General features: G+C 34.9%; 5 protein-coding genes across 13 annotated transcripts; 4 read left to right on the top strand and 1 right to left on the bottom strand.

Annotated features, from left to right (window-relative positions):
* The first annotated feature begins 1,873 nt into the window (after positions 1-1,873).
* Positions 1,874-45,183, top strand: LOC123529780 (uncharacterized). 7 transcript variants are annotated; one of them, XM_053521759.1, is made up of 16 exons: positions 1,874-1,891; positions 25,761-25,890; positions 28,924-29,019; positions 29,810-29,946; positions 31,129-31,234; positions 32,008-32,146; positions 33,336-33,420; positions 34,507-34,680; positions 36,381-36,454; positions 37,148-37,330; positions 39,767-39,940; positions 40,254-40,409; positions 41,890-41,976; positions 42,421-42,604; positions 42,919-43,118; positions 43,666-45,182. In XM_053521759.1, exons 2-16 carry the CDS (start codon positions 25,791-25,793, stop codon positions 43,949-43,951), a joined length of 2,181 nt encoding a protein of 726 aa, XP_053377734.1. In that variant the 5' UTR covers positions 1,874-1,891; positions 25,761-25,790; the 3' UTR covers positions 43,952-45,182. The 7 variants fall into 7 exon arrangements, with proteins under 7 accessions (XP_053377734.1, XP_053377735.1, XP_053377739.1 ...); XM_053521760.1 differs by lacking the exon at positions 1,874-1,891 and adding an exon at positions 22,032-22,049; XM_053521758.1 differs by lacking the exon at positions 1,874-1,891 and adding an exon at positions 22,595-22,915.
* Positions 8,311-19,158, top strand: LOC123529781 (uncharacterized). Its single transcript, XM_053520878.1, has 10 exons — positions 8,311-8,618; positions 9,651-9,824; positions 12,243-12,316; positions 13,017-13,199; positions 15,214-15,387; positions 15,686-15,841; positions 17,090-17,176; positions 17,634-17,817; positions 18,095-18,333; positions 18,846-19,158. The coding sequence occupies exons 1-10, from the start codon at positions 8,613-8,615 to the stop codon at positions 19,129-19,131; spliced, it is 1,563 nt and encodes a 520-aa protein (XP_053376853.1). The 5' UTR covers positions 8,311-8,612; the 3' UTR covers positions 19,132-19,158.
* Positions 45,184-47,832: 2,649 nt separating the features above from the next.
* Positions 47,833-67,837, top strand: LOC123530340 (uncharacterized). Its single transcript, XM_053521767.1, has 16 exons — positions 47,833-47,903; positions 50,502-50,743; positions 52,599-52,694; positions 55,106-55,242; positions 56,100-56,205; positions 56,890-57,028; positions 57,949-58,033; positions 58,969-59,142; positions 61,068-61,141; positions 61,599-61,781; positions 63,168-63,341; positions 63,643-63,798; positions 64,833-64,919; positions 65,386-65,569; positions 65,871-66,070; positions 66,628-67,837. The coding sequence occupies exons 4-16, from the start codon at positions 55,225-55,227 to the stop codon at positions 66,911-66,913; spliced, it is 1,866 nt and encodes a 621-aa protein (XP_053377742.1). The 5' UTR covers positions 47,833-47,903; positions 50,502-50,743; positions 52,599-52,694; positions 55,106-55,224; the 3' UTR covers positions 66,914-67,837.
* A 9,300-nt stretch (positions 67,838-77,137) lies between these two features.
* On the top strand, positions 77,138-94,342 carry LOC123529761 (uncharacterized). 3 transcript variants are annotated; one of them, XM_045310280.2, is made up of 16 exons: positions 77,138-77,261; positions 78,113-78,242; positions 78,435-78,526; positions 80,205-80,345; positions 80,768-80,873; positions 82,714-82,852; positions 83,897-83,981; positions 85,168-85,341; positions 86,081-86,154; positions 86,973-87,155; positions 87,509-87,682; positions 88,821-88,976; positions 91,557-91,643; positions 92,064-92,247; positions 92,565-92,764; positions 93,654-94,342. In XM_045310280.2, the coding sequence occupies exons 2-16, from the start codon at positions 78,143-78,145 to the stop codon at positions 93,937-93,939; spliced, it is 2,181 nt and encodes a 726-aa protein (XP_045166215.2). In that variant the 5' UTR covers positions 77,138-77,261; positions 78,113-78,142; the 3' UTR covers positions 93,940-94,342. The 3 variants fall into 3 exon arrangements, with proteins under 3 accessions (XP_045166215.2, XP_053377741.1, XP_053377740.1); XM_053521765.1 differs by lacking the exon at positions 77,138-77,261 and having other exon boundaries at positions 78,186-78,242; positions 78,435-78,572; XM_053521766.1 differs by lacking the exons at positions 77,138-77,261; positions 78,435-78,526.
* A 5,170-nt stretch (positions 94,343-99,512) lies between these two features.
* LOC123530341 (uncharacterized) lies at positions 99,513-104,486 on the bottom strand. The gene is made up of 7 exons (XM_053520877.1): positions 104,323-104,486; positions 103,506-103,679; positions 103,044-103,117; positions 102,572-102,754; positions 101,763-101,849; positions 101,034-101,217; positions 99,513-100,145 (listed from the first exon to the last, which is right to left on the bottom strand). Exons 1-7 carry the CDS (start codon positions 104,449-104,451, stop codon positions 99,942-99,944), a joined length of 1,035 nt encoding a protein of 344 aa, XP_053376852.1. The 5' UTR covers positions 104,452-104,486; the 3' UTR covers positions 99,513-99,941.
* Between the last annotated feature and the right edge of the window lie 16,855 nt (positions 104,487-121,341).

The following is a 121,341-nucleotide window of genomic DNA, read 5'->3' as shown; positions in this document are numbered from 1 at the left end:
TTAACCGCTCAAACAACGTTGGAACCACTTGATTTGATAAAGCTATGACCAGTGTGATGAAGACTTAGTCTGATTCTTTTTTTCTTACAGAATAGCCTCTATCTTTTTCACTTACGTGCTGTATGCATGACCTGTTCAATTTGGAAAGTTTTCAAATTGATGACGACTGAAAACTCTATACTTTGTTTGCTGCCAGAATGTTTATCTTCCATACTGAATTTAGAATTTTTGAAATAATTATTATTTTGTCCCCCCCCCCCCCCACCAAAAAAAAAAAGAAAACACCCAAAAAACAACACTATCACTGGATTTTGCTGAAATCACCGACTCTTAATTAGTTTTGGGGATTTTTTTTTCATATTTAGATCACATGGGAATGTTTTTAGTAGCGAGCATGGTCAAGTACCACAGAAGTATTTTGACCATATGTCCAACTTCTTTCACATAAATTATGGTCATTTTTGTTCAAAGTGTTATCCTTTTTTCAGAAATTTTCTTTAATAATGAGTAAATTGCAAACTATTTCCTTCAGTTAGATAAAAATTAATTATACTTCTTGATAAAAAAATGGAATTTACTTCATTTAGAAGACTTTCAGTTTTAGGCAAGTGTTGAGCAAATGGAACCTTCTCCAAATATGTAGCACGATTTGAACATTTTAAATTGAAAATACCTGTCTTATATCTAAGAGACCATGATTATTAATTATATATAAATGTATTTATAACGTTGTCCGTCTTGTCATTTACACGTTATTCTGCTTTTCTCAGGGGGGGGGGGGGGGGGGCAAAATGACCTAATTAATGGTGGACATTAGTTGACCACCGTGTTACTGTCTGAATGAGATACGTTCATTTGTACATTGATATGTATGTATAGAATAAATGTAAGTCCTATCCTTCTAAAAATTGGATACCACTCCTTGTTATCGTAAAAATAATGGAAGCCATCTTTTATCTACAAATCACATGGTTGTCATGAGCATGCATATTAAAAGGTATACTAGAACCACTTTCATATTTGCAAATATTTGCAAATATGAGCAATTACTACATAATTATAGTTTATGTAAAAACATAAAATTAACGAGTTTACATGTCAATATTACATGCTTAGTAAGTTATACATGTATAGTTAAAACAATTAAGACAGTATACATGCGTACTACCACTGAAAAACTGGAAGTATTTCAAGAAACGACTGTTACTGCATGGTACATGTATGAATGAGGGATTTAGCTCTACATACAATATTAACTGATATATTATTATAATAATAAGTAAAATTAAAATCTACATTTGAAGTAAATATATTTAGTGAATGATGGGCATTTCTAATTTTAGTTTTGGTATTCTAGTGTATAGTACATATAGAGAATAATTGATTTACAGTCGATAACAGAGAGAGAGAGAGAGAGAGAGAGAGAGAGAGAGAGTAACTAATTTACTATATCTACTATATTTAATAAATTATTTATGAAGCGAACTTATAAACGAACTACAGTTAAGCTATAAAACCTTCAATTATACCATCTTATTTTCGCTTTCTGGTTTAATTCTCAACCTCGCAATTATTCTTTTTTTTTTCTTTAAGCATAAAATTTTATTTTCTATGTTCTTTAAATGTTGTAAGTAGTTATATATTTAGTTCTAATAATAATACGCAACGCTTAAAAAAACCGATCTTTCTCTAAGATATCGCCCTTACGGCGGAATTCACGCTCGAGGGAACAGTTGATGGGAAAAGTTTACATACAGCATAGCCGGTCACACATGAAAACATTTATTCCCTTCACTGAAAAACAATCTATGTGTATTGATCAATCTCTAATGAAATATTTAAGCGCATACTTGATTTTATTGGATTATTTCACCATTTTATCTGCTTCGTTGTAAGTATTTAAATATCATTTTTCTCTAGAAAAACATATCTTCAGATTTTAAACTTCAAATGAATGTAATAATAACTTCGGATTAAATTCAATTAAGTTTACTTTTAACTCATGAGTCATATGCTACTCTATAAATGTAACAATGTGCACTTGTATACATAAAATCTAATAAAAAATGTTGCATTTTTAGTTCTGTCAAAAAAATTAGATAAATGTATTATAAATTTTACATTGATGACAAAAATGCCACTGTCGGGTTTGGTATTATATTTAGGGTAGAATATTACATGTATACTACCCTTTTGTTTCATTTGTGTTTATTATATTTGAGGATCCTACCCAACTTTTGGGATTGCGTCTGTTTTGATCGACATATTAACTACTTAGTTTTATGCTAAAAGTTCAGCGTTATACAGGAAGTTTTCAATATAAACTCGCTCATTAAAATATGTAAAGTCTGAATATAACACCAGATTTTGTGCACTTTGGAGCATGCAATGTGTGTTGATTTCCATAAAGATAAACATTCCGTGCCGCTTTCATTAAGTGTTTAAACATTTTGTGCGTATCCAAGTTTATTAATACTTACCACCGGTTGCCCATACAGGCGTCTTTCTCCGTCATCATTGATTTTCGGCAAACAATGCATAGCATAGTAGGCTCTATCATTCCGCTCGTCCGTGGGCGTACCATGTGTAAAATCATGCATGCACGGGCTTCTCGTGCTAAACAATGTTAACAATAGGATGGCCGGGCTTGTAACTATGTGTTTTGTGGATAAGTGGCTGTCACTGCATTAACTCAGCTGGTGATGTATATATACACATATCTATTTGATAAATGCCTATAATTCTATAATTAAAATGACAGTTATATGATTTAAACTGTATTAGTGACGTGCTGCATGCCTTTAGCAGATTGCGTGAGAACTTACGGTATTAACAGTAAGCCGGTAGTTCTGCACATGCGATATACATTTACTAAGAGATGCCACAGCTGGTACCTTTAAATGCCATAATTATGCGTATACACAGACAAAGCCACAATGTAAACCTCCAGCCTTATGCATTTTTTTAAGTTTTCCAAATTTAGAAAAGGAACCTCCGTGACAGAGTGTTTAAGATCGCTGACTTCAAATCACTTGCCCCTCACAGATGTGGGTTCGAGCCTCACTCGGGGTGTTGAATTCCTCATGTGAGGAAGCCATCCAGCTGGCTTACGGAAGGTCGGTGGTTCTACACATGTGCCCGCCCGTGATGAAATAATGACTGGAGGGGCACCTGGGGTCTTCCTCCAACATCAAAGCTTGAATGTCGCTATATGACCTATAACTGTTTAACCAAACAATTACAAAAAAGAGACTGTATGGTCTCATATTTGCATTAAAGTAATATACTGCGTTATCAACGCAATAAATGGTGAGATATACAACGCGAGGAGGGGGAAGGAGGTTACAGAGACCCATTACTATTAACTGAAATTAATATAGTGGTCCCTTACCACTTCGATTTCCGTTTTTAACCGCATTAGTTCTTGTGTTCACTTTAGATTTCTATGTATTCGAACTCAATACCTCCCGATAGATTGATGTTATTGTATGTGCAGTTTATAAGCATCTCCAGTTTTTGCAATTACTGTAAAGACCTCATGCTGTGATGCTTTTTAGCTGAGATTACCTGTACTATACGATAGTGAATTAATTCTTGACAATGCAACTTATTACCAATAGCATTTACATAACATGAATGGCAGAAATTATCATGTAAATTACATTATATGTGACGATTGTTTCTTTTGAGGAACTTTTCCAAGACTGTGTCGCAGTGTCTAGCAGATAAAATCAGAGAGTTGTTTTTGTGAAGTTGTTTTATACTGCCGGTGTATTTTTTTTTTTCAACAAAATAATTTCAAATCGTTAGGAGTAAAGAATTTGAGTTGATACACTTTAAGTATTTTTATTCAGAAAGTAAAGAATAACGGTTGTGAAAAGACGGAAAATAAATGTGTTTTACCTCAAAACATTAATAACAGAAACACTATGTGCAATCATAAGCATATATGAATTAATTATCTTTATAGTGAAGATTTTTAGCGTATCTAAATGAAGCCATTCTAAGATTATACCTGGGTACTTTTCAAAGGAAAATACCAAAAAATAAACGATGTTTAAACAGGGACCTAATAAATCCTTACTCTATCTTCCAAAGCGGACATTACGAGGCGGTGTTAGAGGAAAAATGTCACGACCACAGAAAAACCGCATGACTGGTGGAGGCATGTGGCGAAAGAAACAGCAACGAATTGACGAACCGGAAGGACTGGTGCTTGACAATTTAGGTAATAATCAACCATTTCGAAAGAAGGTAATCAGTAGGGCTTGTGCTGGGAAAAAAACCCAAAGGATAATAAATTGTCCCATTTTACTATCTAATGCTATTTTATTATGAAAATCTAAAATCTGAAATGATAGATGTGGCAACAACATAGCATTAAACATTTGAATAAAAACAAAATATAGTGACGCCATTTTTAAAATTTGCAGGTGGTGACAGGCATTCACTGATAACATCAGAATCAGTGACATCATTAGCGGCAGAACTTGGTGAAACTACATCATCCGATAGTTTTCAGAAAGAGGTAGGTGTGTTGCGATACCTCTTTAGTTGAGAGTTACCTGTATTTGAAGGGAGTTATATCTGTTCTGTCACTGATAGCTCTTTTTTCAGATGTGTATCTTTCTTTGTAATAGTGACAGCAGTGTAAAGTAATCGGATATCGGTCAGGCTTTGACTGATAGCTCAATTTACTACAAAGATATTACAATAACTTACTTAACCTAGCAAAAATGCTCTCTTAAGGAGATGCCTATTAAAATCTAGGAGATATTTTGTCAGCGAAAGTGCTAGCTCTAAAGCCAATAACGCTATGTGCTTAACACTTACTAGTATATGGAGCTATCATTTGAATGGAATGGTATATAACTTAAAATGCTAGCTTTTAACTTAGCAAAAGTGCTCTCTTAAGAGATGTCTATTAAAATTTAGAAGAAATTTTGTCAGCAAAGTGCTAGCTCTCAAGCCAATAAAGCTATATGCTTAACACTTATATGGAACTTTCATTTGAATGGAATGGTATATAACTTAAAATGCTAGCTTTTAATGATTGAGAGAAAGCTCTGTTTTAATTCACAAAGCGGAAAAAATAATAACCGCGCTGATGAAAGTCACTTAGAGCCTTTCTGATTGGTAAAAAATCTCTAAAATATGTTTTGCTATCTCTTGCCATTAAGATGACATCGCTCTATCTCTGAAACTTAAAGAGATATCTTTTCCTGTAGTATATGAATAAATAGTGAACGGCTTACCTAAGAGCCGGACTCCGGATTCTACTACCCTTCTCTCGCATTTTTGTATCCTGTTACATCCAAACTATGTCGCTTATTGTATCAATCTTTGGATTGTCTTAGGGTTATCATAGGTTGTTCTCTTGTTTATAAACATTATACAAGGATTTTATGGCACAAAAATTAATTGGTACTCACTTTTACGTTATAATTTTTCTCCTCTGTTTAGGTAGCACATAAAACAAGCACGCTTCTGATTGGTCGACAGGAAGCGGAAACGGAAGTGTTCACGGATGTACTAGTTAGAAGAAAGGGAGATGTCGACAAGGCTTTACTGTTTGTGATTTCTACTTTGAAAATAGAATCAAAAGTAAGTTCTTATAATTTTGGAGGCATTTAAACGATACTGCATATAGAAAAATATTCCTTAAAGTATAAATCTAGTTAGTGTTAGATTTTCGTGTTTGAACTTCAGCGCTGTCCAATTGATTAAGTACAGTCATATCATTTTAAATTTCAGAAAATTATTTCTGTTTCACTTTTGCAAAAGCTTGGCGTAGTTCAAAGATTCTGTACTTAAATTGTCTCTTTAACACTTGGCTTTAAAGTCAGCAAGCGTGCATTGTGAATCAGATTAGAATACTTAAAATACTTACTCCCTATATTTGACCAGTTTTGTCTAATATTTCTTCTGGTATTAATCTTTTTACATTTCTAACACTTTTGGTTGTGGTAAATCATCGTGGTTCCCGTATTTTTGTATTCAGATCTCATTGCTGGTTAACAATCTGATAAACCGGGGTGCCAGCACATCTACTGCTGACTCTGAATTGAAGACACCTTTACACCATGCTGTCATTAGAAATCTCAAAGGTTCTAGTATAGTTTACTATGAAATCAATTAATTTCATCGAAACGAAAAATATTTTTAGAATTCAATACGGCAGAGTTTTTTTTTTATCGCAAACAAGATTGGCTGCAGTTTGGAGACTTTAAAAGGTGCAGAAGAATATAGTCAAAACAAATCCGACTACTACAACCGTCAACAATTTCACTATGCTTCTGGTTGTACTTATATATCACATTCAAACCGGCTCTAAAGACCACACCCCGTATGAAGGTCACTATACAACCTGCTTATAAAGGACATAATTTTCTGCCCCAGTTCAAAATAATTTTATTGTACCTAGGTGGAAAGACCCCTATCAAAAAGACCTTTTTCACTTACAGATTCATTCAGGAATATTTTCTTAATAAGAGCGTAATCAGGCTTTGTCTTACAATTAAATGTCACTTAAAACCGAAAGATAAGTTTTTCTTGCATGCGAGACTGGATTTTTCCATGTTTTTGCCGGTGATGGAAAACTCGTCTCACACCCTGGGATGTAACATGAGTCACGTTCTGTGATTCATGAATGAATGTTTGAATTCATATGCTACTAAAATGAAACAGTGCTTAAATGAAAGTATTCGTTCAATTCTATTTCCTCTATTAATTGAAGAATTAATACGACATGCAAGAGAAAACATCTATCCCTCTTTGAAGATACGGATGGAAATATCTGGCTCGAGGGTAATTGCTTTACGATAACTCGACAGAGCCTCATTATCGCCTAAACATGCCCTCGAGTCAGATATTTCCCCAGTAAAAGATTCTTAAAATTATAATTTTGCACAGGTGTTGCTGCCAAATTACTTGACAATGATGCTTTTCCCCACGCACGTGACAAATACGGCACTCTTCCATTGAAAATTGCCATGGACAACAAAAATGACGACATGTGTGCACTTCTGCTTGCCTATATGCCAAATGCGTTGTAAGTAAAATCAAATCAGTGTTTAAATGTATATAGAGCTAGACAAATTGTCCAAAGATGCCATGCTTTGTTGTGACACAATATGATGGCGATAGTGCAATCGTATGATTAGAAAGGTAATATTGTGGCGATGGTATAATAGCAAGACAGTAAGATGGCTAGGTGGTTGGTGGCGAGCGTAGAATAATTGATTGGTAATCATACTGTCAATATCCTATTATCAAGCACAGTCATCCTAATCTATTTATTGCACTATGGTCAATGGTAGGATTTTAACGAGTGAGAAGCCCGTACAGTAAAAATGTAAGAAATGCAAGTAAAACCTACTTACATTAGGTAGCAGAAGTCAGTTTTTGGACTTAAAGTTCGCCAGCTGGCCGGGGGCTATCTTCCTTCGATTCAGTAGAAATCAACTAAACAAATAGATTTGAAAGAAATAAAGCATATAGTTATCGTGTATGTGTACGCTTTCTTAAAATTCATTAGAAATATACCATTTATAAGACTCTGTAGTCCATACGTAGCTAATAGTATAACTTAAGGTTCGCCAAAATATGGACCAATTTTCCAAAATATTACCATATTTGGCCTGGTGTGCCAGAAACGTAAGGGGAAAAGCAGGAGCCCAACAATGCACAGTGCCTTGCACACAAACCTCTGCCGTACTTATTCTGCATAACAAACCTATGTCAACCGATTACTTTTTTCAGTACTCCTTGCTGAATTAGGCCTCTGTTATTTTGACATTTGCACATACAGCCAGCAATCAACATTCGCAGTTTCGCATCTGACCAACTTCAGGACACTAATTCCGCTGAATGTTTGTCAGATGGCCATTCCACACCACCAAAGCACAAATTCCGCATTGAATATCATTTTGAAGGAAGACAGGGCCTTCGGTTTTTACACTTACCTTTATTTTGAGATTTTGACCCTGGCCAATTCCCATGCAAGGCTGAAAACTACCAGCTTCTACCTTATTACCTAAGAAAATCTACCAAGTGAAATAGCAACGCAAGCATGGTTAAAATAAATTGAAATCGAACACGTCTCAGTTTTTCAAAAATATGAGCCGCACCATGATCGAGAAAACCAACATAGTGCGTTTGCGACCAGCTTGGATCCAGACCAGCCTGCGCATCCGCACAGCCTGGTCAGGATCCATGCTGTTCGCTAATGGTTTCTCTCATTGTAATAGGCTTTGAAAGCGAACAGCATGGATCCTGACCAGACTGAGCGGATGCGCAGGCTGGTCTGGATCCATGCTGGTCGCAAACGAACTATGTTGGTTTTCTCATGGTGCGGCTCAATTATAGTTGAAAAGCTTGTGAATCTCATCAGTTATTGCGCAATATAATTAGACGGTAAATGAAGCTATTACATTAAAATAATATATTTCATTTCATCATGTATTTCTATATTGTGCTGTATTACGTAGGGTACTAATCAAAATATAAATCTATATGTATCTTTTTATTTAAGTGTGCGTGGCTTATTTATCTCATGCGGAAGAAAAGTTGCCGAATTTTCAATTCATGATTTACTTCGTATTGAGACCAGTATGCAGGTATTTCTCTTTAGACATTACCTCTCATGTTAGGTAGTTGTTAAAGTCGCTGTCACTAAGGTCCTGATCACACTTTGAGATAAAAAGCTCAAGTCGTTTGCTCCTGTCCGAACTGTATATTTGACATGAATAGAGTAGTGTTCGAAAGTTTGCTGTTATGAGATGAGACTTACACCCATATCCCCCAGGTCCAGCTATCGTTTTGGGGCTTTAACTTTCACATGTACGGAGCAATTCTGGAATGTATTGGCTGAAGTATTTGCCTGAGCGAGAGGGCACGTCGCACTCCCGAGACAGGTCCCTCTCGCAAAGGCCGAAGTCACATTTGTCAAGTCTTCCCAGATGAACAACACAAGTATTTAAGCCGGTACACATTGAAACTGGTCTTAATCAGGTAATGAATTGAGTTTCGTAAAAATTATATTCTATATCCTGTTGTTTATTTCGAAGCTAAAATTATTTCCTATGTAAATGGTCCTCAGCCTTTGATATAAAGCGTTGCCCCTCTGGTTGCGCTTGAAATGAAATACACTTTTGTGATGTGAAGAGTATGGACGTTATACGAAATTCAGCCGTCAATCTGAAAACTCAGGCTCTTAACACACAGGAGTCGAGGTAAATGTCTAACCTTGTATAGACTGTACCTTCAACCTGGTTTAAGCAGTCTTGGAATTAATTAACAGAAGTGCTCGTAACAGTGGTTGCAAGCTTAACCAAGGCCCCTTCCTTAAAGACATCTGTTGAGCCTGATTCAGTCCAGTCCGTAAAGGAACAAAGGAAAGGGCGCTGCATTGTTGCCGTTTGGATATCATATTTCTGGCGACTTTAACTGATGTTAACATTTTTGTAAGCGAACATTTGTTTGCTTATATGATTTGTTAAGCTTCATATCTACATCATCTAAGTCAGTACCTAAGTTTGTTGGTTATTTAAACGTTGAACAAAGATACAGGCTGTTTTCTCATACAGAACGTTTTCAGTATGTTGTTTTTGCCTTGAAGTATGTCACACCATTTGTCTATCCTTTCGTAGAAAACGATTCTATCAATACTTGACTGCTTGATAGAGACAAGAGGTTCCACCGATAGATTGAGAGTATATTACGATCTGCTGGAATGTGACGAAGACGGACGGACACCAACAGATAGCAACTTTATTGAAAAGTCAAGATCACCGCTTCAAGTTATTGCGAAAAAGGGAAATAAGGTATAAATTATCGTATTATTCTTGTTTGAATGTCATCATTAACAGCTAGGATAAAGCAGAGAGTTTACCTGAATTTACATTTTCTCTATTAAAAATGTAATGTCATGTCACCTGTATAAAATGTAATTTTATAAAACAAAAGTTATTAATAATATACTTCTGATTTATTTGGGAAATTATTGCGCTGGACGTATAACCGCCTTAGTGTATAAATAGTGTTCAAACACGGTTTTGCTATAAATTATTTCTTAAATACCTGCGTGGAAAAACTGATACACAGTTACTGCCCCTAAGAAAACTCCACAACCAGTGTATTAAACGCATACAGTCAATACCAACAAGTACTAGGACAGATATTGCCCTGGGTTGTATTGGAATTCATCCAATTGCCAATTTGATAGACAAAAGGAAATTATTGTTATTTGGTCAACTTTGCTAGCTAGATACTAAATTCCGAATTAAAGAAGTCTTCGTACACCGATTAACATCATTCATGTTATCACCGAGGAAATCAAAGGGATTTATACCAGATATCTACATGATTTTGGGAAAATACAATCGAACAAGTTACATTTTAAACTTTTACCGCACAGGGATATTTCCTAATCTAAGTATCTGGAAAAGAAATGTCAAAATAGCAATAGAAAAAACAATAGAATTTGACTGGAAAAACCGTATACTTTTTGATGGAAGTCTAAATCAGTTTATGCTAATACATTCGGTCTTTGAACCCTGTAACCTGTGGCATTTCAGCCGTTGTGCTAGATATCTGCAGGCTGAGTGCACATCCACATTCATTTTAATGTGCCGAATTTTTAATAGATAATATGAAACGCATTGCACGAAGTGTAAGCAAGTAACCAATGACCTGAGTAAACATATTTTGTTGTTTTGTCCTTCAAATGAAGCGAAGAGATCCTGGTTATGGGTTACACTGTCTAACAGCTTGGGTATAAAAAACTTTCAAACACTATGTACATTTTCTCCTGACTTACAAATAATTGAAATGTTTCGTGGCTTCACATCATTTTGTCTGAGCGACGAGGCCAGGGTGTATAGCTTTAAAGCTTTTGTAAAGGGTGCACATCTGATGAACTGGCTGTAAAATATTTCTATGTGAGTTCAGCAATTACCTAGTTGAATTCATAATAGATCAGCAAAATAAACAATAATAATAATTTCGCCCAGGTATTTGCACATCGTAAAAGTCTTAATGCTTTCGTTTCGATTAAGGCTTTTGATATGGTGTGTTACATTTTTGGCTGAGATTGATCGCTCAATGTTGTTTACATCAAAATATATTTATATATCAATATCGTTCTAGTATTAGACAAACCTCAATTTAATACTTACATGTCTTCTCCATTCTACAAGATTTTTTTTCTTTCCATTTATGTATGCTCAATTTCATAAACTGAGTGAATAAGAAACTTAATTTTGCTAACGAAATTGTTATATATAGATCTTTTTCAGCATGTAATTATGGAAAATTATATCTTAAATGCATTTGTTGTTCACATGTACATAAATTTTGTATATATTGTTTGTCTTATTTGTATTTAATTGTATTGTATGATTCATATGCTCTTCGTCATTGGAGGAAATAAAGAAATATATATTTTTATAAAACAGATGTTCTAGAGTAGAGATGATATAACACAATGAAGATATACTTAATTCACACACTGTATCAAACACTGTATCGATTATTAGGTGATGGACGTCTACGCATTTCAAGGTTATGCCGCGGGATAAACATGTTTAAACATGGTAACGCGTTGACTTCACGTCGATCTACCATCACTCACATGTTCATCTACTTGTTTATATAAAAGACATATCAGAATCGATCTGAAAGATATATAGCGAAACTATGTTTTAATGCATCTCGCAATACTTACTCGGACTATGCCTTCGTAACATTCCACAGGCGTATAACCTCTTCGTATCGTTTCGATATGTTAAAACATGGTTCTGCTATGAAAATATATTTCTTAAAAGTACGGTGTTTTACATGTCATTGATTATTTAGTTTAAACACAGTTTTGTTGATTTCTTTAATAACACTCCAGATAAACGAACATGACTGCAACATCTATTAACATTGTTGAAGCCGAACATCATTTTTGTTTAGTTGTTATGATTATAGCAATATACGATACAATTATAAAAGTACAATATCTGAATAAATTTAATATTTACATATCATGCCTCACATTAAAAAAAACGTGTTAAGCTGAAAGAGTATTGACTTGATGTAAAAGTGCATTAGTAAAGTATTTTTTAATCTGAACAGAATATTGTTCTCTATTACAATCATATATTTTATGATACACGTTCGCACAAACAGGTCAAAACCGAATGCACGTAATTAGAAAGACGATAAGAATAATGTAAATGCACTATCTTTTATTGCAGAACATTGTTTACCATGACGCAGTAAGGTTGCTTATAAGAAGAAAGTGGAAGCTGTATGCTAAAAGGAGGTTTGAGTAAGTTAAAGAAATGGTTATAGGCTTTTGCACCATACAGCAGAAATTGAATGAATACTACTTCAAAACATTTTATTACTTTGCATTTTGTTTCAACTCAAATCGTGAATTGCTTTTCTTCATTGAACATTTCTTGATAGTTAAGGACAAGACTTAAACGAAACAGTCAATTATAATCATGCATAGACTGTATGGTACAACTGCTCTCGATTTTAATACCAGACAGGAAGGGATGATCCAACGTAGTTGTTAACTTGTAGCCCAATCACTTTGCTTGTGTTAGTCATTATGCAAACATTATGTGTCATTATGCGGTGTTCAGAAGAACTAAAATATGATCGAGCGATAACATGAAACACATTATTTAAAAGATGAAATACATGTATCTATCAAATGTATACAATTCTTTACCTCTTACCTGTTAGCCATAAGAGTATCACTTCATTGTTCTCCAAAAATATGTTTGCCCAGATTGTCTGGGAAAGGATATGTTAGTATATATGCAATATAGTAGTGAAACGTGAGCTTTTGTCCCCACAACGCATTTTACGGGCATGAATCTATCCCGCTGTAAGACAAACTGAAAAATATATGAGTCTAACACGATCTTCGTGTGCAGATTTCCAATACACGTCGTTGTATTGTTAGATCTGTAATATTTAATTTACTTTATGAATATCTATTCATGCTTTTATTACAGGTTTAATTCCTTCCTGTATATTCTTGGGTTATTTTGCATCACCTACTCAGCTATCGTGGCTGTTACGTCGCCTGACCCAGCTGTGTATAATGGTCCTCTGCAGATATCCAGGGCTGTATTTGAAGTTTTATCCCTTGTAATGGTGGCGCAAAGTGTTTTTACAGAAATTAATCAACTTAGACGGTGAGTTAAACATTGAAATCATTAATTTTCGCGGGGAAAACTTTTCTATGATTCCGTGGTAGCGTCAACTAGATTTAATCCCAACGGATAAGGAAAACGTTTTAAAGACATTCATTTCATCTTCTGAAGTTGAAACGATTGATTCATATCCCCGCGAAATCGCCGTTTTGGTCAAAACCACCACAAAATTTGTTACGCACGAGATATTTATTGTGCGTGTGTTCGGGTTTAACGTCTTTTTCAACAATTTTTCAGTCAGTCTACTTGTAGCAGTGATGACATTGCCCAACTTTATAGTGCTGCCTCACTGGAATATCACGCGTGATATTCAACCCAGTCACATTATATCGACACCTGGTCGACCAGTCCTAATGTTAAGCGCCAAGCGCGGAAGCTACTAGTACCATTTTACGTTTTTGGTATGACGCGGCCAGGGATCAAACCTTCGACCTTCCGTACTTGAGGCACGAAATATATTAATTTCATAGCAATCTATATTCCCCGCACACAAAGGGTCATGCAATAAATAATTTTAATTTTATTTTTCATGTTGAAATTGAATCACGTACCAGGAAATTACTTCTTTTTTGTAGACATTTTCGGAAATATTTCCACAAAAAAACTACTCTGATCGCTTCCGTGACACTTTTAAAGTGCTACATTATGTAGGCAATGCCTGAATTATTTCCGTGAAACGTTTTATTGGTTTATTTTTTTCGTGTAAGAGTTTATTTATGCAATTTGATGTCTTGCAAATGTTGCCTCCCTTCAGGGGCGTTACGCAGGAATATTTTTTCGAACTATTTTGGGTTGTTTTCCATAGGCACAAAGCGATGCGATACAAATTTATAATTGATTTGATAACGTGACGTAGCTGTTATATTTTTTTGCATTTAGACTCATTTTAATTAAGGCAGAATATTTCAAACTAGTCCTTCTTCCTCCTTAGACGCATTTGATATTTCCCTAAGATGTGAACTATGCGCAAGGATAACAACATATTTCGTTTCGTGAAGTCAAACCAAAATATGTTTAAGCGTTGTTTTTTTCCCAAGAACACCATTGTTCTTTTTGTAATTTAATACCGGCTGGAAAATCATCATGAATGCGTATCTTCTTACTGGATGGAATGCTATCTTTCTCAAACACAAGCTAATATATTTCCATGGTACAGGGATCCACTGGAATATCCTGAAGATTGCGTTTCTATTTGCTGGATGGAATATGATCTTTCTCATACACAAGCTAAACTATTTCTAGATACGGGGACCCGCTGGAATATCCTCAATATTGCGTTTCTGTTTACTGGATGGAATATTATCTTTCTCATATACAAGCTAAAATATTTCCATGGTACGGGGACCCGCTGGAATATCATCAAGATTGCGTTTCCGTGATGGAATATTATCTTTCTCACACACAAGCTAAACTATTTCAAGATACGGGGACCCGCTGGAATATCCTCAAGATTGCGTTTATATTTACTGGTCGGAATGATAAAAATCTCATACAGAAGCTGAAGTATTTCCATTATATTGAGACCCGCTGGAATATCCGCATGGAATGTCAACTGTCTCATACACAAGCTGATTTTTTTTCCATGATACGGGGATGTATTTGATTTAGCGTCCGTTTTCCTTTTTTAATGTTTGTTTGGTTTAATATTACATCGACACACATACATTTTACGGCGACTTTATAGCTTTTCATGTTGGAGGAAGGTCCTAGGGGTACCTCCGAACATAATTGTTAGGCACCAACCGACACCTCTGTAGAACCACCGACCTGTTTTATGCCGGGTGGATGGCCTCTTCATATGAAAGAATTATACAGCCCAAGAACCTACAGCAGTGAGGGGCAAGTGATCCGAAATCAGTGAGGTTAACTACTCGGCTACGAAGGCCCATAGACTAATTTGATTTATTGCCCGTTATCGTGAATTTTCTTTTTATATTGGCACAAGCTAGAATATGTTTACATTACGTTTTAACTCCATTTTATTTTCATATTTCAGACACAAGCTTGAGTATTTCCAAGATCCATTTAACTGGTTTGATATGTCGTCTGCAATTTTGCTGATTTGTGTGGTTCCTTTAAGATTTACACATAACAGTGCACAGTGGCATGTGTTTGCATTTGGATATTTATCTTGGACAATAAGGATTTTCAAATTCGCCGCTGTGTTTAGGTAACTATAAAGCTTGTATTGTCATAAACGCGTTTGATATGAACGTGTCACTTTTAAAATCTATAACAATCTTAATCATTAATCATTTTAATCATTTAAAATCTATATGCAGGATCATGAATAAAAAATGGTGACTTTAGAAGTTGATCTGGATAATATTTAATTGAAGCATTTTCTTGTTTCGTTGTTACAGTCTTCGATTAGATTGAAACAACAACAGCAAAAACAAAAAAGAAAAACAACAACAAAAAAAAGAGCAAAACAGCTGTAGTTTCTAAATTCATGTTGCATTTTTCAGACAAACAGGTGCGTATACTCAGATATTGGCAAGAATTATTGCCCATGATTTTATCCAGTTTGGTGTCGTGTTTCTTGTCATCCTTCTGGCCTTCAGTGGATCATTCTTCCTATCTTTGAGGGGCGACGGAGATCTAGATACACATAATGAAACAAGGTAATACTTTAAAAAGGACTATTGGATCGGAATAAAGCAAATTTTTGATTTGCATGTTTATTAGACAAATATAGCCCACATAATGAAGTAAATTTCAACGTTTAAGATTTTGAAATTATAATTGTTGCATATCTATAGTATGTGTTTTAAAGTCGTCCAGTATTGGTAAAAAGTAATGCTTGGTTTGATGTATCTCATTTTTTGGGACGGGGTCTATAGCTTTTCGCATATCGGTCGACAACCAGTTAGTTGTTCAGTAGACTTTGCGTTTCCGATGTTACATATGGTTACTCGTTAAAAGCCATGTTTTCTCCGATGCTACTTGTAATTCCTCAATCATGTTTTCTACGAAGTTACATACGATTCCTCGTTAAAACCATGTTTTCTCCAATGCTACATTTAATTCCTTAACCATGTTTTCTCCGATGTTGCACGGGATTCCTCGTTAAAAATCATGTTTTTTACGATGTTACATATGATTCCTCGTTAAAAACCATGTTTCCTCCAACGCTACATGTTATTCCTTAACCATATTTTCTCCGATGTTACATATGATTTCTCGTGAAAAACCATGTTTTCTCCAATGCTACATGTAGTTCCTTAACCATGTTTACTCCGATGTTACATATGATTCCTCGTTAAAATCCATGTTTCCTCCAATGTTACATGTAATTCCTTAATAGTGTTTTCTCTGATATTACATATGATTCCTTGTTATAGACCATGTTTTTATGTTTTTTCCAACGCTATTTTATATGGTTACTCTTCTAAGACCATACGTTCCATGCAGATGTTATAATATATGATTAATCGTTATATGCCATGTTAGCCCGATGTTATGAAATATCATTACCCTATAGATCCTTTCCCCAATGTAACAAGTTATTACTCGTTATAGACCATGTTTGTCCGATGTTACACGTGATTACTCGTTATAGACCATGCTTTTATGATGTTACACGTGATTATCCGTTATATACCACGTTTTTCCGATGTTATGTGATATCATTATTCTATAGATCACCTTTCTCTGATGTTATATATGATTACTCATTTTAATCCAAGTTTCTCCAATGTTTTACTTGTCTGTGGTTACTCATTATTCATATCCTGTATCAGTAATTTCAGAGCTTGAAGTTGCATTTACGTTAATGTTGCCATCCAGGTAATTCAAAACTATTATTGTAACGAGTTCGAGATATGTTAGCTACCTTGTGTATCATCATTGACACTTTGAAACATTTTCAGCACCTTCTGGGGAATATTGTTTGTTGGCGTTCGGTCGTTGACAGAAGCTCAACCTGTGGTTGATTATACCGGAGAGGACGGATATGGGTAGGTTTATTCTGGATATAGTCTGTTTCAGATTTATGGACCTTCAGTGTATATTTTGAATTCAATTACAGCACTTTTAGCAAAAGTTCCTGTCAACTTATTCTCCATTATTATGTCTACAATTTTTGCCCGTTTCCTCTTACATACAGTGTATTTGTTTCCTTGTACTGTACTTACAGTGTCTATTGTGTTTATATGTAAAATTTGTTTCAAATAACATAACGAAAAGTTTCAGCTCATATTGTGAGTATACCTTACCTTGAGAGAATATACATATACATGTACTTCTATTGTCAGGTTCTGAAAATATTCAAATGGTACTGAAAAAGAAAATACTTCCAAAAAGGATACTACAATAGCCAATTTTGATAGTTTTTATAGACAGCAAGTCTTTCTTCGAAATGTCTCTTTTCGATTGAGTTTGCTCATGTTTATTTTATTTTGTTTACATTTGCAGTACTGTCAGTGTTATATTTATGGTGTGCTTCCTGTTTACATGTATTGTCATTCTACTGAATATTCTCATTGCACAATTGACTGATACATATCAGAAGGTGCAACAAGATGCGCAGAGAGGGTTAGAGGTCAATAGAGCATGGATTGTTGCCAAAGTGGAGTTAAACAGTTTCTTCTTTGGGAAAGTGAGTAGTGATTTTTGCGGATTGCGTCAAAATATTGTTTAGCTGATAAATGAGTATTTGTGTCAACAGTGTATTTCCGACCTCGGGCAATAGTTTGACTATTGACTGGCAAGCCTTTCAATAAGTGACAAATATGAGCTTGTCAAGGGAAGAAGAATTGAATAGAATGAATAATAGTTTTAATTGTTTACGATCCACCTTAATTAGCATAAACTTATGAAACTATTAAGCGAGGGGGTTTTATTTAAGGGTTTTAAAAACTAATAGTCAATGTTAGTGTATCATCGGCTGTAAATCATACTTTCATGTATTTAAGGACTTTAGAACATCACGATATGCGGAGTATGAAGACATAGATGATCTCAAAGACGTTCTAACAAAATGGGATTCTCCACCACTGAATGAAATGAACAAATATGTCAAAGACATCTGGGACACCTTAGATAACCACAAAATGAACCTCCTTACCATACAACATAGGCTGGTTCGTCAAGAAAATACTTTGCGAAATATACAGTAAGCTAAATGCTTTCAACGTTTTTGTAAAGATTAAAACTAGTTCACGATTAACCATTTAATATTGTCAAAACTTATATTATAATATTAAATATTTTTGTTGATATGATAAAACTACGAATGCAATATATTGAATTGAGAAATGTTTTGTAATTTTCTGAAGCTGAAATAAAGAAAACAAACAGAATGCTGCTGCATTCAGAAAATATATATCAGTACCCTACTGTGTTCCCTCTTCTTGTATGTTTGTGTCTTGTTTGTTACTTCTATGTTATTATTGCATACGTTTGTGTTGTGTATACATTTAGACATATTACCCATATATCCATGTGGAGTGCTGTATGGGCGAATGCGTTCTTTGAATGTGGCTTTTCCTGTCGGACGTTTTTCCTTACTTCTTTTAAAGGAATTGTATTACAGAATATGAACTTTGCAGTTCATTACCACGTGATGTATCTCTGTTTTCTTATTATTTATATTCTTTATACGATAGCAATCAATTTCGATTACAGAGATCAGTTGCGTTGCCTAGTTGCTATGAACACAACAGGGTTATGTGATACACCAGACGCAGGTTTTCAATCTTCTCAGAGACCGAAATTCTATCGCAGTAATACAGAACAAAATGGTTCCATTCAAACCGAAGACATGAATGATACCAGTGCAAGGAGAAAACATTTGCATAAAGAAAAGAGCATTTCACTTGACGATGTTCAAGCTGTTCTTAACGGTATAGATAAAGACGACAGTGAACTAAATAAAGCAGATTCTACAGAAGCAGACGAGAATAATCAGTAGCAAGTGTTTATGGTTACTGTGCCAAAACAATAACTTCTGGTATTCACAACTTGTGAGTACTTTCCGATAATTCTCTTCGACAGATCTTTCATGAAAGATGAAATGCATGAGACACATGGCAGCAAATGTTTTAAAAGACCTTCTCCGAATACTTTCTTAATTACAGTTTTTTAAAATTTGTAAAAATGTGTGTTTAACTTTCAATGCCAGTCTATGTCTCGTGTGTTTCTCGGTCAACTTGTGTATGAAAAACATTGAGACCACGTTTTGCCTTTGTATGATCATAAGAGGCGACGCAAGAGGGTCTAAGATCTTGGGTTTTCTGTATGGCTGTGATACCAGTAGGTATAAAGATTTGATTCCATACCTCATATTTATTTTGATGTAAATGGGATCTGAAACAAAATTTCTTATTCATGTTTGGCGTGATATAAACATGTACTGAGTTGTTTCGCCGTAAAACCAACTTCAATTCATTTTAACTCACTGACGTTCTGTAGTTGAAAGTCTCATTCAGTTCATGAATAAGAAAAGTTTCCTTCTTTAAGCTAGAATCACACTGCCCCTGATGGGCTTGCGGATGAGTTCCGGATTCCCATCCACGGATTGCTCCGGGTGTGTAAGAAAAAAAAGGTTTTTGCGAGTAATGCAATCGTAACAGAACATTAATTAACCTTATTAGAACCGGAATAAAACCGTAATAGCTCGATTTCTACCACAGTGTTTGTCTTCCGGACTGTTACGATCTTTTAAGATCTGTTACCATCTTTTCAGAACTGTTACGGATTCCTTACGGATATATTATCCGTGGCAAAAATTTTGAGCATGTTCAAAACTTCGCACCCTTGCCCCCGGACGCCCCCGATTTCTGAACGGATACACCGGATGACTTACGAATGAGTTATGAGTTCTACGGATGCGTTATGGATGGTATTCGGAACTCATCCGCAAGCCCATCCGGGGCAGTGTGATTCTAGCTTTAGCAAGTTAGTCTCGATATCTGTTATTTACGGTTACAGTAGTGATTCCGTTATGGCTATCGCCAATTTCTATGCGTTTTCAAATGCTATTTCGACATTCCTTGGACGTTGCTCATACATATAGAATGTCTTTCCTAACTAGCGGAGAAAGCTGAACTCGAATTTTAGAGGGTGTGTAATCGAACAAAAACTTCCCATTGTCATTATCTCAGCTTGAGAATGCTAATGAAAATGTTAGCATAATAGCAATAAGCAAATAACAATTATTAATCAAAATTTACGTCCATTTACTCTGTGTAAAATTACCAAGGCAGTTACAAATTTGGATATGTTATTATGTGTTATTAGTTTGCTAATGTCTTGTCACGCAAGCTTAAAATATTTTTATATTTGAAATAAATGTTTTGATACGACTCAGTTCCTCTACTTTTTTCTGTTTCACAAACGTGTAGTCGAGTATATATCAGAACGGTTGAGAATATAGCAGAAAAGTCGATTATGAAATAATTTTAGCGCACTGCGTAGCCATTCATGAATTACTTAGAGCAATATAAAGTGATAGGAATTTCAACAATAATACGAATATAAGTTTTGTCTATAGAAATTTATCGCATCAACGTTTCGGCTCAAGCCTTCATCAGGATAATTCACATACAAATATTTATTGTTTTTTTAGAGCAATATAAAAAAAACGCTAAAGTTTTAACTTTCTTCCCAATCATTTAGATTCATTTCATAGATTATATTCTACAAAATTAAGTATAACTTTACATCATGAAGTGATTTGTCTTTGCATTAATTACATGGTTGACTTCTTTTGCACCGATTAAACGACTTGCATTTTATTTATACAAGCAGTGAAATGGAGATTAAGTGTCGTAAAGGTTGTCCTTTGTATCTTACCAGTATATAGTGCATTGTTCTCTGGAAGTGTCTAAAACTTTCAGAATAATATACAGGATTTTTACTGAAGAATTAAGACATTACCTTTAGGAATATTTGCCTCGTATTGTATTGGAAAGATCTTCTTAGTTATTAATTTCGTAGTTAAAAACAACGAAGAATGTTTTAAAAAATATTTGAAGAAATTTGTTTTGTATTATTTTCAGTTTGACACTTTAAAGTAATATCGTTAACGTTTGATAATATTTAGATTGTAGATTGTGTTCTAACACTTTCATTTGTGTATTGTACATGTACCATTTCTCCCTGTTGATTTAGAAAATAATATCAAAACTTGCTCTTTAAGTCCCAATAGCCAATACCCAACTGAAATATCTATAACGATGAAAACCAAGTACCGATATGAGGGAAGGAAACACTTTGTTTACGTCGTCGTTCAAAGAGATGTCATTTTAACATGCGAAATCACACATCTATATCTCAGATAATAGATAAAACTTTTTTACAGTAGGAACAGCCGTTTATCAACTACGTGTTGATGTAAACGTTTGAGATCAGATCAGGAACATAATACATTTTCATATCGTAAGCAAATTTGTCTTCCCTGTACAATTAATTATTTAGCGCTCAAAACAATACACCGGATCGCAGTGCCGACAAACATAATTACAAAAGTTTGGTATTACACTAGTGTAATACCATTTTGACGTGGCGTCTTTTCAAGTATAGATGGCGTTGGTCGAATCAACTTATGCGAGCACTAGTGCTCAAAGGTTAGCAATGAACTGTATCATTTTATTCGACTTTGAACATCGTCGTTTGGCAGCTCAAAAAATGCATATAAAAAGTTTCGATACTAGTAGTGTTTCACAACGTACACTAAGAAGATGTAAGTGAAATCTGGTCAAAATTGACCGGTGAATATTTTGGAAAAACTGGATCATTTATTTAAGTCTACAAAAACATAATCAATTTGCTCACATATGTATTGAATTCTGGAAAGGGGCTGCACGAAGGGGTCATACTTCTTGACAGGTCAGCACCTTTAAACGCTCACTGGTTTTAAAGAACTGTTACATGTCTTTGTTTTGATGCAACTGCAATAATGTGCCAGTGTTTAAACTTCACATAACTAGATTAAACAGATTAAAATTGTTACGTTAATGTTTTTCCAAAAGGCATTCTTTTATAAAGGGGGACAACTTTTGAGAATATATTAAGTATTAAATTGTACAGGACAGTAGATTGTTGGTAAAAGTGTTGTTCCTTTACCAAACATTTCTGTGAGATGGTGATATAATGCTAAACCTTAAGTAAAATTAAATATCTACATTTGAAGTAGATATTACATAAAAATAAAATATACTGAAAGATATGCATTGGATATCTTTAATATCTCATTTCAGTTTTGGTGTTCTAGTGTATAGTACATTTAGAGAATAATTGATTTACACTCGATAAGAGAGAGAGAGAGAGAGAGAGAGAGAGAGAGAGGGAGGGAGGGAGAGAGAGAGAGAGTAATAATTTACTAAAAACTGTTGATGTGAAACGAACTAGCTATAAAAGCATTCAATTATATCATTTTATGTTCGCATCCTTAAACCAATCTTGCAATTATTCATTACATTCATTCTTTAAACAAAACTTCCTTATTCTGTGTTCACAGTTAGTTTATCAAGTACTGTAACCTTTAACAATACTATGCAGGAATACATGATCCTTTTCTAAGATATCGCCCTTTGGACGGAATTCACGCTTGAGGAAACACTTGACAAATATAGCATAGCCGGTCAAACCTATAAACATTTACTTTCTTCACTGAAAAACAATCTATGTGTATTTATCAATCTCTAATGAAATATGATTTTATTGGATTATTTCGCCATTTAATCTGCTTCATTGTAAGTATTTAAATATCATCCTTTTTCTCTAGAAATATAAATGTAACAATGTGTACATGTATAAACTCTATTAAAATGTTGCATGACAAATGCAAACTGAGGTAATGGTATTGGTTTTTCTTAATTGACATAAATTGTTAGATATAATTTGAATTAATTTTACACTGATGATAAAAATGCCACTGTCGGGTTTGGTATTATATTTAGAGTGGAATATGATATTACATGTATACTTCCCTGTTGTTTATTATATTTGAGGAACCTGCCCAACTTTTGGGACTGAATCTGTTTTGATCGAAATATTAACTACTTAGTTTTATGCAAAAAAGTTTAACGTTATACCGTAAGTCTTCAATGTAAACTCACTTATTAAAATATGTAAAGTCTAAATATAACACCAGATTATGTGCACTTTGGAGCATGAAATATATGTCGATTTCCGTCAAGATAAACATTCCGTTCAAAGAGTGTTTAAACTTTTTGTGTGTATCCAAGTTTATTAATACTTACCATCGGTTGCCAATACAGTCGTCTCTCTCCAGAAAAAATGCTAGTCATCTTTGATTTTCGGCGAACAAAGCATCTCCAATACCAGCTCTAGGGGCGTCCTTGGGCGTTTATTCCGTCGATGGAATTGAGTCGAGTCGGATCACGTAGCTCGAGATAAACGGTCTAACACCGGGAACCGAAGTGGAGTTTTACAGCCCTGTTTACGGCGCATATTTACATTTGGTCACACACCAGTAAATAGTTTTCCCTATATATTCTATATAAAACAGACATTTTTTAAAGAGCTACCAAACATAGCTAGACCCATTTCAGAGAACAAATCCTTACCTCATTTTAAAGAGTTGTGATAAAACTGATAAAAAATGAAGAGAATAGTAGGGGTCATATATCTTCTAAGAGAGATTTCTCTTGTCACATTTGCTTACTGTAAATCACATCAAAATCATACTGCTGTGACCTGGAAGTACTACTCATACTAAAACTGAGTTTCACTTCACCAAATACCACCTCCTCTCCCATTTTTCCTCACTTATGACTTCCTGGTCATAAATTTATCATATGTTTATTTCATTACGATTTTCTTTGACATTGAAGTTGTACCTTCTCATTCAGCCTTGTTCTCACATTGTTCGAGGTCCTCCCGATTAGGAGGTGTTATGAAAATTTGACCCGAGAACAATATTCTTGGGCCTTATTCGTGTCATTAGGGCGATTCTGTCTCGGGTCGGTCACTGAAAAACAAGAAGAAAGAAGCGCCCAAAGACGCCCCTAACATTCCGATTGTACTTTAGCGTGGCATGACAGTGTGTAAATCATGCAAGCTAGGGCTTCGCATGCGAAAGAATGTTTAAGATTTATGTTGAACAGGCGGATGACCGTGCTTGTAACTACGAGTTTTGCAGATTGATGGCTGTCATTGCATTAACTCAGCTAGTGATATATTGGATGTTTTTCTTTTATATATTATGAATGTTTATAATCTTGTGACATATCTAAGTTATATAATTTAAAATGTATTAGTGACGTGTTGCATGCGATCCTTTCCTGTAGCAGCTTGTGCGAGAACTTATTAGCAGTAAGCCATGCGATATGCAAAGTAGCATTCACTAAAAGATGGACCAGCTTTTGCCGCCAGAATAATTATACGCATAAACAGACGAAGCCACAACGTATTTTATCTGGAGACCTCCAGCTATAAGTACTAGTGTATTTTTTAAAAGTCTTTCAAAGTTAGAAAAGGGACCTCCGTGTCCGAGTGGTTAAGATTGCTGACTTCGAATCACTTGCCCTTAACCGAAGTGGGTTCCAGCTTCACTTGGGGTGTGGAATACTTCATCTGAGGAAGCCATTTAGCTGGCTTACAAAAGGTCGCTGGTTCTACCCAGGTGCCCACCCTTGATGAAGTAATGCCCGAAGGGGCATCTGGGGTTAAATCCAACAACAACAATAGCAACAACAACAACAAGAAGTTAGCAAAATTTTAATGATTTTATTTTGCGAATAAAGTAATTCTGAAAACAGTGTTGCAGTTTAGCGAGTTCTATCAACTTCGATAACGAATTTTGATATTCTATTGAAATTGCTGTATGTTAAATGATGAGATATAAATCGGGGGGTGAGGGCATGTATGCGTGGGGGGATACGGGGGCACGTCCCATTTCTATTAATTGTAAGTGATATAGTGGTCCATTGCCACTTTGATTACCGTGTTTAAACGCATTAGTTCTTGTGTTCACATTTTAGAACCTGATGTATTCAAACCCAAATACTTTCCGATAGGTTGGCGGTATTTAAGTACAGTTTATAAGCAAGCTTCAGTTTTTGCAGTTACTGTAAAGGTCTCATACTGTGATACTTTTTAGCTGAAATTACATGTACTATACGGTTGACAGTGCAACTTATTACCAATAGCATTGACAGAAATCATCATGTGAATTACGCTATATGCGACATTGTTTCTTTTGAGGAACATTTCTAAGATTGTGTCACAGTGTCTTCTTGATAAAATCATAGAGTAGTTGTAATATTGTCGGTGTATTTTTTCAACAAAAATAATTGAAAAGCGTTAGGAGTAAAGAATTTTGGTGGATACATTTTAATGATTTTAATTCAGGAAGTGAAGTCAAGCGGTTGTGAAAAGACGGAAAATAAATGTGCATTACCTCCAAAAATTAATTATACCAAAACAGAATTGATTAAGTTAAGAGTGAAGATAATTAGCGTATCTAAATGCAGCTATTCTAAGACTGTATACCTGGGTACTTTTCAAAGGAGCATGCCAAAATAAGCAATGTTAAAACAGGGACCTAATAAATCCTTACTCTATCTTCCAAAGTGGACATTACGAGGCGGTGTCAGGGGAACGATGTCACGACCACAGAAAAACCGTACCACTGGTGGAGGCATGTGGCGAAAGAAACAGCAACGAACTGACGAACAGGAAGGACTTGTGCTTGACAATTTAGGTAATAATCAACTATTTGGAAAGAAAGTAATCAGTAGTGTATGTGCTGGAAGAAACAAGGATCATAAGTTGTCCCATTTTATTACCTAATGCAATTCTATTATAAAAATCTAAAATCTAAAATGAATAAAATGAAAAGTGTGACAACAATATAGCTTAAATCATTTGAATAAAAACAAAATGTAGTCGCACCATTTTAGCTCGACTATTCGAAGAATATGGTGAGCTATAGGTTACTCAGACCGGCGTCGGTATCGGCGTTGGTTAAAGTTTTAATGAAATAGTTATATCTTGTATACCATCAAAGACATTTACTTCAAACTTGGACCACATGTTAGCTCGACTATTCAAAGAATAGGTAGAGCTATTGGACTCACCCATGCGCCGGTGTAATGAAGTATTTCGACCCCCATAGAATAATGACCCCCCCCCGGTCATTATTCTATAGAAAAAGTGACCCCCGGTCATAGTATTATGACCTCCAGATCATAGTACTATGACTCCCCCACGTGAAGTAAACTGAACCTCACGAAGAAAATTGACTCCCATAAAAAAAAACGACTCCCGGTCATTTGGTCAAATTTAGTGATAACTCATGTATCTAAGGCATAATTGCTGCATTTTATGCCCCCACTCGGGGGAGGGGGGCATATAGATTTGCCCTTGTCCGTCCGTCCTTCCGTTTGACCATTAGCCCCAGATACCATCACTTGACACAGAAATCAGAGCATTCCGCAACGGGAAAAGGGATTCTATTTCTAGACACTGTATCTTGGTGTATACATTTTTTTTTGAGGAAAATAACAATTCACATTACGTTCACAAAACACACCAGTGTAAATAATCCCTGCAAACTTTGATATGAAGTAATTCTTCAGAAGAAAACTGCACAAGAAACTGCTAGCATAGAACTTAGTATAAATAGAAGTTGCAATACTTAGCAGTGGCAGTAAAGTACGGTAGCGGCAACAATAGAAAGTAGTAGTAGTAGTAGTAGTAGTAGTAGTAGTGGCAGAGGTAGTGGCAGTGGCAGTAGCAGCAGCAGCAGCAGCAGCAGCAGCAGAGGAATAAGTGACAGCAACAACAGCAGCAGGAGAAGAAGAGGTAGATGTACAAGACGTATTAGTGGAAGCAGGTATAGCAGTATCAGTAGTAGCAGTTGTGGTAGTAGTAGTAGAAGTAGTAGTAGTAGTAGTAGTAGTAGAAGAAGAAGAAGAAGTACATGTAGTAATAGCAATAGAAGAAGCGGCACCAGTAGTAGTAGTACAATCAAAATGTTAACAATTGGCAATGGAGGGAATTAGAGTTGTAGATCTAGTAAAATTGTCCGTTAGGTTTGGTGGGGATCACTTTTTAATAGATATTATCGTCGAAAGTCTTTATAGGAACCGGTGTTTAATTTCGGCAGTGAGTATTTTACATGGAAGGAGTCACTTTTTCTATAGAATAATAACCGGGGTCGTTATTCTATGAGATTCGAAGGGAGTCATCTTTAGGGAGTCAGTATTTTACTTGGAGGGGTCAGTTTTTCTATAGAATAATGACCGGGGGGTCGTTATTCTATAGGGTTTTCAAAGGGAGTCAGTTTTTTATAAGGGGAGTCAATATTTTACAGGAAAGGAGTCACATTTTCTATAGAATAATGACCGGGGGGTCGTTATTCTATGTGGGTCGAAATACTTCATTACACCGGCGTCCCGATTTGCTTAAGTTTTTGTATGTAAGCTGGTATCTCAGTAACCACTTGTGGGAATGGATTGAAACTTCACACACTTATTTACTGTGATAAACTGACTTACACTGAACAGGTTCCATAACTCTGTTTTTTTAACAAAACTATGGCCCTTTCTCGACTTAGAAAGTTTATGTTTAGTTTTTATATGTAAGCTGGTATCTCAGTACCCACTAACAGGTTCCATAACTCTACTTTGCGTTTTACAAAATTATGACCTTTTTTCGACTTAGCAGTTTTCAGTTAAGTTTTTGTATGTAAGCTGTTACCCCAGTACCCACTAATGGGAATGGATTAAAACTTCAAACACTTGTTCACTCTGATGATCTGACACTCATTGCACAGGTTTCATAACTCTATTTTGCTTTTTTAATTTTTGGTTAAGGTTTTATATGTAAGCTGGTATCTCAGTACCCACTGATGGGAATGGATTGAAACTTCACACACCTGTTCACTGTGATAATCTGATATGTTGAATAGTCGAGCGTTGCTGTCCTCCGAAAGCTCTTGTTTATTACAGTTTTACCGGTATGCAAGAGTACATAACTCAAGTATTTTGGCTGAATTATGACCGTTTTTGGACTTTGAAATTGGTTCAGTTTTCGTACAAGTCCATGTTTTGTTAAAACTATTTGGCATGTGGTTTTGAAACATTTAACTCTTGCTTATCATCATAATTTCTATCTATAGGCAAAAGATATAGCTCTGTCAACTATTTTGGCTGAATTATGGCCCGTTTTTGACTTGAAAAAATTGGTTCAGTTTTCGTACAAGTCATCATTTTGTCAAAATTATTTGTGAAACTTTATATACTTATTTATCGTAATGATCTCCATCCATAGGCAAGAATATATAACTCAATGTCATTTATTGTGGCTGAATATGGCCCATTTCTGACTCGGAAATCAGTTAACGTTTTCTATATTTTGCCTAACCTGTTTGTCATATGGCTTTGAAACTACCATCATAGTCTACATATGAAGGCAAGGCTTCATAACTAGGACAGACATTGAATTTAGCTCAGTTATGGCCAATTAGTTAAGTTTCGCATGTCATTTCATATTTTGTCTAAACTGTTTGATATATGGCTTTGAAACTTTGAACACTTGCTCAACATTATGATAACATATTGCCATATAGTGCAAGACTTATCCAAATCCACAAATACAGGTACATTGGTTGTCTTATCTATTTTTCTTCTTTTGTCTGAAAATCTCTGGTAATATTTTCACCCGATACCCCCATCAATTCTTCGTATAGTCGAGCGCGCTTTGAACAGAAAGCTCTTGTTAAATTTTGCAGGTGGTGACAGGCATTCACTAACTTTAACAGAATCAGTGACATTAGCTGCAGAACTTGGTGAAGCTACATCATCAGATAATTTTCAGAAAGAGGTAGGTGTGTGGCAATATCTCTTTAGTTGAGAGTTAGCTGTATTTTGAAGAGATTTATATCTGTTCTGTGACTCTCATTTCTAGATAGTTATCATTCTTAGAAGTGTAAGATAATCGGATATTAGTCAGGCTTTGACAGCTCAATTTACTTAAAAGATATCACTATAGCCCATACAGATAGCTCTTAACTTAGCAAAAGTGCATTCTTAAAGAGATGTCTTAAAATTTAGGAGATATTTCGTCAGCGACGGTTCTAGATCTTAAGCCAGTAAAGCTATGTGCTTAACACTTTTATGGAACTGTCATTTGAATGGAATGGTATATAACTTAAAATGCTAGCTTTTAATGATTAAGAGAAAGCTCTTTTTTAATTCACAAAGCCGAAAAAAACTGCGCTGAAGTAAATCACTTAGAGCGTTTCTAGTTGGTCCAAAATCTCTCCTCTTGCCATTCAGGTGATATCTCTCTATCCCTGAAACTTAACGAGATATCTTTTCCTGAGGTCTATGAATAAATAGTAAAACGGCTTACGTTAATACAATAAAGCTCGACTCCGAACTCCACTACACTTCTCCTGCATTTTTATAATGCTATTTCATCCAGAACGGCCAGTTCCGATTAAGTCGCTTATTGTTTATTTGGAATATAATAATTTTAGGGCTATCATATGTTGTTCTCCTGTTTAAACTTGTAATAAACTTTATACAAGGATTTCATGGCAGACGTGTATGACATCAAAATTGATTGGTTACTTCACTTTTACGTTTTAATTTTTCTCCTTCTGTTTTAGGTAGCACATAAAACAAACACGCTTCTGATTGGTCGACAGGAAGCGGAAACCGAAGTGTTCATGGATGTGCTAGTTAGAAGAAAGGGAGATGTCGACAAAGCTTTACTGTTTGTGATTTCTACTATGAAAATAGATTCAAAAGTAAGTCTTTTTTTTCGGAGGCATTTGAACGATACTGCATATAGAAAAATACTCCCTAAGTATAAATGGTGGGCATCTTCTAGTTAATATTAGACTTTCGTGTTTTGAAATTTAACTCCGTTCAATCAATTTAGTAAAGTCATATCATCTAAATATTCAGTTTAGTATTTGTCACGAGGTCAAAAACCACTGAATATCAGTATTTTGTCTGTGCTTTATATTGTCCTCGTTCTGTGTATATATTGTATGAAATGTCTTTATGTGTTAATATTCTGTATTATTTCCATACAGCCCGATCCTATATGAATTCCTATATCATTTTCATTCCATTCATCCATCTAAAATTTTCTAACACTTACCAGTTAATTAAAGGCCTTAACAAGATTTGCATGCCTGGCCTCAATTTTTTGAATTTTTCCCGGATGTAACAACATCCATGCGCACTTGGAAATAGATTGTTGATGGCTTGCGCCTGAAGTTTTTCTTTGCTGATAATTTTATTTATCAAGGTTTTGTTTTTGTGCCTTTACAGGTAATTGTTATTGCATTCATTTTGTCATATATTCTTGCATCTTTCCATATCATATTTATGTAATTCGGCGCTGTATTTATTGAATTGCACTTGGAAATAGATTCTTGATGGCTTGCGCCAAGGTTTTGTTTTTGTGCCTTTAATCCCTAGAGAAAAAGAACACACGACATATTTCTATTTCAGTTTTGTTAACCTTTACCCTGCTAATTTTCTAAAATGGATTGGTCTATCATTTCGTTTGGGCAGTACCACTTATTATTCAAAGGAGTGTTCACTGAAAATATACTGACTGAATAGGTAACAGTGCAGACCATGACTTGCAGGCTGATCTTGGTCTGCACTGGTTCCAAAAACAGAATCTCTTGCCGCTAGCCGGCTAAAGGTTAAAGCTCGGCGTATTTTAAAGATTTTGTATTTAAAATGTCTCTTAACACTTAAGTTTAATGTCAGCATGCGTGCAGTGTGAATCATATTTAATTTACTTCTTTTAAAAATACTTATTGTAATAATTCCTTTATTCAGTTTAAGTGTTTTGTCTTATATTACTTCTCGTATGTGTTACTTCGCATATTTTTTATCTTTAAATTTTACATTTCCAATACTTTTTGTTTGTGGTTAATCATCGTGGTTCCCGTATGTTTTGTATTCAGATCTCTGTGCTTGTAAACAATCTGATAAATCGGGGTGCCAGCACATCTACTGCTGACTCTGAATTGAAGACACCTTTACATCATGCTGTCAGAAGGAATCTAAAAGGTATAGTTTACTAATTAATTCAATAAATTTCATCGAAATTAGACATTTTTTCAGAAGTCAAAACGCAGGTTTCTTGTTTTGCATACAGGATTGGCTACAGTTTTGAGACTTTAAAATGCGGAGAACAATATAGTCAAAACAAATCCGACTACTACAACCGTCAACAATTTCACTATGCTTCTGGTGTTATTACTATATCATTCTGCTTATAATAAAGTCAAACCGGTTCTGAAGACAACCCCCGTATAAAGGCCACTACTGTTATACCTTCTTTTTAAGGACACAATCTCCTGCCCCCCGTTCAGTCCACAATAACTTTAATGTACCAATGTTTAGAGACCCCTGTCAACAAAGACATTTTACACTTACAGACAGATTCATTCAGGAACATTTTCCAAATAACAGCCTAATCAAGCTTTGTCTTTCAATTAAATGTCACTAAAAACGGAAAGATAACTTTTTTCTTGCATGCAAGACAGGTTTTTCCCATGTTTTAGCCGGTAATATGACTCACGTGCTGTAATTTGTGAACGAATGCTACTACAATAAAATATTGCTGAAATGAAAGCATTCGTTCTATTTCATTTTCTTCTGTTAATTGAAGAATACGGTATGCAAGAGAAAAACTATATCACTAGTTGAAGGTGCAGATGAAAATATTAGGTTCGAGGGTAATTGCCTTACGATAACTCGACAAAGCCTCGTTACCGCCTAACCAGTTACCCCCGAGCCAGATATTTCCCCCAGTTAAAGATTCTTATAATTTTGCACAGGTGTTGCTGCCAAATTACTTGAAAAAGATGCTTTTCCCCATGCACGTGACAAACACGGCACGCTTCCATTGAAAATTGCTATGGACAACAAAAATGACGACATGTGTGCACTTCTGCTTGCCTATATGCCAAATGCATTGTAAGTAAATTCAAATCAGTGTTTAATTGTATGTCATAAGAGCTAGAAAAAATGTTAAGAGGTGACACGTTTTTGTTGTGTGTGTGTGTGTGTTCGGGTTTAACGTCTTTTTCAACAATTTTTCAGTCATATAAACGACGGTGTCTACTTGTAGTAGTGAGCACAGTGCCCAGCTTTATAGTGCTGCCTCACGGAAATATCACGCCGTTGACACGTGGCATGATACCCCACCCATATACTGACACCAGGCTGACCAGTCCTAGCACTATCCTCTTAATGCTGAGCGACAAGCGAGGAAGCTACTAGTATCATTTTTTACGTCTTTGGTATGACGCGGACGGGGATCGAACCAACGACCTCCCGCACTCGAAGCGGACGCTCTACCACTAGGCTACCGAGGCGGTTGTATTTGTTGTGAGACAATATGATGGCGATAGTGGAGTAGTAGGATAGCATGATAGCGATAGTAAGGTAATATTGTGGCGATGACATAATATACTGAGTACATCTAGAAACCCAACACTTGGTCTCCAGTCAATATTTCTTTTACCGACGATGCATTGCATTGGTAAATGCTAATAGTGGCTGTACACGTTATTAACTGTGTGCTTGTTTAAATGTGAATTTGGTCCCTTGATATAATTCAAATATACATGTACAAGGAAATTATAAAGGAAAATATGAAAAACTCGAGGGTAAAAACGTTGCGTTTCTAGTTGTACTGAGCTTAATAAGACAGTATCTTTAAAGGTGATTATTTAGTAGGTGGCGAGCGCAAAAATATATAGATGACTGGTAATTCCACCTCCGATATGCTATTATCAAGCACAGTCATCCTAATCTATTTATTGCACTATGGTCGATGGCAGGATTTTAACGAAAGAGTTTGTAAGAAATGCAAGTTAATACCTTCCTATATTATTACGCAAGAACATTTTCAAATCCAAAATTAGCTGAAATAGCAACGCAAGCATAGTTAAGATAAATTGAAATTGAACACGTCTCAGTTTTAAATGAATATATAGTTGAAAAGCTTGTGAATCTTGCCAGTTGTTGCACAATATAATCAAACGGTAACGAAGCTGTTACATTAAAATAATATAGTTCATTTATCATGTATTTCTATATTCTGCTGTATTGCATAGGGTACTAATCAAAATATAAATCTGTATGTATCTTTTTATTTAAGTGTGCGTGGCTTATTTATCTCGTGCGGAAGAAAAGTTGCCGAATTTTCAATTCATGATTTGCTTCGTATTGAGACCAGTATGCAGGTATTTCCTTTTAGACATTTATCTCTCCTTTTCGGTAGTTGTTTAGGTTGCTGTCACGAAAGTCTAGGTCATACTTTGAGATAAAAAGATCAAGTCTGCTCCTGTCACATGAACAGAGTACTGTTCGAATCAATTTGCAAGAGCGTTTGCTGTTATGAGATGAGACTTAGACCCATATCCCCCAGGTCCAGCTAAGGTATATTCTTATTGGTTTGGGCTTTAACTTTCACATGTATGGAGCAATTCTGGAATAAATTGGCTGAAGTATTCTCCTGAGCGGGACGGCACGTCGCACGCCCGAGACAGAGTTCCTTTCGCAACGGCCAAAGTCACATTTATCAGGTCTTCTTAGAGGTACATACACAAGTATTTAAGCCGGGGTAAATTGAAACAGGAGCTGTACACATGGTCTTAATCAGGTAATGAGTTGTGTGTCGTAAAACGATATCCTCTTGTTTATTTCAAAACTAAAATTATTTCATTTGTATAATATTCACTTGCCTTTGATATACAGCTTAGCGCTTGCGATTGCGGTTCAAATGAAATAATTATACTTTTGCCGTTTGAAGACTAAGAACGTTATATACGAAATTCAACGTCAATCTCAAGCCTCAGGCTCTTAACACAGGAATCAGGTCAGTTGTCTAAGTATAGACTATAACTTCAACCTGGTTTTAGCAGTCTTGGAATTAATTAACAGAATTGCTTATCTTAAAGTAACAGTGGTTGCAAGCTTAACCAAGGCCCCTTCCTTAAAGACATCTATTGAGCCTATTTCAGTCCAGTCCGTAAAGGTACAATGGGACGGGCGCTACCGTGATTGTTGCCATTCGGACGTCATGTTTCTAGTGACTTTAACTGATGTTAACATTTTTGTACGCGAATATTTGTTTGCATAGCTGGTTTGTGACACTTCATATCTACATGAAATTCATCGAAGTCAGTACCTAAGTTTGCTTCTAGAATTTAAATGGTTATTTAAACGTTTAACAAAGAAACAGGCCGTTTTCTCATACAAAATACGTTTTCAGTATGTTGCTTCTTTTGCCTTGAGATCTGTCACACCATTTGTCTATCCCTTTTTAGAAAACGATTCTATCAATACTTGACTGCTTGATAGAAACAAGAGGATCCACCGATAGACTGAGAGTATATTACGATCTGCTGGAATGTGACGAAGACGGACGGACACCAACAGATAGCAACTTCTTTGAGAAGTCAAGATCACCGCTACAAGTAATTGCGAAAAAGAGAAATAAGGTATACATGACCACATTATACTTGTTTGCTATGAAAATAACAGTTATAAAATGTCATAATTATATTTCAAATTTGTAAACACTTAATTACCTAGGGCGTCCTCAGGATCTACCATGTAGAAGCCTAATATAATTTTTGTTCAGCTGTTATGGTTATAGTGTAAGGGTAACGCATTTTTTTCTCGTGTTATAATATCTGCAGAATACCGAGGGATTGGTTTCCCGAGGGATTCTGAAGATGTTACAACACAAAATGAACATGCGTTAATGCTTTTCTAGCATACAACGCGTAAAAAACTAATTAACAATTAATCAAGGCCTTCGAGTGGTTTGTCATCTAATTTATCACGTTTCAGAGTTCAGATGCGCAGGAACTGAACCACGAGGGCGTTAGCCCTCGTAGTTTAATACCCAAGTATCTGAACGATGAACCGTGGTAAATTAGACGACAAACCACAAGTAGGCATTTGCCATTTTCATTTTTACATTCTTATGATGTTTTTTTATCCGAGTAGTAATGAACTGGACGTCTTGCATCAATGTTCTCTTACCGGTGCGCGCGTCAACCGTTGTTTTTCGCAGAATATACAGAGCTTGAACTTCTTTGATTAACTGGCAGACAAATCTAGCTGTGTTAGAATAAACAAATAAATCATCCCTCGGCTTCATTAAATTTCCACGAAACGCGCGGGAATGTCTGCGTTGTTCATTCACGTTGACGTCATTTCCTTTTGAATGATCCGTTTTGGGGCCGTAATGCGTTTACACTTTACCGCGGATCGAGCATATATAGAAAAGGTGTTTACCAGCACGTGAGCGCGAGAATCTCTCTGTTAGTACACGTTTTCTCTCCCGTTAAAACACCGCCGAAAAGTGACAAGATCATCAGTTTTTTGCTAGAATACTAGACTAAGTATACGATATAAGTATAAAAGAACGATACCAGAATAAATCCCCACATAATAAAAACGTGTTCTAATTATAAGCTGAAAGATTATTGACCTTGGCCCAGTTTATTTATTTATTTGGGTTTTACGGCGCACCAACACAGTATAGGTTATATGGCGCCAAACAGGACTACAAATTTTGGTTTCACATCTCATTTACATCGAAATAAAAACATGAGGTATGGAATCAAAATTTGCATACCTGCTGGAATCACAGAGTTACAGAAAAACCAAGTGTTAAGACCCTATTAGTCGCCTCTTACGATCTTGCAAGGGTAAGGCAGTGGTTCCAATTCTTTTCATACACAGATCGTCCCAGAACCACATGGGGCTGACCTTGGCCCAGTTTTTCGACACTTTAACAGGCTGTTAAACTAACCGCCTGCTAAATTTTGATTCAAAATACTAGACTTGGTGGGAAACATTGGTATAATGTTTTAATTTTACTGTAAAGACATTTTAGTGTTGAAAATCCTTAACTTACACATTTGTTTTTCTAATTTTTCTAAAATGTCAAAATATAACTCTAAACGTTAATCGACTGTTAGCTTAATGGCTTGTTAAAGTTTCGAACAACTGGGCCCTTATGTGAAAATGCGAAGTATTTTTAGTATTTTTTTTTATCGGAACGGAATATGCTTCTTTATTACAATTATATATCTTATGATACACGATGACACAAACAAGTCAAAACAGTATGTACGTAATTGGAAAGACGATAAGAATAATGTAAATGCACTACCTTTCATTGCAGAACATTGTTTACCATGACGCAGTAAGGTTGCTTATAAGAAGAAAGTGGAAGCTATATGCTAAAAAGAGGTTTCAGTAAGTTAAAGACATGATTATATGGTTTTGCATCATACAATAGACATTAAATGAATATTACTTCAAAACATTTTATTACTTTGCATTTTGTTTCAACTCGAATCGTGAATTGATTTTCTTCGTTGAACATTTCTTGACAGTTAAGGACAAGTCTAAACGGAAACAGTCAATTATAATCATGCATAGACTGTATGGTACAATTGCATTCGACTTTATTCGAATACGATTTAAAATACCCGACAGGAAGGGATGATCAAACGTTGTTGTTAATTTGTAGCCACCTCAGTTTGCTTGTGTTAGTCATTATGCAAACAGTATGTATTATTATGTGGTATTCAGAAAAAATTAACTATATGACCAAGCAATTATATGCATTATTTCAAAAATGAAATATCTATCAAATATATACTATTCTTTATCTCTTACTTTATAGCCATACGTGTATCATTGCATCGTTTTCCCCCAATTATGTTTGGCCAGATTATCTGGGAAAGTACTCAGTTATATAGATAATATATGAGCTATTGTCCCCACAACGCATTTTACGGGCATGGATCTATCCGACTATAAGACAAACTTTGAAAAATATAAGAGTCGATTTCTAACTATTCGCGTGCAGATTTCCTAAACATTCGTTGTATTGCTAGATCAGTAATATTACTGTATGAATATTAGTACCTGCTTTTATTTCAGATTTAATTCCTTTCTGTATATTCTTGGATTATTTTGCATCACCTACTCTGTTATCGTGGCAGTGATGTCACCTGACCCAGCATTGTATAATGGTCCTCTGCAAATATCCAGGGCTGTATTTGAGGTTTTATCCCTTGTGATGGTGGCGCAAACAGTGTGTACAGAAATTAATCAACTTAGACGGTAAGTTAAACTTTGAAACAATTTATTTTCGCGGGGAAAATCTTTCTATGATTCCGTGGTAGCGTTAAATACATTTAATCCCAACGGACAAGGAAAACGTTCAAAGACAATCATTTTATCTTCTGAAGTTGAAACGATTGATACCTATCCCCGCGAAATTGCCGTTTTGGTCAAAACAACAAAATTCCATATCCACGAAATATATTGTGTGTGTTTTGGGTTTAACTTCTTTTTCAACAATTATTCATTTATATAAACGATGGTGTCTACTAGTACAATGTAGCAGTGAACACAGTGCCCGACTTTATAGTGCTGCCTTACTGGAATATCACGCCGTAAACACGTGACATAATATCCCATCCAGTTACATTGTATTGACACCGGGCTGAACAGTCTAGCACTATGCGCCAAGCGAGGAAGCTATTAGTACAATTTTGTACGTCTTGATATGACGCGGCCAGGCCTCCCATACTCGAAGCATGAAATATATTGATTCCATAGCAATTTATATTCTCCGCACACAAAACGGTCATGCATTGTTATTTTTCATGTTGAAATTGAAACACGTGCCAGGAAATTACTTCTACGGCTACCATCATCGCTTCAGTGACACTTTTAATGTGTTAAATTTTCGTGTATACAGAGTATATTTACGCAATTCGATGACTTGCAAATATTATCTTCGTCCGGGGCATTACGCGGGATACATTGAACTATTTTTGGTTCTTTTTCATATTTTTGATTGTTTTCCTTAGGCACAAAGCGATGCAAAAAACATTTATTATTGATTTGATAACTTGACTTATCACGTGTTTGACGTCACGGGGGTGAAATAAACCAATTGCTTAAATTTGTTAATACACTGTTGTAATAAAGTTTTGACGTTAGGCGAATTAACTTGATCTATAATAGGTAAAGAAAGAAGACATTTTATGTTTCAATAGGAAAAGCTTACATGTGATGAAAAGAATATTACATTTGTGTCTTTCGACATTGATTTTATTAAACTCGTTGAATAAAATAGATAAAATTGATAAAATGAAAGGCATTAATAAATTCAGTATGAAAAGACAATCATGTAATATCCTCTATTTAGCTGTTATATTTTTGCTTTTAGACTCTTTACAAAACAGAATATTTCGAACTAGTTCTTCTTCCACCTAAGACACATAAAGTAATAGTTTCCTTAGATGTGAACTATTCACAAGGTTAACAACATATTTCTTATCGTGAAGTACAACCAAGATATATTTAAGCATTTTTATGTAAAGAACACCTTTGTTCTTTTTGTAATTACCGGCTGGAAAATCATCATGATTGCTTATCTTCTTACTAGATTGAATGTTATCTTTCTTATACTCAAAGTGAACTATTTCATGATATTGAGCTCGCCGGAATATCCTTAAGATTGTGTTTCTATTTACTGGATGGAATATTATCCTTCTCATACACAAGCTAAACTATTTCCATGATACGGGGACCCACCCGCTGGAATATCCTTACGATTGCGTTTCTATTTACTAAATGGAATGCTATCTTTCTCATACAAAAGCTACACTATTTCCATGATACGGGGACCCGCTTGGATATCCTCAAGATTGTGTTTCTATTTAATGGATGGAATGCTATCTTTTTCATACACTTCATACACAAGCTAAACCTCGTATTTCCATGATACTGGGACCGGCTGGTAGCCTCAAGATTGCGCTTCAATTTACTGGATGGAACGCCATCTTTCTCCTACACAAGATAAACTAATTCCATGATACGGGGACCCGCAAGAATACCCTCAAAATTGCGTTTCTATTTACTGGATGGAATGCTATCATTCTCATACACAAGCTAAACTATTTCTATGATACCCGCTGGAATATCCTCATGATTGCGTTTCTATTTATGGATGGAATGATATCTTTCTCATACATAAACTAAACTATTTCCATGATACGGGGACCCACTGGAAATTCCTCAAGATTGCGTTTCTATTTACTGGGTGGAATGTTAACTTTCTCATACACAAGCTGATTTTTTTCCATTCCATGATACGGGGATAGAACTGATTTAGCGTCCGTTTTCCGTTTTTAATGTTTGTGTGAATTAATACTACATCGATACACATATACATTTTACGGCGACTTCATAGCTTTTTATGTTTGAGAAAGTTCCTACGTGTACCACAATTCTTAGGCACCGACACTTCTATAGAACCACCGACCTATTTCATGCCAGGTGGATGGCCTCTTCACATGAAATAATTACAGAGCTCAAGAACCTACAGCGATGAGGGGCAAGTGATCCGAAGTCAGTGAGGTTAACTACGAAGGCCCATAGGCTAATGTGATTTATTGCCCGTTATCATGAATTTTCTTGTTATATTGGCACAAGCTAGAATATGTTTACATTACGTTTTAACTCCTTTTTATTTACATATTTCAGACACAAGCTAGAGTATTTCCACGATCCATTTAACTGGTTTGATATGTCGTCTGCCATTTTGCTGATTTGTGTTGTTCCTTTGAGGTTTACCCATAACAATGCACAGTGGCATGTGTTTGCATTTGGATATTTATTTTGGACAATAAGGATTTTCAAATTTGCTGCTGTGTTTAGGTAACAATAAAAGTTGCGTTGTCATAATCGCGTTTGATAAGAGCGTGTCACTTTTAAAATCTATTACAAAGTGTTAAAGGTTGGCTTTTTTATTTCAAGTATGCATATAAATATTTTTCTATATCTTTCTTTCTGGACATATGCAGGATCATGATAAAAAATTGTGACATTAGAAGTTGATCTGGATAATATTTAAGTGAAGCATTTTCTTGTTTCATTGTTACAGTTAGATTAAAACAACAACAAAAACAGAAACGAAAAACAAAAAAGAATAAAACTGCTGCAGTATCTAAAATAATGTTGCATTTTTCAGACAAATAGGTGCGTATACTCAGATACTGGCAAGAATTATTGCCCATGATTTTATCCAGTTTGGTGTCGTGTTTCTTGTCATCCTCCTAGCCTTCAGTGGATCATTCTTTCTGTCTTTGAGGGGCGACAGAGATCTAGATACACATAATGAAACAAGGTAATACTTAAAAAAAGGACTGCTGGATAGAAATAAAGCAAATTTCGATTTATTAGACAAATATACCGGTAGGCCATATAATGAAGTAATTTTCAGCGTTTAAAATTTTGAAATAAATTTGATACATATCTATAATATGTTCTTAAAGTCGTCCATTATTGGTAACAAGTAATGTCTGATCTGATGTATCTCATTTCCGGGGTGGGGCCCATATCTTTGCTCATACCGGTCAACAACCAGTAAGTTGATCGGTAGAATATGCTTTTCCGATATTACATATGATTCCTCGTTATAGACCATGACTTCCCCGATGTTACATATGATTCCTCGTTATAGACCACGTTTTCTCCAATATTACATATGATTCCTCGTTATAGACCATGATTTCCCCAATGTTACATATGATTCCTCGTTATAGACTATGTTTTCTCCAATGTTACATATGATTCCTTGTTATAGACCATGTTTTCTCCAATGTTACATATGATTCCTCGTTATAGACCATGATTTCCCCGATGTTAAATATGATTCCTCGTTATAGACCATGTTTTCTCCAATGTTACATATAATTCCTCGTTATAGACCATGATTTCCCCGATGTTACATAGGATTCCTCGTTATAGACCATGTTTTCTCCAATGTTACATATGATTCCTCGTTATAGTCGATGATTTCATTGATGCTACATATGATTCCTCATTAAAAAACATGTTTCCCTGATGTTACATATGATTCCTTGTTATAGACCATGTTTTCTCCAATGTTACATTTGATTTCTTGTTATAGACCATGTTTTACCCAATGTCACATATGATTCTTCGTTATAGATTATGTTTTCCCCAATGCTGCATAAGATTCCTCGTTATAGACCATCTTTTCTACGATTTTACATATGACTCCTCGATATAGACCATGTTTTCTACGATTGTACTTATGACTACTCGTTTCTGATGTTCTCTCTTATGTAACATATGATTCCTCGTTGCAGACTATGTTTATTTTTCAACCTTAATTTATATGGTTACTCTTCTTAGACCATACTTTCCGTGCAGATTTTGTAATTTATGATTAGTCTTGTAGACCATGTTTGCCCTATGTTATGAAATATCATTACCCTATAGATCCTTTCTCCGATGTAACACGTGATTACTTTTTATAGACCATGTTACGTGATTACTTTTTATAAACCATGCTTTTCCAATGCTACAAATGATTACCCGTTATATACCACGTTTCTCCTATATTATGTAATATCATTATTTTATAGATTATATATGGTTACTTAATTTAATCCATGTTTCGCCTATGTTTCACTAGTCTATGGTTACTTATTATTTATATCCTATATCAGTACTTTCAAAGCTTGAAGTTGCATTTACGTTAATGTTGCCATCAATGTAATTCAAAACTGTAATTGTAACGAGTATGAGATATGTTAGCTACCTTGTGTATCATCATCGATACTTTAAATATTTTGTAGTACCTTCTGGGGAATATTGTTTGTCGGTGTTCGGTCGTTGACAGAAGCTCAACCTGTGGTTGATTATACCGGAGAGGACGGATATGGGTAGGTTTATTCTGGATATAGTCTGTTTCAAATTTATGGACCATTAGTGTATATGTTGTAGGAAACTACAGCACTTTAGCAAAAGTTCCTTTCAACATTTTTGCGTTATTATTGTATCTACAATTTTTGCCCTTCTCCTCTTACATACAGTGCATTGCTTCCTTTCACAGTACTTATAGTGCCTATTGTGTTTCTATGTCTACTAAATTTTTTATGTAAATTTGGTTTCAAATAATATAACGAGACATACCGAAAGTTTCAGCTCATATTGTGAATATACCTCCATATACTTCTTTTTCAGGTTCTGAAATGGTACCGAAAAAATAAAATACTTCCAAAACGGTCACTACAATAGCCAATTCTTTTAAACAGTTAATCTTTCTTCGAAATGTCTCTTTTCGAATGAGTTTGCTCATGTTTATTTTAATTTGTTTATAATTTCAGTGCAGTTAGTGTTATATTTATGGTGTGCTTTCTATTTACGTGTATTGTCATTCTACTAAACATCCTCATTGCACAATTGTCTGATACATATCAGAAGGTGCAACAAGATGCACAGAGGGGGTTAGAGGTCAATAGAGCATGGATTGTTGCCAAAGTGGAGTTAAACAGTTTCTTTTTCGGGAAAGTGAGTAGTGATTTTTGCGGACCACGCCAAAATAAATATTGTGTAGCTGATAAATGAGTATTTGTGTTATACAGTGTATTTCCGTCCGCAGGAAGTAGTCTGACTATTGACTGGCAAGCCTTTCAATAAGTGATATGTATGATCTTTTCAAGGGAAGAAGAATTTAATAGAATGAATAATAGTTTTAATTGTTCGATTCACCTTAATTAGCATAAACATATGAAACTATTTAATGAGGGGGTTTTAATTAAGGTTTTTCAAAACTAATAGTCAGTGTCATCATCGGTTGTAAATCATACTTTCATATATTTCAGGATTTTAGAACATCACGCTATGCAGAGTATGAAGACATAGAGGATCTTAAAGACGTTCTAACAAAATGGGATTCTCCACCCCTGAATGAAATGAACAAGTATGTTAAAGACATCTGGGACACCTTAGATAACCACAAAATGAACCTCCTTACCATACAACATAGGCTAGTTCGTCAAGAAAATACTTTGCGGACTATACAGTAAGCTAAATGCTTTTAACGTTTCTGTTAAGATTAAACTAGTCGCCACTCTTCTATAAATATGTGTAATTATCAAACGATTCCTTATGCAAATCGCCGGTCTATTGTTTGCGCTATTAAACGGTCTAACAGTAAATTTCGCTTGGCTAAAGTCAAATCTTGATGAAATAACAGAAAATTTATTTTTGATGCGTCGTGATGAAATACCCACGGAACTGTTTGCCCTCGACCGTTCGGACCTTGTGCAATTGTTTTGACTATTGACCATATTGACCAGCAGACCGTGTATTCGGTTGTATCCTGCTTTATTTTCAGCTGATTCCTTTCCCGAATATTTTTAAGTTTCTTAAAAATCATTTATTTATTTTGTAAACTATGAATGTAAAGCTAAAATGAAAAGAAAACAATTGCTTTTAAAAATGACTTAAAAAGGAATTGTATTATAACATGCAGTATTTCATAGACATTGTGGTTAATCTTTCTGATTTTGAAGGTTTGTCTCTAGTTTCGTATTCTTTACATGATAATAACCAGTTTTTAATTACAGGGATCAGCTGCGATTCTTAATTTCTTTGAACACAACAGGATCCTACGATACACTAGACGCAGGTTTACTATCTTCCCAAAGGATGAAATTCTATCGCAATAATACAGACGAAAATGGTCCAGTTCAAACTGACGACACAGTTGATATAAGTACAAGGAGAAAACATTCGCATAAAGAAAAGAAAATTTCACTCGACGGTGTTAAAGCTGTTCTTAATTTTACAGATAAAGACGACAATGAATTAAATAAAACAGATTCTTTAGAAGCAGACGAGAACAATCAGTAACGTTTTGTAGCAAGAGTTTTTTTTACTTTGCCAAAACAATACAAAGTGAGTAATACTGGTCCAACTATTTTTGACATTGACATATTGTTAGTATTTCCCGGTGATTCTCTTCTACGTGATTTTTCCGAGAAAGATAGAATTCATGTGACACACGGCAGCAAATGTTTCGAAAGAATTTCTCCAAATAATGTCTATTAACAGCCTTTCAAAACATTTGCCTTTAACATTCAGTGACGTTCTGCGGACCATGTGTTTCTTGGACAACTTGTGTATTAAAATATTGAGACCACTCTCTTACTCTTGTATGATCGTAAGAGAAGACAAATAGGGTCTAATATCTTGGCTTTGCTATATCGCTTTGATTCAGACAGGTATAAACGTTTTGATTCTATACCTCATATTTATTTCGATGTAAATGAGATCTGAAACCAAAAGTTTTAGTCGTATTTGGCGTGATATAACCTTTACTGAGTTGTTTCACCGTAAAACCACTTTCAATTCAATTTTAACTCAGTGACGTTCTGTAACTGAAAGTATCATTCAGTGAAAACTAAAAATTCATGAATAAGAAAGGTTTTATATCTTACGTTAGCAAGTTAGTCTCGATATCTATTATTTACGGTATTGAATCCATTATTGCTATCTACAATTTCCATGCGTTTTCTAATGCTGTTTCGACATTCCTCGGACGGAACACATACATGAGAATGTCTTTCCTAACTACCGGGGGAAGCTGAACTAGAAATTTTGAGAGTGTGTAATCGAACGAAAGCTTCCAATTGTCATATCTCAGCTTGAGAATGCTTATGAAAATGTTAGCAAGCAAGATTTACGTCCATTGAATTCATTTTAGCTCAGTGACGTTCTGTAGCTGAAAGTCTCATTATTTACGGTAGTGAATCCGTTATGGCTATCTCCAATTTCCATGCGTTTTCAAATGCTGTTTCGACATTCTTCGGACGGAGCTCATACATGAGAATGTCTTTCCTAACTACCTGGGAAAGCTGAACTCTAATTTTAGAGAGTGTGTAATCGAACGAAAACTTCCAATTGTCATATTTCAGCTAGAGAATGCTTATGAAAATGTTAGCAAGCAAGATTACGTCTATTGACTCTGTAAAATTATTAAGGCCGCACATGTGATGACATTACAAATCTGGATATGTCGACAGCGTGTTGTTAATTTGCTTATGGCTTGCTTAGAATATTTTTATATTTGAAATAAATGTTTTAATATAACTAAGTTCCTCTATTTTTCTATTTTACAAACGTATGGTCGAGTATATACCAGAACGATTGAGTATATAGCAGAAAAGGGGATTTTGAAATGATTTTAGTGTACTGCGTAGATTTATCAAGCCATTCATAAATTACTTAGAATATTCTAATGTGGAAGGTATTTCGTCAACAACGTGTATATAAGTTTTGTCTAGTAAATCATCACTTCAACGTTTCGTTCTCGCGTCACATCAGGATTATAATTGATATACAACATGTACAAATGTTTATGCATTTCAGAGCAAAATAGAAACTGAAGTTTTAACTTTCTTTCCAATCATTTAGCTTTTATAGATAATTTGCTACAAATTTGCCCCGAAAGTTAATACTTTGCATTAATTAGATGGTTGACTTCGTTAGCGTCTTAAGCATTATTTATGACTTTGCATACTTACCTAAAACTATGATCGCAAATAACGACAACTCTTGATCATTACGGTCAAAGGGAGACCACGATTTAGGATTTGAAAAAAAAAGCGGGAAAATAATATCCTCTCTGTAGGGTGCAACATGGTCAGTTGCTTACATGTAAATTACAGTTAAAATAAAGACTTTATTCGTAATGCGATTTATTGTTAAACAAAAAAGAAAAAAAAAACATAGAAAGAATGAATATGTTTTACGAAAATATTTGAAGTAATGTGTTTTGTATTATTTTCATTTTGAAACTTTAAAGTAATATCGTTAACGTTTGATAATACTTAGATAGTAGATTGCGTTCTAACACTTCCATTGTGTATTGTAAATCATTCTCGCATACCAGAGGTCTACCGTGTTCCCCGGATGTCGGGTTTTGATGAGAATGATTGTATATGTACAGATAACCATTTCTCCCTGTTGATTTAGAAAATAATATCAAAACTTGCCCTTTAAGTCCGAATAACTAATACCCAACTGTAATATCTATAACCATCAAAACCAAGTATTGAATTGAGGAAAGGAGACACTTTGTTTACGTCTCCGTTCAAAGAGATACCATTTTAACATGCGAAATCACACACTATATCTCAGATAACAGATAAAACTTGTTTACAATAGGAACAGCCGTTTATCAACTACTTATTGATGTAAACGTTTGAGGTCAGTTTTCAAAACATAAGCAGGAACATAATACCCTTTCATATCGTAAGCAAATTTGTCTTCCCTATACAATTAATTACTTAGAGCTCAAAACAATACACCGGATCGCAGTGCCGAGAAGCATAATTACAAAATTTTGACGTGACGTCTTTTCAAGTATAGATGGCGTTTAGGTCGAATCAACTTATGCGAGCACTAGTGCTCAAAGGTAAGCTATGAACTGTATCATTTCATTCGACTTTGAACATCGTCATTTGGCAGCTGAAAAATGCAAATAAAAAGTTTCGATACTAGTAATGTTTCACAAAGTTCACTAAGATGATGTAAGTGAAATCTGGTCAAAATTGACCGGTGAATATTTTAGAAAAACTGGATTATATTTGTGTTGATCATAAGATTGCTCTATGCATATCTAAGTCAATACACTGATGACCGCCTCGGTAGCCTAGTGGTAGAACGCCCACTTCGAATGCGGGAGTACGCGGGTTCGATCCCTGGTCGCGTCATACCAAAAATGTGAAAATGGTACTAGTAGCTTCCTCGCTTGGCGCTCAGCATTAAGAAGATAGTGCTAGGACAGGTCAGCCGGGTGTCAGTATAATGTAACTGGGTGGAATATCATATCACGTGCCTACACATGGTATTATACCTAATGACTACACTGAAAAAAGGAGTATGATCATAATCACTGACCTCTAAGTCTGACCTTTACACGAGTTTATTTTGAACGGGTAGCGGGTTTGTCCTATAGCATTTGAATGTTTGTTCGACTAAGTACTGACGTTTGTCTTTTTTAAATACATGGTAGACAGTTTTTGGCTCATTGTTCTGTAAATGTGAAAAAATGAAAAGGAAACAGTCTTTTAAGTTTAAGAATATTTTAAGTATCAAGTGGTACAGGACAGTAAGGTTAAACATGTATTAGACAGGTAGAGTTGTTCCTTTACCAAACATTTCTGTGATTTGGTGATATACTGCTAAACCTTAAGTAAAATTAAATATCTACGTAGATATTATAAAAAGTAAAATATTTTTACTGAAAGATAGACATTGGATACCTTTAATTTCTCATTTCAGTTTTGGTGTTCCAGTGTATATTACATTTAGAGAATAATCGATTTACACTTGATAACAAAGAGGGTGGAAGTGGGGCGTGGGGGGGGGGGGGGGTGAGGGTGAGAGAGAGAGAGAGAGAATTTACTAAATACTGTTGATGTGAAACGAACTAGGTATAAAAGCATTCAATTATATCATTATATCATTATATTTTTCGCATCCTGGTTTTAATAAATCTTGGCAATTATTCATTATCCTCATTCTTTAAATAGAAATTTCTTATTCTATGTTCTTTAATTTTTATAAACAGTTAGCTTATACTGTAACCTTTAACAATAAACAATATTACGGAATGCAAAACAGATCTTCCTCTAAGGTATCGCCCTTTCGATGTAATTCACGCTTGAGAAAACATTTTACATTATATAGCATAGCTATTCAAATCTGAAAACATTTACTTCCGTCTATGTGTATGGATCAACCTAAACTGAAATAATTAAGCGCATACCTGATTTTATTGGATTTTGTCTGCTTCATTGTAAGTATTTATATATCATCCTTTTTCTCTAGAATAAAAACCAACTTCAAATTAAAGTAACGATATAAATGAAACAATATGTACATGTCTGCTAAAAATGTTGCATGACAAATGCCAAATGAGGTTATGGTATTGGTTTATCTTAATTGTCTTAAAATATTAGATTAAATTTAAAATAATTTTACATTGATGAAAAAATGCCACTATCGGGTTTGGTATTATATTTAGAGTGGAATATTATATTACATGTATACAACCCTGTTGTTTATCATATTTGAGGAAACTTCCCAATTTTTGGGACTGCATCTGTTTTCATCAACATATCAACTACTTAGTTTTATGCAAGAAGTTCAACGTTATACAGTAAGCCTCACTCATTAAATATGTAAAGTCTAAATATAACACCAGATTATGTGCACTTTGGAGCATTAGATATATATGTTGATTTCCATCAAGATAAACATTCCATGTATATATATTGTTTTAAACTTGGTTAGTTGGGTCCGAAGTCAATTGTTGGGTCGAAAAGTGGATTAATGGGTCTTTTGCACCCAACTATTTTTTAACCACTTTCCCAATGATCTAGGGGAGGAGGGGGAGAGGGTACCTAGCCTAATGTGTTAGGAACTGATATGTGGGTCTCTTCTTTTCAATTCCAGTACCGTTAGACTGCCCACTTTTACGGGTATATCTGTCCACTTTTACGGTCTTTTACGGATCTAAAGATCAAACATATATTTGCCCACTTCTACGGTAAAGTAATAATATAAATATACATATACATTGGGTCTATGATACTCAATAAATGGCAAAAAACCCAATAAGTGGAAAATGACCCAGCAATTACGGAATGAATCTCATTGGAGACTCAATTATTTGTTAAAGATTATACATATCTATTTATATGATTAAAATGTATTAGTGACGTGTTGCATTTCCTGCGATCCTTTTATTTAGCAGCTTGTGCAAGAACTTATTAGCAGTAAGCCATGCGATATGCACAGCAGCATTAACTAAAAGATGCACCAGCTGACTTCAAATCACCTGCCCTTAACCGAAGTGGGTCCCAGCCTCATTTGGTGTGTTGATTACTTCATGTGAGGGCTTACAGAAGGTCGGTGTTTCTAACCAGGTGCCCACCGGTGATGTAATAATGTCCGGAGGGGCACCAGGGCTCTACCTCCACCACCAAAGCTGGAATGTCGCCATATGACCTATATCAGTTACTGTATCGGTGCGAGGGTTAAACCCAACAACAAAAACAGTTTAGAAAATGATTTTATTTTGCGAATAAAGTAATTCTGGAAACAATGTTGTAGTTTAGCGAGTTCTATCAATTTCGATAACGAATTTTGGTATTCTACTGAAGTTGCTGTAGGTCTAAAATTAAATGATGAGATATAAATCGTGGGTTGAGGGCGTGTGCGTGGGGAGGGGGATACGGGGCACGTCCCATTACTATTAATTGTAATTGATATAGTGGTTCATGACCACGTTGATCACCGTGTATAAACGCATTAGTTCTAGTGTTCATATTTGTTAAACCTGATGTATTCAAACCCAATACCCCCGATAGGTCAATGGTATTGTAAGTACATTTTATGAGCAATCTTCAGTTTTTGCAATTACTGTAAAGACCTCATACTGTGATTCTGTTTGTACTATTCAGTAGTGAATTGATTCTCCCCTTTTATTATGAGTAAGTTATTGTGCCAACCTTAATTTTGGCTGCCGGAATCCTAAGGCGGTGCCCGATTGTTGTTTTTTCCTGCTTATATCTGTGCGTTTGTGTGCTTGTGCGTCTTTGAGTCTTGGGCGGTTCCCTACATTGTTGTTATATCTTACTTTTCTGTGTATCTATGTAAGATAGTTGTGCGTGCGTGCGTGCGTGCGTGCGTGCGTGTGTGTATTTGTCTCTTGTACATGAGAGTCTGCGTTGCAATGGTTCACGTTGTTGTGTAACTATGATTAAGGAACGTAGCATTCCCTTTTGAATATTCATCCTTGTTCTACTTTCCCCTTCAACCCCCTTCCCCCACCCCCTTTTTATCCATTACCTCTTCCTCCCCGCTCTATATTTTGCATAAAATTAAAATGTACTTGTTGGATTTTTGAAGCAACCCGTCTGTTATATTTTTCCGTTACAGCTTTTTTTTGTTGTAGGTCTACTTTGCATATGCGTGGCTCTGAGGCTGTGTTTGTGGTGCTCTGTGTTTCCGAGAAATCTACCCTTATCTATTATCTTTTGACAATGCAACTTGTTACCGATAGCATTTACATAAAATGAATGACAGAAGTTATCATGTGAATTACGTTATATGCAACAATAGTTTCTTTTGAGGAACATTTCCAAGACTGTGTTACAGTGTCTAGCAGATAAAATCACAGAAATGTTTAAATATTGTCGGTGTATTTTTCTTTCAACAAAATAATCCAAAAGCGTTGGGAGTAAAGAAATTGGGCGAATACATTTTAATGATTTTGATCCAGGAAGTGAAGTCAAACGGTTGTGAAAAGACGGAAATGTGTATTACCCCCAAATATCAATTATACCATAAACAATGTGTACAATCAATAACGTATATGAATTAATTTTAGAGTGAAGAGAACGTATCTAAATGCAGCCATTCTAAGACTATACCTGGGTACGTTTCAAAGGAATAAACAATGCTTAAAGGGACCTAACAAATCCTTACTATATCTTCCAAAGCGGACATTACGAGGCGGTGTCAGAGGAACGATGTCACGACCACAGAAAAACCGCATCACTGGTAGAGACATGTGGCGAAAGAAACAGCAACGAATTAAGGAATCGGAAGGACTGGTGCTTGACAATTTAGGTAATAATCAACTGTTTGGAAAAAAGGTAATCAGTAGGGTTTGTGCTGGTTTGTCCCGTTTTACTATCTATTGCAATTGTATTATAAACAAACATATATAAATCATTTGAAAAAGAACAAAATGTAGTAACACCATTTTAAGCTTGACTATTCGAAAAATATTGAGAGCTATACGTCTCACCCCGGCATCGGTGTCGGCGTTGGTTAATGTTTTTATGAAATGGTAATATTTAGTATAACATTAAAGATATTTACTCAAACTTGGACCACTTGTAAACTCGACTGTTCAAAGAATAGGTAGAGCTATTGGACTCATTCATACGTCGGTGTCGGCGTCCCGATTTGGTTAAGTTTTTGTATGCAATCTGGTATCTCAGTCACCACTTTTAGGAATAGGTTGAAACTTCACACTATCATTCACTGTGATAAACTGACTTACATTGCATAATATAACTCTATTTTTTTTTACAAAATTATGCCCCTTTTTCGACAGCATTTTTAGTTGTTTTTGAATGTAAGCTGGTATCTAAGTACCCACTAATTGGAATGGATTAAATACTTGATACACTTGTTCACTGTGATGATCTGACATGCATTGCACATGTTCCATAACACTACTTTGAATTTATGCAAATTTATGCCCTCTTTTCGACTAAGCAGATTTTGTATGTAGGCTGGCATATCAGTACCCACTGATGGATTAAAACTTCACACACTTATTCACTGTGGTGTTCTGACATGCACTGCACAGGTTCCATAACTCTATTTTGCTTTTTTACAAAATTATGCTCCTTTCTCGATTTAGAAATTTTTGGTTAAGGTTTTGTGTGTAAACTGGTATCTTAGTACCCACTAATGGGAATGGATTGAAACTTCACACAATTGTCCATTGTCATAAGCTGATATGCATTGTACAGGTTCCATAACCCTGTTTTGAAATTTTACAAAATTTTGCCCCTTTTTTACTTTAATATTCAGTCAATTGACAAGGCTGTTGAATAGTCGAGCGTTGATGTCCTCCAAAATCTCTTGTTTATTATAACAGTCTCTACCTGTAGTCAAGAGAAGATAACTCTGTCAAGTATTTTGGCTGAATTATGGCCCTTTTTGGACTTGGAAGTTGGTTCAGTTTTCGTACATGTCCATGTTTTGTCAAAACTATATGGCATGTGGCTTTGAAACTTTAAACACTTGTTTATCATTATAATTTCTATCGAGTAAATGACTGTCAACTACTTTGTCTGAATGATGGCCCTTTTTGGACTTAATACCTTAGTTCAGCTTTCGTACAGGTCAGCGTTTTGTCAGAACTGTTTAATATGTGGCTTTGAAACTTTATATACTTGCTTACCATCATGATCTTCATCTGTAGGCAAGAGTACATATCTCTGTCATTTATTTAGGCTGAATTATGACCCCTTTTGAGCTTGGAAATCAGTTAAATATTTCATACCAGTCCATATTTTGCCTTACCTATTTGTCATTTGGCTTTGAGACTTTGACCACTTGTTTACCATCATAATCTACATATGTAGGCAAGATACATACTAAGACAAAGACTTTAGCTCAGTTATGGCCACTTTAACACAGAAATTAGTTTCGCATGTCATTCCATAGTTTGTCTAAACTGTTTGATGTATGACTTTGAAACTTTGAACACTTGCTCAACATCATGATCACACATTGCCATATAGTGCAAGACTTATCCAAATCCACAAATACAGGTACATTGTTTGTCTTATCTATTTTCTTCTTTTGTCTGAAAATCTCCGGTAATATTTTTACCCAATACTTGCATCAAATCTTCGAACAGTCGAGCGCGCTTTCAATAGACAGCTCTTGTAAAATTTTGCAGGTGGTGACAGACATTCACTAACTTCATCAGAATCACTGACATTAGCGGCAGAACTTGGTGAAACTACATCATGAGATAGTTTTCAGAAGGCGGTAGGTTTGTGGCGATATTTCTTTAGTTGAGAGCTAGCTGTATTTCAAAGAGAGTTATACCTGTTCTGTGACTGGTAGCTCTTTTTATCTAGATCTTTCTTTGTAATGGTGACAGAAGTGTAAGATTATTAGTTACACTGCTTGTTGGTGACAGGATACGCGATATACGTAGTCTCGAAAATCCATATCAGGCTCGAGCGACTGCCCTTTAATTCCATGCTATAATCGAAACCTTTTGCAAATTAATAAATATACTTACAGTGCACAATGGAATCCTCAATCCTGCAACCATTTGTTTTGTCATCATGTTTTGTTTATATAGTCATAAAATGCACAATGGCCTGTATTTTGACTGAACTGAATCACAAAACACAAAGCTCATTTATACAGGTTATGAACTGGTTTAGATCAGAAATGCAAAAATAAAAACAACACATCCTTCTGTTCCATCCTTCCGAAAATCATCTGATTTCACGATGTCAGTTTGGCTTTCATCCCGTGTCTGTTATATCCTTTATCCTGCACGTAGATTAAATTATCCTACTACAAACTGCTGTGTAACAATTATATAATTCCAGTGTTTTACAATGATTTAACTTAAAAACAAGATTTCAACGGCCGTGTCTTCTATTTCCGCTTTTACGGCCAACTTCTGTCCAACTTCGTGAGCCTAACCTAAGCAGGAAGATGAAAACGGCAAGAAAATACTAGATTTACTCTCGGAAACGATATTTACAGCTGGAGCTAATGAATAATCTGACTTGATTCAATTACGCAAGCGATGCGGTAGCCATTTTGTTTTAATTAAATTCATATCTGAAATGTACTTGCAGGATATGGATTATATCCTGTCTCCACGTGACGTCTATTCACCAATAGAAATGCAAGAAAGTTGTAGGAGGCGAGATAAAATCGGATATTAGTTAGGGTTTGACTGAGTTCAATTTACTACAAAGATATTACTATTGCCTACACAGATAGCTCTTAACTTAGCAAAAGTGCTCTCTTAAGGTAGTTCTGCACGTTTGATAAACCGGAAGTGATGGCGTAACGTTATTTATCCGGAAAACGTAGAATAAAGCCTGGATTCGGCGTAAGGAAATGAAAATCATTTTATGAATCAATGACAACCTGTGAGTAAATTTATTAAAATGACACTGTTACTATATTTCTAAAGTCAAAATAAGATATTAAAACATATGACACGTTAAATAATTCAAAATAATGTCTCAAAATTAGCGTGGAATATTAGGTGCACTTTAATCGTGGTTAAATATCTCAAAAATAAGCACACGGACCTATACATTTTATTTCACCACATTATAGGCCATATGTTTATTTACAACTGTGAGAAGTTTCATCAAAATCTACATTGTAGAAAAAATTCTATTCGCGAAAATGTTATGAAATAAAATCTGGAAAGTAGATCCCTCGGAAGCACCGAAAACAAGGCAAACAGTGAAAATTGCAGACTCGGTTTGATTGAGTCTGTTCATGAGCAGTAATGTAAAATGCAACACTGCCCACGCCCCCTAGCACCGGCTTAAGCAGTATTCAATCTTCAAATCTAAAAGAGTTGAAATCAATGATCCCGAAGGACCAGAAAATATAAAAACACTGAGATGAAGTCGGGGCGACTTTTTACGGCCGCCAAACAGCACTTAACACCTGCTGTTGTGAAGTAAAATCTGGAAAGTAGATCCATCGGAAGCACCGAAAGTTATGATTTTCCCATAGACTCCCATTAAATTGCATGAGGTCCAAATTTTTCAGATCAGTCTAGCAAAAAATCAAGCACACGACCCTTCCTTTTTATTTGAGTTTAATCACGTTCTACATTGTAGAAAAAATTTCGACCCAAACGTGCAGAACTACCTTAAGAGATGTCTATTAAAATTAAGGCGATATTGTGTCAGCAAAGTGCTAGCTCTCAAGCCAATAAAGCTATATGCTTAACACTTATATGGAACTTTCATTTAAATTGAATGGTATATAACTTAAAATGCTAGCTTCTAATGATTAAGAGAAAGTTCTTTTTTAATTCACAAAGCGGAAAAAAATAACTGCGCTGAAGTAAATCACTTAGAGCGTTTCTGATTGGTCCAGATGATTTCTCTCTATCCCTGAAACTTAAAGAGATCTCTTTTCCTGTAGTCTATGAATGTAGAGTAAAACTGCTTACGGTAATACCATACGAACTCCACTACACTTCTCCTGCATTTCATCCAGAACGGCCAATTTCGATACAGTCGCGTATTGTTTATTTGTATTATAATAATATTAGGGTTGTCACAGGTTGTTCTCTTGTTTAAACTAATAATAAACTTAATACAAGGATTTAATGGCGGACGTGTATGACATCAAAATTGATTGGTCACTTTTACGTTTTATATTTTTTTCATCTGTTTTAGGTAGCACATAAAACAAGCACGCTTCTGATTGGTCGACAGGAAGCGGAAACCGAAGTGTTTACGGATGTACTAGTTAGAAGAAAGGGAAGTGTGGACAATGCTTTACTGTTTGTGATTTCTACTATGAAAATAGATTCAAAAGTAAGTTCCTATCTGTCGGAGGCATTTGAACGATACTGCATATAGAAAAATATTCCCTAAAGTGTAAATGATGGACATATTCTAGTTAGTGTTAGATTTTCGTGTTTTGAAATTTAAATGTTCAATCAATTTGATAAAGTCATATCATCTTAATCTTCAGTTTAGTATTTCTATTTTAGTTTTGTTAACTTTTACCCTCTGCTAATTTTCTAAAATGGATAAGTCTACAATTCAGTTTGGACAGTACAACTTATTATTCAAAGGAGTGTTCACTGAAAATTTACTTACTGAAAAGTTAACAGTGCAGTCCATGACGTGCAGGCTGATCTTGGTCTGCATTGGTCACAAAGACAGAATCTATTGCCGCCAGCAGGCTAAAGGTTAAAGCTCGGCGTAGTTCAAAGATTCTGTATTTTAATTGTCTCTTAAACACTTATGTTTAATGTCAGCAAGCTTGCAGATTACTTCTTTTAAAAAAACAATTAATTCCTTTATTCAGTTTAAAGCCCTGCTCCGCGGCTATTCAAATTCTATTGTATGTACGCAACCCATGATTACAATAGGTAAAAGTTAACGTCCACGCGCCACACTTTAGCACGGAAAACCACAGGTATTTTACATAAAATTTTATATAAAATAGACTCTATTTTGACAGGCGTCACTTTCATAATCAGGATTTTCATGCCTTTTCAGTGACAATTTAAGGTTAAAAGGTAGGACTGGAGCAGGTCTTTAAGTGTTTTGTCTTATATTACTTCTCGTATGTGTTACTTCACATTTTTTTTTATATCTTTTTACATTTCCAATACTTTTTGTTTGTGGTTAATCATCGTGGTTCCCGTACTTTTTGTATTCAGATCTCTGTGCTCGTAAACAATCTGATAAACCGAGGTGCCAGCACATCTGCTGCTGATTCCGAATTGAAGACACCTTTACACTATGCTGTCATTAGGAATCTAAAAGGTATACTTTACTAATTAATTCAATAAATTTCATCGAAACAAGACATATTTTCAGAAGTCAAAACCGCAGCTTTCTTTTCGCAAACAATATTGACTACAGTTTGGAGCTTTAAAAGGTGCAGAACAATATAGTCAAAACACATCCGACTACTACAACCGTCAACAATTTCACTATGCTTTTGGAGTTATTACTATATCATTCTGCTTATAATGCAGACAAACCGGTTCTAAAGACAACCCCCGTATAAAGGCCACTACTTTTAAACCTGCTTATAAAGGACATATTATTTGCCCATAGATTTAATGTACCAGTGTTTATAGACCCCTGTCAGCAAAGACAGTTTTCACTTACAGACACATTCATTCAGGAACATTTTCCGAATAACAGCGTAATTAAGTTTTGTCTTTCAAGTACATGTTATTAAAATCGAAAGATAACTTTTTTCCCCATGTTTTAGCCGGTAACATGACGCGCTGTAATTTATGAACGAATGCGTAAATACATACGCTACTGCAATAAAATAGTGCTGGAATGAAAATGTCAATAGTTGACGGTGCGGATGGAAATATCCGGCTTGAAGGTGACTGTTTTACAATAACTCGACAGAGCCTCGTTTTCGTCTTACCAGTTATATCCGAGCCAGATATTCTCCGGTGAAAGATTCTTACTTATAATTTTGCACAGGTGTTGCTGCCAAATTACTTGACAATGATGCTGTTCCCCATGCACGTGACAAACACGGCACTCTTCCATTGAAAATTGCCATGGACAACAAAAATGACGACATGTGTGCACTTCTGCTTGCCTATATGCCAAATGCATTGTAAGTAAAATCAAATCAGTGTTTAAATGTATATCATAAGAGCTAGAAACAAGAGCACCACCAACGGGTGCCATGGCTCGTCTGCATGTGCTGGGCAATATGTAAAACGAAGAGTTATAGTTCAGATATTCTATGTAAAAACAGGGCCATAACAAAATGCATATCAGTGTTAATGGTTCTTGGCCTACAATGTCCCCTATTGGTGGTAAACAAGTGTGCAAAGTTTCAAAACCGTAGCTTTTACAGTGTTTGAGGAAAGGTGGACATAAACAAACATTTTAACCAACGCCGACGCCGACGGTCAACTGACGACAATACCTCGTAGAATTTTTTTAAAAAAAATCAGACGAGCTAAAATGTTTAGAGGTGACACTTCTTTTTTTGTTGTGAGACAATATGATGGCGGTAGTGGAGTTATAGGATAGCATGATGGCGATAGTAAGGTAATAATGTGGCGATGGTATAATAGTAAGACAGTAAGGTGATTAGTTGGTAGGTGGCGAGCGCAAATTCAGAATAGATAACTTGTAATTCCACCTTCGATATGCTATTATCAAGTACAGTCATCCTAATCTATTTATTGCGCTATGGTCGATGGTATGATTTTAAAGAAATAGAATGTAAGGAATGCAAGTTAATACCTACTTATATTATTACGTAGGAAAATCTTCTAATTCCAAAACAGCTGAAATAGCAACGCAAGCATGGTTAAAATAATTTGAAATTGAACCCGTCTCAGTTTTAAATAAATAAATACTTGAAAAGCTTGTGAACCTTGTCAGCTGTTGCACAATTTAATCAGACGGTAATGAAGCTGTTACATTAAAATAATATATTTCATTTTATCATGTATTTCTACATTGAAACTTATCACGTATGGTACTTATCAAAATATAAACCTGTATATTTTTTTATTTAAGTGTGCGTGGCTTATTTATCTCGTGCGGAAGAAAAGTTGCAGAATTTTCAAATCATGACTTACTTCGTATTGAGGCCAGTATGCAGGTATTTCTCTTTAGACATTACCTCTCCTTTTGGGTAGTTGTTAAGGTCGCTGTCACAAAAGTCTTGGCCACACTTTGTGATAAAAAGATCAAGTATGCTCCTTTCCGAACATCAGTTTGACATGAACAGAGTACTGTTCAAATTAATTCGAACGAACGTTTGCTGTTATGAGATGCGACTTAGACCCATATCCCCCAGGTCCAGCTAAGGTATATTCTTGATATTTTTAGGGCTTTAACTTTCACATGTATGGAGCAATTCTGGAAGAAATTAGCCGAAGAGGTACAAACAGAAGTATTTAAGCCGGCGTAAACTGAAACAGAGGCTGTACAAATCGTCTTAATCATGTAATGTGTTGAAAGTCGTAAAACGATATCCTGTTGTTTATATCGAAACTACAATTATTTCATTTGTATAATGTTCACTTGCCTTTTATATAACCTTAGCCCCTGTGAATGAATGAAATATACATTTGCGAAATTCGTCGTCAATCTCGAGCCTCAGGCTCTTAACACAGGAGTCAAGTCAAATGTCTAACCAGTATAGACTATAACTTCAACCTGGTTTAAGCAGTCTTGGAATTAATTAACAGAAGTGATCGTCTTAAAGTAACAGTGGTTGCAAGCTTAACCAAGGCCCCTTCCTTAAAGACATCTATTGAGCCTATTTCAGTCCAGTCCGTAAAGGTACAATGGGACAGGTGCTATATTGTTGCCGTTTCGACGTCATGTTTGATGATAAAAATTTTGTACGCGGATATTTGTTTGCATAGCTGGTTTGTTACACTTCATATCTACATCATCTAAGTCAGTATCTAAGTTTGCTTTCAGAATTTAAATGGTTATTCAAACGTTAAACAGGCTGTTTTCTCATACAAAACGTTTTCAGTATGCTGTTTGTTTTGCCTTGAGGTCAATTTGTCTATCCCTTCGTAGAAAACGATTCTATCAATACTTGACTGCTTGATAGAGACAAGAGGTTCCACCGATAGATTGAGAGTATATTACGATCTGCTGGAATGTGACGAAGACGGACGGACACCAACAGATAGCAACTTCATTGAAAAGTCAAGATCACCGCTACAAGTAATTGCGAAAAAGGGAAATAAGGTATGCAGACCATATTATACTTGTTTTGCTATGATAAGATCAATCATAAGATGTCTTTATAAAATGCCATTATAACATGTCATATTTATATTTCAAATTTATAAACACTTAATTATCTAGGACGCCCTCAGGATTTACCAAAGACACAGTGTCACCAACACTCAAAATACTTACGATGAAAATCACTAAATTGTATCAATGTAATTATGTTGTTCGGAAATGTAATTAAAGATAAGATCAAACCCTTGAGATGTTTGATAGGGGCGGGTTTTGGTAGATTTATTTTCTGTATTATGGAAACTATTGTTCATCTGAATGCCATTCGCTAACAGCTAAGATAAAGCAGAGAATACCTGATTTTACATTTTCTCTATTAAAATGTAATGTCATGTCACCTGCATATAAAATGTAATTTTACAAAGCAAATACAATAAAAGCAACAAAAAAAGAGAAATAAAAAAATAAACAACAACAAAAACAAAACAACAAAAAACCCCCCAAAAAAACCAGTTTGCATGCAAATCAAAAACAAAACTTCACTGTGAAAAATTAACATCTTTGCATTTACTTCATAAATATCTCACTTAAAAATGTGTTATTAATAATATACTTTGATCTTTTTGTGAATTTATTGCGCTGGACGTAAAACCGCTTTAGTGTATAAATAGTGTTCAAACACGGTTTTGCTATAAATAATTTCTTAAATACCGACATTCTACATTTTTATATAAATATGTTCTAGAGTAGAGATGATATAACACAATGAAAATAATTATACTGTATCGATTATTAAGTGCGTAGAATATCTCACTGGACGTCTACGCATTTCAATGTTATGCCGCGGACGTGATACTTCTCGTATTTTAACACTGTTTAAACATGGTTACGCGTTGACGTCACGTCGACCTCCCATATTTGGCGCCATACCTCACATTTTCATCTACTTGTTTACAGAAAAGACATATAAGAATCTATAAAAGTATATAGCGGAACTATGTTTTAATATATCTCACAAGATGAATCGGATTATACCCTCGTGATACTATTCCACAGGCGTATAACCTCTTCGTATTGTACATGGTTCTTTAATATAAATATTTTTCTTAAAAGTACAGTGTTTTGCATTTCGTTGATTATTAAGTTTTTTTTAATTTAGACACAGTTTTGTTGATTTCTCAAACACTTCAGTTGAACGAACATTTTGGCATAAAACTGCTGTTCTTGTTTCTTTTCAGGGGTGTTTTAACAGGAGAGTAAACGTATGCTTACAGAGAGATTCTCGTGCTTACGTGTTGCTAAAACACATTTTTTATATATGCGCGTTCTGTGGCAAAGCGTAAACGTATTATGACCCCAAAAAGGATAAGTCAAAAGGAAATGACGTCAACGTCATAAAACAACGCTAACATTCCCGCGCATTTCGTGGAAATTTCATGATGTAGATGGACAATATATTAGTTTTACGCGTTTTATGCTAGAATAACGTTAGCGCATATTCATTTCGTGTTATAACATCTTCAGAATCCATTGGGATACGTTGGTACCCTCGCCCTACTGGGCTCGGCACCAACCAGTTCGTTATCCCTATATGAATGCAACATCTGTTAACGTTGTAGAAGCCGAATATCATTTTTGTTTAGCTGTTATGGTTATAGCAACATAGGGCCTACGATACAAATATAAAAGTATGATACCTGAATAAATTTACATATCATGCCTCACATTAAAAAACAATGTTATAATTATAAGCTGAAAGAGTATTGACTTTATGTGAAAATGCGAAATACTTTTAGTAAAGAGTTTTTGTCTGAACGCAATATGCTTATCTATTACAGTTATCTATTTCATGATACAATGGTCAGAACAGTATGCACGTAATTAGAAAGACGATAAGAATAATGTAAATGCACTATCTTTCATTGCAGAACATTGTTTACCATGACGCAGTAAGGTTGCTTATAAGAAGAAAGTGGAAGCTGTATGCTAAAAGGAGGTTTCAGTAAGTTAAAGAAATGTTTATTCACTTTTGCATAACACAGCAGAAATTAAATGAATATTACTTCAAAACATTTTATTGGTGTTCAGAAGAAATAAGATATATGACCAAGCAATAATATGAATTATTCCAAAGATGAAATATCTATTAAATATATACAATTCTATATATCTTACTTTTTAGCCATTCGTTTATCATTACACCATTATCCCCAAAATATGTTTGGCCAGATTGTCTGGGAAAGGATATAGTAGTATATGCAATATAGTAGTGAAACGTGAGCTTTTGTCCCCACAACGCATTTTATGGGTATGAATCTAACCCACTTTAAGACAAACTTTGAAAAATATATGAGTCGATTTCTAACACGATATTCGCGGGCAGATTTCCAAAACATGTTGTTGTATTGTCAGATCTCTCATATTTACTATATGAATATCTGTACATGCTTTTATTTCAGGTTTAATTCCTTCCTGTATATTCTTGGGTCATTTTGCATCACCTACTCTGCTATCGTGGCAGTGATGTCATCTGATCCAGTTGTGTATAATGGTCCTCTGCAGATATCCAGGGCTGTATTTGAGGTTTTATCCCTTGTAATTGTGGCACTAACTGTTTGTACAGAAATTAATCAACTTAGACGGTGAGTTTAACTTTGAAATAATTCATTTTCGCTGGGAAAACTTTTCTATGATTCCTTGGTAGCGTCAACTAGATGTAATCCCAAATCGACAAGGAAAAACGTTCAAAGACATTCGTTTCATCTTCTGAAGTTGAAACGACTGATTCCTATCCCCGCGATATCGCCATTTTGGTCAAAACCACACACTTTTTTACCCTCGAAATTATATTGTGTGTGTGTTCAGGTTTAATGTCTTTTTCAACAATTTTTCAGTCATATAAACGACGATGTGTACTTGTAGCAGTGAGCACATTGCCCAACTTTATAGTGCTGCTTTACCGGAATATCACGCCATAGGCACGTGACATGATATCCCACCAAGTCACATTATATTGACACCAGGATGACCAGTCCTAGCACTATCCTCTTTTTTATAGACATTTTCGGAAGTATTTCCAGAAAAGACTACCCTGATCGCTTCCTTGACACTTTTAATGTGTTAACTTATGTAGGCAATGCCAGAATTATTCCGTGAAACATCTTATTCGTGTATAGTAAGTTTATTAACGCAATTTGATGACTTGCAAATGTTACCTCCCTTCGGGGCGTTACGCAGGAATACTTTTTCGATGCATTGAACTATTTTGGGTTGTTTTCTATAGGCACAAAGAGATGCGATAAACTTTTATAATTGATTTGATAACGTGACTTAGCTGTTATATATTTAGATTTAGATTCTTTACAAGACAGAATAAATATTTCGGACCAGTTCTTCTTCTTCCTTAGATGCATAAAGTGATATTTCCCTAAGACGTGAACCATGCGCAAGGGTAACAACATATTTCTTTTCATGAGGTCAAACTAAGGTATTTTAAGCGTTTATTTCTAAAGTACACCTTTGTAATTACCGGATGGAAATTAATCATGATTGTATATCTTCTTACTGGATGAAATGCTATCTTTCCCATACTCAAAGTGAACTATTTCATGATACGGGGACCAGCTAGAATATCCTCAAGATTGCGTTTCTATTTACTGGATGGAATATTATCTTTCTCATATACAAGCTGAGGTTTTCCTTTTTTAATGTTTCTTTGGTTTAATATTACATCGACACACTTTTTACGGCAACGTTATAGCTTTTCATGATTGAGGAAGATCCTAGGCACAAACCGACACCTCTGTAGAACCACCGACCTATCCTATGCCAGGGTGTTTGCCTCTTCACGTGAAACAAATTATACAGCTCAAGAACCTACAGCGGTGAGGGGCAAGTCATCCGAAGTCAATGAGGTTAACTACTAGGCCACGGAGGCCCATTGACTATCATGAATTTTCTTGTTATATTGGCACAAGCTAGAATATGTTTACATTACGTTTTAACTCCTTTTTATTTACATATTTCAGACACAAGCTAGAGTATTTCCACGATCCATTTAACTGGTTTGATATGTCGTCTGCCATTTTGCTGAGTTGTATTGTTCCTTTGAGATTTACCCATAACAGTGCACAGTGGCACGTGTTTGCATTTGGATATTTATTTTGGACAATAAGGATTTTCAAATTTGCTGCAGTATTTAGGTAACTATAAACGCGTTTGATAAGATCGTGTCTCTTTTAAAATCTATTACAAGGTGTGAAATGCTTTTTTATTTCCGAATATATAATATAAATATTTTTCTGTATCTTTCTTTCTGGACATATGTAGACTCATGAATAAAAAATGGTGACTTTAGAAGTTGATCTGGATAATTTTTAAGTGAAGCATTTTCATGTTTCGTTGTTAAGTCTTCAATCAGATTGAAACAACAAAAAAGAAAAAACAACAACAACAAAAAAGAACAAAACAGCTGCAGTATCTAAATTAGGTTGCATTTTTCAGACAAACAGGTGCGTATACTCAAATATTGGCCAGAATTATTGCCCATGATTTTATCCAGTTTGGTGTCGTGTTTCTTGTCATCCTTCTCGCCTTCAGTGGATCATTCTTCCTGTCTTTGAGGGGCGACAGAGATCTAGATACACATAATGAAACAAGGTAATACTTTAAAAAGAACTACTGGATCGGAATAAAGCAAATTTCGATTTGCAAGTGTATTAGACAAATATAGGCCACATAATGAAGTAGATTTCAACGTTTAAAATTTTGAAATAATAATTGTTACATATCTATAGTACGTGTCTTAAAATCGTCCATTATTTGTAACAAGTAATGTCTGATCTGATGTAGACTCTGTTTTTCCAATGTTATATATTATTTCTCGTTGTAGACCATGATTGTTTCCGGTGCTACATATAATTCCTTATAGACCAAGTTTTCTCCAAAGCTACATATGATTCCTCATTAAAAAGAATGTCTTCACCAATGTTACATATGATTCTTCGTTATAGACCAAATTTTCTCCAATGTTACATATGATTCCTCGTTGTAGACCATGTTTTCTTCGATGTTATATTTGATTCCTCGACATAGACCATGTTTTCTACGATTTTACACATGATTCCTTATTAAAAACTATGTTTTCTCTGATGTTTTCTCCGATATTACACATGAATCCTCGTTATAGACCATAATTTTATGGGTTTTTTTTCAACGTTATTTTATATGGTTACTCTTCTAAGTTTATACTTTCTATGCAGATTTTACAAATTATGATTAATCTTTATAGATGTTATGAAATATCATTACCCTACAGATCCTTTCTCCGATTTTACATAGATTACTCGTTATAAATCCTTTTTCCGATGTTACACGTGATTACTCGTTATAGACCATGTTTGTCCGATGTTACACGTAATTACTCGATATATACCACGTTTTTCCGATGTAATGTAATATCAGTTTTCTATAGATCACCTTTCTCTGATGTTATATATGAATACTCATTTTAATCCATGTTTCTCCGATGTTTCACTAGTCCATGGTTACTCATTATTCATATCCTATATCAGGAATTTCAAAAATTGAAGTTGCATTTACGTTAGTGCTGCCATCAAAGTAATTCAAAACTATAATTTTAACGAGTACGAGATATCTTGTGTATCATCATTGACACATTAAATAATTTTCAGCACCTTCTGGAAAATATTGTTTGTTGGCGTTCGGTCGTTGACAGAAGCTCAACCTGTGGTTGATTATACCGGAGAGGACGGATATGGGTAGGCTTATTCTGGATATAGTCTGTTTCAAATTTATGGACCTTCAGCATATATTTTGTATTAAATTACAGCACTTTTAGCAAAAGTTCCTTTAAACTTGCTCTCCATTATTGTGTCTACAATTTTTGCCCGTTTCCTCTTACATACAGTGTATTTGTTTTCTTGTCTGTACTTGCAGTGCCTTTTGTGTTTCTACGTCTACTACATTTTATAATTATGTAAAATTTGTTTCAAATAACATAACGAAAAGTTTCAGCGCATATTGTGAGTATACCTTGCCCTGAGAGAATATCCACATACTTCTATTATCAGGTTCTGAATATAATAATAATTCAAATGGTACTAAAAACAGAATATATTTCAATAATGATACCACAACAGCCAATTTTGATATTTTTTTTTAGACAGCAAGTCTTTCTTCGAAGTGTCTCTGCTCATGTTTATTTTAATTTGTTTATATTTTCAGTACAGTAAGTGTTATATTTATGGTGTGTTTTCTATTTACGTGTATTGTCATCCTACTGAACATCCTCATTGCACAATTGACTGATACATATCAGAAGGTGCAACAAGATGCACAGAGAGGGTTGGAGGCCAATAGAGCATGGATTGTTGCCAAAGTGGAGTTAAACAGTTTCTTTTTTGGGAAAGTGAGTAGTGAGTTTTGCGGATTACTTCAAAATATTGTTTAGCTAATAAATGAGTATTTGTGTTATACAGTGTATTTCCGACCTCGGGCAATAGTTTGACAATTGACTGACAAGCCTATCATTAAGTGATGAATATGACTTTGTCAAGGGAAATAGAATAGAAAAAAAACTGATAATAGTTTTAATTGTTACGATCCGGCTTAACTAGCATAAACTTATGAAATTACCAAGAAAAGGTTTTTCAAAATTAAGTCAATTTTAGTGTATCATCGGCTGTAAATCATATTTTCATATATTCAAGGATTTTAGAACATCCCGCTATGCAGAGTATGAAGACATAGAGGATCTTAAAGACGTTCTAACAAAATGGGATTCTCCACCCCTGAATGAAATGAACAAGTATGTTAAAGACATCTGGGACACCTTAGATAACCACAAAATGAACCTCCTTACCATACAACATAGGCTGGTTCGTCAAGAAAATACTTTGCGGAATATACAGTAAGATAAATGCTTGTAACGTTTTTGTTAAGATTAAACTAGTCCCCACTCTTCTATAAAATATGTGTAATTATCAGACGATTCCTTATAATCGCTGGTAGTTTGTGCTATTAATCGGACTAACAGTAAATTTTGCTGGGCTAAAGTCAAAAATTTATTTCTGATTCGACATGATGAAACACTCACGGAATGACTTGCCGGTCAATAGGCAAAACTGTTTGCCCTCGGTCGTTCGAACCTCGTGCAATTGTTTTGACTATTGAACGGCAGACCGTGTATTCTGTTATATTATACTTTGTTTTCAGCTGATTTCTTTCCCGAATATTTTGAAGTTTCATAAAAATCATTTATTCATTGTAAATATGATAAAACTATGATTGTAAAGCTAAAATGAAAAGAAACCAATAAGTTACAATTGCCCCTAAAATTGATTTAAAAAGGAATTATACATTATAGCATGCAGTATTTCATAGACATTTTGGTTAATCTTTCTGATTTTTCAGGTTTGTCTCTGTTTTCATATTCTTTATATGATAATATAGAGTTTTCAATTACAGGGATCAGCTGCGATTCTTAGTTGATATGAACACAACAGGATCCTGCGATACACCAGACGCAGATTTACAATCTTCTCAAAGGATGAAATTCTATCGCAGTAATACAGAACAAAATGGTTCCATTCAAACTGAAGACACGATTGACAGCAGTGCATGGAGAACACATTTACATAAAGAAAAGAACATTTCACTTGACGATGTTCAAGCTGTTCTTAATGGTATAGATAAAGACGACAGTGAATTGAATAAAGCAGATTCTACAGAAGCAGACGAGAACAATCAGTAAAGTTTTGTAGCAAGTGTTTTATTTTTACTTTGCCAAAACAATACAAACTGAGTAGTACTGGTCCAACTATTTTTGACATTGACAAATTGTAAGTATTTTCCGGTGATTCTCTTTTATGGCATCTTTCCGAGACACACAGCAGCAAATGTTTCGAAAGATCTTCTCCAAATAATGTCTAATAACAGCCTTTCAAAAAAATGTGAAAATTTGCCTTAAACATTCAGTGACGGTTAGTGGCCAATGTGTTTCTTGGACAACTTGTGTATGAAAAATACCCTTGTATTATCGTAAGAGGCGACAAATAGGTTCTAAGATCTTGGTTTTGCTGTATCGCTTTGATTCAGGCAGGTATAAAAGTTTTTATTCTATACCTCATATTTATTTCGACCTGTAATGAGTTGTTCCGCCGTAAAACCAAACTCAGTTCAATTTAATTCAGTAACTTTTTGTAGTTTAAAGTCTCATTCAGTGAAAACTGAAAATTCATGAATAAGAAAAGTGCTTTTATATCTTACATTAGCAAGTTAGTCTCGATATCTGTTATTTACGGTAGTGCATCCGTTATGGGTATCTCCAATTTCCATGCGTTTCTAAATGCTGTTTCGACATTCCTCGGACGGAGCTCATACTTGAGAATGTCTTTCCTAACTACCGGAGAAAGCTGAATTCTAATTTTGGAGAGTGTGTAATCGAACAAAAACTTCCGATTTTTATATCTCAGCTTGAGAATGCTAATGAAAATGTTAGCATAATGGTAAAATAAGCAAGATTTACGTCTATTGATTCTGTGTAAAATTAACAAGGCCGCAAATGTGAAGAAATTACGAAGTTGTAGATGTTAACAGCCTGTTGTTAATTTGCTTGTGGCTTACAGCCACCTATACTTAGAATAGTTTTATATTTGAAATAAATGTTTTGATATGACTCAGTTCCTCTGTTATTCTGTTTCACAAACGTATATTCAACGGTTGAGTATATAATAGAAAAGTATATTTTGAAATGATTTTAGTGTACTGCGTAGATTCATCTAGTCATTGATAAATTACTTAGAGCATTCTAATGTGGAAGGTATTTCAACAACAACATGTATATAAGTTTTATCCATAGTAAATCATCGCCTCAACGTTTCGTTCTCACGCCTACATTTGGATAATTCACATACCAATTGTATTGGTTTTTAATGCAAGTTTTAACTTTCTTTCCAATCATTTAGCTTTTAAAATTTATAGATAATTTGCTACCTTTATAAGTATAACATCAGAAAGCCATTTTGTCCCGAAAGTTAATACTTTGCACTAATTACATGGTTAGCTTCGTTTGCGTCTTAAGCATTATTTATACAAGCAGTGAAATGGAGGTCAAATATCGTAAAAATGGTCCTTTGTATCTTACCAGAATATAGTGCATTGTTCTCTGTAAGTGTCTAAAACTTACTGAGTTATATACAGGGTTTCAAATGAAGAATTTAGAAATTATTTTTAGGAATGTTTGTCCCGTATTAGGAAAGATCTCCATAGTCATTTTGTAGTTAGAAATATTTTGACGTGCCACAAAATCTGTTTCGTGCAAAGCTGAATCTATTGTGAATGACTGCATGCTTATATAGCTATTTTAAAGGGGGAAATGCACCAAATGACAATATTTAGTTTAAGAAACCAGATCACTAAGGGTATTGGACCATTTACTGAATACAATATTCCCATACTTCCTTTATTTAAACATGATAAAAAGCTGACAAATGGATTTATCTAAGTAGGTTTTGTTTCAATAATTGAATTTTGAGATATTTACTAAAACTGTCGCAAACAACGACAACTCTTGATCATTACGGTCAAGGGGAACCCACAATTTAGGACGATTTATTGTCACAAGTAAGGCAAATAAATTGTACTCTTCTATTGTGAATTTCCTTTGCACCAGTGCCGTAGTCCTTTCTGTGAAAATTTTCATTGAAACAAAAAATATTTTTTTTCTTTTTTTTTTAACTGTAAATTATAATGTGACATAACATGATCAAAATTTCATATTTATAAACATGTGTTATCATGCGTCACAGGATCGTAACTATTTTGATATCTAGTAAAAGAAATAATCCCGGCAAACTTAGTATTGTAACAACATTCAGTTGTTATTTATTTATTTTTTATAAGACCTGAAATTCTATTACTATAAACTTTATAAGGCCTAAAGAAAGCTTTATTCACATGTTGGAAGTTGATAGAACATTTTGGCAGACATTTTTATAGACATTTGAGATAGAACTGAAAGACTTTGACAATATTCTCGAAATCAAGTTCCATTGGAAAAACAGTTTACTCCAAATAGTCACATCATCATTATATGTCAATTTAGTCACTTTTTAGTTTGATGTTAGACTGATATATGCATGATTTCTTCAGATCTCCTCAAAAATATTTTGAGATTTAACGCGGAATCTTTCACTTCCGGTTGTCTGTTACGCTGAGTTTCCCAGCAACGAAAATTAGTCACCCACGAATATTAATGATTTCACAGTAATCATTATTTCAAGGTTTTTAAGTAAGGTTTTTTACCATCATTTGGTCAATTTAATTTTACTGTAATGTATACTACAAGCTGTTTTCAGATCGATTCTGCTCAAAAGTTGAGTGAGCGCCATATTATGAAATGTCTTTCGCTCATTTCATTCGTGAAAGACATACGTCTTTCGCCTTCTACCTGAGAAAATAAGCAGTTCTACCAACCTTAACTTGCATGGATAAATTCCTTATAATCCAAAGCATCCATTTGTTTCATGATATATAACTTTCAGTTATTTACATTTATGTATTTTATCACTAAAGATATTTTATCTGGGAGATGTCTTTCAAGATGGCGTCATTCTGACAGATTTGCCAGAGATGCTGACTTGTAACGGCTCATTTCATTGGTCGACATCTTTAGACCGCGTTATTTCATTGGTGTTAGACTTTCCTTGCCAGACTTTTTCTCTATAAATGTAAGTGAGCCACTGGAAAAACCTTATAATAACCTTCACGCCTACGTAAAAAGTATATTAAAACTAGAACTACTCTTTGTAAACTGCTACGCGACTAGTAAAGCTTAGTCGTACGATATTGTATGCCTGATAACTCAATACATCTACTTAAAGGAAATGTGCTAATAATTATTACCGTTCAAAAGAATCGACAGTTGTTTAAATAGTAATAAATATCTGATTACTATAGATATCTGGAACTGTTTTACATCAGAATAATGAATTTGTGATGTAGAACTATTGTTATGGAGTATTGAAATCAGAAAGTTTATTAATAATTTCTAGCAATCTATATTGCTCATTACAACCATGAACTTAAAACTGTGTTGACTTTAATCTCTTCCGCCTGCCATTACTGACTTAGCACCTACGAGTGTTACAGTATTATGCCCCTTTTGGAATAAAGTCCCCTTTAACAAAATAACATGTCGTGGGGTGCTTTTGACGAGATAATTGATTACAAAATACTCGAAAGCAAGAACGCCAAAGTAAATTACTGGGAACGGAATAATTATATTTTGTTTTACCATTTAAATTTATATCTGTAAACCTAGTTAGTAGAAAAAAATATTAGAAGTAAAACCAAAGTTATCCTACTGACACATAATAATTCTCGCTCAATCTTTCTCAGTTCGAACGGTGACAGAAAGCTATATTCTAAATTTTGAAATAGCATTATTGTGATTTACGCCATCTAACTGGACAGATATCTAACACTGTGGACAAATGCAGATACGCCCAGCTACAGTTTCACGAAACCTACTTAGGGCAAAGTTAGAACTTAAGAGTAAGGTTTATCAAGGACATTAAGCAGTTTCATTTTTACTATTTGGCTATTCCACCAAAGCTGCGCCGAACAAAAATAAGATTTTGTCCAGAAATTGAATTAACGACACATTCTAAATTGATACAAGTAATACCAGATGAAAAAAAAAAGTGTTTTCAGAGTCCATACTTTGGAGAGAACTTAGGATGGAATTTATGAACTACTGCGATACGGGCCCCTGGAATTCATAATTTAGACGCTAAGCGAAGCTGGTTATGGTCAATGATGTGTTATGTAAAAGTAAATCATAGAACGACAGTGGAACGTTTTATACTTGTGTTGTTTTTAAAAGATGTGACACGACTCGAACTTTATAAAACTTAAATAAAAAGAAACTCTCAAAGAAAACGTTGTATGATAAATCTCATGATAACACAAACGGACATTTTACAGTATCATGGCGTTCAGTATTTTGCTTTTCACAGGTAATATGGTAAAAAGGTCATGTTTGCGCGTACAGTGTTCGCATAACCAGGCCTTAACGTTGACTGACTGGGTTTTCAAAATCCCGCTCCGATACATACTTTTTAATCAAATGTTATGAAATAGACCCGACATTAATAGAAAACAGATGCAGTAAAGTACAATGTTTTTATATACTCTTATAATATTTCCAATTATAATAATTGACCGTTTTATTGATCTTCCCGAATCTTGAATTATAGGCCTTCGAGTGGTTTCACGTCTAATATACCACGGTTCAGAGTTCAGAACCGTGGTAAATTAGACGATAAATCACAAGAAGACCTTGATTGTTTGCTTTCTGACATGCTCATTGACATATTTTAATGAATATTATGCTAGACTTCATTTACTAGAGGGGTAATGTATCGGACGTCATGCGGCAATTTGACGTCGTCATAATGCTTTCTTACCGGTCCACGCGTCAACCGTTGTTTATCGTAGAATATACAGAGCTTGATTTCCTTCTTTGTTTAACTGGAAATCAAATCGAGCCATGTTAGAATATTTCTTAAATAACTTGCACACCATTGGAAAGGTTGTAATAATTTACTGAATTATGGTATGGCATTATGGCCACTTGAAAAAAAAATGTTTTTGTTTATATCAAATAAAAAGAATGTTCAACTTACGCTCTTGTTCAGATGAGATAAACTGTAAATGTGTGACAAAAGATGTATAACATCTGTAGTTTATGTGGGCAAGGGAAAGTAAAATTGAAAATTCCACAAATTTGCGCTGATACCAGTGCGAAAAATAATCATAAAAAATCCAATTTTGAGAAATTCCAGGGAAATGTTGAACGGATGTATTACACATACTTAGCACTTCATCATGTTACATTTTCAACTTGCCGATTCCGTTGTTTCTATGATAAAAACGAGTTAAACTCCGATTTCAGGACACTAAAGTTTGAGCCAAAAATGGCCCAAAATGCACACCTTGCGCGACCTGTACCATCTTATCTGCAAATGACTGACCTAAAACATACGTATATTTTTAAAGCATTGTGACCAGACGAAAATAATGGCGGGAAGAAAAGTGTCTCATAGCCGTTTACTTTTTCCTCAAATGTGAGCTGAAATTGGATGGATGGGTTACCGTTTTCATTTCGTCTGACTTCCGTTATCTCAGGTAAGATTTTAGACCAAGCCGTCAACACGGAGTTAGGAAAATCGATTCAAGCATATATTTATTTTGCACAATAATTACTTGTACTCGGGAATCATTAGTTCTATAAACATCATAAATAACCAGTTGATTATACATTTGTAAATGCCTTTAAAGTACATTTACCTGTTTTATTTAAGAAACGTAACGGGCCACAATACGAAACTGATCCATGCCACTTTAAGATTATTCAATTTATGAACAAAAGCGGGTTTCACTGGTTTTGAACTTTTACATATCTTTCGCAAATTAAACCAGATAAAAATGTTTTCAATAGCACGAAAAGAAGTCTACATACGTGAGCGTCTAAACTTGCCGACTCCTCAAGCACAAAATGAGCCAAAATTTACAAATTGTCGCTACGAGACAAAGAATGTAAAATACATCGGGTTTTATCATTTTCTGGCGTAATTTAACGTACTTCGTCATTAGGAATAATATACGGTCAATTTTGCATCATTTTGCGAACATAAAATGCCCCCACCCCATATATGGCTATTTATCTATTTCATGGGGACCCCACCATCCACCAGACTGACGAAACATCCCCCAGATTGACGAAACATCCCCCAGATTGACGAAATGCATAGGTGGTGGGCTAAGTATGCGTTACGTGAGTTGAAAATAATAAAAATGATGCTACACTGCTAATGAGGGTAGAATTAAAAACAAAATTGTATGTGTATATATTGACTTTCATGCCTTGATGTGTCCTCACCATAACATTTTTGATCTGCTGTGCCGTCAATTAGCGTTTCTAATCTCCAGAAAGTTTAGAATATCAAACAACAGATTCTAAACTATGTAAAACCGCGCAAAATTAAAGAGTTCTTTCGAAATTTAATTTTGGCCGATTTCACTTATGGGGGCAAGGGACAGTAAATTTGAAAACTCCACAGATCTGCGCTGTTGAGCAGTACATGTCACGTGTGTGATATAGGGTGATATAAAATCACTACAATCTGTAAAGTAATCAGCGACATTATTTTCAAAATCACAACTTTTGTAGCAATTCAACAAAGACACGTTTTTTTCTGCATCAACAGAAATAGATCCAACTTGCTCATCTACATGTATATATACAAAATCATTTTGTGAATTCGTAAAGTCGTTGATATCAAACTGACCTTGAGCCTCATTTGAAACATTTGCAAAATGGGTTTTAAAATCTTCCACACTGACAGGATTCTCAGAACTAATGTTTTCCCTGAATTTATTGATATATTTCCAGAATTTTCTCATATTTGACATCTTTATTTTTTCTCTTTAATAAAATAATAACTTAGTCTTCAGTTTAGTTTGAACAAATAATTTCCTACTTGTTACAAAATCAAACTTATTATCGTTAGATCTCTTACTATTGAAAAGACGCTTAGCCGCGTATAATTTCAATATCGCTTTTTAACAGGTTATATACCAATAAAAGAAATTGTTCTTTATTTCATATAAAATTCAGCTACTTCAGAACAATTTTGATACAGTTTCGAGATTTTCATTCCGTCGTAGACCTATTTTCCACAAGATATCCATACATTTGCTTCAAGAAAACGAAAAGAAAAAGGGGTGTTGAATAGTATGCAGTGAAATGCAAGTCAACTGAAGTTAGGTACCCTTATATTGCCGCATTTCAGAAAGCGGTTCGCAGAATAAACATATCCTACTTTCGTTTTCACGTAAACAACACGCAAACATGCGAAAATAAGCATGAAAAGTATCTTATTTCATGTAAAATTCATTCCAATGTGAAAAGTGAAATAATGCACATTTGGCCCCCGCTTTACGCGCAAATTCGCGAAAAATGGAAAAACTAGTATCTATTTATTATGGACTTCTTTCGATTACGCCATGGAAGCACATTTTTGACCGAATTACTGCTATATAACCTTACAATTGAACCATAGAAATGTTTGCTTTTCGTTTGGTTTAGGGCGATTACTCAAAGTTTTACCTTAAAGGCCTACCTTCCGTACCCGGGGGAAATGGGTAACAACAGGCTGTTAACATCTCATCGAAATATCATAGACCGTGTTTGAAAAGACAGACATACATTCATCATACTCGCCGAAAACGAGTTTATCAGTTATTACTTAATATCCCTAAATAGTAAATACATGTCCATTTCTGTGAACTGTGTTTAAAAATGTATCTTTTTCAGTCGAGTTACAAACAACTTATAGCAACACAACTAACATTTGGTATGTTAACTTAACTATTCAAAGAGAATGTAATGGCACAGTGGCCAGAATATCCATGTCCGTCAAATACATGCATGTAAGTAAGCTTATTATAATAACACTATAGATATTAATGAATAGTCAACTAAACTACAAACATGCGTATTTCTATAAGCTACAGTCACACGTACGGATATGTCCGTGCGTTGAGGTACAGTGCGGATGGGATTGATCTGTTGGGGAGCGGACACGGTTAAGTACGGTGCAGTACGTCTTAGTACGGGAAAAATGGTGAGAAACGGGATACAAAAAATACAGGACGCGTATAAGTACGGATAAGTACGGTTTTACTACGTTTTACTGCGCCTGACAACTTGCCCAGCGCATGGACGGAACTGCGGTGAACTACGTTGAACTACGCTTAAGTACGGACAGCCTCGGATAACTACGTTAAGCTACGGATCAATACGCATGACTACGTTCGCATTAAGTTTTAGTTACGGGTCGGTAAGTTTCATATAAATAGACCACGTGTAGCCAGCGTTTTCATTACGATTATCTTTGACATCATGTCAAACTACGGCAAGGTACGTTTTAGTACGGATAACTACGTTTAGTACGTTTAACTACGGATGAATAAGTTTCGACAAAGTTGGACTAAGTCACGCTCAAATGGCTACGGATCGCTCAAACTTTTGTGCATGTTCAAAAGTTAGAGAAACTTGCAAGTTTGGAATACGTCTTGAATATATTTTGACCAAGTGTTAATACGGATTGATACGGATTACTACTTTGAGGTACGGCTCAGGTACGGATCGATATGGATTACTACGTTTCTATCCGTGGCTAAATGTAGCTATCCGCGCCGCATGTGTGACTGGGGTAATACAAAGTATTGTAAATACACTTGTCCTCTTCTAATGTACCGTTTAATACCCCAGTCACACATACGGCGCGGATAGCTACGTCAAGCCACGGATAGAAACGTAGTAATCCTATCGATCCGTACCTGCGCCTTACCTCAAAGAATTAATCCGTATCAATCCGTAACAAAACTTGTTCAAGACTTATCCCACATGTGCAAGTTTCTCCAACTTTTGAACATGCACAAAAGTTTGATCCGTAGTCATTAGAGCGTGACTTTAGTCCAACTTGGTTGGAACTTACACCTACTAAAACGTAGTTATCCGTACTGAAACGTACCTTGCCGTATTGATCCATAGCTGAACGTATTTATCCGGGGCAGCCCGTACTAAACCGTAGTGTTCAACGTAGTTCACAGCAGACCCGTCGCGCGCTGGGCAAGTTGCTAGGCGGAGGAAAACTTAGTTCAACGTAGTACTTATTCGCGTCCTGTATTTTTTACTCCCCGTTTCTCACCATTTTTCCCTTACTTAGACGTATTGCTACGTACTTATCCGTGTCCACCCCCACCACAGACCAATTCCATCCATCCGCACCGTACCTCAACGCACGGACTTATCCGTATGTGTGACTGTAGCTTAAAATACACATATCATTTTCCTTATACCCCAGTCACACATACGGCGCGGATAGCTACGTCTAACCACGGATAGAAACGTAGTAATCCGTATAGATCCGTACCTGAGCCGTACCTCAAAGTAGTTATCTGTATCAATCCGTACCAACACTCGGTCAAAACGTATTCAAGACTTATCCGAAACTTGGAAGTTTCTCAAACTTCTGAACATGCACAAAAGTTTGAGAGATCCGTAGCCATTTGAGCGTGACTTTACTCCAACTTGGTTGCAACGTATTCATACGTAGTTAAACGTACTAAAACGTAGTTATCCGTACTAAAACCTACCTTGCCGTAGCTGAACGTAGTTATCTGAAGCAGTCCGTACTTAAGCGTAGTTGAATATTAATGTAGTTCACCGCAGACTCGTCCGAGCGCCGGACGCAATAAAACGTAATTCAACGGAGTACCCCGTACCTATCCTTACTAATACCCCAGTCACACATACGGCGCGGATAGCTACGTCTAGCTTCGGATAGAAACGTAGTAATTCGTACTGATCAGTATCGATCCGTACCTGAGCCGTACTTTAAAGTAGTAACCCTTATCAATCCGTACCAATTCGTACGGCTCAGATACGGATCAGTACGAATTACTACGTTTCTATCCGTAGCTAAACGTAGCTATCCGCGCCGTATGTGTGACTGCGGTATCAATCGCGTCCTGTATTGTTTTGTTTGTTCCCCGTTTTTCACCATATTTGCCGTACTAAAACGTACTGCTCCGTACTTATCCCCCAACAGACCAATCCCATCCGCACCGTATCTCAACGCACGGATATATCCGTATGTGTGACTGTAGCTTTACAAAGCGTCCCGTAATTATTGATAGACTGATCAATATTACGATGCATTGGCAGTTTAATCCCTTGCTAAAATCAGTAATAAGGTCAAGATTAAGGTCAGGTATATGTAAAATTAAATATATAATATTTCGAAAAGCGGATAAAAAGATATTTCTGTAAGTTATCGCCCTTTCGGCGGATTTCACGCTTGAGGAAACAGTATATATACAGCTATATATAGCATAGCCGGTCACACATTAATATATTGATTTCCCTATTACTGAAATAACAGTCTATGTATATTGACCAACCTCTAATAAAATATTTAAGCCTATCTTGATTTTATTGGATTATTTCACCATTTATCTGCTTCATTGTAAGTATTTTAATATCTTTTTTTTTCTCTACAAAAAAATAGTCTTCAAATTAAAGTAATAAGAACTACGTATAAATTCAATAAAGTTTATTTTAACTTATGAGTCATACGCTACAATGTGTACATGTATAAACTCTTCAACAAATGTTTAAAGACAAACACCAAATGAGGTTATAGTGTTGGGTTTTCGTTATTGTCATAAAATGTTACATTAAATGTAAATAAACCTTTCACTGACGACGAAAATGCCACATTAGGGCTTGTTATTACATCTAAAGTAGAGTATTATAGTACATGTATACTACTTTACGCTATTGATTATATTTTAGGATACTTACACAACTACATATTCACTGTAAAAATTTCAGCGTTATACAGAAAGTTTTCAATATAAACTCACTCATTAAAATATGTAAAATCTGAATATAACAGACAGCTAGACGTACAGATCTTTTTTTTTCTTGAACATAATAGGTACAAACACAGAAAACATACATGGTATACAACCTAATATAATATATCAATGAAAATACGGAACAATGCTATATGAAAAAAAAATGGAAAGAAAAATAAACAATGAAAAATGGCTGCCCATTCAGATTCAGCCTAATTATTTAACATGAATCCGTCTGGTAGCGAAACCGAAAAAGAACTAGAACGGTTTAGCCTTTGTCATCAATTAAACTAAGCCATGACTGTGTACAGTCATTAGCATACATGCATAAATTATGTTTAGAGTTAAGATTTTTAGCGTATCTAAATGCAGCCATTCTAAGACTACAATTGTGTGCTTTTCAAAATAAGCGATGTTAAAACAGGGGCCTAATAAATCCTTACTCTATCTTCTAAAGCGGACATTACGAGGCGGTGTCAGGGGAACGATGTCACGACCACAGAAAAACCGCATCACTGGTGGAGGTATGTGGCGAAAGAAACAACAACGAACTGACGAACAGGAAGGACTGGTGCTTGACAATTTAGGTAATATTCAACTATTTGAAAAGAAGGTAATCAGTAGAGTTTGTGCTAGAAGAAACAAAGGATCATAAATTTTACTATCTAATGCATTTTTATTATAACAGTCTAAACTTGAAGAGAAAGATGTGGTAACAACATAGCATTAAACATTTGAATAAAGACAAAATGTAGTGTCGCCATTTTTAAAATTTGCAGGTGGTGAAAGGCATTCATTAATTACATCAGAATCAGTGACGTTAGCGGCAGAACTTGGTGAAACTACATCATCCCATAGTTTTCAGAAAGAGGTGTGTGACGATATCTCTTTAGTTGAGAGATTGCTGTTTTCGAAGGGTATGGTGGCATATTTTTGCATATGAAAATCATAAAATTTTCGAAAACAATAGATTTCGCGAAAATCTGAATAAACCTTCGTGAATTTAGGAGAACGTTTTCATGATAATATTTTAGTTATTGAGACTATATGTCAAATAAAGATACTCAGTAAAGACAATTTCTATTTTTATGAAAATAAAATGTTCGCGAAAACCTTTTATTTTCGTGAAAACAAACGTTTTGTTGCCATATATATGCATACACTGTAGCAGATAATTTTCCCGTTAAGTTTAAATTTCCCACGATATTTCATTTTTTTTTCTTGAATATTTATAAGATTTTCATAATATTTTCAATATTATCCTATGCAGAAAAACAACATTTTTTTAAAGATAATTCATTTTTCACGAAAACAATCATTTATTTATTATCACATGCAGTAGTTGGCACAATCATGCTTTTTTTTCATTTAGAACAAGAGTTTCTTATCATTAAAGGTTTTTAAATTTTCACAAAAAGTACGAATTTTCCTGAAAACTATCTGCTTAAGTGAATGCAGGAATATGCCACCATAGAAGAGTAATATCTGTTCTGTAACTGATACCTCTTTTTATAGATAGGTATCTTTCTTTGTAATAGTTGCAACAGTGTAAGATAATTGGATATGGGTCAGGCTTTGACTGATAGCTTAATATTTCTTTAACTCACACAGGTAGCTGTTAAATATTAAGATATCTTTTTTAGTAAAAGTGTTCTCTCTCTCTCTCTCTCTCTCCCCCCCTCTCTCTCTCTCTCTCTCTTATTAGATACCAATTCTAATATTAAGGAGATATGTTGTCAGCGAAATGCAATCTCTTAAGCCAAAAGAGATATGTGCTTAACACTGACACGGAGCTGTCATAGAATGGAAAAATATATTATATTGTCTTAAAATTGTAGCTTTAAACGCTTAAGAAATAGCTCATTTTATTCAGAATTCGAAAAAATAATCACAAATTTGATTTGATTTTAATTGGTGCTGCAGGCACTTTACTTTATCAAATGAAACGTTGCAATTTTTGTTCACAGGGCTAGCTTCAAAACACTGCTAGCTCTTTTACGTGAAAATTCTATCTTTTTCAAGAACATGGAGTAGAGCTCTCTTAATCTATATCTACTGGCATAGAGATATCTTCCTAAGGACTTTACAACAATAACTTTCATGATTGTAGTTCTATCTCTAAAATATGTAATGCTATCTAGTTGCATTGGAAAGATATTTATCTATTAATGAAACCAGATATCTTTTCCTGTGGTCTGTGAATGAATAGTAAGTTGTTCGACTCTGGACACCATTTAACCCTTCTCCAACTTCTGTATAATGCTTTTACATCCAGAATTTCTGTTGACAACTAGTGAGAATAGTTGAAGGTCTATAAGAAAAGTAAAATAGATCAAAAGAATTGTAATGATCTCACTGATGCGCGATTTCACGAGAAAACGGCCAGTTTTTTTCCTCTCTGGCCTTTCACTATTTTGTTCCCTTGTTTATACTGGTTATAATCTTTCTATAATCATTTAATACCAGACGTGTGTGAATTGAACGACGGTCTTTAAAACGTTAATTATAATTACTTCCCTTCGACATTTTGTTTGCCTTCTGTTTTATAGGTAGCACATAAAACAAGCACGCTTCTGACTGGTCGACAAGAAGCGGAAACGGAAGTGTTCACGGATGTACTTGTTAGAAGGAAGGGAGGTGTGGACAAGGCTTTACTTTTTGTGATTTCTACAATGAAAATAGAATCAAAAGTAAGTTATTTTAATTTTGGATACATTTAAACGACACTGCATGTAGAAAACTATCCCCAAGAGTATAAAGGGTGAGCATATTCAGGTTTGGAGTCCGCTGTTCAATCAATTAAGCACAGTCGTATCATTTTAATGTTCAGCTTTTTTTTATTGCTATTTCATTTTTATGTTTTATGTTTTAAGTGTGGTTGGTACAAATATTCTGTATTTTGATTGTCTTTTTAACACTTGAGTTTAAAGTCATCAGGCGTGCAGTCTGAATCAGATTACTTCTTTTCAAAATACTTAATTCCTATATTCAGTTTAAGTGTTTTGTCTTTTATTACATTTTGTATGTGTTATTTCACGTTTTGATCTTTTTACATTTTATTGCTTTTTGATTATGGTACATCATCATGGTTCCCGTATTTATTTTTATTCAGATTTCAGTGCTTGTAAACAATCTGATAAACCGGGGTGCCAGCACTTCTGCTGCTGACTGTGAACTGAAGACACCTTTACACCATGCTATCATTAGGAATTTGAAAGGTATAGATTACTATGAACTCAATTAATTTCAACGAAACAAGACATATTTTGAGAAGTCAAAACTGCAGGTTGACTGCAGTTTGGAGACCTTAAAGGGTGGAGAACAACCGTCAACAACTTCACTGTGCTTCTGGTGGTACTACCCAGACAGCATTACTATATCGGCCCGATACAGGTATAATGTCGGAATGTCGGCAAAATGTGCTGATGTAGGGACGACGTCGGGCCGTTGTAGTACCGCAAAATATTGAAATCGGTAGACGACATCAATCAGTGTAACTATTTCGTACGTCGGATTGACATAGGGCCATATATATATTGGATTCTCTAATATAACTATATTTTTCAAAATATTATTGATAAAAGTGAAAAAGTAATCTAATTGTTTATATGTGCTAATTTATTAAGCAAATGTGATGTATGCCAGAAATAATCAAACTAGGTTCCAACAAAATTTGTAGACGGTATTCATCAAAATTTTATAAGTAATAAAGGGAGGTAATTATTAAGATGCATTTTTATTTTTATGTAAAATGCCGCCATAGAATTATTTATATTTACAAAAACTTGAAAATATAAATATGTTTGAAATTCTAATTGAACAATTTTGATAGTGTTAAGAATATACAGCAAGCTTACGTAACTGTATAAAACATGCAGTATATAATTTTGAAAAATATTATATCAATAAAGTCAAATAAGCATCATACACACGATGCAAGACACATCATTTCTCAAGAAAATTACTCTGAGAATTTGCAAATAGTATATTTTAAGAAAACTGATAAAGTACTGCGCGTCACACTATTTCGCGACCACGATATGATCTGCTAATATCGGGCCGATATCATTTTGATGTTGGTTAAATATCGTTTGCCAATATCGGACCAATGTCATTATGATGTTGGCCCGATACCGGTTGCCGACGTCGGGCTGACATCATTCCTATTTGCAGCCGAAATTAAAGCCAATATCGGGCCGTAAAGATAACGGCGTCGGTTTGATATCGGGCCGATATAGAATGTTGGCTGGGTAGTACTTGTATATCATCCTCCTTAAAATACAGTCAAAACCTATTTATAAAGGATACAGTTTTCTGCCCAAGTTCAGTCCGAAATAGTTTTAAAGACCCCTGTCAACAAAGGCATTTTTCATTTACAGACAGATTAACTCAGGAACATTTCCAAATAACAGCGAAATCAAGCTTTGTTTTTCAATTTAATGTCACTTAAAACCGAAAGATCACTTTTTCTTGCATGCGAGACAGGTTTTTTCCCCATGTATTTTACCGATGCAGGAAACCTGGGATGCCTTACACCCTTGAATGTAACATGGCTTACGTGCTGTAATTTACGAATGGATGCTAAAATCCATACGCTACTACATTAAAACAGTACTGAATTGAAAGCATTTGAGCAGCACCATGAGAAAACCAACATAATGCATTTGCGATTAGCATGGATCCAGACCAGCCGGTGCATCCGCGCAGTCTGGCTAGGATCCATGCTGTTCGCTTTCAAAGCCTATTGCAATTAGAGAAACCGTTAGCAAACAACATGGATCCTGACCAGACTGCGTGGATGCGCAGACTGGTCTGGATCCATGCTGGTCGCAAATGCACTATGTTGGTTGTCTCATGGTGCGGAACATTGGTTAATTTCATTTCTTCAAATAACTGAAGAATAAATTGAGCATGCAAGAGAAAATATCTACCACTAGTTGAAGGTGTCGATGTAAATATCTGGATCGTTTGTAACTGTTTTGCGGTAACTCGGCAGACAAACCAGTTACCCTGGAGCCAGATTTGTACCCAGCGAAAGATTCTTATAATTGTACCTAGGTGTTGCTGCCAAGTTACTTGACAATGATGCTTTTCCCAATGCACGTGACAAATACGGCACTCTTCCGTTGAAAATTGCCATGGACAACAAAAATGACGACATGTGTGCACTTCTGCTTGCCTATATGCCAAATGCATTGTAAGTAAAAATCAGCTATAAAAATGTCCAAAGGGTGTCCTGTGCTGTTAGAAGATAAAATAATGGCGATATTAAGGTAATAGGATGACAGTGGTATAATAGTAGGTGCCTACCTAAGAATAATTGAATAGTTGATCATCCCACCATAGTCATCTTATTATCAAGCACGGTCATCTCAGTTTATTGAGCAATGGCCAATGGTAGAATTTTTACGGAAAGCCGCATCAGTAGTTTCATGGTAGAATGTCCGCTTGGTGTGCGGGTGGTCGGGGGTTCGATCCCTTACCGTGTCACACCAAAAACGTGAAAATGATACCGGTAACTCCCTTACTTGCCACTCAGTATTTACTTGGTTGAATCCGAAGGTAATATAACCCCAGGTTATAATATGTTACTGGATACAATGTACTTAGTTTGCCTAAGTTGTCGCACAAGAGCTTCGTAGCTTATGTTGCTTGTTGATTGAATGCAACGTTAGATAAAGTTTGTAATGTTAAAACTTAACTTCATCTTTAACAGAATCCTGTTTTTCGTTAAATGCAGCAATAGTGTAAGCGATGCAAGTATATGTAAATACCTACTTTCATTATTACTGAAGAAACTCTTCAAGTTCACAAACAGTTATAACAGCAGCGCAAATATGGTCGAAGTGAAAGCAAATTGAACACGTCTCAGTTTGAAACGAAAACATTTGAGCCGCGCCATGAGAAAACCAACATAGTGGGTTTGCGACCAGCATGGATCCAGACCAGCCTGCGCATCCGCGCAGTCTGGTCAGGATCCATGCTGTTCGCTTTCAAAGCCTATTAGAGAAACCGTTAGCGAACAGCATGAATCCTGACAAGACTGCGCGGATATGCAGGCTGGTCTGGATCCATGTTGGTAGCAAAGCCACTATGTTGGTTATCACATGGCGGGGCTCATTTCTTTAAAAAATTTATTTTTGAAAAGTTTGTTAGTCACTTCATTGTTGCACAGTATAATCACATGGTGAAGAAGCTGTTACAATAATATTTAAATCTGTATATATTATTTTTATTTAAGTGTGCGTGGCTTATTTATCTCATGCGAAAGAAAAGATGCCGAATTTTCAATTCATGATTTACTTCGTATTGAAACCAGTATGCAGGTATTTCCTTTTAGACATAACCTGTCCTTTTTGGTAGTTGTTACGAAATGACATCTCGTATGTGACTTAGGCATTGCGTAAAATTTTCCGTCAAATCCAAAGAATGCCAAAGTCATATACGAGAATACCTTATCTCACTTTTGGAGACTACAAAATGGGAGTCATTACGTAGCTTCTTCCATAAACTAATACAAATGTTTTTTGTTGTTTTCGCCTTATTTTCACAATTCCGTGACTAGCTTTTTGGTGGTTTTGGGAAGCGACGTTTAAAGATTTGAGTGTCAATGAATTTACACTAATTACAGCCTTCTTGATCTAAAATTTTGCCTTTTTATGTTACTTGTACAAGGTAACAAATTCGCCATCATACAGAGGCCATAGAGATATACCTAAAGGCGCTACAATCTCAATTTTGTCAAAAATGGACTTACGGTATTGTGAAAATAAAAATTGTGAAATTCTAGCAAACGAAATAATTTTGTGTTTGGAAAAACATAAGGTCATTAAAAATCGCTGTTCGATTTTTATTTGTCTGATCTTGTTCGACGGTAACTTTGACATGCGTGGAGCCGTGTTGTAAGTAGTTGGTAGAGGTGTTTGCCTAAAGGAGACATCGTATCGCTCGCACACACTTATGATCACTGTCAAAAAGTTCATTTTTGAGATAAAGGATCATGTCTTTTTCTGTCCAGACTGTAAATTAGACATTGAACGGAGAACTCATGGAATTTAGTTGCGTGAAAGCTTGTCGAATGAAATGGCGTGTCGCGCGCAAGACGTGGACCTATCCTTCGCAGTTCCAGGCTAGAGGTCTTTCCTGATTTGTTTGTACTGTGTAATGCGCGTGATGTAACGTCTCGCTCATGGAATTACTTCAAAGTGCCCCTTCCTTAAAGACATCTGTTGAGCATATTTCAGTCCAGTCCGTAAAGGAGGAACAGGACGGCCGCTATACATAGTTGCCGTTTGAACGGAATGTTTCTTGTGACTTTAACTGAAGTGAATATTTGTTTCTACATCATCTACGTCAATACCCATGTTTGCTTCCAGAACTGAAATATTTATTTTCAAAAACGGTTAAAAAAGATACAGGCCGTTTTCTCATACAAAACACGCTTTCCGTAATACTACTATGCTGTTTGTTTTGCCTTGAATTTTGCCACACCATTTGTCTATCCCTCCGTAGAAAACGATTCTATCAATATTTGACTGCTTGATAGAGACACGAGGTTCCACCGATAGACTGAGAGTATATTACGATTTGTTGGAATGTGACGAAAACGGACGGACACCAACTGACAGCAGTTTCATTGGAAAGTCAAAATCGCCGCTTCAAGTGATTGCAAAGAAGGGAAATAAGGTATATATGTACATATATCGAGGAGTGGTAATTATATATAAATAACGAAGGCACTTATTATATAATAACAATTTTGGCACCAGCCCCTCTATATACTTATTGGCTATCATAAGGTCAGTTATGATGTTACATTTATTATTTCAAATGTGAAAACAAAACTACTTGAATTATCTATGGTGCCTACAGGATCTACAAGGACAGTGTTATCAGCAGTTAAGACACACACGATGAAAAGCACCCAATTGTATCAACTAAGTGCTGTTGTCCTGAAACATAGCTGAAAATAAATAGACGCTTTTGTTTTATGAATAATTTGGTGTTTTTAGTCTTACGACTGTTGATGAAAATGATAAAATGATACTTATTTTCTTATACTTCGTTGATTATTAGGCTAGTATTATTTAGATACAGCTTAGGTGAATTTCTCAAACACTCCATATAAACGAGCATGCCTGCAACACGTGTAATGCAGTAATTGTTGAAGACGAATACATCTTTTTTTGTCAAATGTATGATACCTGAATAAGTTTACATCTCTCTTCTTTACAAATTGAAAGAGTACTGATTTTTTTGGGTGAAAATGTAACATATTCTTAGTAAAATTCTTATCGCAACGGACTATCAATTATTATATTATTTTATATACTTTATGATACACTTGACATAAAATGGTCAAAACAATATGTGCGTTATTGGAATGACTATAAGAATAATAGAAATGTACAACATTTTGTTGCAGAACATTGTTTACCATGATGCAGTACGGTTGCTTATAAGAAGAAAATGGAAACTGTATGCCAAAAGGAGGTTTGAGTAAGTTGAAGAAACGGTTTGGGGCTTTTTCATAAGTTTGATCAAACTAACATTACGCGAACATTACTTCAAAACATTTTAGTACTTTTCATTTCGTGTCATCACAGCCATTTTCGTATTGACCGTTAAAAGACAGTTTTAATATTTTATTTGAGTCTCATCCATTTACATTTTATACATATATACAGACAACAAAAATCATACATATCATCAGTAAATGGCCATTCTATATAGAATTACAAGAGACTATCTAAAAAACAAGTGCTGTCCGTAAGACAGCGCGCTCGACTTTTCTTAGTGCTTGACTCTGAATTAGAGCTTTGCCAGTAAAAACATTCCAAGTTAAAAAGGGACAGAACTCATGAAGACATGTCTGAAAGGAATTCTGCGTTCACCATATTTAAACAATTGCATTCGACTTAAATTTAAATACGATTAAAATTACCTTTGATCTAATTTCATTAGTTTGTAGCACATGCAAGCCAATTCGTTTGTTTGTGTAAGTCGTTATGCATACGTTTATTCACTATTATGTGTTGTTCAGAAGAAATAAAATACGATTAAACAGTAGTATTGAAAGCAGCCCTTTTCCAGCCATGTAATAACTCATAACATCCAAGTTGACAGCTGTTTATTTGCTTTTAGCATAAAATTAAAAACCTTTTGGAACTTTAATATGTCCCACCACAAGGTCACTGTGAAAAAATATTTGAGCAGATTTCTTCACGACATTCGCTTGTATAAAAACAAAAACATATTTTTATATTGTCAGCTCTGTAATATTTCTGTTTGAATATCTGTACATGCTTTTATTACAGGTTTAATTCCTTTCTGTATATTCTTGGATTATTTTGCATCACATACTCTGCTATCGTGGCAGTGATGTCACCTGACCCAGCTGTGTATAATGGTCCTCTGCAGATATCCAGGACTGTATTTGAAGTTTTATCCCTTGTAATGGTGGCGCAAACATTTTGCACAGAAATTAATTCATTAAGACGGTGAGTTAAAGCAAGAGCGTGTACGATACATTACTTATGTTACCGAAAGATCATTAATTTTCGTCGGGGAATAGGTTCCATTGATTCCGCGTTTGCGTCAATAAAGTTAAATCAAAACAAACAAGATGAACTTCCATTGAAAAAAAAGTGAAAATCCACTTATTCGTAACCCATCCTTGAGGTTAACCGCTCGGCCATGGGGGCCTTTAGACTAATTTGATTTATCATCCTTTATCACGAAGTTTCTTTTTATATTGGCCCATGCTTTAATATCATTACAAGTTTCTTTATATATTGGCCTATGCTTGAATATCATTAAATCACGTTTTAGTCATTTCTATATTACATTTCAGAAACAAGTTAGAATATTTTCATGATACATTTAACTGGTTTGATATGTCGTCTTCAATTTTGCTGATTTGTGTTGTTCCTTTGCGATTTACACATAACGATGCACAGTGGCACGTGTTTGCATTTGGATATTTATTTTGGACAATAAGGATTTTCAAATTTGCTGCAGTATTTAGGTAACTATAAAACTTTTATTGTCGTAAACGCGTTTGTTTCATATAGGTTAATATTGAAATAAGTGAAAAGATATGAAATGTCCGTATTTCAATTCCTAGATATTTTAGGTATATTTCTGAAATATACAACATCATGATTTGAAAGATAGTCAGACTAAACAAGAAAGACGAAATGATGGCATATGTCGTGGCGTGATACTCTTTCAAAAAAGTAAGATGTATCAAATGTTAAAACTGGAGAAAGTTATTGCACCTAAGGATTCTTACTTTAAAGCAGCATGCCTCCAGATCGTTCGACAACAACAAAAATATTTTTTTTAGATATCTTTAAATAGATTCTATATTTCTTAAGAAGGCTTTAAAACTTAATAACTACCAAACATTATCATTATGTTACGGAAACACTTGAGAATTTGCTGTTTTTACTACTTTTTACTATGAAAATTGAAAAGCGTTTGTCACGCTTTTACTCCAGGTAAACTGTCTCGATTATAAATATCTATATTTTGAAGTCATTATTCACTACTTCAGCTAAAGCGCTATTGGTTACGACGACGGAAAAATGTCTTTATTGCCGCGGCGGTCCGGAGTTCGATTCCCTACGCGGTCATCTTTTTTTTCTTAATTTGGAACTTTTAAAACATGTTAGAAACAAAAATTCATATTGTAATGTTCAAACTTCAGTTTGAAAGAAAGACTATTTTAGCCAAATTTGGAGGCATGCTGCTTTAAGTAAAATGTGTGATCTTCTTATTTCTATATAGTAAATCTGACCGCTCTTGATTTCCTGCAGGAGGAATATTCTTCAAAATGGACTTTGAAGTTGATCTGAATTACAATTCACCCAAAAGGACATTACAGTTCCAGTATCAAAAATGGTAGGAGTACCTTCATCGCTTAGCGCTCAGAATTTAGAGGGTAGTACAAAGATTGTTCAGCCCGGTGTCAGTATAATGTGACTAGGTGGGGTATCATGTCAGGTGTCTATGGAGTGATATTTCAGTGAGGCAGCACTATTAATTTTGACATTGTTCTCACTGCTTCAAATAGATGCCATCGTTTATAAATGAAAAGTTTGAAAAATGCGCTAAACCCGAACACGTACTGTATCTAAACCTATGTTGCATCTTGTTTTCAGACAAACAGGGGCGTATACACAGATATTGACCAGAATTATTGCCCACGATTTTATCCAGTTTGGTGTCGTGTTTCTTGTCATTCTTCTGGCCTTCAGTGGATCATTCTTCCTGTCTTTGAGGGGTGACAGAGACCTAGATACACATAATGAAACAAGGTAATACTTTAACAGGAACTATTGGTATGGAATGAAGCAAAATTCGATATGCAGATTTATTAGACAAATAGATTACAAAATGAGACAATTTTAACGTTTAAGATTTTGAAATAGTAATTTTTACACATTTTGAGTATAACTTTGTGTCTAAACATAATCCAATATTGGTAACAAGTAATGTCTGTTCTAAGAGAGAAAAATAGATGTGTCTCATTTTCCAGGGTGTTGTCTATAACGTTGAACATATTGGTTGACAACCTGTTCTGTAGACTATGTTTTCTCCGGAGCTACATATGATTACTCGTTATGGAACATGTTTCCCGATTTAACATATGATTACTCGTTATAAATCATGCTTTCCCGATACTATATATGATTACTCGTTATAAATCGTGCTTTCCCGATGATTACTCGTTATAAATCGTGCTTTCCCGATGCTATATATGATTACTCGTTATAAATCGTGCTTTCCCGATGCTGTATATGATTACTCGTTATAAATCGTGCTTTCCCGATGCTATATATGATTACTCGTTATAAATCGTGCTTTCCCGATGCTGTATATGATTACTCGTTATAAATCGTGCTTTCCCGATGCTATATATGATTACTCGTTATAAATCGTGCTTTCCCGATGCTGTATATGATTACTCGTTATAAATCGTGCTTTCCCGATGCTATATATGATTACTCGTTATAAATCGTGCTTTCCCGATGCTGTATATGATTACTCGTTATAAATCGTGCTTTCCCGATGCTGTATATGATTACTCGTTATAAATCATGCTTTCCCGATGCTGTATATGATTACTCGTTATGGATCATGCTTTCCCGATGCTATATATGATTACTCGTTATGGATCATGCTTTCCCGATGCTATATATGATGACTAGTTACAGACCATGCTTTTTTTGATGCTATATCCTTTTCGCACCCGTTACGTAATAAAACGTATTTACGTCTAATGACCCTTTCACGCGTCCATAGAATCAACATTTATTACACAAAAATCATTTTGAAATATTTACCGGTATCTGCGGCATATACTGACACTTTTAGAGAGCAATAAAAAGGACCTTTTGAACAATTTGACGAAATTCTAAAAATCTCCATATACCCTTACTCAGTTACGGACCCCTGTGGGATTGTGTTGTTTTCCGAATGCATATATTTTTTTCTTAGATGAAAAACTGTCTGATTGACCCCTGCCCGTGACTATAGACCAAAACAAATGCGAATTTCGTTTCCAAGCTTAGCATGTGCACTTTCAGTTTCTTTTTTATTTTTGTTTTCAATTTGTGTTTATCCTAATCTTATCACATGCTTGTAATAATCCTTGATTTGGAAAAAGCTTTGAACTTTTGATAAGGTGAATGTCGTTTAACGTCATATTCTGTGTTATCAAAAACATACGTATGCCTGTATAAAATGTGCCGGACGTCCTAAGGATATACATGTGATGTCTTGCTACAGACCATGCCTTTTCGATGTTATATGTAACTACTTGGCATAGACCATGCTTTTGTGATGAACATAATCATTATGTAGTATGACCACCATGTATTTCTGATGTTAAAGACCATGTTTTTCCGATGCTATGTAATATGATTACTCTGTAGACTTTCTTCCTACGACGTTATAAATGATTATTCGTTCAAAAAGTAGGAGTAGATTTCTTGAAAGAACATATATATATATAGTACTTCAATCACAGCCAGAGAACTTTGCATCGCAAAGTAGTCCCGCAACAAAAATAAACTGTGGCAGAAAAATATAGCAGACGGGTTGCTTCAAAAATCCAACAACACGTACATTTTCAATATAGGCAAAATACACAAATAGGTAAGGGGTAGAAAAAAGGGTGGGGGTGTAAGGGAAAGTAGACAAAAGTAAGATTGAACATTCAACAGGGAAAGTCACACTCCAAAACCGCAGTCTCCCTTAAGTGAAAACCACAACAGCGCAAATTTGCACGTACACAAGACAAACACACGCACGCACGCAGCAAACAAACACAAGCAGGAAAAAACAACACATTGGATCACTGCCTAGGGACTGCCAGTGGCAAAAGAAATGATCGGCACCTGGCCTCACTTATAGTAGAAGAAGAGGGGCAAGAATGCAAGGAAGCGATGGGGAAAGAAGCACCAACAACAAACAAGACAATATATTTATATACACAAACGGACAAAAAACCAAGTATCGCCTTGGAACAGTCAATAACCTATATAAACGAAACTCGCGGTTTAATCGCGTTTAGGGCATGCCAACCTCGCACTTCCCTAATTTTCAACAAGTTAGACAGGACATTGTTAATGAAATAACTCGCGCAGAGAAAGGCTTTAACATTAGTGAAAAATACCAGATTATATAAAGTAAATATATTAAGTAACATATAAAATGGGTCAGACTAAGTTATAATTACATCAAGACCATGTTTCTCCAATGTTGTACTATAATTTTAAAGCTTGATGTTGCATAATGATAAAATGTTAATGTTGCCGCCAAAATATTTCAAACTGATTGAAACGAGTAAGAGATATATTAGTATCATCATCGGCACTTATAATCATTTCCAGTACCTTCTGGGGAATATTGTTCGTTGGCGTTAGGTCGTTGACAAAAGCACAACCTGTGGTTGATTATACCGGAGAGGACGGATACGGGTAGGTTTAATCCAGATATAGTCTATTTATTATTAATGGACTTTCAGTGTATATTTTATTTCATATTACTATACATTTAGCAAAATATTGTTTCAACTTGCTCTGCATTCAGTATATATTATTCAGTATAATAATTATATTACTGTGTCTGCAGTTTTGCTCTCTTTTGTCTTTGTTTCCTTGTACTGTACTTGCAGTGCATATTGGGTTTCTAGTTACTACAGTTTATATGCAAATAACTTGATGAAAATTTTCATCTTAATATAATGTGAATATACCGTGCCTTCTGATTTTTTTCTAATTTACAGAAAGTACAGGCATTTGAAGATTTTGGATACCTTTTCTACACAACAATTCTTCCTGTGAAATGTCTGATTTGGATTTGGTTTGCTCATGTTTATATTTTGTTGATATTTGCAGGACAGTTAGTGTTATACTCATGGTATGCTTCTTGTTCACGTGCATTGTTATCCTCCTCAACATCCTCATTGCACAAGTGACTGATACATATCAGAAGGTCCAACAAGATGCGCAGAGAGGGTTAGAGGTCAACAGAGCATGGATCGTGGCCAAAGTGGAGTTAAACAGTTTCTTCTGTAGAAGAGTGAGTAGTGATTTTTTTCGGCGGCTGACGCCACAATAATTTTTTGTTTGATACACGAGTATTTGAAAACTCTAGTGTATTTCGTACACCAGGCCCAAGGTTAGATTATTGACTGGTATGCCTTTAAAATGTGATGAATATGAGTTTGTGAAAAAAGAACTAAACACAATTGAAAATAGATTTAATTTTTTACGATCCGGCTTATTTTGCATAACATATGAAACTATCAAGTGAAGGGTTTTCTTTAAAGTTTTGTTTTTCAAAACTAATAGTCAATGTATATCATCTACTTTGAATCATAATTTTATACATTTAAGGACTTTAGAAAATCAAACTATGCGGAGTATGAAGACATAGAGGAACTTAAAGACGTTCTAACAAAATGGGAATCTCCACCGCTCAATGAAATGAACAAGTATGTCAAAGACATCTGGGATACTTTAGATAATCATAAGATGAACCTTCTTACAATACAACATAGGTTGGTTCGTCAGGAAAATACTTTGCGGGATATACAGTAAGTGTAATCCTTTTAACGTTTCTATACGGAACAAATTAGATTAAAGTTGTCAATACTGTTCAATAAAATAAGGGGCCTCTGTGGCCGAGGGATCAAGGTGGCTTACTTCAGATCATTTGCCCCTCAACAATATAGGGTTGAAACCTTGTTTTGCGTTGTATTTAAAATTCTCAATGTGAGGAATCTTCCAACATGCTAACGGAAAGTCGTGGTTTTACCCAATTGCTCGCCCGGTGAAATAATATCGTGAGGGGCACCTGGGGCCTTCCTCAACCAAAAAAATCTTGAAAAGTCGCCATATGGCCTACATGGTACCGGCGTGCTTCTTCACCCAACAAAAACAAAAATATCCTCCCCCAATATGTGTAACTATCATACAGCTCCTTATTTAAATAGCTGGTCAATAGTTTAGTGCTTGAGACCTGTCTGAGAGTAAATCTTGCTTGGCTTTTAAAAGTGAAAACTTATTTCTGATACGATGGGATAAAGCACTTACTGAATGACTCGGTGATCAGTTTTCAAGTTATTGACGCCGGCCCTTCGGACATTGTGCAATGGGTTTGACTATTGACCGGCAAACATTTCAATAAGTGTATAGTTACTTCCTTTCCCGAATATTTTGAAGTTTCATCAAAATCAATTATTTATTTTGTAAACGTGATGAAATTGAATATATTAAATTAAGATGAGAAATGTCTTCTATTTTTGAAAAGCCGAAACAAATTTTAAAAAAGATGTGATTATATTACACTAAATGATATTTTATAGACATGTTGCTTAATCTTTCTGACTGTGCAAGTAATTGTTATTACCACGTGGTTGGTGTAAGGTTCATATTGTTTATATTATTTAATCTTTATACGATAATAACCATTTTCAATTACAGAGATCAGTTGCATTGCCTAGTTGCTATGAACACAACAAGATCCTACGATATACCAGGCGGAGGTCCACAGTTTTCTCAGAGACCGAAGCTCTATAGCCGTAATACGAAACAAAATGATTTCATTCAATCCGACGACAAGAGTGACAACAGTGCAAGGAGAAAACATTTACATAAAGGAAAGAGCATTACACTTGCTGATGTTCAAACTGTTTTTAACAGTATAGAGAAAGAAAACAATGAATTAAGTAAAGCGGATTCTACAGAATATGATGATAATATTTGGTAATCATTTAGTAGCAAATGTTTTATGGTTACTGCGCCAAAGCAATAAAAGTTGAGTAGTAGTGGTTCAATTGTTCCTGACATTCACAACTTGAGAGTACTTTCCGGTAATTCTCTTCGGCAGTATCTTTCCGTGAAATGAATGTGACACATAGCAGCAAATGTTTCGAAAGATCTTCCCCAAATACTTTCTTAATTACAGTATTTCAAAATTAGTGAAAACTTATGTTTAACTTTTAGGTAGTGTCGTTTTGTGGTCCATGTTTTTCTTGGACAACTTGTGTATGAAAAAAAATGGTACCACTGTCTTACTTTGGTATGATGGTAAGAGGCGTCAAGTAGAGTCTAAGATTTTGTTGTTTCTGTATGGCTGTGATTCCAGTAAGTATAAAAGATTTGATTCCATACCTCATATTTTCTTTTGATGTTAATGAGATCTGAAACCAATTTTTAGACATGTTTGTCGTGATATAACCTGTAATGATTTGTTTCGCCATAAAACCAACTTCGATCCATTTTGACTCAGTAACGTTCTGTATTTGAAAGTCTTTCAGTGAAAACTGAAAATTCATGAGCAAGAAGTGTTTTTTTATATCTTACTTTAGCAAGTTAGTCACGATATCTATTATTTACGGTAGTGAATCCGTTATGGCTATGGCCAATTTTCATGCGTTTTCAAAATTTTAATGCTATTTCGACATTCCACGGGCGGAGTTCATACTGCTATTTCCTTTGCACTTTGCGGACATATGGTAAAGTTATATGTATATTTATCTGAGCAATCCCTTCTCTCACACCATACCCATAGTTAGACTTCTTTAATGTGTAAAGGCATGTGCACAAAAATGACAAATTTTGCCGACACCTGTTAGTTGTAAGGTGTTTTTTTTAGAAAAGTAATACATGGAAATAAAAAATAGCGCTCAGCTCATTTACACGGATAGTTCAGCTTTATTATGTATGCTATAGTTTTTCGCATTTGTGCTTGATGACATAGAATACTTGTATCGAAAGTTATGACGCGAACACACCAATAACTTTTCCAGCTTCAGTCTTTTATCAGAGTAAGAGTTCAGCACTTCATGGTTTTAATGTATTGTCACATTGGAATAAAGTTTGTTTTACAGTAACTTCGAAATTTCTCAGAAATAACATCATGTACCCCACCACCTAATCCATACATTCCAAAATAGCATAGTCTTCAAGTGTGCACAACTTGTTGTGCAAACATCAGCTCTACATTGCGTGATGTCATTCTAGGATTTATTGATCATGTTGCAGATGACTTCAACGGAAACGGCCAATTACCCTTAATGTCTGTATGTGCACGCTCGCTTAGATCAATAGGGAGAGCGCAGATCTACGTATCGCGAGGTTGGGCGAGGCGTATGTTTTGCGTGACGATTTGAGAAAAGATATTGTGTCTGAAATCAATCGCCTCTGATTTAAGTGGAGAAGTTGGCATTTACTTGCAGAGAACAGATTTGAACTGGTATACCAGGAACACTTGTTACGTTACGGTTGAAAAACGGCGTTAAATCCAATACAAACAAACAAGCAAACAAATTAAAGTCTTCGTGATACAAAATTTTGTTTTTGCTATGTGAATTATTTGAAATACACTCTTCTATGTGTCAAAAGCATCTTAGATGGACATGGCTAAATTTATCAGTCATGTTGCTTTTTGTCCCCTTTTTATCAAGGTGTGTAAGATCACATTGTTAAGTCTATGAGTGTTTGTTTGTAGAGCTACTACGTACGCGTTTTCTCAAACAAGCTGGTAGAAAAAGAGTTAGAATACTTGAACAAGAAGGTGTCGAGTTATTGATATCTTATCTTATTGTTTTCTAATGTATCCTTTATGAATCATATTAAATAAGAAAAGTCGGTGTTAATAAAAATCACATTCTGTTATATCACTGAAAGCGTTGCAAAACGGATTTCGAGGCAAGAAAACGTGCATTACACCAAAATATTGAATTTGATGAATGATCAGGATAGTGTTCCCTAAACGAAATTATCCACAGTTGAATAGTTAATTGTTGATACAATATTCTATCGGTGTGTAAATTAAATATACCGACAATGCAAAATCGAAACCTTAGTCCAGTCTATTACAAGGAAATTCATTGATGCAAGCATCAAAGACGCCGCCAAGTCTTGTGTCTGAAGTAAATTGCAATATGAGAAATCACCTAATCATTACTTTATTAGTCTGACTGGCTACAAGTTATCAACATTAGCACATAAAACAATATATGTTATAAACTGTTTAAAACATGAAGAATAAACATGATAGAAAAGTTTTACCATGCAATACAAATCCTCTACCTGCAATGACACTAACATTGCGAGTAGGTGGTCCCTTTACATACAAAATTAAAGTAATTATTTCACTAACTAAGGTCACCTCCTGTGAAAAGTTCTTATATGCAGGAGCGTGTGTATGAAGTTTCACAGAAATGCAGTTTGTTGGGAAATGAGGAAGTGTTGAAATTATTTCAAAGTTGTGGTTCACAGAAACCATTATTTTTATTATCATGTAATGTAATGAGTGTTTTCTATTTACTGATGAAGTTTTATGGACCTTAATTACCTACATTATAGATTTTAGAATGCAGATTATACACAGCAATTTACTGTTTCCGTTGCCCAAAAATTGTGTCCAAGAAAAGAATGATATAACATAAATAATCTCTATATTGCCCCTATTCACAAAGCATGAATCTTTCTTATATTCTTTCGAATATCATAGAGTTCATTTCTTTTTTCGGACGAACGATAAACTTGAAGTCCTCGTTGAACTGTAAGGTTACTAGGAGTATGTCAGTGTCTAGATTCAAATCTAATATTACAAGAAATTTATCAAGCATAATAACCCACTGCCAAAGTGTAGAAAATATTTCAATGAAAATGTTTCTTTTTTTTTTTTTGTCAGGAATGGAAAAAAAAAAAAAAAAAAAAAAAAAAAAAAAAAAAAAAGAAGCAAGTAACAAGATATAATAAAACCAGAGCAACTGACTAGTCATATAAGATCAATGAACATATAATTTCAACAAGGAATTCTATTTTAAAGTCACTGATGCTTTGATAAGTTATGGTCCCATGGCTTTTGATATTTCGATCTAACCACATTTAAAGAAGTATTAACTTGTCACTGACAAATTCAGCCAAATGCTCTTTAGCCTATTACACACCTTAGTTGACAGTGTATATCTGTAAACAATGAGTAGATCTATATGACACATAAGCAAAAAAAAAAAAAAAAAGAAAGAAAAAAGAAAAAAAAAACAAACAAACAAACAAAACAAATAGAAATAGGAATTTGCAAAAGTGTGCGCATTCTGAAATTACATCACTGTACCTATCAACAAAGAAAATAAGACAAAAGATTAGAAATAAGTTTACAGCGGCACTTCCTTCGTTCACTTCAACATATCTATGCTTATTGATTCCTTTATTTACTGTGTAAATACGTTTTTTTTTCAAGGAATTTTTATGCAGGCAAATTGTAATTTTCCATTATTTTTTTTTAATATTCTCTTCGAAGTTTACTGCAAGATTATTGTAAAATACACGAACGCTCCCTTGTCCAGGCGATTCACGCGTTGCAGTATGGTATATCTGCGGTGTGTTCTATTTATAGAAAACGAGATAGGTAAGTAGGTCATGCTAAGAATAGAAATAGAAAACTTGACTTACAGAGTAACCTCCCATATCAATAAATCGGATCAACATTTTTGACGAAATTGTAAATAAAAAAATATGTTCTGCTCTACAAATAAGGACAGGAAAGACAGATAGCATTGTTTTAAATCACATAATAAGTTGCATTACATACATTTTTTATGTTTTCTTTTTGCCATTGTTTTGTTTATTCACTAAAATGTATTGTGCAATATCGTTGATCCTTTTACAAATTATTCACTGTGTTCAGTTTATCATTCCGAAACTATTCATTACCATCTTTACAGGGTCCGAAATAAAAGTGTATCCCATATAGTCGACACCGCCTTCAGGGCGGCGTCGAATAAGCCCACCAACCTTTTGTAAATTAACCGTGGGGTTAGTGCCAGAAGGTAGAAAGTGTGTCTTCTCTATATGTATTTTACGACAATCTTGCTCTAATTGCTTGCGCTGTGCCTTGTTAAAAAAGGAACGTTTTCATCACCATTCTTCGAGTTCAGCTGAAAAGCTCTAGGACAAGGTAGCTATCTAAATAATTTACTCACACCAATAAAGTAAATTACTCTCACCAATAAAGTAACCAATCAACCTCAGTCTTGGCCCTGGTAAGTAGTATCTGATCATTCTGCACGCCGTTACAAACCAGGAACCAGTCAAACCTGTCTCAGAGCAGAGTTAGTCGAGGTCCGTACGTTTATGAGGAAGATATGATTAGAATTTAAAAGAAGCACCCTAGCCCGTGAGCTGAACTGGCTCAATTTCAATGTCTGTCCGAGTTGCCGAAAATAGGAGTGTATACTTTATACGTTGTTTTTATATCAACAGAATTTTCTACGGGCAAAAACATCTTCCGCATTCTAACATTTACTCTGCCTTTTTGTATTTCGGTTATTTTTTGAAAATGTGCTCTTCTAAAGTAGTAATATTCAGTTGCTGTTTCTTTTCAAAAGGCACTACCTACGTGGGCTTAGTGTTCTTATATGTTCTTGTCCAATGGGATCATGGAGTCCATTCAATGCTTAAGAAAAGTTCTGCTTAAGCCGGCGCTTATGTGTGTGAGAGGTGTTGCACATTTCATTGCCTGTCATTAACGTCCTCAATCAACAAGAGTCTGGCAAAACGGACAGCAGATTAAACGGAAGCACATCAAATATTTATTCTGATGTAAGCATATTTTTAAACGAACAAATGACTACATGTATGCAGTGATCAACAATTATTTATTCATTATGCACATATCCATCACAAGCGTTCTGGAACTTTGACAGATCTCAAACTATCGAAAGTTAGTTTATTTCTTGACTAAAAGTATCAAAAAATAGATTTCTAGGCTACCTTGATAAGTAAGTAAGGTATAAAACTTCCTATTTATTACATTTCTTGGCAGCTTTCCAATAATTGACACATTGGAAGGGATTTCGATGATACGATCAAAGAGTTGAATTTCAAACAATAAAATGGTCTTTATTGATCTACTTAACTTTTTGAAACACGTTTTGGCAAGTGTCCGAAATTGTTCAGCATATGGGACTTCCACAACGAGGCCAGAGACAGCTGAACCTGTTGATAAAGAGATCGAAGACCTGTTGCTACTTAAAAATACAAACTAAACTGTTCTCGTCAGAACCTGTAGAGTCTTGTTTTCATACGGAAGTGTCTTTATCTATACCGTTAACAGTCTGAACGTCGTCAAGTGCAATGTTTTTTTCTTTATGTAAATGTTTTCTTCTTGTACTAGCATTAGTTGTGTCATTAGTTTAAATGTATCCATTTTGTTCTGTATCACTTCGGCAGAATTTCGGTCTCTGAGATGATGGTAGATCTGTGTCTGATGGATCAGAGGAACTCGCTTTAAGCATAGCAACCACGCAACTTAACTGATCTCTGAAATGTAAATATTAGCAAGTATTTTCTTAAGAAGAATACGAAAACTGCGGTGTACGTGACCGTATCACTTAAATGGATTCTCACAATCTAAGAATGATGTAAAATACAATGCCATATTGATAACAATAATACACTCATAATATAGCAACCTGCTTTTTACCAAAACGCATTTGTCTTTTTATCATAACAGAAAATACTATTTTGAGAAAATTCATATATTTTAGGCTAGTTACAATTTGATTACAACATGCAAATTAAAACTATTGCTTTTCAAGAAATTTTGAAACACTCCGGAAGCTTTTATTAAGGATACAAATCTACTGTATAGATTGTGTTTCATATCACAGTTTTGGATGAAAGTATAACTAAATATACAAGGTGACATATTGCAAACCAATTTAGTTTTTACAAAAATCAGTTTAAACGTTAAACTTACTGCATGTTTTTCAAAGTATTTTCCTGACGAACCAACCTATGTTGAATGGTAAGGAGATTCATTTTATGATTGTCTAAGGTATCCCAGATGTCTTCGACATATTTGTTCATTTCATTGAGCGGTGGAGATTCCCATTTTGTGAGCACATCTTTCAAATTTTCGATATCTTCATACGCCTTGTAGTGAGATTTTCTAAAGTTCTTAAAGTATATAAAAAATTGAACTATAGCCAGTCGTATGTTCAGAACTCTTTACTTTGGATTTCTATAAAAAAAAAACACTAAAATTCTTCATCTAAAATTTCACAGAACCTGTTAAGGCTACTTCATTGTGACATAATTTCACAGAGTTAAGTACTACCCCCATGGCAAACTAACAGTAATGTGATATTGACCTAATGATAATAAGCGCGAGCGCATCATCAGTGACATTGTTCACATTCCTTACCATCACCTTGAAGATGAGTACATGTATAATGCTTTTTAAATTGTGTTCGCTTAAATCTTCATAATACAATTTATGGTAAAATGTTAGAAGTCACTAAAGGAACTGAAATCTCGCAACCATCATCGAATTTTTAAGGTTAACCCGATAGTCCAAACAGCTAACAGCATTTCATGCAATATTCCCTAACTGTGGTGTGACAACGGTTACTTCAAGCTGAGAATCATGTATAAAACGAAGTAAAACGTTTCAAGTATAAAGCGATAATGTGAAACACTGTTAAAGGAAAGATGATCATTAAAATATACTTTACAATTATACTATAGTCATTAGCTATATGATCAGTTTTGCTTTATGTATTTCAAAGATATATCAAAGACAGTCCCAAAATTAAAAGGTGTCTTTATATATATATAATAGTACATTAGACACAAATACCTGAGATTAGCAATTACAATTTTCATTTAAGGGTTTACACAAGAGGTGATTAAACAAACGGTTCTGGCTGCGTTTTTAGAACGTGGCTTTCCCTGTTGGATATTCTTCATTGTTTCTTGTACGCCTTCATTTCGGGAAGCTGATAAGTTTATGAGCTGAACAAAAGTTCACTCGTGCCAGCCAACAATTTTTCGTTTCGTACTCACCTTTCCAAAGAAGAAAGTGTTTAACTCCACTCTGGCAACAATCCATGCTCTATTGACCTCTAATCCTCTTTGAGCATCTTGCTGGACCTTTTGATATGTATCAGTCAATTGTGCAATAAGAATGTTGAGAAGGATGACGATACACGTGAACAGGAAGCATAGCATAAGTATAACACTGATTTTCCTGTAAAATAACATAATAATATAAGGGTCATCGAAAACCACAGAACAAACTACTGCTCACAATTAATAAATTATAACAGTACGGTATTGATTTCGTTTTCAAAGTGCCGTAATATGAGCAATTATATATAGTATTTTAATTTGATCACTCATTGAAAATGTAATAATTTTTACTTATTTAAAGGGCAGCAATTTGAGCACTTAGTTTTAGTGTTTATTAAAAGTGCAATCATTTTGTGTACATATTTAAATTGCAGTGATTTTAGTCGTGATTTATTCAAAATGCAATAATTTCAGCACTTACCTTTAGAGTTGTAATTTGAGTACTTATTAAAAGTAATCTAAGTACTTGTTTAAAGTGCAGTAATTTGAGTACTTATTCAAAATACATTAATAAGAGAAATCTTATTTAAAATGTTGTTATTTGTAAACTTAATGAGTTATATTTTTTTTAAGTTCAGCACATTGAAAACATTTTGTTGTAATTTGAATACTTGGCAAAAAAATACTTGCAAACAAAACAGACTATGTCTGGAATATACCTACCCATATCCGTCGTCTCCAGTGTAATCAACCACGGGTTGAGCTTCTGTCAACGATCGAATGCCAACAAACAATATTCCCCAGAAAGTGCTGAATATAATTTATGACATAAACTCATAATCTATAGATTTTGTAACGTTTATGTCACATCAACGATACCAACGTTTTGTATTGATAATGTGACAGTAGCTCGATATATTTTCTTAAACATTCTTCTACATGTACTGTAATTCCATAACCGTAAACCGACTCATCTTTTACATAACCAACATTTATGTGTGGAAAGAAAACTTGGAAAGCAGTGAAAAACATCAAAACAATAATAGGAATGGCATGTTTGAAATCTCATTCAGTTGTGGTAAGTAATAGCCGGGAATAAATCAAGAACACTTGTGACATTAGTCACAAGAGCTAAGAATAAAACATGTAAACTATTATCAGTGTTATGGAAATATTGGGATCATGACAAACTATTTAAACATATATAGGCTGTCGAGGAAATCCATATCAGGCGAGCGCCTGACTCGGCACAATTCGACTAACTACGCCACCGATTTATCAATAATAATCCATATCGGGTATTTACAAACCTGATATGGAATAAATCTGGTCAGTTGGTGATGCTTCTTGACCAATACAAATGTCGGTAATTTGTAAGAGGCAAGATTAATACAATTCTGATATTTATTATCTGATTAATGCAACATCGAAGAACAGAGTCTGTTAAAGATTAAGGTAACATAGTTATTGAACTGACTTAGGCAGCTACTGCATTGATTTAGAAATCACAGCACCAATTTAATATGACTTACCGTCTCAATTGACTAATTTCTGTTGACAATGTTTGCGCAACCATAACAAGGGATAACACTTCAAATACAGCCGTAGATATTTGTAGAGGACCATTATAAACATCAGGCTTGGGCGTCGTCACAGTCACGATAGCGGAATATGTGATACAAAACAGTCCAATAATATACAGAAAAGAATTAAGTCTGAAATGGAAGCATGTACTGATGTTCAAACAGATGGCTTTCAGATATGTTACTAGTACACGTCTGACAATACTAAAACTTGTGCTAGAGATTTAAGCTCGAATTGACTCAGATATCTTGATAGTGCCCTTATAAGCGCATTCATAATTCTCCAACCTCTTTTAATTTTCTTATCCAATCACATCCCTCTTTACCGTTTATGATAACATGTACTTTGTGTAAGCTTTAATCACGTGACAACTGACACACCTTTGGACAAACCTTGTTAAACATGACTACATAAACTTACTCAAACCTCCTTTTGGCATACAGCTTCCATTTTCTTCTTGTAAGCAACCTCACTGCGTCATGGTAAACAATGTTCTGCAGTGAAAGATTATGTGTCTACACTAGTCTAAATGTTAGTATTTTGAACACTTTCTGCAAACATTTTCTCCAAACTGACCACTTTGTGTCAAAAAGTAAGCATAAATCCTATTTAAAAATATTTTGCGTTTTCACATGAAAAAATAATAATATCGTACCAACAGAACATGAAAAATGTTATCCAAAGTATCGTTACTGTTTGCTTTTCTTAAATTACTGTTATCATGAACAACTTAATGCCGCTGTGCCTGTCACACAAATCAAGAAAACGAGCAAGATATTTTAGTTGAAGCTAGTGATTATCTTATAAGAAATGAAGTAGTTAATCTGACATCATCTCTTAATTCATTTTAAGCACAGCAGACAAATATATGTACATGTATACCTTATTTCCTTGTTTCGCAATTACTTGAAGCGGTGATCTTGACTTTTCTATAAAATTGCTGTCTGTAGGTGTCCGTCCATTTTCGTCACATTCCAGCAGATCGTAAAATGCTCTCAACATATCGGTAGAACCTCTTGTCTCTATCAAGCAGTCAAGTATTGATAGAATCGTTTTCTATGAAGGCATAGATATAAGATATAAATTGTTTAACGTTCTAGCTATTTACGATTTTTGAAGGAAACTAAGATTATAAGGGTATGAGGGTTAACCAGTTCACAATTGATAGGTAGATATGTGGTCAGAGATTATTTTACTAGGTACACAAGAAATGTTATGCCCACAGTAATAATATCGAGACTGTATTTTGCCGATAAGAAGGAGACTATAAATAAGGATTTATTACAAAAATCGACGTACAATACAGTAACACATTACTTCATCAACACGACGCAATAATGACACAACAGAACATCGGCCATGCAATTTAACAGAATGTCGTGTCGACCAACCGTTGAGATCGATCTCATGGTAAAAAATTTTCGTTAATAACAGATAAAGTAGTTTTTTTTAAGATTTCAAGATAGATTTGTTATAGAATAAAGGCGATCCTTGATCTGTCGTCTTTTGCAGCATTTAATACACTGTCGCTATTTTTTTTAATATTCTGTCAATGTTTGGTCGGGTCAATTATGAGTCTTGTCTGTCTTTGTTTAGTCGTGCTCCCTAAAGGAAATGTCCTAGGTCTAGCTGCTTTATGAGCAAAGCAACAACGAGTTTAGTAAAATAAATCCTATTTTCTAAAGGAGAGGTTAAGTACCTGCATACTGGTTTCTGTACGAAGCAAATCATGAATAGAAAATTCAGCAACACAATTTCCATACGAGAGGAATAATCCACGTACGCTTAAATATAAGCAGAGATACACAGTTATATTTTTAATGAACATCTGTCTTTTTTTAAAACATTGTTATAAACAAAGTCGTGATGAAATCAAACACACAAGGAACCCGAAGGGGAAAGTTGAACAAGGACGAATATACAAAGGGAATGCCACGATCCTTAATAACAGTCACACTACAACGTAAACCACAATAGCGCAGACACTCGTGTACCAAAGATAAACATACAACCACGACTAATTGAATAACATAGAAAAACGAACAAGCAACACATAAGAAAACAGTAGGGCACCGTTATAGACTCACAAGCATACAAACGCACCCACACAAGTAGAAAAAAAAATCGTGTACCGTCTTAGGATTCCGACTGCCAAAACAAAGGGGAGACACAAAAACTTACTCAAAGTAAAGGGAGAGAGGATGCAAAAAGTAGCGTAAATGCAAGGGAAAAGAGGGGCAATAGGGGGAGTGAGGAGGACGAAAAAACGCTTACAACAAACAAGAAAATATACGTAACCTACAATACAAGACAGACAAAACAACCAGTTGAAAACAGGGGCACCGTCTTGGAACGGTCAGTAACCTATATAAAGGAAACTGGGGGTTTAAACGCGTTTAGGGCATGCCAACCTCGCACTTACAACCTCGCAAAACATGATGAAAGGACAGTACGATGACAATGATACTGGTACGATGGCGATAGTAGGCTCACATTCTGCCATCTAATTATTCTACTTTTTCACTTACTATTATATTCTATACACTTTCTATATTCCTACTATTTATATCCTACAATATTATCATCACCATATTATCATCTTATTATCGCAGTCATTCTGTCTTATAATCGATCGTCATTCAACTATTTTACAAACGATTGTGTTGTTGCCGAGAATGTCAATGGCATGGATACTCATAAAAAAACAGTATAATCATTTTATAATTTTATATAATTTTTCTAGCGTTAGCGTTTTGAATGCTGACTTTACTTACAATGCATTTGGCATATATGCAAGCAGCAATGCACACATGTCGTCATTTTTGTTGTCTATGGCAATTTTCAGAGGGAAAGTGCCATTTTTGTCACGCGCTTGTGGAAGAGCATCATTATCTAGTAATTTTGTAACAACACCTGTGTAAATAAAAGTTACATGTTGGTTTTTCCTGACATATTTAACAAATAAAACAAGTCTTCATTGTGACGTTATCCAAATGTTGTCCCTGAAACAGGGTCACTCAAAATCATTTTTGAAAGACCCTGCCTGAAAGAACTAGTGTATTATCTGCAGGATAATACACTACCAACTGTAATTTGACATTTTACTTGATTTGTTGCAGAATCATACAAATTGGCTACGGTAAAGTTGAATTTGATTTGACTATATCGCTGCAGGATAGGTCACATTAGCTGCTCTTGTACAGCTTAAAATATCTAAATTTGCATACAGAACTTAGCGTTTTGATTTTGCTTGCTACGCTCATTGGAAGTCATAATAAACCATACCTTTAAGATTCCTAATGACAGCATGGTGTAAAGGTGTCTTCAATTCAGAGTCTGTAGTAGACGTGCTGGCACCCCGGTTTATCAGATTGTTTACCAGCACTGAGATCTGAATACAAAAAGTACGGGAACCACGATGATTTACCACTAACTAAATTAATTGAAATCATAACAAGCAAATTCGATGAATTGATATCCCCCGCCGAAAGGGTTTGTGGTGAGGAATGGCAAAAAAATATGTCCGGCAAAATGTTAAGGATGTTAATAAGAAGCAAATAATTTCATTAGTCAAAATCAGTTTAACAGAAAACAAATGTTTAATTAAAGAGTACATAATAAATGTATGATACTTTGATCCTGACTAAAGAATTTATTTTGAATGGGATATGCTTACTGTAATAAGCTTAGCTTTTAAAATTAAATGCAGTTAATTGAAATATGAGCTTGAAGTTTAACTGGAACGAAATATTGTCTTTGAGTGGTTTGGCACCAGGTGTTGTTGTTTAACATGTACATTTGAACTTAAAAAAAACAGATGTCCTTATGAGAACACTGGTAAGATATCTTGAACATGACTGAGGGCAAGGCTTGTGCAGTCACAACTTAACATGTTGAAGGTTTGAACATTTAAAAAAAAAAAAAAGGAATGGAAATATATATATGTATATATATATATTTTTAAGGGTGTGGGGGTGCGGGGGTACGGGACAGGAAACAAAATTTCACATGTTGATTATAAATATTGACGGAAAATTAAAAATGAAAAACAAGAGGGTCATGATGACCCTGGATCGCTCACCAGAGTAATATGAGCTACATGTTTCTAATGTCAAACTGATGATTTTTAGAAAAATTTTGGGAGATTTTCCGATGTACAATCAAGTAACCCCTGGGGCGGGGCCAATTTTACCCTGGGGGTCATGATTTGAACAAAGTCGTAGAAGTCTACTAGGAAATGTTACATATCAAATATCTAAGATCTAGGCCTTCTGGTTTATTTTTAGCAAATTTATGAAGATTTCCCTATGTACAATCAAGTAACGCCTGGGGCTGGGTCAATTTGACCCTGGGGGTTAAGATTTGAAACAATTTTGTAGAGATCCACTAGGCAATGCTACATGTCAAATATCTAAGCTCTAGGCCTTCTGGTTTATTTTTAGAAAATTTTGAAGATATTTCTATGTACAATCAAGTAACCCCATGGGGCGAGGTCAATTTGACCCTGGGGTCATGATTTGAACAAATTTTGTAGAAGTCTACTAGGCAATGCTACATGTCAAATATCTAAGATCTAGGCCTTCTAGTTTATTTTTAGAATTTTTTTGAAGATTTTCCTATGTAAAATCAAGTGACCCCTGGAGCGGGGTCAATTTTGACTCAGGGGTCATGATTTGAAAAATTTTTGTAGAGGTCCACTAGACAATGCTACAAGTGAAATATCTAAGCTCTAGGCCTTCTGGTTTATTTTAAGAAAATTTTAAATGATTTTTCTATGTACAATGAAGTAACCCCATGAGGCGGGGTCATTTTGACTCTGGGGGTCATGATTTGAACAAATTTTGTAGAAGTCTATTAGGCAATGCTACATGTCAAATATCTAAGATCTAGGCCTTCTGGTTTATTTTTAGAAATTTTTTGAAGATTTTCCTATGTAAAATCAAGTGACCCCTGAAGCGGGGTCAATTTTGACCCCGGGGGTCATGATTTCACAGAAAAGAATGAATGAAATTTAATGAAATTCTGCCAAATGGCAAGTTTGTTATGTACAAATATGTGGATTTTTAGACAATTAAAGGGCAATAACTCTGCAGTTACAAAAGAAATCCAAACGAAATTGTGTGTGCACAACCACATTATAGTGCTCTAAATTCTGTTAAAGTGTCATTGTTCAAGGTCAAATATATCAAAAGTTATGATGCAGAAATTGCCATATTTATAGTACCCTATATAGTTAACACTAGAAACTTCTAAGGGCCATAACTCTGGTGTTACTTGGGCAATCTGACTGAAACTTGACGGGCCGCAAGAACTCATAGTGGTGAACACGTAATGAAGTTTTAAATAAATATTCCCAACCATTTCCTAGATATGGATCCGGACGGACGGAAAGACGGACGGAAGGACGGACGGGCGGACGGACGGACGGACAACGCCAAAACCATATCCCTCCGACTTTCGTCGGGGGATAATAAACTATACCTTTAAGATTCCTGGTGACAGCATGATGCAAAGGTGTCTTCAATTCAGAGTCTGTAATAGATGTGCTGGCACCCCGGTTTATCAGATTGTTTACCAGCACTGAGATCTTTATTCAAAAATGTGAACAAACTGAATTACACCTACCGGTATGACGCAAACGCACAACAGGTTAAATAGAAAGTTTATTTACATAAATGCAATGCTCACAAGTCAAACCGGATCTTGTAGAACAATTAAAAGGAAGAATCTCGCAAGTTAAATTTGCAACAATATGCCAATATTGAATAACATGGTGGCGAATGCGAAGTCGGGAAAATTGGAATAGATATAAAGAAGAGTTATTAGTATAATTGTTTGGGAAGCAATGATAGCATATAATCTCATACTTACTTCAAGTTTGAATAAAAGGATGTAGAAATAATGAATTAAAACTTGCTGACATTTAGGACAGTGTGTCAGCATAAGCACCAACAATGAATCCACTCACCTGTAATACTTCGGACTTTCTTAGGGCTCTAAAATATAGAACTTACCTTTGATTCTATCTTTATATCAGAAATTACATACAGCAGAGCTTTGTCCACACCTCCTTTTAGTCTCACAAGAACATCAGTGAACACTTCCGTTTCCGCTTCCTGTCGACCAATCAGAAACGTGTTTGTTTTACGTGTTACCTTGAGTGGAATGCGGAAAGCAAATTAGTAACGTATCAATTTTGGTGGATGTTTTAAAATCATGCACGATTGCTACTTTATAAAGCTTAGCCAATGGTGAGCACCGATTGGAGTATGATTTCTTGAGGATAACAGTTGTGGACGGGTAACGCAACGGGCATTCTATGCTCATGTACCAAACGAGCTGCTCAAACCCATTGAAAAATACATTTTTTTTCTTCCAATCAAAGCACACAGATGAATGACAATCAGTGAATAACTATGTTTAAAATACCACCATAAAAACTACTAAATTAAAAGCTCACCATTCGCATTTTGTTTTTCAAATTTGGAATATCCACGATTTCCGATTTCGTAGCAAATTTACCAATCAAGCAGAATAATTAAATGCAGGAACATTCTTTTATATTTCAATTTGAATGTAGCGGTGAATGTAACAGTGAACTCTTTGCAAATTGAAAGTTTGTGCTCAGGGAGAAACCTAAAGTTTCTGTGGGTTTAGCACAAGTACAAAAACAGGTATTTCCTGGGACTCGGTTTATTTTGACGTATAATCTATATCCAGTCTACTTCGTGGCAACTTGTCAAAACTGTTTTAGTACTTACTTCTTTTTGAAAGCTATCGGATGACGTAGTTTCACCAAGTTCTACTGCTAATGACGCCACAGATTCTGCTGTAATTAGGGGATTCCTGTCATCATCTGCCAATGATTGAATGAGCCGCACCATGAGAAAACCAATTTGCATTTGCGACCAGCATGGATCCAGACAAACCTATCCGCGCAGTCTGGTCAGGATCCATGCTGTTCGCTTTCAAAGCCTGTTGCAATTAGAGAAACCGTTAGCGAACAGCATGGATCCTGACCAGTCTGCGCGGATGCGTAGGCTGGTCTGGATCCATGCTGGTCGCAAATGCACTATGTTGGTTTTCTCATGGTGCGGCTCAATTATGTCATGTTGTTTGCACAAGTTCTGTACAACAAATATAGAGCTGCATTTGCTTTCCTTTCTAAGATGAATCATGGTCAGGAGCAACACGGTAAGGATGTGTTTATTCATAGATCTACTTCAAATGTTCACATTTTAAAATGTCTTTGTAACATCTGGTATGTATTTAAGTTTGCATATTTTTTCATTGAATTACACCTACGGAAGTATTTCGTCACTTTGTCTACTATAATCCCTTATATTTAAAGTTCTCAAATTGTTTGGCGGGTTCGTATCCCGTTTTTCATGTATTTAAAAATTGAGTTCTTAATAGTTTTCTTGTAAGACGTTATAAATCTTATTTTGCTTAAACCTTTCGGTAAAAAACAGGTCAAACATAAACAATTAAATGGTTACAGCTGAAGAAATAATTTTGACTTTCTTGATTGGATCATATAATAAGATATCTAGAAACATTTGAATTTATAGTTATAATAAATATTAAAAAGAAACAGTCATTAAACATGTATTATATTGTCTAGATTTGCTGATTTCAAACCGAAGGGTTCTGGATCATGAAAAGAGGGGCAATATTTTGAAGATGACTGGATGCAACTAGCTTATAATTTGGAATTTTATGTGTATATGATATATATGTTTTTTAAACATATATTCTAAATATTGCCAAGGATGATGTAAATAGTATTTTGTATCAGATATCTAAAAAATGTACGTACTAAAAAGAGAAAGTGTTACCCTTTTGATCGAGGATCAAGACTTCTGATTCGTCAGTTCTTTGCTGTTTCTTTCTCCACATGCCCCTTCCGGTTTTAAGGATTTTATATGGTCGCGACATTGCTCCGGTATTAGCCACCTTGGAATATAGAGTAGGTTCTAGTTTAAACATCGTTTAATATTGATATTGGTCTTCCAAATGTGCAAAGTAAGATCTTCACTCAACAAACTGACAGAGTTTATTATGGTACTTTCTTCGAAGAAAAAGTTGTTTGGATTGACCTGTTGGACAGTTTAACAATTCAGTCTACCCTCATTTGTCGTACTTACTGAACAACCCTTTTAGTCGGGTGCTATTTATCACGGTGTGAAGATTGTATGGAACCGCTGTGAGATCAGTGCATGTTTCCTTTGATAAGTGACCTAATTACGGCGCGTGATAGGGCAGTAAAAAGTGCGATTGGTCAGTAACCATTTTGGATCTTAAGTGAACGGAGAAAGCGCAGAATTGATATATTAATAATAATAATTTAATACTGTTTAAACTGGTGCAAATTAGGAAAAAGGATTAATCAGATAAGTAAATTATATTTGCGTTTATGTCCGTTACATGGTTTGTAGTTTAGTTGTACTGTTGAACGGATAAATTCCGTTGTTTTCTTTGTTTTCGAATGTCGGTTCATGTAGCGTGGTTAGGCCACAGTTGTGTGTGTCGTTTACATAGTTTTGTACAGTCAAACCCGGAGCGCCTGAATATAGGCCTTCATGAGTGCATTGCAGTTCGATTTTTGGTGGTTTGTCATGAATGCAACGCACAAATTTCTTTGTGTTGACAGTACTCTAGCAGGGTCTGACTTTGTTATTTTAGATATAGAATCCAATGATTTAGCTGATCCGTTATATGAACCGGAGAAGTTTGCAAAAGATTTGGTGTCATATACAGAGTTTTTGATGAAAGGACTGAATGTGAAACGTGTAGTAATACTGCAGGTGCTTCCTAGAAAATTGCTCCCGTATTCTGCCACAATGATCATGTTATTTTAGCTGACACTAAAAGATAAAATGTTTTGGAGACATCGGGGCATGTGGAATTCGAACTGTACAGTCCAGACGGAGTACATCTTTCTACGGAAATAGGGTACTTTAAGTACCTACGTAGTGTTCGTGATGGTATCATAATAGTGTCAAACTGGTCATAGAATCACAGTATGATGTTTTGTCAAATATTGTGACTGAATTGTTAAATCAGTTTGATTATCTAATTAACTCCCTTAGTCCGAAATGCGACTATAGGCGTTATATTTTCTATACCTGTAGCGCGACACCGAGATCATGCTGATTTCGTCACGTATTTGTTAAATTTTGATAATCCTGACAAAAGCAAAATTAATTTGCATATTGGCTATTATTTGTTAGATGTTATGATTATTAATTGTGTAAAAAGTTCGTTCCCTTGTTAAAGTAAATGTTTGTAATTATGCGGTCTTGTAAAGGAAATAACAAGACGAACTCCGCTTTTTTGTTCATATTGTATTTGGCTTTTCAAACGAGTACAATAATGGTCGTCTGCCAGTGATCTTTCTGTAAATGAAGAAAATAATCAGTATTGTGAATAATTCTAAGTGAATATATTAGTCTATTCCGGACTAAACTGGATATAAAGATATTATTCAAACATCGAAGAGTTTGTTAGTTTACTTTATTTATACCCAAGCCTGCATGCTTTCAATTGACTCCATGCTAGTGTGATTTTGATAAGATCAGATAATGTTCTTCGGCATCAGGTGATAATTCTTTTATCGCCGCAGTAGGTATGTTACGATATCGGCCTCAGGGAGATAAGCTAATCAAGACTGACAATTTGTGGAGCGGAGTTTACAGCGGCAATTATTAATATAAACATATTATAATCGGATTATATCTTAAATAGTTGACATTTTGTGTTTGTTACATGTGTTTTCTTGTACATATTTACAGTTGGCGCCATGTACATTTGATTGAGTTATTATGTGGCTTGGCGGGATAGCTTTGTGGTATCCGTGATAGCTATTACTTTCTCGTGTCTTGGATTTTCACAAATATTAAGTTAATAATTGTGATATCAGAACTTGATGGGATGCATTGAGTTGTCCTTGGTAGCCATGATGATGCACTTTATAAAATTTGCGGGATAATATTATATTTATCCATGGTAGCTATTCTTTCTTGTACAGTGGAATTATATAACTATCTAAATTTATGTTTGTACTATCATAATTTGGTGGGATGCATGGAGTTATCATTGGTAACCATGATTGTGCACTTTTTTAAAATTGGCGGGTTAATATCACATTTATCCCTGGTAGCCATTACAGCCTTGTATGTTAGAATTTGACATTTATGTAAGTTGATGATTGTACTATCAGAATGTGGTGGGATGCATTGAGTTATCCTTGGAAGCCATGATGGTGCATTTCATTAAAATTGGCGGGATTATATTATATTTATCCGTGGAAGCCATTATTGTGCATTTTATACAACTGGCGGGATAATATTAAATTTATCCGCGGTAGCCATAATTGTGCATTTTGTAAAATTGGCGGGATAATATAGACTTTATCCGTGGTAACCATTATTATGCATTTTGTAAAATTGGCGGGATAATATTGAAATTATCCGTGGTAGCTATGATTGTGAATTCTATAAAATTGGCGGGATAATGTTGAATTTTTCCGTGGTAGCAATGATTGTGCACTTTGTAAAATTGGCGGGATAATATCAGAATTATCCGTGGTAGCCATGATTGTACATTTTATAAAATTGGCGTTATAGTATTAGATTTACCCGTGATAGACATGATTGTTCATTTTTGTAAAATTGGCGGGATAATATTGATTTTATCCGTGGTAGCCATGATTTTGAATTTTTTAAAATTGGCGGGATAATGTTAAATTTATCCGTGTTAGCCGTGTAAAATTGGCGGGATATATTGAATTTATCCGTGGTAGCGATGATTTTGAATTTTGTACTATTGGCAGGATAATGATAAATTTATCCGTGGTAGCCATTATTTGTACATTTTGTAAAATTGCCGGGATGATGTTAGATTTATCCATGGTAGCCATGACTGTGGATTTTGTAAAATTGGCGGGATAACATTAGATTTATCCGTAGTAGCCATGATTGTTCATTTTGTAAAATTGGCGAGATAATATTAAAGTTATCAGTGGTAGCCATGATTGTGAATTTTATACAATTGGCGGGATAATGTTTTTATCCGTGGTAGCCATGACTGTGGATTTTGTAAAATTGGCGGGATACTATTAAATTTATCCGTGGTAGCCATGATTGTTCATTTTATGGAATTGGCGAGATAATATTTAATTTATCCTTGGTAGCCATTGTTATGCATTTTGTAAAATTGGCGGAATGATATTTGAATTTATCCGTGGTAGCCATTACTTCTTTTTATATTGGAATTACACAAGCATGTAAGTTGATGATTGTGTTATCAGAATTTGGTGGGATGCATGGAATTATCCATAAGTTTGCATTTTATAAAATTAGCGGGAATTTATTAAATTTATCCGTGGTAACCATTACTTCCTTGTGTATTGGAATTACACAAATATGTAAGTTGATGTTTGTGCCATCATAATTTGGTGGGATGCATTGAGTTATCTATGGTAGCCATGATTGTGCATTTTATAAAATTGGCGGGATAACTTTAAATCTATCAGTGGTAGCCATTACTTCCCTGTATATTGGAATTACACAGATATGATTGATGAATGTACTATCAGAATTTGGTGGGATGCATTAAGTTATCCTTGGTAGCCATGATTGTGCATTTTATGAAATTTGCGGGATAATATTATATTTATCAGCGATAGCCAATACTTCCTTGTGTATTGAAATTACACAAATATGTAAGTTGATGATTTTATTATCAGAATCTTGTGGGATGCATTGATTTATCCTTGATAGCCTTGATCGTTCATTTTATAAAATTTGCTGGATAATATTATATTACCCGTGTTAGCCGTTATTAGAACCTGCTTTTTCAAAAATATGAAAATGATATATGCAATCGTTGTAAAAATTCTGAATGATTGGATGATTTTGTGAATATTGTGCATTGATAGCCATATTTATTCGAATAACTGAAAAAAGGGCAGATTAGTATTAACATGGATTTAGAATAATATTATAAAGATATTTAACGGTCTTGAAAAAGAAACAGTAACCAAGTAAAGACTATGTCTAATTTATTTCTTTGGCTGGGTTTCATCCACGGCAGCCAACACGATTAAGTAAATTACCTGATTCTAGATATTTTAAAAGTGCTGGTCTGATTTATTTTAGACTTTATTTTTGTCATTTTTGAATATGAGTTGTTTACAGACATCTGTACTGTTGGGCATTCCTTGCAATCAAGTGGATTTCTGGTTATCCTGGTTCGTTTAAAATGTTGAGTTTGAATAAGGTACAATATATATAGTAACAAACATCGTTTCTTTCCAGGGGTGATGTCTGGAAAATTTCAACATAATGGTTTCACAGCGACCAATTTAGAAAGCGTACGAACGATGATTTGGGTTGTAAAGACTATAGCATTATAAAGAAAAACAAAAGACAACATCAAATAGAACCGTTGTTTTTCCAAAACACAAATCTAGATCTGGGACACAAGTAGTCGTTAAATGTGACAAACAACCCAGGACCCTCTAACGATGCAAGTTGTTAAGCTTAGAGCGATCTTCTAAGCAGTGCGGTGGATTTCCCCATGCCATCGTTAAGCTGAAAATCAAACAACAGTGGCTAATCGTATTCATGCTATGGTGCGAAGTCCAGTATTGCCACAAGGAAGCGCTGCAATTCTTGCCAACGCTGTCATCAATGCCAGCCAAACTGCAAACGGATCTGTTAATTATTCAAGCAGGACATCACGTGAAGTTATAACTTGTGCATTAACGGGTCGGACAAAATGCCTTTATCTTATTATTTGAGCACGTTTTACGTTACTATAATTCTCAAGCGACCCGACGTGAAGTTTGTGTCACATGCCTCAACTCTAATAGGAATAGAAATTACATTGGAAAAAGTTTAAACACAGCTCTGGTACAGTTAAATTGTTTTCCAAACAACACGGAGAATAAGAACTTATGTCCTGTTCATACGTTACGCATTCTTTTTCAGTATTTCAAAACACTGAATGCCCATAATGGAAATATAGCAACATATGCCTTTTAAACAGGAGCTTGACTATTGTTATCAGATTTCTTGGATATGATTCCTCTCATTACAAAACACATTCTTTTAGACATACGCTTCTATAAGAGGTTTCTCTGATGATGCAATCATGAAAATGAGTCGCTGGAAATCGCAAGCTGTTAAAAAGCTATATACGAGTGCCGAAAATCGCCCTTGCGAGATGTTGACATTTATCATAGTTCAGCACAAGGCTGCTATAAAGATACTGTTGTAAATATCACGGGTAAATCTAATACTATAACGCCAATTTTATAAAATGTACAATCATGGCTACCACGGATAATTCTGATATTATCCCGCCAATTTTACAAGCTTCTGTGTTTTAAACTAATTATTCCAGTTTGTAAATTTTAGTCCACCGATTTAAATTATTTTGGGATTTTCAGTAAATTTGTTGGTCAGTACGAGGCTGCAACGTTAAAAATACCCTGGTTCTTTGTAGTACTGCATGTTTAACAAAAAAAAAAAAAAAATTGGACCATAATTTAGAGTAGTTCAGCAAAAGGCTGCTACATCATTATGATTGTAGATGTAATTTTTCTGTGTTCTTAGTCAGTTTTTGTGTTATTTAGATATTGTCTTGCTGTTAAACTATTTTTGCTATTCTGTATTTCAGTGTGATTTTTGCTATTCTGTATTTCAGTGTGTTGTTTAACTATCTTGTATGCTATCAAACTTACAGTAGTTCAGCAAAAGGCTGCTATATTATTATGATAGACAGTTCAGCATAAGACTGTTGTCTACTCTGTTGATCATGAATTCTAAGTGTTGGTATATATTTATTAGTTTTATTGCTCTAGTCATGTGTAAATTGTCACGTTAATCATTATTATAATAGACAGTCCAGCATAAGGCTGCTGTCTACTCTGTTGATTATGATTTTTAAGTGTTGGTATATATCTATTAGTTTTATTGCTCTAGTCATTTGTAAATTGTCATGTTAACCATTATCATAATAGACAGTTTCAGCATAAGACTGCTGTCTACTCTGTTGATTATGATTTTTAAGTGTTGGTATATATCTATTAGTTTTATTGCTCTAGTCATTTGTAAATTGTCACGTTAACCATTATTATAATAGACAGTTCAGCATAAGACTGCTGTCTACTCTGTTGATTATGAATTCTAAATGTTGGTATATATTAAATTTTATTAGTTTTATTGCTCTAGTCATTTGTAAATTGTCACGTTAACCATTATTATAATAGACACTTCAGCATAAGACTGCTGTCTACTCTGTTGATCATGAATTCTAAATGTTGGTATATATTAAATTTTATTAGTTTTATTGCTCTAGTCATTTGTAAATTGTCACGTTAACCATTATTATAATAGGCAGTTCAGCATAAGACTGCTGTCTACTATGTTGATTATGATTTTTAAGTGTTGGTACATATATTAGTTTTATTGCTCTAGTCATTTGTAAATTGTCACGTTAACCATTATCATAATAGACAGTTCAGCATAAGACTGCTGTCTACTCTGTTGATCATGAATTCTAAATGTTGGTACATATTAAATTTTATTAGTTTTATTGCTCTAGTCATTTGTAAATTATGTGCCATTTAGTTTAATTACTGTTGAATAGGAATTTGAATTCACTAGTCGTTCATGCTGCAAGGAGTCTGGAAGGGTCGATGCAATAATATTGCTATCTTTGGCGGTTTTTATTGACCCACCTTTGCTTTTAATTAATTTGTATTAGATAGACATCATTTAACTGTGAACATTTGATTAACAGCTTCTGTCGTTGTCTGATATTAATGCACGTCATTTTAAGAAATTAAAAATGACAGTTTTCACTCACATTTGGCCAGTTTTTCAACTATTAAGTAATGACTTAAGCTCTGACTTAAGCCGTGTCGGATATATTTACAACGATTTAGTCAGCACGTGAATAACGGGGCTCGACAAAAGTTAAACCTTCAATTGGATTTTTCTACTTTGAGCGGTGTCAGCAATTGCCTATCTTTCTATTGATATTTTAAACCTGGGGCATAGGTGGTTTAAGAAAAGATGGAGGCGGAATATTAAGACATGGATTTAAATTTCCAGTATGTAGTTAAAGCAGAAATGTTGAGGAGGGACGGAATGATACGGGACTGAGCAAACCCTTTCGTTATGTACGACGATTTGGAGTTTGGATATATTTCGTCTCAGTAAAGCTAGTATTACAGATGTTTTACTTTATATATAGAGCTCTATATAAAAAACTTAAACCAACGGCGACGCCGACGCCGACGCTGGAGAGAGTGCAAAAGCTCTATTTTTTATTCGAAACTCGAGCTTAAAATGTAACAGATTCAACTTTTCAATTTTAGCTACGTTTGTACACGTTTCAAAATATACGTGCAAGCATAGATATATAAGTGCATGTAATTAATTATAAGTACATGTAACGCACAAATATGTAGGTGCACGTCTGTATATATACGTCTCCTTTCAATGACGTGTGGACTTTGAAATTCATGCATTTGCAAGTGCAATTTGAGTACCTGTACTATTGATTTAAATTTACAAATGCATTCCTAATTACAAGTGCATATTGAACGTGTTTTGTACATGAAAGGTGGAACATTTAAGAATAATGAAAACAATAAGACTATGAGCAAACATACGAATGCTTGTAGTCTTACCTTGAAATAAATTCACATTTTTTCCCAGCAAATTTTTTTTCACTCACTGGACGGGCGCTAGTGCTTTTGCGTTTTAATGTGTCTTTGTATTTTTCTATGATTTCTATGGGAATTTATTTTTCGAAAGAAGTAAATCACCAAAGTAGCACGTTTTATATATGAAAAAAAAAAAATACAGCGAAACGGTCCGATGACTATATCTACATATTCATAGTGTGTGACCAAGGCTTAGCTAATACATCGCAAATATACCCGCCGAGTATTAGTAAAAATCCGTTAGAAAACAAGGTTGAGCGATGGCTGAACTAATACTGGTTTGAGCCATTCTTAGTGCTAGGGTTGAAAAACTGGCCAATTGTGTTACTCTGTTTTACTGCATCTAAAAAGCAAATGAACATACTCCTTGCAGCCATTGTTAGTAATTGCCTATTGTTTTTATTGAGAATATGTTATAAACATCTTGGTAATGCCCTGTCCAACAGGCTCAATTCAAATGGTACTTTCTACGAAGAAAAAGGTGTTTGGGTTGACCTGTTGGACAGTTTAACAATTCAGTCTACCCTCATGTGTCGTACTTACTGAACATCCCTTTTAGTCGGGTGCTATTTATCACGGTGTGAAGATTGTATGGAACCGCTGCGTGATCAGTGCATGTTTCCTTTGATAAGTGACATTATTACGGCGCGTGATAGGGCAGTAAAAGCGCGATTGGTCAGTGACCATTTTGGATCTTAAGTGAACGGAGAAAGCGCAGAATTGATATATTAATAATAATAATTTAATACTGTTTAAACTGGTGCACCTTCACCTCCCCACCACCACCTTGGTGTATTGTTCCCATTCGCCTACTACAAGGCTTGTTCAGTAGTTAGTAAAGCGATTTTTATTTTGTCAGATATTAATGATTGTCATTTGAAGGGCGGTTTTTATTGACCCACCTTTGCTTTTAATTAATTTGTATTAGATAGACATCATTTAACTGTGAAAATTTGAATAACAGCTTCTTTTGTTGTCTGATATTAATGCACGTCATTTTAAGAAATTAAAAATGACAGTTTTCACTCACATTGTGTTACTCTGTTTTACTGCATCTAAAAAGTAAATGAACATTACTCCTTGCAGCCATTGTTAGTAATTGCCTATTGTTTTTGTTGAGAATATGTTATAAACATCTTGGTAATGCCCTTTCCAACAGGCTCAATTCAAATGCATGTTATACAGTATCAATTTTCTCCGAGATAAATGCACAGGACAAATTCCTTCAAATTCACTGAGTATTATACTTACCATAAATACTCAGTAGAATATCGCCGACTGATCAGGATGGTTTCGAGTAATTAAAGTTGTGTGGTTATGCTATCAATGTTGTAGTCTAGCGTACTTATAAACGCAGTACATTTAAAACGCGAATCCTTAGTTTTTAGCTCACCTGAGCACAAAGTGCTCAATAAAATCTTGGACGAGTTCTATATTGGGTTATCTGGGGTTCAAAAACTAGGTCACCAGGTCAAATCAAAGGAAAAGCTTGTTAACACACTAGAGGTCACAATTTTGGCCCAATCTTCATAAAACTTGGTCAGAATGTTACCCTCAATAACATCTTGGACGAGTTTGATATTGGATTATCCGGGGTCTAAAACTAGGTCACCAGGTCAAATCAAAGGAAAAGTTTGTTAACACTCTAGAGGTCACAATTTTGGCCCAATCTCAATGAGACTTGGTCAGAATGTTACCCTAAATAAAATCTTGGACGAGTTTGATATTGGGTTATCTGGAGTGAAAAAATAGGTCACCAGGTCAAATCAAAGGCAAAGCTTTTTAACAGTGTAGAGGCCACATTTATGACTCTATCTTCATGAAGTTTGGTCAGAATGTTAACCTTGATAATCTCAAGGTCCAGTTTGAATCTGGGTCATGTAGGGTCAAAAACTAGGACACCAGGTCAAATCGAAGGAAAAGCTAGTAAACACCCTTGAGGCCACATTTATGACTGTATCTTAATGAAACTTAGTCAGAATGTTGAATTTGGTGATATATAGATCAAGTTTAAATCTGGGTCCTATGGAGTCAAAACTAGGTCACTAGGTCAAATCAAAGGAAAAGCTTGTTAACACTCTAGAGGCCACATTTATGACTGTATCTTCTTGAAACGTAGTCAGAATGTAAAAGTTAATGATCTTTAGGTCAAGTTCGAATCTGGGTCTTATGGGGTCAAAAACTAGGTCACCGGGTCAAATCAAAGGAAAAGCTTGTTAACATTCAAGAGGTCACAATTTTGGCCCAATCTTAATGAAATTTGGTCAGAATGTTACCTTAAATAAAATCTTGGATGAGTTTGATATTGGGTCATCTGGGGTCAAAAACTAGGTCACCGGGTCAAATCAAATGAAAAGCTTGTTAACACTGTAGAGGCCACATTTATGACTGTATCTTCATGAAACTTGGTCAGAATATTAATCTTGATGATCTCAAGGTCCAGTTTGAATCTAGGTCATAAAGGGTCAAAAACTAGGTCATCAGATCAAATCAAAGAAAAAGCTAGTTAACACTGTAGAGGCCACATTTATGACCATATCTTAATGAAACTTGGTCAGAATGTTAATCTTGATGATTCCTAGGTCAGGTGCGCGATACAGGGCCTTCATGGCCCTCTTGTTTTAATTTCTGAAAGAAAATTAATGAAACTTTTTTCATTCCTAAAGAGGTCCGCCAACATTTACTGCAAAAAATATCTTGTAATATTTGATTTATTTAAAAGAAAAATCAGAAAAAGTCAAATTTACCACTAAGTTTTTTCAAAGTATAATGTCCCTATCTTATGAAATAGTCGAGAGTCAAAATTTTCGCAACTGAAAATGTCTAAGTAGAACTTCTCCGCATTATGAAATTGTCAGAGTCAGAATTTCCGCAACTGAGAAATGTTTGTCATTATTCTGCATGTTTTCCGTAAAAACAAAATTTATTTTCCGCAGAATTTAACGGCTAATATACTTTTTCAGGAATAACGTAGAA

Source organism: Mercenaria mercenaria, chromosome 13 (assembly GCF_021730395.1).
Source record: "Mercenaria mercenaria strain notata chromosome 13, MADL_Memer_1, whole genome shotgun sequence".
Taxonomy (NCBI): domain Eukaryota; kingdom Metazoa; phylum Mollusca; class Bivalvia; order Venerida; family Veneridae; genus Mercenaria; species Mercenaria mercenaria.
Note: the sequence above shows the minus strand (reverse complement) of the source record. Positions and strands in the feature narration are given on the sequence as shown.

What these genes read in the sequence shown, in the direction of transcription:
- LOC123529781 (XM_053520878.1), top strand. An exon ending in TATGCTAAAAGGAGGTTTGA is followed by an intron (nt 12,317 to 13,016) that starts GTAAGTTAAAGA and finishes CTTTTATTACAG; the next exon opens with GTTTAATTCCTTCCTGTATA. An exon ending in AATACTTTGCGAAATATACA is followed by an intron (nt 18,334 to 18,845) that starts GTAAGCTAAATG and finishes TTTCGATTACAG; the next exon opens with AGATCAGTTGCGTTGCCTAG.
- LOC123529780 (XM_053521758.1), top strand. Translation starts at nt 22,847, where the DNA reads ATGTGTATTTATCAATCTCTAATGAAATATGATTTTATTGGATTATTT. An exon ending in ACCGGAGAGGACGGATATGG is followed by an intron (nt 41,977 to 42,420) that starts GTAGGTTTATTC and finishes TTATAATTTCAG; the next exon opens with TGCAGTTAGTGTTATATTTA. An exon ending in ACAGTTTCTTTTTCGGGAAA is followed by an intron (nt 42,605 to 42,918) that starts GTGAGTAGTGAT and finishes CATATATTTCAG; the next exon opens with GATTTTAGAACATCACGCTA.
- LOC123530340 (XM_053521767.1), top strand. An exon ending in GAAATTAATCAACTTAGACG is followed by an intron (nt 61,782 to 63,167) that starts GTGAGTTTAACT and finishes TACATATTTCAG; the next exon opens with ACACAAGCTAGAGTATTTCC. An exon ending in GATACACATAATGAAACAAG is followed by an intron (nt 63,799 to 64,832) that starts GTAATACTTTAA and finishes AATAATTTTCAG; the next exon opens with CACCTTCTGGAAAATATTGT.
- LOC123529761 (XM_045310280.2), top strand. Translation starts at nt 78,143, where the DNA reads ATGTCACGACCACAGAAAAACCGCATCACTGGTGGAGGTATGTGGCGA. An exon ending in GAAATTAATTCATTAAGACG is followed by an intron (nt 87,156 to 87,508) that starts GTGAGTTAAAGC and finishes ATTACATTTCAG; the next exon opens with AAACAAGTTAGAATATTTTC. An exon ending in ACCGGAGAGGACGGATACGG is followed by an intron (nt 91,644 to 92,063) that starts GTAGGTTTAATC and finishes TGATATTTGCAG; the next exon opens with GACAGTTAGTGTTATACTCA.
- LOC123530341 (XM_053520877.1), bottom strand. Translation starts at nt 104,451, where the DNA reads ATGTTCATTAAAAATATAACTGTGTATCTCTGCTTATATTTAAGCGTA. An exon ending in TATGCCAAAAGGAGGTTTGA is followed by an intron (nt 102,755 to 103,043) that starts GTAAGTTTATGT and finishes CTTCCATTTCAG; the next exon opens with ACTTAATTCTTTTCTGTATA. An exon ending in ACTGGAGACGACGGATATGG is followed by an intron (nt 101,218 to 101,762) that starts GTAGGTATATTC and finishes GTTATTTTACAG; the next exon opens with GAAAATCAGTGTTATACTTA.